At 43.1% G+C, this 105,000-nt stretch overlaps 2 protein-coding genes and 1 long non-coding RNA gene across 5 annotated transcripts; 1 reads left to right on the top strand and 2 right to left on the bottom strand.

The window, feature by feature from the left end:
• Window positions 1-2,388: 2,388 nt before the first annotated feature.
• On the bottom strand, window positions 2,389-62,115 carry LOC126997874 (cytosolic carboxypeptidase-like protein 5). 3 transcript variants are annotated; one of them, XM_050859089.1, is made up of 9 exons: window positions 61,949-62,115; window positions 55,041-55,207; window positions 53,509-53,709; window positions 50,360-50,511; window positions 43,527-44,682; window positions 43,077-43,322; window positions 28,346-28,484; window positions 16,703-16,910; window positions 2,389-12,261 (listed from the first exon to the last, which is right to left on the bottom strand). In XM_050859089.1, exons 2-9 carry the CDS (start codon window positions 55,123-55,125, stop codon window positions 10,885-10,887), a joined length of 3,564 nt encoding a protein of 1,187 aa, XP_050715046.1. In that variant the 5' UTR covers window positions 55,126-55,207; window positions 61,949-62,115; the 3' UTR covers window positions 2,389-10,884. The 3 variants fall into 3 exon arrangements, with proteins under 3 accessions (XP_050715046.1, XP_050715044.1, XP_050715045.1); XM_050859087.1 differs by having other exon boundaries at window positions 43,077-44,682; XM_050859088.1 differs by lacking the exon at window positions 61,949-62,115 and adding an exon at window positions 61,789-61,847 and having other exon boundaries at window positions 43,077-44,682.
• Window positions 12,793-15,842, top strand: LOC126997876 (uncharacterized). Its single transcript, XR_007752427.1, has 2 exons — window positions 12,793-12,871; window positions 12,942-15,842. It is a non-coding gene; the product is annotated as an uncharacterized LOC126997876 (long non-coding RNA).
• A 9,643-nt stretch (window positions 62,116-71,758) lies between the features above and the next one.
• LOC126997873 (uncharacterized) lies at window positions 71,759-86,683 on the bottom strand. The gene is made up of 5 exons (XM_050859086.1): window positions 85,735-86,683; window positions 85,453-85,615; window positions 80,638-80,757; window positions 74,475-74,585; window positions 71,759-73,107 (listed from the first exon to the last, which is right to left on the bottom strand). Exons 1-5 carry the CDS (start codon window positions 85,980-85,982, stop codon window positions 72,523-72,525), a joined length of 1,227 nt encoding a protein of 408 aa, XP_050715043.1. The 5' UTR covers window positions 85,983-86,683; the 3' UTR covers window positions 71,759-72,522.
• Window positions 86,684-105,000: the final 18,317 nt, after the last annotated feature.

Genomic DNA, 105,000 nt, shown 5'->3' with positions numbered 1-105,000 from the left:
TTGGAGAAACGCGCCTGGCAGCTTGAATGTTGTCCAACAGATACCAATGCTTAGAAAGCGTGTTAGATACTGTAAGTTTGATTCATAACAAGGGAGAGTTTACTGTATATATTCATTTATCGTTACCTTTAATCTCCTCAGTCCAGTGACATATCTATAAATCATAATACAGTTAGTCTACCTTGAAAGAATAAGCCTGTAGCTGTTTTCTGTGGTTTGTCACTTTCAGAAAATAATTGTGGATAACTGATCTATTTATGCTGAAGCCTCTTATATCATGTTTGGGATAAAAAGGGGAGGCGACAGAGACACGCCAGTCCTTGTCAACAGACTGACTTGGTTGGCTCGGCTGACTTCACCTGATTGAGTCTGTCTGTCAGCATCCTCCCCTTCATGAACTGTCTGTCACCCGACAAGGGCCTGTGGTCCCTTCTCTGAGGGACATTCGTGCTTGACCCTGACAGGCTCTATATAGCCCGTGTCCCTACCCTTGAGGTGGTGGGAAAAAAAAAAAAAAATAGATAAATAAATAAATAAATAAATAAATAAATAAATAAATAAAAAAAAGAATAAAAAATATATAAAGAAAGAAAGAAAAAAAGGGAGGAAAGTGTTGTGTGACTTTAATCATGAAGTCTCTCTCTCTCTCTCTCTCTCTGTCTCTCTGTCTAGATGGAGAATATTGAGACATGGATTGACATATGAACACACACAGAGAGAGAGACTCGATCATCTCTCCCCAATCCATTACCACGCCTATTAATGTAATCATGGGTTGAAAGGGTTCGTGAAAGCTCACATATTTTACTGTGGTGTTTTCGGCTGCACAGCAGGCCCTCCATTTAACGCGAGGTAGGTACCGAAAATATTCACAGTTAAATTCACGCTAAATGGAGAAATTATTTCAATGGGATTTATGAATTTGTCGCTGGTGGGACTTTATTTTTAAACTTAAATTATTCTCCAAGGCATTTCCTTTCAGTAAAGTTCTTGCTTTAGGTGTTGATTGCAGTGCAGGCCTCTTTGATGTAAAAATTAGCGTTTATGCATGGCGGGCAGAAGAGCAACAGCTGGTGAGGGCACCGATGCTTGTAAAGTAACAACACAGCAAGGGTATGAGGCTGTCATGCAAGTTGGGATAACTAGTTTTGGGTGAATAAGTTAAGAATTGCATCAGATGCGGTGGCTGAGTCGTCAAAGTAACGGCCTCGTGTTCAGGAGGACGCGAGTTCAATCCCCGCCCGGTGCCACCAAGCTGGGATTTTTCAGCCGCCGCCGAGTGGCTTAAAACTACCCACATGCTGTCCAGAAGACCACCTATCAACCCGGACTCTAGATTCAAGGATCAAAAATGAGCTCTGGGAGGGCAGCATGAGCCAATGCAGGATGGCGCCACTATAAACACTCGCCTGCGCCAGAACGGGCTGGGCCGACCATCAGGACCCACCGGAATGAAGCCTTGGATCGACCATCAGGATCCACCGGGAAGAAGCCTACCGGCGCAATAGGCAGCAATGTAAAAAAAAAAAAAAAAAAAAAACATATTCCCTGTGTTTGCCTATACAATCAAAATATAAAATCAACCAACAAGCAGCCATGTTCCTCTTGCTTTATAGCAATGAGGGTTTGAGAGGAACTCCACCAAACGCCACAGTCGCATTCCTACTGCATTGAGGGACTCAGTCTCTCGCCTGATGCATGCCCGTCGGCGGCCTTTCGCATCGGTTATTTCAGTTTTCTGTTTGACTGACTTGCCTCACTGCTGCACATTTTTTTTTTTATGCCCTAACTTAAATTTGCATTATATTATGTAAGTTTTCCGAAATTTGCATTATATTATGCAACAGTTTTATGCGGAAAATGCGCTCTAGATTTAGGCCTTGCATTGTAAGGAAATCCTTTACAAGCAACATGCTAAATGGAGGGTCTGCTGTATTGGTTTTCTGAAGAATGTATAAAACTAGCCTCTCTGAACACGTCTTTCAATTAAGATTGAGGATGTATATGAGGCATTTTCAAATACATTAAACCTTGATCAGTAGACTGTCATGGTAACATGTACATAAGTAAGTTGGTGAAGGCCTGCACATGCAGCACTTTTTTTCAAGCCATCAAACTCTAGCATGCATTAGTTGGGAGTCACATGTCAACGTGGTTTACCTTTGTTCTCTGTAGTGATGTTATTGTTGGCTTACATTTCTCTGTACATAAAAGTTTGGTCCATTCAGTGGTGTACATTTAGTGCATGCAGTGTCCTGGATAGTAGGGAGTTGCTGTTTAGTTTCATGTAATAACCGGAGTATTTTTGTACTTTTATACATTATAATGTGTGACTTGGCATTGGTTCCTTCTGTTTCCTGTGGTGGGCAGCAGAAGTAAATCAAAGAATGTACTATAACATTTTAATAGCCATGTAGAACAGTACAAGTATTAATATCGCACATAAGAAAGCTCATGTATATTTTGTATCATATACTCTCACATTTGAAGTTATACTATTCTCTATGTACAAACTACAAAAACTTGATACTCCAGTATTTGTACAGTGGGTAAGAAACAGTCCAATATACACCTGCACTCTGTTTGTGTTTTATGCGAACTTGTCCGTGGAAAGGCCACAACTTTAAGTTTGTAAAGTTAGCTTGATGTTCTCACAAGGAATAATGGTAATGAATGCGGTTGCATTTCTTGAGAGCATAAGCACTTAACAAGGAATCAAAAGTTGATGTAATCTATTTTACATTTACAAGAGCAACCAGCCTTAGTATTTTTGTTTTTGTTGTTATAGGCATTATCACTCACGGCATGCTTCACTTAACTGCATCAAGTGTTTTATGATTTTAATACACTGACAGGTTTATTTTTGGAGGCTTATTCTCGAAGCTTATCGCCTTTCACTCTCATTTAGAAGGTGGGTTTGCACTGTCCATTGCTGGACTCTTGCCGCCAAAGGTTTGACAAACACAAGACGTTACAGTGGCAAGCTACAGGCAGTCCTCAAGTTACGACAGGATTTGGTTCCAACAGGCAGGTTGTAATTTGAATTGGTTGTAAGTCGAAATTTACATTAAAAAATAAAATATTCAAATGTCCCACCTCCTACCCTCCCTCTCTAACCTGACTGTGTCCTGCATTCACCTCTCCCCAGTCCTGTGATTCAGGTGACCCCTTAGCCATGCCATGTTGTGCAATGTTACACAGTGGAGCTGCCAAATTTTGTCGAGATGATGGTGGTTGCCAAACGTCTACCAAGTTGTTGTGGGGGCGGTAGTATTGGAGCAGGGTTTGTAAACAAGGACATGTTGTAGTTGTGTTAGTGGCCAATGTCACCTCTGCTGCATCATTTTACCTTCTGTGAATGTTGCGTTCACCTATGATTGCCTATATGTCCTGCTGCAGGAATACTGTTAAGGGTCTGTTGTTGTGGGAAGCCATATTGGTTGTGATCAGTGATTGCCTCTATGATTTGGCTCACCTCTCCCCCCACATCTGATGAGAGTTGTGGCTACTAGCAGGTGAACCTGAGGCAGCTGAGACTTGTTCCACAGGCAGCTGAGGGGGAAGCATGGATGGGCTGGTTATGGCTGATGCGACTTATGACTGTTTGCACCTGCAACCCGGACCATAAAATTAGTAATACTTGATTAAGTAATGAGTTGACATTTCAAATATCCCACCATGGGTAAAGAGGCTGTTTGTTAGCACTGAGTTCCTGCGCTTATTACCACCCCCCACCACACCTGTCGCTGTTCTCACCCGCTGACCCAGCCGAGCTGGGGTAAGGCAGGAGGGGCAGGCGTGGGTGGGCTGGGCCAGCCCACCCACACTTCCCCCTCAATTGCCTGTTTAACTCATGCTGTAAGTACTACTCACAATACAGTCAGTAGTCGCTCTGCTACCAGTTTATAGGCCTACAGAATACAAGCATACTGCTAGATCTAGCAGGCAGCAGTTGGCCAGCACATGATCAGAGCAAGGGTGGAGTGAGTCTACCCAGTTATCTCCACTGTTTACAAGTCTCAGCTGTGTTTGGCTCACCCATTAGCTGCCACAACTTCCCCCAGGTAAAGGGGGAGCTGAGCCAAACTAGACGGTCGATCAGATGAGTGAACCCAAAATGATGTCTCACAATATTCCCACAGCAGCTCTTATAGGCAAATGTTGACTGGAAACAACAATCATAGTTGAAAGAAACATTCACAGAAGGTAAGAAGATGAAGCAAAATTGACATTGGCCACTCATATAAATACGTGTCCTTTGTTTAAAAACACTGCTCCCCCTCACCAACACAACCCCCAATGCAACGACTTGGTGGGGTGTTTGGCAAACTCTGCAATCTTGGCATAACTTGGTAGCTCAATTTTGTAACGTTGCACAATGTTGCAGGGCTGGGGCAAGGCAAACACATGAGGACAGAGACAGGTTGGGGGGGGAGGGTAGGAGGCACAGGAACACTGAGCTATCCACGGCAGAACATCTAAATGATATTTTCTTTAAATTTTTAATGTAAATTTTGGCTTACAACCAATTTGGCTTATGACTGGCCTATTGGTCCCAAATCCTACCTGTACTAATATTTTTGGGTTGGCCCCAAGTGCAAGCAGTTGTAAGTTGCATACGTTGCAACTTAGGAGCACCTGTATTTCTGTGATGTCCCCTGTTTCATGTCTGCTGCAATGATAGTTTCCTCTGCCTGTCTCAAACATTGTGTTTATTGTGCATAATGTTATATTCTTTGAATAAATAGTGCATGAATAAATAGTGCATGCACTATGGCAACTGAATGTCCAGAAGAGAATAGTGCAAACCCACCTGCTTTTAAACAGGAGAGGAATCGAGCAGCCTCAAGAGAATAAATTTGTTAGTGCATCATGACTGGAGGCACCACAGCTGCCACAAATACTTAATGCAGCTAAGAGGAACCACTTCGTGCACCAAATGCTAAATACAGCAGATAAAATTTAAGAAAAGTTAAATAGGTGGTTGCCTTAACATTACATATAAAATATATCATATTAACTTAATTGTGCTTATGCTGGCAGCACAGCGCGTGCATATCAGTGCCACGCATCAGTTAGTGGAACAGTACTGTGCAAACCCAAGTTGTACTGCGTTAATGTACATAGTGGTAAGTGGATGGAGCTAGAGATTTTGGGGCCTGGTAGGGCTTGGTTTTGTGAGGAGCCTCCTGGAACATGTTATTTGTTTATTGTTTATTTTTTTGCAGGAGGCCTCCCAGCCCACCTTTTATTTGTCTTAAATCATGTGTGTATTAAAAGACAGACCCTGAGATAAATTTTGAGGCCCTTTCCATTGGGAACTAAAGGGGGAAACATTTTCAGGCGCCTCCTCATCCCTCACATACACCACTGCTGTTAAAAATGGGCTGTGGATGATACACACTATTTTAAATTGGCATAGAACACAAACAGACTGCATCTAAATTCCTAGTGGAAAACACTAAATTATATTTTGAACAGAATAATCCTTTTAAAACCTTATTTCAGTCAGGAGTCAAACCCATAAATATGTCAAGATGTAAAGTGTGTTGAAATGTGTCATGGTAGTTTTTCATACATCACTGTAGTGATATTTTCTGTATTTATGCCATAGGATAGAGACCCTAGTGAGATCCCATTGAGTTAAGTGACATGACATTTTTTCTGAGTGTGAATGAGTTGCATATTGATGTGTATGAAATGTAAAATTCACTGAGGAGTTTCTCACTCAGCAGTGATGCAAATTATTGCTTCTCATTTAACAGTGGTAAACTGTTAGGTTTCATGCACTGGATAGTAAATTTTCTTGTTTATACTACAGTTATTCATAGTGATGTCCTGTGTTCATAAGTATTATATAATCCACATTAAAGTCCTAAATGAAGAGTATTGGCTGTCTTTTTCATTACATACTGCACCTGACATATTGTTCTTGTATTTTACTGGAAATCTGAGTCTACAATATAGCTACTATACTTGAACAAAAATCCCTATTTATCACAAACAATTTCTTGATCAACAGTACTGTCCAATAAATAATTTAGCTTTATCCAGTTTACAGTTATAACAAAGCTGTCTAATACTGATGATGAAATAGCTGCAAAGCAAAAATTACAAAGAAAATCCCTTATATCTCCACTTTTATAAGCAAAAGTATTAAAGCTGCCTTTGCTGTAAGCCTGTGTCAAAGTCTCATATAAAATAAAAAAAATCCTGCTGTATGCATGGCTAAGAAATTACTATCAACAATCTGTGTAAATTTGAACTAAGAAAATGACAAACAAATTTATTTCACCATCCAGAAAATGTTAGTGTGATGACACACCTTAGCTTCCAGTAACCATGTACTACAAAGAGAACTAATGCAACAACTGCAACAGACTTTAGGGACAAATAATAAATCGGCATATAAACGTCCTAAGAAAGAGCAGCGTGCTGGCAATGAGGTCCATCTAATATGATACTACCAAATATCTCGGTCAATGGGAAACTTAAATGTTTTAGTCCACAAGCAGTTATCACAGGAAGGGAACACAGGTGAGCAATACGGTCAGCCACCCGGTGCAGAGGACTGGTACGGAGCGGCTGTGCTCTGCGGGGGTCATTCATGTCTTGCATCGGTCTCTCCTGTATAAGTGAGTATGTAAAAAAATATTATGTAATGTACATACATATTTACTCATACATTTGCTTCATGCATCTGATGAAAAAGTATGCAATTCATTATCATAAAAAGAAATAATAATAAATGCATCCATAACATTTTTTTTCACTTAACTGTCTTGGTCAAGATGGAAGATGGAGCTTAGACTTTTTTTTAATTACATTTCCACTTTTTTCATGTGTAAGTCCTCTGACATTATTTCCAAGTTGGCTTCACCTGTCAAACAACAAACTCTTCTGTTGTGTAACACTCACTGTCCAGGATTAAACATTCTTTTCTCCATCAAACAAATCTCCATGAAATGAAGTAGGAAAGGAGTGCAGGAGACTCGGGATGTTTTACATTAGATATTATTTTGTGTTAAATACAGGATTTGAGATATATATCATGAGACTGAGTATAAACATCATTTGGGGTACTGCATGGAAACTGTAGACATGTTCCATGGCTCAAAAAATACAAGCAAGAAGACATTAGACTACACACAGGCTGAGGAAGCATGCACAGTTGAGCTTACAGAAGCACTGGAGGCCTCAACCTTCACCAAGGCACATCCACCTGCAACCTAACCTGGCGTGATGACTGCCATGATGTGCAAGTATCAACATTGATAATTCTGTCATAATCATTACACACTGACCCCTTCCTCGGGATGCCTCGGCACACTTAACTCTAAATGACACCCTACACTGCAAACACTTCATTGGATGCTTTCAAAACCTTGCAGTTACTGTAAGGTGTGAGTGCTTGTGGTTGTGTTTAGTCAGACATAAAACTGCTCTACATCAGTGCATTGTAGACACAGCCACTACAAACGGGACATTACTCTTCTGTGTTGCAGGGTTTCACTTGAATACTACACTATGCAGTACTTGGGAAGAAAGGAACATTTCTCCATGGAAAACTGATACATATTGCATGTTTACTAAGAAACTTACTGCAGTACTAGGTAACCACTCTTAGAAATTTTACTGATCATCATTTACTGTGTTAAACAAATTATCTTTCCTCAAGCAAATAAACACATAAGCTAAGAGTCCTGAATCTTAATCAATGATCTGTATGTACAGGTAAGATCTACCTTTTCATCCCCATTGCAGAGAAAGGTCAAATGTTTCCCTTACGAGTCATCACTTGTTGAATATGTACAGTGTGATGCATGTACACTTGGCTGCCAATACCGTTACCCCTGCGCCTCAACTCTTGCCGTCACAAAAGGCTGTTGTCTTTAACTGTGCAATGCATCATAAAATAATCATAACATCTTCTCAGCGTGTTTCAGTGATACATGTGACATTATTACTAAGAAGCAAGTAATATTATGTGAAATCTATTAGGCTCAGTGGTAGTGTATTAATATGGCAAGTGTACATTATTTTCTAATATTAATTATTATCACACAGGAAACACTGATCAGAAATCCAACCTGTTTCCCCCAAATGCTCAATGATCATGAAAAAATATTTGAAGGATGGTAAATGCTGGTGTGAACATACGCTGAATTTTATGCATATGAATGCCATGAAAATATCTACAAATCTAAAGAGCACCTACAAAAAATTCAACAACCATATTAAGAAACATATTGCTTTAGAGATGAAGCACAGTAGAAAATTTACAAATAAAGATTTAATGATCAGCACCATCACATACTGCTGTCTCCCTCCACTAAGGTCTGGCCTCCTCCCTCCCAACTCATGGCTGCACAGACTAACAGTCCCAGAGTGCAGGAACCCCTTTCCTGCCAACAGCTCAACATTGTGTGATATAAGTACACATTTACAAATACTATACCTCACAGTGGTCAGTCATAGCTTATTTGTCCTCTTGGCAACAAGACTACAAAATTACACGATTCTATTAACAAATGTACTAAAAGCAAGGAACGTACAAAAACTACACATTAAAATTTTGTACTAACTACAAATCAAGGCAGGAACACATGAGCCCTGATTGTGGTCCAACTGACTCGTTATTTGCTAAACTATGCTTTTGGTGAGAAGGGAAGAGGTGAGCATATTTGCTATGTGTGCCCAGTCTTTGTAGATCAGGTATGTACATTGTTCACCAGTTATTCATTGTTATGAGTGTAATTTACATTAAAGCTATTAGGCAGAGACTACAATAGAAACAGGCTGTCTTCTTCACTGTAGAGAATACAAAATAACAATAACTTTTAGGTGACTTTATCACTTTTATCTATCTTGTCACTTGGGTGAAGATACAAACAATGAATGGTATCAGCAAACTTGTGCCTTGAGAGTGACAGCCACAAAGGAGGAAGCATGCTTGTGTGCAGCATGTCCCTCACAACTTCCCTTTCTACGTATTATGTTTAGCCACATTCTTTCACTATGTGTATAAATGTGAATTTTAAGATTAATTTCTAGGGTGGGTGCAATCACTATTGTAAAGTAAACTGCTGTGGCTGTGGAGAATGCAGTATATCAGAGAACATCATGTTACTCCACTAGTCTACCTCTGCCAGGCTGCTACAAAGAGAAAAACCTGTGGCTACCAAAGAACTTGACTTAATGTGTCAGCAGCGTTTCCTGGCTGTGAATCTTCTCCCTTGACCCAAGTACAGGTTGAGACAAGCTGCTGCATGGAGCCTGACAAAAGCTCATCCTCCCATTGCAAGTTAGCCGGTGTATGCTTCAGAGACGGCTGAGGCATCCTGGCAGCGTGACCCTGTGTGAGAGCTTGTGTCAACCCACTACACTCACTAGTCAGGGGATGAAAGGGAGCTTAGCAAATGTCCTTCAGTTTCATCATAGAATTAATTTAATGTTAAAATGGCATGGCATCAATACCACTATGCAAAATTTGTGTTCCGTTAATGCTTCAGTAGGAACAGAGAAATGTTTTTTTAGTGGAAATAGTATTGTTTATTACTACGACTGGGGCTCACCACTAATAGTATTGTTTATTACTACGACTGGGGCTCAAACAGCAAACACATGCCCACCTCCAGCCATGATAAAGGTGACAGCTTGGCTGCTACTCCTGTTTATAGTTTCAGATGCACAGATCATAAAATCTATTTTTGAGTAAAATTTCTTGTCAAGTGCTAGGCGTGCTATGAAGATGAGCATCCTTTTCTTTGCAGCCTCTATATATTCTTGTAACAAATGTTATCCAGGAGCCTTGCCCTGAGTCTACTGGGATTCAGCAGGCTCCTGGAAGTTCATAGCAATGGCAACTCTACATTTGGTAAAAACTACCTTCCACATCACAGCATCAGCTGTTGCAATCTGGGTAGTTCTGGCAAAGTTATGGGTCTTGTTAGTATTTACATACACAAAGTTTCCAGTCATCTCACACTGCAATGCCAAGCGGCAAACTTTCCGCTGAGATGGAGGTTACTGCTAATCAGTTCACATGTGCCTGCCGGGGTCCTCAAAAATTTTTACATTTAACCTTAACAGTAATTGTGCAGAAGAATTTCTTTGCCATGATTTGTGACTGGAATATGTGACACTCTGCTGTGCCACCATGGAAGCCCTCTACTGGTCCACATCCTGTGTTGCGACGTGGTCTGCTGCACTATAGTGACATGTGCACCTTCTGTGATCTCAGGTTTGCTGACAGTATTGTTGTTCTCTGGAAAGCTGAATGAACTGTATGATCCTAGACCTAGGCAATAAAGGCCAGGTAGCTGGTTAAGTTATGAGGTGCCACCTTTCAAGAGGAAGGAAATATGACTGAGATTCAAATTTGCGTCCTTATTAACACAAACAATATAATGATGGAGCCACCTGGCCCCCTTTGGAAAACTCTCACAAGACTACGCCCAAACATCCTGGCCCAGTTGCTCGACCTGCTGGGAAGCAGCTACAATTACCTCCTTAACCTGGTCCCTTTGTGTGGGTTGGCATCACCAAGTGAATGGATGATTTCAGTCTGTCATTATTACTATGGTTAGTTATTACTATTAAAATTCTTACTGTGTAGCTTTCAATGTGTATTTAAATGAATTAAGAATTGAAATTACTCCACAGAAAAGAATCATTCGCATCTGGTAAAAAAGTCTACTTCAACCATGAAAACAAGAGTTACTTGTTGTCACTGTCAGTGACTGAATCCTAGAGATTAATACAGAAGGTGCAACATGAATGAGTTAAGTTATATAGCAGAGTAAAATCTTAGGATAAACTAAGTGGTAAAATTACTCAGACCAAGAAAAACTGAGACGCTAATCTGAAGACCGATGTTGCCACTTAGAGTGACTTTCTGCTGCTCTTTTTACGTTTTTTTAGTTTTGGTGGATCAGGTTCTAAGTCTGGTGCAAGGGTCTGTGGAGGTTCAGTTATGATCCATCCCAGGGTGGGCTGAGAGGTGGCTGGCTTGATGGCCTGGGAGGTGATGGTGCCAGGCAGGTCTGTCACACTCCTGGCAGACACCTTCTTCACCTTCTTAGGAAGAAGCTTGAGGCGCTCCCCTGCTGCCCCAGCCACTGCAGGCAGCCGGTCCATGCTCTTGGAAAGGGACTTGAGAGTGTGTTTGCTGGAGCGTTTGCTTGGGGAGGACAAAACCTTGGCCACTTTCTTTGTGGTGGGGACCACGGCTGGGGACTTGGGCTGCACATACAGGTCACAAGAAGCAGCTGTGGTGATGATACTGAGCCCTGGACTGCTTTGGCTGGCCTGAGGCTCACACACTGAGGACAGAGGGGAGCGAGGAGATAAGGGGCTTTGGCTGGTGGCGTAAAAGCCCTCCTGTGAGGGAGACAGTGGATTACACTTGCGATCGCTGGTTTCAAGACTAGGAAGGTTGTAGAAGGAAGGCTCCTTAGCCTTGAGGCTTGACTCCTCTGTGCTCGAGCTGGAGCTTGGACAAACCTTCAGCTTCTTGGTGCTTGAAGCTAAACCTTTGCTGCGCTGCCGTCTAATTTTTTCAACCTTCTTAACCAGTTTGGGACTCTCAGGGGTGTCAGAGATAGAGAGTTTTACATTGAGGTTTGGTGTGAGGCTGACTGAGGCAGTGAGACTGTGTTTGTTGGAGGTCATCTTACTGCTGGCCATTTTACTTTCTGCAGAGATGTGGCTACTCTCACCCAGGTCAGTAAAGGTTAGGGAACGGGACACCCCTGTCTTGATGGGTGATGGAGCTTTTAATTTCTGAGACTTGGGCTTGCAGCGTGGAGACAGGCCACCAGGGGTCGTGGGTTTCTTGGCACTGGTTGGTCTGGGTCGTGCTGGTCCCTCTGAAGCTTCCCGAGGCTCCTGGTTTTCTGCATCCACAGTAAGGCACCATGAGTGTCGTCGGACCCGCTGGCCACGTGTCCGAGGTAGTCTTGGGGAGGCTGGGGTGCTGGGGGGACCCTGTCTGTTAGGGCCCAGTCTAGGGCCACTTGCTGCTGCTCGAGCTCCAGTGATGCGTTCAACACTTAGCTTGTTGGAGGTGCGGGACGTGTAGGCACGGGGGATTTGCTGGCCAGCTAGCTGATTTCGGGGGGAGAGGGCGGAGGAAGTGAGGAAGTGGTGGAGCCATGTTCGAACCCCAGTCAGACTACCATACTGGGACTGGGGCACCCGGGACCACTCACTGCCACCGTTCACCAGGTCTAGCAGACTCACACCCAGCTGCCGCCCACACTGAAACAAGATTCATTACATGAATACAGTTTTCTCTTCAGACATAAACATATGATAAAAATTCTAATGGCTAATAACTCCCCTACTTACAAAGAGACAAAAGCATTTTATCTATAACAAGCACAGATGAAAAAAAAAAAAAAAAAAAAAAAAAAAAATAGAACAACACTTGGGATGAGATGGGGACAAAACAACAGGACTGAGGAGCACATTCACTCTGGTTCCTTGGTTCATTCTAGTGACAAGTTTGCCCTCCACTGAAGTGAGAGACAAAATGGATCACATTAGCAGAGGGTTTCTAAAGCCATGGTCATGTTCACATGTCTGGAAATATTATATTTTTTTGTGTTTTGTCAATATTTGCATTGTAACTGATTCTTATATTAGAAATAAATATGAATACAGTTGTATCTCAGCATCCCCAGATTTAACATCCATAGTTATATTTATTGGCAAGGAAGTCCATACATAGTGACCCCTTGACTGCAGATTTCCTTCAAGAAGACATCAAGTTTTTTTTTTTTTAAATTTTTTTTTTACGTTGATTGCCTATTGCGCCGGCAGGCATCTTCCCGGTGGGGCCTGATGGTCGGCCCAAGGCTTCTTCCAGGTGGGGCCTGATGGTTGGCCCAAGGCTTCTTCCAGGTGGGGCCTGATGGTTGGCCCAAGGCTTCTTCCAGGTGGGGCCTGATGGTCGGCCCAGCCCGTTCTGGCGCAGGCGAGTGTTTATAGTGGCGCCATCTTGCATTGGCTCATGCTGCCCCCCAGAACTCGTTCTTGATTCACTTGGACGGCTTCCTCTAGAGTCCGGGTTGATGGGTGGTCTTCAGGACAGCATGTGGGTAGTTTTAAGCCACTCGGCGGTGACTGAAAAATCCGAGTGGTAGCGTGGGGATTCGAACCCGCGTCGTCCATCACGCGGTGAATGTGGGTCCAGTACGCTACCACCTACGCCACCGCCTACTACAGGAATGGAACAAAAAGTGGCTGCTACAATTCAATGAAGAAAAATGTAAAGTCCTGCACCTTGGGAGGGGATATCCAGCATACCAATACCACAAGGGAAACACTCCATTATCCACCACAGAGGCAGAGAAAGACCTGGGAGTATATGTTACCAGGCTACCAGTCTGTTCATGTGTGTGGCGAGGACGTTGAGACCTTAGAAAGTTTCATGTATCTTGGTAGCGTAGTTCATAACAATGGTGAGTCTGGCCAGGAAGTCTTATGGCAAATTGGCCTGGCCCACGGTGTTATGGACTCGCTCAACATGAGTATATGGTGTTGTCGATACCTGTGTAGAAGGACAAAGATCCGGGTCTTCAAGTCCCTTGTGCTCCCTGTCTTACTCTATGGTTGTGAGACATGGACACTAAATGGGGACCTGGAGAGGCGGATTGATGCCTTTGGTAATAAATGTCTACGCAGAATCATAGGATATCACTGGAATGACTTTGCGTCAAACTGGCGACTACTCCGTGAGACTGATTCGACACATATTACCTGCATAGTCCGTCATTGCCAACTCCGGCTATACGGGCACGTGGCACGTCACCCTGAAGCTGATCCTGCTCATCGGGTTGTCTTTGTAAGAGACAATCCTGAGTGGAGGAGGCCAAAGAGAAAGTTGGAAAGTTTTGTTTAGCCGGCGCAACATCTATGGTCACATGCCGTAAAGAGACAGAAGGGGAAGGAATTATATGAGAAGGGAACAGATCCCAGGAGACGGGACACAACCCCCGATTAATACCTGGTACCCATTCACTGTTGGGTGGACAGGGGCGTAGGGTATCAGAAAAGCCGCCCAAATTTTTCCACTCTGCCTGGGAATCGAACCTGGGCTCTCTCGGTTGTGAGCCGAGTGTGCTAACCACTGCACCACGAAGCCCCGTGAGACCAAGGGGACACCCATGGAGTTCGTGGCTTCAGCAAGTCGATAGATCCTGCCGGGAGGTACTTGGGTTGGGAAGGGGGCCTGCATGGAGACTTGCCCGGGGGGCCCCCCGGGCTTGGCATCGTAGGGTGGGCGAGGCGAGGCGCCCCCTGGCGTATGCCCCCACTGATTGATTACCAGTGAAAACCAAGTCCGTGCCAATCGCAGCGGACGGGTTAACAAGTTAAAGATTTGAGTTTTTTTAGCACTTTACTGGCTCACGGCACACCACACCACCACCACGTGCACCTTCCTTCCCACAGTGACCATGCTTAAGGTTTCTGTGAGGCTCAAACAAGATCACCTTACTAGAAATTCCATTTTAGTGAAAATAATTCCCTTGTAACTCCCCAAGTACTCCTAACCAGACTGCAGTAAAACCCTTAGTTACTGGCAACCAACAGGGATTCAGAAGTGCTGGATGTGGAAATTTTGGATACTTGGGGTATATTCCGGAAGTCCCTGAGTAATTTAGTAATTTTATCAAACCAAACATGTTTACACAGGTACTATCCACTCAGCAATGCATCTCCTGACGACAAGTAGGTATATGTATGTATGTATGTATGTATGCATAATTCTCTGTTCCTCTGACTAAACTACCCTGCTTTCCTGCCTTCATTCCTTTCTTCTCCTCATCCTTTGAAAGTACACTTGTTCTTGGTCTGGGTCGAGTCTCTCATCGTTGACTATGGCGTGGCCTGAAATATTGCATTTCACATGCACACACACACACATGCACATACACATGCATGCATGCACACATGTAAGCACACAAACACACACACACACACACACACACACACACACAGTATATTAACAAATGGCCAATTCGGATTCAGAGGAGGACGGTCTTGTGTAACTAATCTGATCAGCTTCTATTCAAGAGTAATTGATATAATACAGGAAAGAGACGGTTGGGCAGATTGTGTGTATCTGGACTTAAAGAAGGCGTTTGATGAAGTACCACACAAGTGATTAATATGGAGACTTAATCATGTTGGAGGTCTGGGTGGTTCAATATTGGATTGGATTGTGGACTTTTTGATGGAGAGAAATGAGAACAATAATTAAGAATAATAAATCAAGCTGGATGGAAGTGACGAGTGGAGTCCCCCAAGGATCGGTGCTGGGTCCGATTATGTTTGTAATATATATTAATGACATGACAGAAGGGGTGACAAGCTATATGAATATGTTTGCTGATGATGCTAAAATAATGAGGAGGGTGGCTAATGAAGAAGACTGTGTAGCCCTGAGCCAAGACCTCGATAGAGTAAGCGAATGGTCACGCAAATGGGAAATGACATTCAATACAGAGAAGTGTAGCGTGATGGAGTTTGGTAAGAGCAGTAGACGAATATCGGGGAACTACTCTCTGAGTAATGAAAGAATCATGAAAAAAAATGAAGAAAAAGATCTGGGAGTGATCATAACAGACAAGTTATCCTTTGGAAAACATATAGACCGGATAACTGGGGAAACATACAATCTTCTTAGAAACATAAAAGCAGCATTTACATATTTAGATGAAGAAATGGTGAAGAAACTAATAACATCGATGATACGTCCAAGACTGGAATATGCAGCATTAGTGTGGTCACCTAGATTGAAGAAAGAAATTAGAAAGTTGGAAAGAATACAAAGAGCAGCGACTAAATTACCGGAAACTCTGAGAGAACATACTTATAAAGAAAGACTGGAGAAATTGGGACTAACATCACTGGAGAGCAGAAGAGAGAGAGGGGACCTAATAGCATTGTACAGGATACAAGAGGGATTGGAGAAATTGGATAGGGAAGACCTAGTGGTACGTGACAGAAGTGTGACAAGAAGCAATGGTAAGAAATTGAAGAAGAGTGACAGTAGGAGAGGCATCAAGAAGTAGTTTTCCATACAGAAGCATAACAACATGGAACGGACTTGACGAGGAGACTGTGTGTGCAAAAATGATTCATGAATTTAAAGACAAACTGGATAATAAGCGTTATGGAGACGGGACAACACAAGCCTAGTGTACAGCTCTTTTCCTGTATTTCACAACTAGGTAAATACACACGAAAAGGATACTGTTGAAAAGTGTAAGGAGGAACCTAAATTGTTTTATAGATTTATGAATGGAAAAATCAAAGCAAAGGAAAAAATAGAAAGACTGAAAGATGGAAGTAAGATAATTGAAGATCCTAATGATATGTCTGAGCTACTAAACGAGAAGGTTCAACAAGTTTTTACAGAAGAATAAAAACTTAATGAACCACAAGATGACAAGATGAATGTTCACATGGATGAAGTAGTAGTAACTAAAGAAGAGATATATAAACTAATGGAGGAGCTGGAAGAGAGGAAAGCAATAGGACCAGATGGAGTTTCAGGTTTTATTTTGAAAGAATGCAGAAATCAGCTTTAGTTTTATGAGTGCATCAAACTAATCAAAATAGGAAGGAAATACATAACTATTTATAACTGCCACAGCCAGGCGGGGCTTGCCATTCTCCATGCGGTACTCACGTCTTCAAATACAGCTGGTGTGTACTTGGGAGGGGTGTTGAGAGGACCTGGAGGAGACTTCTTATGATCTAACGGTGATGGTGGGGTCGGGTTATGAGTTCGGCCAGTGTTGTAATTGCACTCGAGGGTGTAGGAGCGAAGAAGTCCAGTGGCCCTCATGATGGCAACCCTGCCAGAGCCTTCCTTACTCATGCCGTCCCTGCGGTCCCTGACAGGAGGGAAAAAATGTTAGCATGCTCCTGGCACTCACAGGGGGCTAGTCAGCTGAATTTTTCACAAAGGCGACACACTCCTGCATACACACGAGGTCAAATGTGGCATAACCTGAGGGAAGTGATAGTTGCTATGATGCTACCACAGGTAAAATATGTGACTGGTGTCATTCCTGCACCTGAAGATAAATATATATTTTGGAAAAATAACAGTTGATACATAATGAAAGGCTGGAAGAAAAGTTGATTATGTTGTGCAAAGTGGACAGAAAAGAGCTCTGTAAGAACTGATGGGGAAAAAATTATACAAAAGACCTGTATGGCATAAAATAAACTGCAGATAGTGGCTGCAAATGACTGGGTCATGAAGTTTTCCTGACAAAATAAAAAAGGAAAATAAGATATAATATTGGTTCATAGGTTTATTTCATTATTAAGTATTATGTCCACTGGCTTTGACTCATCCACTTTGGCAAATTTTAAGCCATGAATGGCTGAGAAACAGCAACATATGGAATAACTATGAGGGCAGCAAAACAGCACAGGGTGTGCATCAGCATGCTCCTCTTGTGCCCATGCAGTGTACTCATAAATCATGTCACCCGGTACAAAGTCAACTCATTTGTGACGGCTGGGATCCAGCTCTGAGGCGCCTGCTGTCAACTCACGTGGCTTACTTTTTTCTTTTTTAATATTTTTTTTTGTTTGTTTCAGCCTATGGCACCGGTAGGCTTTTTTGGTGGGGTCTGATGGTCGGCCCCAGCCCATTATGGTGCAGGCAAGTGTTTATAGTGGCGCCATCTTGCTTGGCTCATGCTGCCCCCCGGAGTGCATCTTTGAGCCTCTCCTTAGAGAGAATCTAGAGTCCAGGTTGATAGGTGGTCTTCAGGACAGCATGTGGGTAGTCTTAGGCCACTCAGCAGTGACTGAACAATCCCAGCTGATTGCCACATGTCCCCATGACTTCCAGTTTACTCAAATTTGGGGTCACACGTGTTGGACAATGCTGGCCGTACCGAACCAGTGACATTAAACAAGTTCGACAGAAATGGCCATGCTGAAGCACATGGGTTAAGGGGACAGTTAACATTTATTTTAGGTGAATATTTTAGAAAAAAAAAAAAAAAACTAAGTAAACCATGTAGACTGCACCCTTGTGGCAAGCCTTACCCTGAGTATTTTCATGAAAAAAGCAGAAATATACCTTCCTCATGTATGTGACAAGTATCAAAATCACTGCACCAGGCATGATGCATCATAAAATAATAAAATCATGAACATGTGTCAGTGTTATCATGTATTTGGAAGAGTCTTGCATGTTTCTCTGTGCGGTGGCTGCCTGAACTGCCCGGCTGGTGACTGACTCATTGACAAGTCCCACTAGTCATCCAGCTTTCAAGGAAAGAGGATGCATGATTGGCCTGCAACAGTGCCAAACAAAAGATCTTTACAGGGAGCAATGACACAATGTGCTATAAAAGCCCGGAGAAGCATGGCGGTGAGAGTCACACAGCCACACAAAGCCTCCACCACTGAAATCTTACTGTCAGCCTCACCACTCCCTCACTCCTGCTTCCCATGCAGCTGCCTGCTATGCCTACAGTGGTGTAATTTCATAATTTTAGACAGGAGAAGGCTGTCATGCTGACGATGCCTAGACCAAACTCTCTTAACCCCCTTTGGCCACAAAAGTTTTCTCAGGAGATCCCCCTGAATGCAAAAGTCAGCGGAAAATGAACTTTGAAATTGAGAAAACGTCATAAAAGGTGTTTTATAGAAAATTTTCTGTTGCTCCCTGCTGTGAAATCTGTTTCTTTCTAGGTTGTTGCATTTGGCTGAAATTCCAAGATTCCCCCCAAATTCCAAGTTTTTACTGGTGTGACATACAGAAAAAATTATTGAAGAAAAGTTGCTTATTTTATCACGATGGAGTCTGTAAAATATAGTTTATAATCTTTTACATGGAAATTTACTGCCTACAGAGAGCCAAAGTTCCAGTGAAAAAAAAAAAAAAAAAAAAAAAAATTGTAAATTTTATTTTTTTTCATTTTGGAATGAATCTCATTGAATAAAAGTTGTAGGAAAGCATCCTTATAACTCTACTGAGGAATCAGATTTTTATTTGGACTGACTGTTTGGCTGGAATTCCATGATTCCCCCAAATTCTAACTTTTTACTGGTGTGACGTGCAGGAAAATTTATTGAAGTTGCCCATTTCATCACCGAGTGTGAAAAATATAGTTTATAATCTTTTAGCCAGAAATTTACTGCCAACAGAGAGCCAAAGTTGCAGTGAAACTTGAAAAATTATTTTTGTAAATTTTTGTAGTTTTTTCATTCTAGAATGAATTTCACTGAAGAAAACGTATAACTCAACTGCGAAATCAGATTATGATTTGGACAGACCGTTTGGCTGGAATTCCATGATTCCCCCCAAAATCCAACTTCCTGCTTCCCACTCCTCTGAACACTCCTGTGAACAAGATATTGGTTCATCTAGAACATCAGGTATGTCAGTGGAGGTTTCGAGACTACGCTCAGCACGCACACAACAAGCAGAAACTAAAGGAAGACCGCCGAAACGGGACGGCTGAAGGAACATAATCGTTCTGCAGACACCACGATGTGTAAGCAGGAACTGTAGACTATTTTTAGCATGGAGTGGTGGTAAGGGACAAAAGAGGTGCCAGTTAGTCACTTAGCATTGACAGAGACCTAGTTACCGGATAGCTTCTCGCTCTCCGGTGCTGGCATCATGCTTGTTGCCCACATCTGATAGAACTACGGATATGATATCGTCTGACAGAACTGTGGAGTGCTGCTATGGCGGCAGACCAGGGCCTGAAACCTCATCAATGGTAAACGGTAAACTATATGATGCCAGCGTCATCATCGTCATTATGGGGGGTAGAAAAAATCAGTGAAGAACAAGGAGGCTTCAGGAAGGGAAGGGGATGTGTGGATCAGATATTTGCCTTCAGGATGGTAGTAGAAAAACTAATAGCAAAAGGAAAGAAACTATACGCTGCCTTCATGGATTTGGAAAAAGCTTATGACAGAGTCGATTGGATTTCATTGTGGGATGTTTAAAAGATTTATGGTGTGGGAGGAAAACTGCTTAGTGCAATAAAGTCTTTCTATGAGGATGCATCTGCATGTGTCAAAATTACTGGAGAAACAAGTGAACATTTTGAGATAAAAGTGGGCTTAAGACAAGGGTGTGTCATGTCACCATGGTTATTCAATATTTATATGGATGGTGTTATTAGAAAAATTAAGGGCAAAGTTGGAGAAGTTGGAGTAAGACTGTTTGATGAGGGAAGGAAGTGGGTACTGAATTTGATACTGTTTGCTGATGACACGGTGCTCATTGCAGAAAATAAAAGTGACCTACAAAATTTGGTCAGTGTTTTTGATAGTGTTTGTACCAGGAGAAAGCTGAAAGTAAATGTCAACAAAAGTAAAGTGATGGTTTGTGAGCGAAGTAGAAGTGAGGTTGTAGATTTTGTATGCCCATATAGAGTGGGAATTGAATGTGAAAAAGAATGCAAAATAATTTTGAATGGTGAAGAAATGGAGGAGGTCAATGAGTTTAAGTACCTTGGATCAGTTATGTGTAAGCATGGTGGTATGGAGGGAGAGATAAGAGAAAGGGCATTGCAAGGAAGAAGGGTACGTGGTAGGGTCTTTGGGACGAATCATGAATGCCAGAAGTGTGAGCATGGAGGTAAAGAGGGATTTGAGAAATACAGTAATAGTACCAACCCTCACATGTGCAAGTGAAATGTGGGCCTGGAATGAAAGTCAGAGGTCTAGAGTGCAGGCAGTGGAAATGAGTTCTTTGAGGAGTGCTTGTGGTGTGAGTAGAATGGATGGAATGAGTAATGAAAGTGTGTACGAGCATTTTGGAATGTGTCACATGGGTGAAGGGAAGAAGTGTGGAGTGGTGGAAGAAGTGAAGGTACAGACTTTAAAGTGGTTTGGCCACATGGAGCGAATGGAGGAGAGTAAGATGACCAGAAGGGTGTATGTGAGTGAGATAGAGGGAGGGAATGCTAGAGGACGACCTCCAGTGAAATGGAGGAATAGGGTGCAAGAGTACGTTAGGGAGAGGGGGGAAAGATCTTTGAGAAACTTTGAGCAGGCAAGGAGGGAGTGTCTGGACAGAAAAAGTTGGAAGCTCTTCTGCCGGGGCCATCCCCTGGTGGGAGCTCCTAGGAGCAGGCGTTGATGAAATGATGATGATGCTCTATTTCTTTGGATCAGGCTCAAGAAAGAGAAAAGAAAAGGATGGCTTGGCACATACATACCAAAGTCACAGAATAGAGCTTCAATGCATGTTAATTGCCTTGGAAAACAAACAAACAAAAAGTTAAAAACCTTTGAGAAAACAATAAATTAGGAAAATGTTTGGGAGCACTGTTCTTTCCCTTTAAGGGGGACGACTACGGGGTGTCCTCCTGCGCATATGGTACGTCCAACAGCTTTGAAATCTTAGTATGTTGTTTGTTACTGTAAAGGTATGTTATTCTGTGAATTTCATCAAATTCGGGTGAAGTTTAGGAGAGACTCAAACAAAGCGTATTTTTCGTTTTTTTGTTTCACAGGCTTTATTTTTCAGTTAATCGGTTTGAAAAAAATACCATAAAAACTTTGTTTACCTATCTACATTTTGTTGGAAGTAACTTTTTGATTTTTTGTTTTGTCTTCGAAGAAAAAAAATTACAATCTTTTGTCAATTATTATTTTCTCCTCTCTGTGTCCCGTTTTCTTTTGACATTATTGAAAATCTATTTCCAACAAAAAATTGCCCTTTAGTTGTAGTTTCAACTGATACCTAACAAAAGTGGATCAGGCTTTTTACCGATTTTGTGAAATTATTTTAAGTTTTAAAAACTAATTTTCGAGATATTGGCTCCTGAAGTTTTTTTTTACATTTCATTCCTGTCTTGCCATTTGCATTAATTTGATTGGCATGAAATTTTCACATATTATTGTATATCTCTTGTTGACTTACTGGAGAACGATCAGGCATCTGGGCCCGCTGCACTCCTGCGTAGCGCGAGTGCCGCGGGAGTGCCTCACGGGAGTGCCTTGCTTCTACGCTACTCTCTTGCTTGTTTTCTGAGGTTTGGCTGCTCCATAAGCCCTCTTGATGTTGATGACTCTTTTTCTGGTTGCCTTGCGTTTGTACATCATTTGTAAGGAGTTTTTTTTTGGCTGGAGAGGAGAGAAAAGCATGACATACTCTTCCCGTCTGTGTCTCGCTTGGCACTGGCGTGGTGGCACCTCTCTTCCTCCCCTGCCTCTCCACGCGAAGAAGAGAGGATGACAGATGACAAAATTTACGAATAAAATATTCTAATGCAATTTTTACATATATACGAATGATACCGCATATGTTGACATGAGTGTCTTATGATGTGCATGTCCGACTATGACGCAAAAGCCCCCCCAGGGGGGAGGGGGTTTAATTTTACGAAAACAAACCTCACCACGGTAATTTAGGGTTTCCCAGCCATGCTGAGCGAAAAACATGCTCTCGTCCGATTTTAAATATATTCGTCAAAAAATACTCCGTAGTCGCCTCCCTTAAATGGCCTGTATTTCAACGTGTTATCATTTAATCTTGATCCTTTATGTGTTTCGCTGATGACGTACCCTTCAAAGAGTATCAAAACAGAGATCTTTAATTAAAGGATAATGCAAATAGTTTGATAAGCTTTCAAGGGGACGTGATTATAGAGTGGTTCAGTGAAAACAAAACAAAAATTTGAACCTTAAAGTATAAAGAATATTCAAAATCTTCTTTGATGAATTGAAAGCATGCATTAACCTAATGTTATGCATATTTGTTTAGAAGAATGGCTAGAAGATAGCCGAACTTATTGCAAGTATGTATTTTTTTATAAATTGTTGTTCACATTTTCTCAAAAACTTTAAATTGAATCCACCCTGAATTTATAACAACCTGTCAAAATGATTATCAATGGCCCAATAGAATAAAACAGTGTAAAACATGACTGAGTCTCTCAGGCATCATGCTATCTCAAAGTTTTGGTAAAGTCTTTGCGCTTCATTTTCTGCCTCCACACTGTGATGCTCTCAGCTGCTTGGCTGGCAAGGTGCTGCAGATGATATGCTTTCTCTTCATCTGGCTCTACCACCACCTATGAATCAGGACTGGAGAATTACCTGGCCACTACAGAAGTTTAATATTATGATCATCAATCAATTTGATAACCTTCCTTCTTTCCTAGATAGTGAGAGGGGACAATAGAGGCCTAAATCAGGGAAAAAGAAGAAAGAATGGCAATTCTCTATCGTCAAAAAGAAAAATATCTTCATCTCACTCCAGCATCTCTTGGCTGAGGGCAGCGCTCGCACACAAATATAAAGATGAGGGAAAACACATTTTTTCATAAAGACACCACCCATATGGTGCAATCTAAAGCAGAACCTCATCTATCCGGCACTAACGGGGGGAAGCTCGTGCCGGATAACCCATTCTACTGTTGTTTTGAGACTTACTCCAATAGAACTGCCAAAACTCATAGATAGTGGAGGCTGAACAGCCGAATTCCTCCGTCAGACTATGGCAGGACTCGTGTTTTTCAAATCTCTGGCAGATCTCCAACTTCTGCTTCAAGGTAAGTGCCTTGTGCTTCCTCTTCTCAGTAACTTGGGCATGTTTCTACTGAATAACAACAGGCCCAGCGGTCCAGCAATAACAGTGAAAGGCAGGTCTTGATACAGTGGCTCAACACTCTGGCCTATGGGGGGTAGGTAAATGCGTCGGTGATGCCACATAGTTGCCAACTCCGCTTTGGCAGCCCTGGCGTAAACAACAAGTGGTGCCATTCTAGCGATTTTCCCGCTATATCTAGAGATTTGGGGTAATGATCTAGCAGGGAAATATGCCATTTAGTGGCTACCGTTTTAGTGAAAATGCCTTTTAAGGCAATTTTGGATGGTATGATTATTGTGTTATTTAAAATCTTGCGATTTGCGGCTCTGATCTAGCGATTTTAAAGGGTGAATCTAGCGGGACTGAAATTTTTTTCAATGACAACACTGTAAACATTGGAAGATCAGATTCGTGCCGTTGTTTTAGATGCTGGATAAATGAGGTTCTACTGTATCTATCTATCTATCTATCTATCTATATCCCCGACACACTGTTCCCTCATGGGAACTTCCCTCCAAAGGGTGGCTGCAGTAGAAGTGTCTCCATCTCTCCCTGCTTCTTCCAACTCTCTCGTTCACAGGTGGCCTTCCCCTGATGCCCCCTTCCTCAATCCTTCCCTCATACACTCTCTTCACAAATTCATTCTTGCTCATTCTCATCACGAGTCCAAACCATCTCAGTGCACCACACCTCACCCACTTGACCACTCCACTATCCATTCCCTTCACTGTCACACTCATACCAAACCTCTCATACACACTTTCATTACTTTCTCCATCCCATCCTGAAACTGAAACACCTCATGCACCTCCTATATAACTCATCTCCACTGCACGTATTCCCGATTGCTGTGCTGCATTCCATGTCCACGTCTCTGACATATGGTGGAATCTACTCCCATTTAGTGTATTATAGACCAAAACAATTAGAGACTGCTGCTGATCTCAAAATTAGGCCAAAATTCATATGACGTTCCAGTTCGTCAACCAGACTGAGTCCATTACATTCAGGGTGTTCCAGAACATCACCCGGAACCATGGATCACCATGTATATCACAATTAGGTAAATGCAACTACATAAATGAACAAACACACACACACACACACGGTACCGTGATGAATTACTGCTACCGATACCGATCATTATTTTTTTGAAGAAAAAAACGAATACATAAGCGATCGCATGATTGCTTTTAATTTTTAAAAAGTTTTTAATCTACGATACCTACCGATACCGAGATCTGAAAAAAAAAAATCATCTCTACGACCGACGATCCGATTGGGGCTCGCTACGACTACCGATATAGTGGGTAGATTTTTTTCTACAAATTCAGCTCTTTAGAAAGCTCATCATGTGTGACAAACTTGCTGAGCTTTACTCAAGAGTGACGGACAAGCTACTAAAGAGAGATGAGAACCGAACGTGGTTAAGGACTCAGGAATGGATGGGAAACGGTGGAAGCGGAGTGCCCCAGGGGTGTTTTTGCACCAGTACTCTTCCTAGTAATGATATGCCAGAATAACAGCTACATGAGCCTGTTCGCAGATGATGCCAAACTGCAAAGATAAATACACTGGTTTAATGCAAGATGTGCTAAGGCAAAAGAAAAAAAGAGACAAAGCATGAAAGAGATTGAAAAGAAATAAAAACCAAAGGAATAAAGAAGATTTTAAGATAATGAGAAATGAATACGAGAAATAAGGAGAGAAGAAGAGAAAGGATATGAAAAGGATATTGTCGAAAAGTGCAAGGAAGAACCTAAACTGTTTTATAGATTCATAAATGGAAAAATCAAACCAAGGGAAACAATAGAAAGACTGAGTGATGGGAATATGATTATCAAAGATCCTAAAGACATGACTGAGCTACTAAACAAAAGGTTCCAGCAAGTTTTTACAAAGGAATCACAATTCAACGAACCACAAGATAACAAGATAAATGTTCATATGGAACAAGTCATAGTAACTAAAGAGGAGATATATAAAATGATGGGGAGCTGGAAGAGAGGAAAGCAGTAGGACCGGATGGAGTCTCAGGTTATATATTGAAAGAATGCAGAAATCAGCTGGTTGGACTGGTATATGATATCATAAAATGCTCAATGACAACTGGTAAAGTAGCAAAGGAGTGGCGGAGGGCTGAAGTGGTCCCTATGGAGAAAAGTGGAAAAAAGGAAGAACCCCTGAACTACAGACCTGATCATTGACCAGTGTAGTATGTAAACTATGTGAGAAAGTGATAAAGAAACAATGGATGAGATTTTTAGAAGAGCATAATATAATCACAAGTTAACAATATGGCTTTAGAAAAGGGCGCTCATGTGTGACAAACTTACTGAGCTTTTACTCAAGAGTGACAGACATAATACAGGAGAGGGACGGATGGGTTGATTGTGTTTACTTGGACCTGAAGAAGGCGTTCGACAAAGTTCCACATACAAGACTACTATGGAAGCTGGAGAATAAAGGAGGACTGAAAGGGAAAATGATGAACTGGATGGAAAGCTACTTAAGGGGAAGAGAGAACAGTGGTAGAGGACATGAAATCAAAATGGAGAATTGTAGATAGTGGAGTGCCTCAAGGATCGGTATTGGCACCAATACTTTTCCTGGTATATATAAATGATATGCCAGAGGGAGTAAACAGTTATATGAGCCTGTTTGCAAATGATGCAAAACTGCTAAGACCTATAAGAAACAGTAAAGACTGTGAAATTCTGCAAGATGACCTGAACAAGATTTGAGAATGGAGTATGAAATGGGATATGGAATTTGATGAGAAGTAATGTCATGTAATGGAAATGGGAAAGAGTGAAGGGAGACCAAAATGGACATATAGAATGGGAGATGGAGAAATATTAAAGAAAGTTCAAGAAGAGAGAGATCTGGGAGTGACAATACAAGATAATCAACAGCCTGAGAGTCATGTTAATAGGATATTCGGTGATACGTATAAAATGGTAAGAATTATAGAATTAGCATTCCACTACATCAGTTCTCTTAAAGTGGTGTCCATGGGACCCGACATGGATAAGGATATGATGAAAAAGTTAATAACCACTATGATTAGACCAAAATTGGAATATGCAGAGGCGGTGTGGTCTCCCCATAAGAAGAAGCATAAAAAAACTAGAAAGAATACAAAGGAAGGCAACAAAAATGGTTCCAGGACTGGAGGGATTGACATATGAGGAAAGATTAAAGGAAATGGACCTGCCAACACTGGAACAAAGAAGAGAAAGGGGAGACCTAATACAAATATATAAATTATTGACAAAATGGAAGTAGACAATGAGGAGTTAGAAAGAGAAGGAAGAAACACCAACAACACACGAGGACACAGTAAAAAATTGAGGAAAGGAAGATGCTTGAGAGACGTAAAGAAATATTGTTTCCTGCAAAGAAACATAGAGGTTTGGAACAGACTAAGTGAGGATGTAGTATTGGCAAAGTGTGCACACTTTTAAGGAAAAGCTGGACAAATACAGATATGGAGACAGGACCACACGAGCGTAAGACTAGGCCCTGTAAAACTACAACTATGTAAATACACACACACACACACACACACACACACACACACCGCTGCCGACCGCCGCTGCGAGTGGATGTGGGAAGAGGAAGCAAAGGACAGCAATCTATTTGTCAGTCAAAAGGGTCCAAGAACAGGTAAGTCAATTGAGTCCCGTCTCCTGGGAGTTCAGGAATTGAGAGGATATGAGAGAGTGAGAAGCGATATGTAAAACGGGGAGGAGAAGGAGAGGAAGGAGATTGAACGGAGAAAAAACAAACATCCAAGATGGCGGACCCTCTGACCGAGTCCCTGGGGCCTAAACAACAGAAAGAAGAATCTTTGGAGTGTTTTGAGGGCTTCACACAAACATCAGTAATGGAACCGGTACAGTGGAAAAGAATAAACAAAGTGGAGGAGGATTGTGACAGAATAGTAGTAGAAATGAGGAAGTTGAGAGAGGAGTTTAGGGAAGTGATTCAGGCGCTGGACGAGGTTAAAAAGAGAGATGATGAGGCAAGGAGAAGAGACGAAGAAAATGGTAGAGAACTTGAGGGAAGAAAAACTAAATTGACTAAGGAACAGCTGGGAAGACAAAAATCTGAATTCCATCACATTTCACTTTCTGATATTAAATTCCATTTCCCACCAACGACTCCATTCCCATATCCTGTCCAGGTTATGTTGCAGTGCTTGACAGTCCTCTTCACTTCCAATCCTCCTCAGCAACTCAGCATCATCAGCAAACAAACTCATATAGGTAGCTGCTCACTCCCTCTGCCATGTCATTGATGTAGATTGCAAACATGACCAGAGACAGCACCGACCCCTGTGGGACTCCACTGATCACTTTTCCCCACAAGGACCTCACACCCCCAATCACTGTTCACATTTCCCAATTTTCCAAATAGTCCTTCATCCACCTCAAGAGTCCTCCTCCCAGTCCTCCAACTCCAGTGTTGCCAAATTATCGTACTCAAAACATCGCATTTATCAGTTCCAGGCCACAAAACTTTCCTACCCACACAGATAACGAAATTTCAGTTAAAGTTCTTGTTAAATGCATAACTTATTGGCGTTTGTTTGCGATAGCTGTGACTCAGAACTGGAAAATACGATATGTGCTGAGTGGCTGAATATGATAATTTGGTAACCCTGGTCGCTCCTCTCCCATATCCCACAACTGGGTAAATATAACTGGGTGAACAGAACTAAGTAGACACACAACTCACTTGAGGTACATGTTCCTTTCAGAGAAGTTACATGCTGAGAAGTCAAAGTTGGGGCAGTTGATGCCAAGAAGTTTAGGGAAGAGCATGTTCTCCACCATCACCGCTGGGTCCTCATACCAGTTCCCGTAGATGAAGATACCTGAGGGAAAGACATTTTCTTAGCATTTGGATTTAGTTTTATGCCAGTCTTTTGGCACTGCAATACACTCTAATAATGCACTCAGAAGATGACACATATAAAGTCTAATGTAGGAATAAAATATGTATAAATGTGGCTGTAAAGAATGTTTACCTGAAAAAGAAAAGATTAAAACTATCTGTGACTGTCCAATACAAGATATTTTGGGTATACATATCTATCTATCTATCTATCCGTCTATATCATTTTTTAGGTGCTACCTGTGGCACTGGTAGGCTCTCTTGAGGGGCCTCTTGGACGGTCCCAGCCCATTAGTGGCAGAGGCGAGTTATGCTAAATAAAACTATTATTATTATTATTATTATTATTATTATTATTATTATTATTATTACTATTATTATAATTATTATTATTATTATATACAGTGCTCCCTCATTACTGACAGGGGTTAGGTTCCTGAAATACCAGTCGATACCTAAAACCGTCGATACTGATTTTTGTCAAGTCACGTAACCTCCTGTTTATTTTTTTCTATCCCACCAACCACTTGTATGTTCTGAGCAACTTACTTGAAATATTTCTTAGATATAAATTTGTTTGGTAATAGAAACAACTTAATACTGAAACAAAAATACTTTTATCGACCGTGCCGGTGCCCTGCCGACTCACCCAGGCTCAACAAGCAATGGCCGCCGCATCATCATCACTGTCAATCTCTACCCACACCTTGGCCTTTTAGCTTTCTTCTCTCCACTTGGAAGATCACAAGGGCGGTTAGGAGTCATGACGATGAGTAGGACGAAGGACGACAACGTAGCTGTAGCCGTGAACATTGTCGGAACGACAGACACACGTGGACTGATGCTAGCTTGTCGGAATGTTGGGACGTGTGGCCAGTGACGCCTGGTGGGTGGTGCGGAAACTAGCTAGGAGGCAGCAAATACAATTTTTACTTTTTAGCATCAGATAAAACTCGCCTATAATCAAAACTGTCTTAAAAAAATCTGTCAATAATGAGGGAGCACTGTACATAGTTAGGTATTAACACATTTACCACGTCTGAGCTTCCCGCTGCCTCCTCCCTGTCATGTTTGGTTCAACTTGGTGCAGCCTCAATACCACGTGAACCACCGACTCGAGAGGTGTGTAGCTTCATTCTGGTTATGATCTGCCACTGAGACAATAAAACTCGTGCTCCTCCTGTGGTACGCTACGCCGTGGACCTGTTCTTCATTCATCACACTGTGTAGTGCGCCACATGTGGAGCACACTACTTGTTGATTCATTACAAGATATAGTCTATCTTATGAGATCTTGTGACACTTTATTCTTAATACACTCGGCCCTCGATTTAACGGATTAAAAGGGGGGAAGGGTGGTCCGTTGCTTAAAAAAGTCCGTTGCTTGAAAATATGGTTTTGACGTTTCTAAAGCCGGTGTCACACCAGACAAATCTACCCAGCCTCCCTTCTAGCTCGGAACAAATTTTTTCTCATGATCCGGGTGGCCAGGCACGTGTGTGCGAGCGGCCCTGGCCGCGCGCCGGGCTGATGATGGTGGTGGTAATGATGGGTGTCGGTGGCGTGGCCCCTGCATTGGCGCCGCCCGGGCGGTGCTTTCGTTGGGGCCCATGTATTTACCTAGTTGTAGTTTTACAGGGCCTGGGCTTACGCTCGTGTGGTCCCGTCTCCGTATCTGTGTGTGTGTGTGTGTGTGTGTGTGGCTGTGTTTATTGTGGGGCCGGGCTCCTCAATTTGCTAATTCTTGTTTTCCACATGTTGTGCAGGACTTCTTTCTTTTCTTCCATCTCTTCTTTTTCAAAAAGAAGAGGTGGAAGAAAGGAAAGGGGTCCCGTGAAACATGTGGAGGAAGGGAATTGGCAAATTGAGAAGCCCAAACCCATAATAAACACAGCCACATGCGCGGCCCCTGATGGGGATGCCGTTTGGGTGCTGCCGATGCGGGGTCCTCGCGCTGACGCTCATCATCGCCATCACCGTCATTAGCCGCCCGTCAGCTGTTCGGGGCCGGGCCCGGCGCACGGCCACGGCCAGGCTGTCTGCATGCATGCACTTGGCCGCCGGGTGGCCAAGCGCAAGATGTCGACGGTTTTCAATTTTCCCCAGAAAGGCGGACACACACTATACGATGCGTCCTGTCCGGCGGCCAAAAAGTGGGTGGAGATAGAGGCCATGAGGCAGTGTGTGTGGGTGTAATTTGTGCGATGGCCTTCTGTTTAGGGTTTTGACGTTTCTAAAGCCGGTGTCACACCGGACAAAACTACCCAGCAACAGACATTCTGTCCGTTGCTGGGTAGATTTGTCCGTTGAGATTTTGTGGTCTGTTAAATCCGAAATCTGTTAAATCGGGGTCTGTTAAATCAAGGGTCGAGTGTATTACTTTATCCTACAAAATCTTCTTTCTTCTTCCTTTCCTTCCGTCAAAACTCTCTATACCTTTCTTATGCCGTCATGCTAATCTTCATCTATCTCTCTTTTACATTTCTCTTTTCCCTTATTTCTGCCGCACTGACTGACTGACTGACTGACTGACTGACTAATTTCTTAATGACTAATGACTTGAGTGATTAACTTACTGTCTTGCTACTGCCTGAATAAATAGTTCACTTTCTGACTGACTGACTGACTCGCTTATTTATCAACTGATCGACTGACTGACTAAATAAATGACTGACTGACTGACTCGCTTATTTATCAACTGATCGACTGACTGACTAAATAAATGACTGACTGACTTCCCGGTGAACTGACTCAATAAATTTTAGACTGAATTCTAGATGTAGGCTGAGGCTTACTAACTGACTGACTGACTAACTGAAGAAAAAGCTGCTGAGTGACTAACATTTTAACTTTATATTTGAGTGACTGACTAGCTGGCAGACTGACTGACTGACTGATAAACTGACTGACTGTCTGAATGACTGATTGACTCACTAAAAATATATACAGCTGAACAATAAGTTAACAAAATTTTTAGGTTATTCTCTAACTCACTGAATGACTTACTGACCGGATGACTGACTGACTATCAGAAAGTCTACCTAAATAAGCGAAAAGATTCTGACTTATTTCTTGACTGAACCATTGACTAACCGACTGACTGAATGCTTAATTGACTGACTGACCGACTGACTGACTGGCTGACTGACTGCCTGGCTTGGTGTGGTCTTTGGTGGTACAGAACTTATTTATTTTACTTTATCCAAAAAAAAGGGCTAAAAAAAAGAAAAAAAAAACTATTACAATTAAGAGACCAAATTTAGCTGAACACTGTAAAGTTTTCACATAGGATAAATATAAATTTAGAAATATTTTTTTTCTATGCTTGAACTGAATAACACTAAATGTTTTGTTGGTCATAATTTCATTCCATCCTATGAAGATGGCACCACTATAAACACTTGCCTGCGCCATGATGGGCTGGGGCCGACTACCATCTAGGCCCCTCAAGAAAAGCCACCGGCGCTATACACACACACACACACACACACACACACACTAGAGGACATAGTAAAAAGTTGAGGAAGGGAAGATGCTCAAGAGACATAAAGAAATATAGCTTCCCACAAAGAAATATAGAGGTTTGGAACAGATTGAAGAAATAGTATTGGCGAAGAGTGTGCAAAGTTTCAAGGAAAAGTTGGATAATTATAGATACGGAGACGGGACCACACGAGCGTAAGCCCAGGCCCTGTAAAACTACAACTAGGTAAATACACACACACACACAAAAAAAATGTTGACATGAATTGAATGATATTATATGCTAAAACAAAAGAAAAAAGGTTTAAAAATACTTAGATTTTTTTTGTGTTTGCAAGCAAATGTACCACGGGTGGCACAACACGCAACAGTTGAAAATGCATGATGTACCACCAGCGGTACACATCGCAGGGAAAGTGTTAAAGAACAAAAGTAACTGGTTCTAGAATGCCATTCATTATAGTATTTGTTCATTCAAACATACACTGAACAACTTGCAATAACAGGTAATCTGTTCCAGGCCCGCCACCAAGACCAAAGATGCCGCCCAACACCCTGAAGATGGCTTTATCAACATGTCCATATCTTCTTTCTACTTTATAAACCACTCTTTGGTCGCTTAAGGATTTTCTTTTAATGTGAAATCTAAATTTAGGACACATTTTCCCTCTACAGTAGGGCCCCACAGCTAGCGTTTTTCTAACTATCGATTTCAAGTCTAGTGATAGAATAAAAATAGTTTCAAGGTTCGTAACTAACGACCAATGATGCGGAACTAGCGAAGATATACCCCTTGGCTGGGAGGAATGGGTTGGCAAGTTGCGTCAAGACAACCCGAGATGTTGTGCGGGGGATGCATGGGAACGGTGCCGTTAGCCACACAACATTGTGCAATGTTATGCAGTGGAGTTAATAAGTTGTGCAATGTTGGTGGCATTTGCCAAATGCATGAAACTCCCCACCGAGCCATTGCTTGGGGGACTGTGTGGGTGGGGGGGTAGTGACTGTGGGCAAAGCAGATGACATGTTTGTAAGCATGGCTGGTCTCACCTCTTCTGCATCTTTTTGCCTTCTGCAAATGTTTCATTCAACCCTGACTGCTGCTTTTGGTGGGGGGTGGCCTGGAATAGCTGCTGTGGGAGTGTTGTAAGGGGGATGTTGCCACACTCAGCCCTGATAACCCTGAGGACTTTACTGGGTTTAATAGTCAATGGGTAGACGGTGCTGTGGATAGCATGACAGCGCCATGTCCAGGACAACGCGGGTTCGCGCCCCACCCGGAGCCACAAGCTGGGATTTTTCAGTCACTTCAAAGTAGCCTAAGACTACCCATATGCTGTTCAGTAGACCACCTACCAACCCGGACCCTAGGTTCTCTCTCTAAAAAAAGAGAGGGTCAATGATGAGCTCCGGGAGGGCAGCATGAACCAAAGAAGACGGCGCCACTATAAACACTTGCCTGTGCCACAACGGGTTGGGGTTGACCATCAGGCCCTTTCAAGAAAGCTTATCGGTGCCAACCCTGTTGCAGTGATGCACTGGTTTCAGAACTAGTGACGTCTTTTGGTCTCTTGTTATCGCTAGACACAGGGTCCCTCTGTATAACACTGTTACCCTCTATATAATGTGTATTAAAGTAGGGACATGATAGAAAACACTCCATGTGGCAGTGAGGCCGGCCAGTCAAACAGAAACAGAGAAACAAGTGATGAAAATGTAGAATAAACACAGTGACGTGTGGAAGGCCTGTGGAAGGCCGCTAGTTTAGGGACAAACTTTAAATAGTAGAAAATAAAAACAGTGGAACTTTTTGAAAGTTGCCAATTTTTTGCTTTCATCAGGTTTTCATGATTAAAGCTGCTTCACTATGGAAACATAACTACTAATAGGCAAAGGCAACAAAAAACTTACTATACTATGGTATAATATAGAATTGGTGAATTTGAAAATTAATTCGAACTATTTCCTGTTTAAATTTGTGTGTACTGGAAGCAGTGGCTGAGTGGTTAGTGTGCCGGTGCAGTGTCCATGGCACGAGTTCTCGTCTCATCCACTGCCACAGCTGGGATTTTTCAGTCACTGCCAAGTGGCATAAGACTATTCACATGCTGTCCAGAAGACCACCTATCAACCTGGACGCTAGATTATCTCTTAAAAGAGAGGACCAAAGATGAGTTCCGGGGGACAGCATGAGTCAAGAAAGATGGCGGCACTATAAACACTTGCCTGCACCATAACGGGTTGGGGCCAACCATCAGGCCCACCAAGAAAGCCTAGCGCTGCCATAGGCTGATCATACTTTGTTTGTGTACAACTGCTACTCTTGCTGCTGCTGCCTCACCCTCACAAAGCTGTACTCCAGAGCTGTATAAATTTGTAATCATACAGCTCTACTTGACTTCAGCTCCCGTATGATGTCAATTATTCATGAAAGAGTTAATCAGAATCACTAGTAAATTCTGGAACAGCCTTGTTTTGTCTGCATCACCTTCAACCTACAACATTAACGCTTTCAAGGGAGTATTGAGACACTCACTGCTGTTTTCTTTCGGCCACGTTTACCCTCTTCTGCTTGCAGGAACAGCACTGTATCCTTACGTGTTTGTATCTTTAATTTTGGCATGAAAAAATTCCACAAAAAAAGTCCTAACAATCACAAATCATAAAATCCAACTGAAATGACGCCTTCATTTAGTGATATTTCATTAATCACGAATTTCTTCAGTACCTTTCTCACGTTACAGAGGGTCTATTGTACAACTGTTCAGCTTCAGAATGATACCTAACTGAGGTCATTACAGGTAACTCTCAATTTACACGAGTATTGTGTCCTTGAAGAGGTCGCGTAAATCAAAAACAATGTAAATCAAACAAGAGGTAGGTTTCTATCGAAAAATAAATATTCACTTCATTCAGTGGAGAGAGAGAGAGAGAGAGAGAGAGAGAGAGAGAGAGAGAGAGAGAGAGAGAGAGAGAGAGAGAGAGAGAGAGAGAGAGAGAGAGAGAGAGAGAGAGAGAGAGAGAGAGAGAGAGAGAGAGAGAGAGAGAATATCCATATCACCGAGATATCCACTCAGGCACTCAGTCTCAGCCTGTGTGAGGAAGAAATGAGGGACACCATGAGTGACTGGCTAGTATTGGTACCGGTACCGAGCAGTCTGGTACTGGTACCGTACTGTATAGCTGGTACCGTTAGTACCGGTACTGGTACCAGTACCTGCCCATCCCTATTGTTGAGTAGCGTGGCAGCGTGGGTACTGCATTGTTGTTCAAGTGGCGCGCGGGAAGAACTGAGCTCAGCTGTGTGGCCGCAGCGCCGTGTGAGTCCAGTTGCGTGAGACATCTGGTGGCCATGTAGTGCGGTGACTATGCCTGATGAACGAGCCTCCCATAACCATAGCTGGGCGTTATCGCGATAAGTTATCGCGATACTTTATTGCTGATAACAAAATCGGGTTATCGGCCATCCGCTACTTATTTAAATATATATCGGTATCTTCGTTACTTTTGTAACCAAACTAGCGATAATCGCTACTTTTTTCTGCCTCTCAGAAAAAAACCGTTGTCTCCTCCCTACTGCGCATGCGTGGCCCGGGCGCCCGGTGTTGTATGAAAAAACTTCGTGGTATGAAATATCTTCGGTGCAGAGATTTCATACTTAGATCATCAACATTAAAACACTAGGTTATTTTTTTATGTTAGACTCAAAAATCACTATATCTAAGAGAAAAATCAATTAACTTTGCCTCAAAAATGATTATTCACTGCCTCAAATTTAATATTCCATATTCGTTTGTGAGCATGCCATGTTATTGAAGGGACCCGGTGTTGTGTTATTTGGTGTCCCATCGTCAAAAGCTGGCGCTTTTGTTTACAAACACTCGTCTCTCGTGAATTGCGTATGTTCAGACCAGTAAGCGTAGCCCTGTACAGTCTCACAAAGTTTTTTAACACATTAAGAGTTGTTGGAAGGCTGAATCAGACATACAGTACCACCATCCTCGCTGTTTCTAGAACGAAACTCTGTACATATAAATACAACTCGTACAGAGTGTCGCTCTAGAAACAGCGAGGATGGTGGTAGTGGTACTGTAAGTCTGATTCAGCCTTCCACCAACTCTTAATTACGGTTAAAAAGCTTTGTGAGACTGTACAGGTCTACTTTTTCAGGTCTGAGCGTGCACAGTTTACGACAGACCAGTGTTTGTCAACAAAAGCGCCTGCTTTTGACGGTGGGGACGCCAAATAACACAACACCGGTTCAGGTGTTTCTAATATTACCATCCATATGTAGGCTACGTGTCAATGTGTGGTTTTCAGGTTTTGTAAGTTTTCTAAAATACAGATAATGAAAATTTGAATTCATCTATGTTTTTCTATTTGAAATATCAATATAGTATCGTTTTCGCCTATCTGACTTGTCGCTAGCTATAGTCTGTTCACTTAAGCTAGATTCCTAGTGCCTAGGCAGGTTAGTAAGCTTGCAGCTGATTGGCTGCTCCGCTCTCCCGCTAACACTCATGTCGGACCACATCTTGCATGCTCGAGTGAGACATGTTTCTTTATTATATGCCATAGCTCACCTCATATACGAGCTAGCCAGTTTTGGTTGACACCATCAGACTCACCAGTGACTGTAGAATCAAGATGTATTGTAAAAACTCGACAAAACAAAAAAGAAAATGGTCATGTTGGGAAATAGAGGAAAGAGTAAAATAAACTCCCGGGGCATGACAGTCCAGTTGCGTGAGACATCTGGTGGCCACTCCATATTGCGTATAAGTGAAAAAAAACGTGTAAATTAAACATTTATTTGGATTTTGGAGCCCACGTTATTTCAAAAACGCATAAACCAAACTTGCATAAATCGAGAGTTACTTGTACAATGATAAAACAAGTTGCTACAAACACTGCAGGCAAAGCACTGCTGTGCATGGTGTCGCGGTGAGCCCTCCAAAGCAGAGTAACCTAGGCTCCCTTTTCTGTAACTGTACCATGTTATTATTGATCAAAATGCAACAAACCTTACAAAGTTAAAAAGAACATTTACTCGGCTACATCATGAGGAAAAAATATCTATTTTTTTTGGAGGGGGGCAATTTTTTTTTTGTATCACAAGTTGCACAAAGTTTGAATATTGGCTAACTGTTACTTGCAATACTTGCATTTTATTTGAAGGATTTTTAATTTTTAAATATATTATGATAATGTTCATCTACTAAACTTTAAAATGAAAAACATTTGAGCTTTCTACAATCACTGAGTACTCTGCTATGTGCACATTAGAAAACAAACATCACTATGCGGTCAGTTGCACTGTTGGCACGTCAAAAACTAAAAACTCTTAAGTTAATTTTTCTGCAGTATTATTGGTCCAAATACCAAACATTATACATCACTGAAAGGAAATTTATTCAGATATGTTAAAGTAAAGAAATTGTTTTATCTTGATTTGTTTTCCATACTAGATTTTTTAAAGTATATAAGGTATATTTTTTGCACCTCTGCAAACTTTAACTCACTTCTTTTGTAGTTGAATTTGAATAGCATGTAATTTTTTCATACATGGTTAACCCCTTTACCCGGTAGCAGTGACGGGCCAATTATGTGGCTTTACTGTATGCATACTAGCGATGGGCCAAATTCTTGCCATGACATAAACCCCCCAATATACATATACATATATATATATATATATATATATATATATATATATATATATATATACACATATATATATATATATATATATATATATATATATATAAAATTATTCTATATATATATATATATATATATATATATATATATATATATATATATATATATATATATATATATATATATATATATATATTTATATATATATATATTATATGTGCATTTGATCACAAATGCATTGATACATATAATATAATGGTTTGTGTGAGTGATGATTTTTTTCTCATTAATTCGCTTAGAGGGGTCTTTAAGAAACATGACCGCCGCAGATACCGGGTAAAGAATGACTAATAACTGTGCTAAAAGCGCTGGAACCAAAGCATCTCTATTTGACTGGTGGCATGTGGCTTCAGCTGATCACAGGTAACTCCCGTTTTTTACACACTCCTCTGACATGAAAGAGTTAACAGATCACAGGAACAAACTGAGGAAGACTGAGGCATGAGGGGTGTCAAGAAATAAAGTTTTCCGCACAGAGGCGTAGACTCCTGGGATGGATTAGACTTTTAGAGGAAGAAGTGGTTGCAGGCAAGTGTTCAAAAATCAAATGAAAAGCTGCAAAAATGTAGAAAGGAGATAGGACACTATGAGCATAGCATGTACACACAACTACATAAAAATGCACACACAATAACAGACTATACAATAACAATAATAGACAACAACAGACAAGTTATCTTTTGGAAAGCATATAAATAGGATAACTGGGGAGACATACAATCTTCTTAGAAACATAAAAGCAGCATTTACATATCTAGACGAAGAAATGGTGAAGAAACTAATAACATCGATGATACGTCCGAGACTGGAATATGCAGCATTAGTGTGGTCACCTAGATTGAAGAAAGAAGTTAGAAAGTTGGAAAGAATAGAGAGAGCAGCGACCAAACTACCGTAAACTCTGAGAGAACATACTTATAAAGAAAGACTGGAGAAATTGGGACTAACAACACTGGAGAGGAGAGAGAGAGGGGACCTAATAGCATTATACAGGGTACAAGAGGGATTGGAGAAATTGGACAGGGAAGACTTAGTGGTACGTGACAGGAGTGTGACAAGAGGGAATAGTAAGAAATTGAAGAAGAGTAACTGAAGAAGACATCAAGAAATACAGTTTTCCATACAGAAGCATAACAACATGGAACAGACTTGACGAGGAGACTGTGTGTGCAAAAACAATTCATGAATTTAAAGACAAACTGGATAATAAGCGTTATGGAGACGGGACAGCACGAGCCTAGTACGGCTCTTTTCCTGTATTTCACAACTAGGTAATTACAACTAGGTAAATACACACCCACCCACACATGAGAGGAAAGAGATAAAAAATCTAACAGGAAAGGAGCAAGGATGGAAAGTGTCATATACGAATATCAATGGAATAGTGTCATCGTGGATAGAAGTTAACGACTATTTGAGAGACAGAGAACCTGATACTGTGGGGCTGACGGAAACCAAGTTGTGTGACCCAATTGAAGTGGTGGAGATTGGAGAAGATGCATACAATATATGGAGGAGAGGCAGAAAGAGAAAACAGGGAGGAGGTGTGATGTTGATGGCAAGGAAAGGCATTAAGGTGGAGGAGGTGATTGAGGGTGAAGGCTTGGCAGAGGTACTGAAAGTGAAAACTGTGGGTGCTGAAGGAAGAAAGAGGCAGTATGTAGTAGGGTATGTGCCACCAAGAACCAATGCATGGAAGGCCCGAGAATATGAACAAATGATACAAGACACAGTGAGTTGCCTGGATGGAATGTTAAGAGAGGGTGAGAGAATAATTTTAATGGGTGATTTTAATTGCAAAGAGGTAGAATGGGAGGATTGGCAGACGCAGGGAACAGAAGAGTCATGGGGAGGAAGACTCCTGCAACTGGCAAAGGAACATGTGTTGACGCAATGGATTAAGGAACATACTAGATTTGGGAAAGAAGGAGAGGCATCAAGATTAGACCTGGTTTTTAGCAAGGAACCAGAAGTAATTGAAAATATTAAAATAGATTGCCCAATAGCAAAGAGTGACCATGTGATTGTGGAATTTGAAGTAAAAGAAAAGAGAACGATCGACCGAAAAGAGGATCACAAAATAGAGAGAAGTAACTACTCTAAAGCAGACTTTGTTAATATGAGAACTTTTTTAGAGAATGCAAATTGGAGTGGGCTGTACAAAGCCAAAAGTACACAAGACAAGTGGGAGGAGTTTTAAAGCTGTACAAAGAAGCCGAGAATAGGTATGTCCCTAAGGTAACCAAAAAGGATGTTGGTAAAAAGGAGTGGTTTAACAAAAGATGCGAGGCGGCTAGAAAAAGAAAGGAGGAAGCCTGGAAGGGATGGAGGAGACGAAGAAGAATCAACGCGTGGAACAATTTCAAACAAGCAAGGAATGAATGTACAAAGATTAGAAGAGAAGAAAAATGGAAATATGAAAAAGATATAATCGACAAATGCAAAGACCAACCTAAATTATTTTATAGACATGTGAACGGCAAATTAAAGAATAGAGAAACAATCGATAAACTGAAAATGGATGGAACTACATATGAAGACCCAGCAGAGATGGCAGAAGTGATGAACAACAGCTTCCATAGAGTTTTCACAAAGGAAGACGAATCCGTACAACCGCCGGGCCAGGAAAGAGGGAGGGTTATGCAGGAGATACAGTTAACGGTGCAGGAGGTCAAGGAAAGCTTGAACAAGCTGGATGTAAGAAAGGCGACAGGGCCAGATGGAGTATCAGGCTGGATCCTGAAAGAATGTAGTGAGCAACTTGCAGAGAAACTGCACTTCATAATGAGCGCTTCCCTGAGTGAAGGAAGGGTACCACAAGATTGGAAGAGAGCAAACATAGCACCAATATATAAATGAGGAGAGAGAGAGGACCCATTAAATTACAGACCGGTATCACTCACTAGTGTGGTTGTGAAGATGTATGACAGGCTAGTTAAAAACAGGTGGTTTGATTTTTTAGAAAGGGAGAGAATTATCTCGGATTGCCAGTTTGGATCCAGGAGAGGGAGATCGTGTGTCACCAACTTGTTGTGTTATTACTCAAGGGTGACAGATTTAATACAGGAGAGAGAAGGCTGGGGGGAAGGAGTGTACCTGGATTTGAAAAAGGCATTCGACAAAGTACCGCACAGAAGACTAATTTGGAAAAATAAAAATAGGGGTGGAGTGGGTGATGGGCTGATTAAGTGGCTGGAGGACTTCCTAACTAACAGGGAAATGAGGACAATAATCAAGGACAGGGTTTCCAACTGGTGTCCAGTGAAGAGTGGGGTCTCACAAGGTTCGGTGCTGGCACCAATAACGTTTGCTGTTTATATATATGATATGGTGGACGGAGTGACCAGCTATGTGAGTTTGTTTGCAGATGATGCAAAGCTATTGAGATGAGTCAATGATGTGAAAGACTGTGAGGCATTGCAGAGGGACCTGGACAAAGTATGGGAGTGGAGTGGTACATGGCAGACGGAATTCAACCTTGGGAAATGTAAAAAAATAGAGTTTGGCAGGAGTGGCAGAAGATGTGAATATGATTATAAGATGGGAAGAGAGATAATATGCAGAGGAATGGAAGAAAAAGATTTGGGAGTGACTATCTCAGAGAACATGTCACCGGACAAACACATCAACAGGATAACGGGACAAACAATGAATTTGCTGAAGAAAATAAGGACGGCATTTGTGTATTTGGACGAAGAGATGATGAAGAAAATAATAGTTACAATGATAAGGCCAAGGTTGGAGTATGCAGCAGTGGTCTGGTCTCCTCACGAAAAGAAGAACATAAGAAAGCTGGCAAGAGTACAGAGAGTGGCAACTAGGATGGTACCAGAACTTAGGGATCGGACTTACAAGGAGAGACTCAATAGCATGGGGCTCACAACCCTAGAGAGAAGAAGAGAAAGAGGAGACCTGATAGCGGTGTACAGGGTGGCGAGCGAGGTGGAGAATCTGGACAGAGAGGACCTGTGTGTGTGGAGCGAGAGAGATATGAGAGGACATGGAAAGAAGTTGAGGGCGACCATGTGCAGGCGAGATGTGAAAAAGTTTAGCTTCCCAAACAGAAGCATTGAGCGATGGAATAGACTGGAGGAGGAGGTGGTTTGTGCAAGAAACATTCATGATTTTAAGGAAAAGTTGGATAAGAGCGGGTATGGAGACGGGACAGCGCGAGCGTAGCTCTTTACCCGTACGTCACAACTAGGTAAATACACACACACACACACACACACTACATCCACATCCACAACATGGATAAGGATATGATGAAAAAATTAATAACCACTATGATCAGACCAAAGTTGGAATATGCGGAGGCAGTGTGGTCTCCCCATATGAAGAAACACATGAAGAAACTAGAAAGAATACAGATAACTCTTGATTTACGCGTTTGGTTTATGTGTTTTTTAAATAACGCGGGGTCCAAAATCCAGATAAATGTTTAATTTACACGTTTTTTTCACTTATACACGATATTTTTTGGAGTGGCCACCAGATGTCTCACGCAACTGGACTCACACGGCGCCGCGGCCACACAACTGAGCTCAGTTCTTCCCGCATGCCACTTGAACAACAACACAGTACCCACGCTGCCACGCTATTCAACAATAGGGGTGGGCAGGTACCGGTACCAGCTATACAGTACGGTACCGGTACCAGACTGTTCGGTACCGGTACCAATACTAGTCAGTCGCTCATGGTGTCCCTCATTTCTTCCTCACACGAGTGAGGCTGAGACTTAGTGCCTGAGTGAATATCTCGGTGATATGGATATTCTCTCTCTCTCTCCACTGAATGAAGTGAACATTTTTTTTTCGATAGAAACCTACCTCTTGTTTGATTTACATTGTTTTTGATTTACGCGACCTCTTCAAGGACACAATACTCGCGTAAATCAAGAGTTACCTGTACAAAGGATGGCAACAAAAATGGTTCAAGAGCTGGAAAGATTAACATCTGAGGAAAGACTAAAGGAAATGGACTTACCAACACTGGAACAAAGAAGAGAAAGGGGAGACCTAATACAAATCTAAAAATTATTGAGCAAAATGGAACAGGTAGATAACGAGGAGTTACTACTAAAAGAAGGAATTACCAGCAGGAACACAAGAGGACATAGTAAAAAACTGAGGAAGGGAAGATGCTTGAGAGACATAAAGAAATATAGCTTCCCGCAAAGAAATATAGAGGTTTGGAACAGACTACGTGAGGATGTAGTATTGGCGAGGAGTGTGCAAAGCTTTAAGGAACAGTTGGATAAATGCAGATACGGAGACGGGACCACACGAGCATAAAGCCCAGGCCCTGTAAAACTACAACTAGGTAAATAGTACAACAAGAAAACAATGACTAAATAAGGAGCACAAACCTTTCTTGGAGGCATGGCCATGAAGGTCTACATAGAGGAAGAGGCCAGAGGTGACTTTGGTTTCTTCTGGCACTGGGGTTGGAGGTGCAAGGGTGGGAGGAAACTCCTCTGTGCCCAGATGAAGGGGAGCAGCCAGGCAGCCCCGTCCCAGTCCCTCACTTTCCCGGCCTGGCCTGCCACACTCCGCCTCACTCTCACTGCTGCTGGCCACCCCGCAGCCCTCGCGGCCAGCCAAACGCGCAAGCACTGGGGTTGGGGGAGAGCATGTTTTGAGGATAGTCTTGTGCTGTAGGCCCACAATCAGATCTCTGTTGCCTTCCATGCCCTTTCCCTCTCCACCACACCCCTCCTGGGCACACTGACTAGATGCACTCACACCACTGAAAGAGTTTACAATCTTGTCGGAAGCCTCAGCTGGCTTGGGGAAGCAGCTGAGGAATGCACACTCACTTTCCTCTTTGTGGAAATCCTTGAGGAAAAGGTCTCGTGACTTGCTGCCGCCCCCTACTCCGGCCTTCTTGCCTGGGGACACAGCCATGTCTCCACTTGCCCCACCTGGCAACAAGTTTGAAAAGTCGCTGACGGCAGACATGGAGCCAAACATGGCGGTGACACCTGTCTCTGCCTCGCTGATGCCAGACACATTGGAGCAGTCATCGTGCAGGTCAGCCGCAGCACCCCGTGGCAGTGACGTGCTGGCCACACTGTTAGATATGTCCCATCCCGAGGCAGACGGCTCATCCAGCTCCATCAGGGACACCCCTCGTACACGTCCACCGCCCCCTTCACCCCCTGCCCGGCCAGACTGAACATCGCTGAAGCTGTGGCACGTGTCCTCGTCCATCACTACGACTGCTGGTCCCTTGGACTCCCCCATGGAGGAGCACGTGCCCTCAGTGGAGTCTGAGGTGGAGGTGGTGGTGGCAGTGGCTGATGGGTCAGTGGAGTCTGAGGTCATGGTGGAGAGCGAGGGGCTAGTTTCAGAGGAGCTCGGAGAAAGATGACCATGGTGGTGGTAGAGGATGACCTGACGGGCTGCGTGGATGGTGGGGTGGAGGACAGGCGAGGGGTCAATGTACACACGATTGAGATTGACGCCACGCTGATCAGTTCGGTAGTGGCCTCGCACCACGCCGTCAGGATTCAACAGCGGGATCAGCTTGAACACAAACATGTCACGCAGTCGTTCGGCCCGTGGGTCTCCGGACACGATGAAGTTGAGGAAGCCATTCAGCACAAAGCTAGAGGAGGTCTCGCCCGGGTGAACTCTGGCAGAGATGAACACCACCTTCTTGCCGGGGAAGCGGTGGGGCCTGAGCTGGCTGGGCACAGGGAAGAGGCCGGGCAGTCGATCCTCTCTCTCCTCGGCCCGTCCACTGTGCGAGCTGACGGTGAGCAGGTCAACACGCCAGCGGTCTAGGGAGTAGGCCAGCAATTCGCGGTGGTAATAGAGGGTTGTGCAGCCAGCTGGAAAGCGGCGGTCTAGCCCCTCTAATACTGCTTGCACTTCAGAGTAGGTGTATGGGTACGTGAAGGCATAGTGGGTGGTGGCGGCCGCATCACTCACTGTGTGCACCCACGAGATGACGGTGCTGCTTTCCTCACTCTGGGGGGAAAGAGGCAAGGAGTGAACAGCTATACCTTCCTACACAATTATTTAGTAACATTTCTTATGCATGAAGGAAAGATTACTTAATAATATATTATAATGCAAGAGGGAAAGGAAATGAAGAATAAATTTGTATGTTTAATTCAAGCTGGTTGGGAGGCAAAATGTAAGGAGCCTGAGACAGCTGTCTTCAATATAATGGTGCAAAAAATCACTTTCATGATACTTGATGGGATGTTAATCATTGACATCAAGATCACTTTCATTTGCAGGACTGGGAGGCCCTAATGCAGGGGTGGACAACCTCTGGCCCGCAGGCCATATCCGGCCCATGAAGGCCTAACATCCAGCTAGCCCCCTGCTAAGCATTAACCCCTTCAACACGAGGACGTGTATGCTGCGTCCTCACGTGCCCCGTAACATATCCGAGGATGCGCATACTGCGTCCTGGCTCGCTTCAGCCAGTATACGAGTTATTTCATACCGGATATTGTACGATTGTTTTTAGGATGTAGGTCGGATATAATAAGGTGTCTTATTTGACCTTCAATGTTATTATTGTGTAATAACATAAGTGTGTCTTGCATGCATTTCTACTTGACAGTAACAATCAATTCTAATAGAAAATAACAAAAATAATGAGAAAGAAATATGTATATGTGTGTGGAGTACGTTCCTCTGTTCTCTTTTTCTTTCTTCCTTTCTTTCTTTCTTTCTTCCTTCCTTCCTATACCCCCTCCCTGCTGTGTGTGTGTGTGTGTGTGTATTTACCTAGTTTACCTAGTTGTAGTTTTACAGGGCCTGGGCTTACGCTCGTGTAGTCCCGTCTCCGTATCTATAATTATCCAACTTTTCCTTGAAACTCTGCACACTCTTCGCCGATACTATTTCTTCACTTAATCTGTTCCAAACCTCTATATTTCTTTGTGGGAAGCTATATTTCTTTATGTCTCTTGAGCATCTTCCCTTCCTCAACTTTTTACTATGTCCTCTAGTATTCCTGCTGGAAGGTTCCTCTCTTAGTAGCAATTTCTCGTTATCTACTTCTTCCATTTTACTCAATAGCCTATATATTTGTATTAGGTCTCCTCTTTCTCTTCTTTGTTCTAGTGTTGGTAAGTCCATTTCCTTTAGTCTCTCTTCATATGTCAGTCCCTCCAGTTCTGGAACCATTTTTGTTGCCATCCTCTGTATTCTTTCTAGTTTTACTATGTGTTTCTTCATATGTGGAGACCACACTGTTTCCACGTATTCTAGTTTAGGTCTGATCATAGTAGTTATTAATTTTTTCATCATTTCTTTGTCCATGTAGTGGAATGCTATGCCTATATTTCTCACCATGTTATATGTATCACCGAAGATCCGATTTATATGACTTCCTGGTTGCATATAATCTTGCATTATTACTCCGAGATCTCTCTCTTCATTTACTTTCTTTAATATTTCACCATCTCCCATTTTATATGTCCATTTTGGTCTTTCTACACTTTTTCCCATTTCAATAACATGACATTTCCTCACGTTGAATTTCATCTCCCATTTCTGACTCCATTTCCAAATCTTGTTTAGGTCTTCTTGCAGCTCCTTGCAGTCTTCACTGTTTCTTATATGTCTTTGCAGTTTAGCATCATCCGCGAACAGGCTCATGTAGCTGTTATTCCCTCTGGCATATCATTAATATAGACTAGGAAGAGTACTGGTGCCAAAACCGACCCCTGGGGCACTCCACTTTCCACCGCTCTCCATTCCAATCTAGTGTCCTTAACCACGGTTCTCATCTCTCTTCCTCTTAAGTAGCTTTCCATCCAGCACTTCATTTTCCCTCTCAATCCTCCTTTATTTTCTAGTTTCCACAGCAGTCTTGAATGTGGAACTTTGTCAAATGCCTTCATTAAGTCTAGGTAAATGCAATCCACCCATCCGTCCCTTTCCTGTAATTTGTCCGTCACTCTTGAGTAAAAGCTCAGCAAGTTTGTCACACATGAGCAGCCTTTCCTAAACCCATATTGATTGTTTGTGATTAGATTATGTTCTAGAAATCTCATCCATTGTTCTTTTATTAATTTCTCACATATTTTGCATACTACACTGGTCAGAGACACCGGTCTGTAATTTAGGGGTTCTTCCTTTTTTCCACTTTTGTATATAGGTACCACTTCTGCCCTCTTCCACTCCCTAGGCACTGTGCCCGTTTTAATTGAGCACCTAATGATGTCATATATTGGGCCAACTAGCTCATTTCTGCATTCTTTATGTATAAAACCTGAAACTCCATCCGGTCCCACGGCCTTCCCTTCTTCCAATTCCCCCAATAGTTTTTTATCTCCTCTTTATCTATTTTGACCTCTCCCATATATACATCTAAGTTGTTTTCTTGTGGTTCATTAAATAATGATTCTTTGGTAAACACTTGCTGGAATTTTTTGTTAAATAATTCCGCCATGCCTTTGGGATCCTCGATCTCTACATTCTCTTCAGTCAGTCTTTCAATTGTTTCTCTTGATTTAATTTTTCCATTTATAAATCTATAAAATAGTTTAGGTTGTTCTTTACACTTTTCCACAATATCCTTTTCGTATCATTTCTCTTCTTCCTTTCTCACTTTCACGTACTCATTTCTCGCTGCCTTAAAGTCTTCTCTGTTTCTTTGATTTTTGTTTCTTTTTAATCTTGACCACGCTTTGTCTCTCTTTTCTTTTGCCTTTGCACATCTTGCATTAAACCAGTCCTTTTAGCCTCTCTGGTCTGGTCTGTAACACTATTCTGGTATTCCACACCTGTGTTATGTGTTAATATTTTCCTTGAGAAATATCATATTTTTCCCTGAACTTTTCCAATCCATTTTTTTCTTTCCAAATTAAAAAAAAAGGTTTTTCACCCTTTCTATGCTAGTTTAATCTATGCTAATATAAGCTTCATCTTGTTCTCCTCCCTCCTCCCTCCTCATCCATCTCTACGTGATCACTTTTTTTTTTCCCAGGGACAATCAATTCCTCAATTCTTCCAATGAATTTCTCTTGTCAACACCAAATCCAGTCTTGCCGGTTCATTGTCTCTCTATATCTAGTTCTTTCCTTCACCCCTTTGTATCATCAATTTTCCATCATTAAATTCAAGAATCTATTCCCCCATGCCACATCACTACCATTGCTCTCAAACCTCTCCCAGTCAACCTCTTTACAATTGAAATCGCCAACTAGTATTACTCCTTTGTTTGCCTTAAGTAATCTCCTCAACTCTGTATGGTGTCATCAATCACGTTTTCATAATCTTCTTTACTCCATGATGTAGTTGTTGGTGGTACATATGTTACTGCAATCGTCATCCTTTCTCTATTCCTGTTTTCCAAGGTTACACTCACTATCTCTGCTTTTCCCTCTCCATAATCTATTGTTTTTACTAATAACTCTTTCTTTATCATTATCACCACTCCTCCTCTGCCTTTGCCCATTCTATCCTTCCTCCACACATTGTATCTTCCATCTAACTCAATTTGGATGTTTTCTTTTAGTTTAGTTTCAGTTAGGCAAACTATCATGGGATCCCTCTCTTTTAGATAATCTTGCAGCTCTATTTTACTAGAGATCAACCAATCTTCATTTGTGTACATGATTCTTATTCCCCTCTCTGTATCTTTCTTATCTAGTTTTCGCTCCCCTTTCTCTTCTCCCTTATGAACCGTTTCTTGATTCGATCCCCCAAAATTCTCCAAAAAAATGCTTCTTTTTCTTCCTCAGATTTTGTCTCTGCCAGTAATTCATTCCATTTCATCCTTTCTTCTTCATTTCTATTCTTCTTGATATATATATTTCCTTACATCCTTCCGTTTCTTTTAGTTTAGTTGTTCTATATAGTATGTCTTCACCTGCCATTTGTGATTTTAGTTTTAACTTAACTGGTCTAGTTTTCCCTTCAATAAATGGACCCATTCTATAAATCTCGTCTACTTCCTCCTCGGTACTCTGCCTTTCTGCATCATTTAGGTTCTTGAGCAGGTTTTTCACCGATTTCAGTTCCTCTTTATCCCTTTTTGGTTTATATGTTATATTCTTTTCTTTCATCCCAAAAATAACAACACTTCTTTTTTTGTCCGCTACTTCTCTCACTAATCCTTCATTTTTCTTTAAGGCCTTGACTACCTCTTTCTCCACGTCCTCTTTATCCTCTTTCTTTTGCTGTTCTATTACTTCTCTTAGGCTTACATTTGCTTTTTTATTCTCCACTCTCCAGGTCTTCGCCTCTTCTCCAACTCTTTGTTCTTCTTTGTTTACCAGTTCCTTCAGGTTTTCATTTTCCTTTCTTACCACTCCCAAACCTTCCCTCATTGATCTTTCGTATTTTGCTACTTTTTCCTTTAGCTCCTCATTTTCCTTAATCAATTTCTTCTCATTTTCCTCTAGTCGTTTTATCCTATTTCTCAGGTCGCTGTGGAATACTCTATTCTGCTCTTCTTCCTCATCCCTTCTCTTTATCATGCTGATCCATTTATCCAGTTTTCCTTCCATCAGTAGCACTCTCTTGTATAATGTCGTCTCATTACTCGCAAATCCAGAGAACTCAGCTGACTTACCTCCAGCCTCGTACTCACTTTCCTCCCCGCTATTGTTGTCTCCTCCTCCTGCTCTTCCTCCTCTTCTTCTTGGTGTGATCCATCCCTGATCTTCCTCCTTCTCACTCATCGTACTAAACTGCACCAATGGAGACCCACCGAATCAACATTAGCGCAGCCCAGGCCTCTGCAACACTACATCGGGTATATTTCCTCCTCTTCAGCTGGCGCTGATCAAGGATTGTGTCTTTTCAACGGCTCAGAGCGGAGCGGCCCAGTTGTTTACTCTTCGACGGCTGACGACTGTGTGTGTGTGTGTGTGTGTGTGTTCAATCTTATGCTCCCCCCTCTCTCTCTCTCTCTCTCTCTCTCTCTCTCTCACACACACACACACACACACACACACATCGCCTTTCAGCCTTTTACTCTGTGAGATCTGTGAGTATTGCCGGTGAATCAGATGGATATTTTCCATGATCTTACTTACGTCTGTGTCCTTCCCTTCCTTTCCTCCACTTTTCTCCACAAATCTATTTCTTAATCACAACTAATATAAGGAAATAAAATTCAGCAGACACACGACATCTATGAATAATGCAAATTTCTCTGTATATTTGTGCTTACATCTCAAAATTATCAAATAATTTGTTTTTTTATGTGCACCATTTAATTTTGCATGTTTTCATATATAATACATGATGATTATGTTGAGTTTATGGCTGATAACTAGTTATAATCAGAAGTGACGTTTGAAATTTGGTGCGCGTGGCCAACTCGGATATGGGGAAGGGTGCTGTTATAGCCCGGCTGTAGTGAAGGGGTTAACATTGTGATCCAGCCTGCTGAACCCCAGTCCCCTCCAAAAAAGAAAAAAGAAAAAAGAAAATACCTTGACAAACACATCTGCTGGCAAATACTGTTTGGCAAGCCTGTGCTCCTTGCCTCACTCCACGAGAGTTGCCAAGTCCGTCTTTTTTGAGATCTGGTTGTCCTATCTAATCTTAACAAAAATTCAAACTCTTCATTCTCACCTTTGTCTTCATTTTTTACAAACCCTTTCCCAACACCTCAGTGGAAACCTGTATAGCCTTGATATGTGGTTGTTAAAAAAGTGAAGTAGCATACCCTGTAGGTGCATTTTTCCTTGATGCGCTCCCAGCGAGGAGGGCGTGCGCTGGACACACACTGCACCACGGGCTGCATGCCCTGGGAGAAGAGCTTCGTCTGCTTGTTGAGGTTCATCACATTCAGACGCACTCGGTTGCCCACGCTTCCTCCTGTGGTTGGGATGGACCGGTGAGAATGGGGATGACACACATTTCTGGATGCCTTCAGTTTGTGATGGTGAAAAATAAGTTTCATGTTTTATTTGCAAAAGAATTATTTTTTTCTCTATCTACTTCACTGAGAAGGGTAAATAATAATAATTTGTCATACAGCATTTTCTCATCAGGAAATTTATTTTAATGAGGTGAGCCACTGTGCCTACTGTCCTGAAGAGTGAAAACAACTATTTCCTCTTATATACTGACTGTGGTGGATCAAAGAGGAGTTTAAGCACTACAAAAAACTGAACAAGTGTTAAGGGATATAGCAAAGCTTGCTTTCTATTTTCCATGAAATATTCCTGCTAACGCTTCTGCCGCGTCCACGGCCTTGGAGCGCACTCCTCTCTAGTCCAGCTCCTCCCCAGGCTGTCCACATGTGGCATGCCTTCTTTGGCCCAGGGATGGAGTAATAGCATTCAGTATGCATATTTGAATACATTCAAATACAGTATCTGGGTGTATTATTATTGGAATTAGCATTATTTCAATTATAAACTACGTAAACGCATAGCACTCGGAGAATGCACACCTCCGCCAAAGATCGTCCTGAAAATTGGTACGGGCATCAACTGTGATCCTATGCATCATATGGAAGCATTTGTTTTGAAAGTTGATGAAATTCTTTTTTTTTGGGGGGAAACTTTTCGAGGTCAAGGTCAAAGGTCAAGGTCAAGGCCATAAGGTGTGTCTTTCCATGAGCTAAAATATGAACCAAGTCTGAAGTCTCAACAATGACGAGAACTGAAGTTATGGCCAACCTGACATTTTGTGCGACCTTTGACCTTTGACATAAAAAATTTAATAGGTTCTATTCTGGATGGACACGCATCATATGGAAGCATTTGTTTTGAAATTTGATGAAATTCTATTTTTTGGGAAACTTTGACCTTGGGCAAACTTTTCAAGGTCAAGGTTAAAGGTCAAGGCCATGCAAGGTGCATCTTTCCATAAGCTAAAATATGAACTAAGTCTGAAGTCTCTATGATGACGAGAACCGAAGTTATGGCCAATCCGACGTTTTGTGTGACCTTGACCTTGGACCTTTGACATAAAAAATTTAATGGGTTCTATTCTGGAAGGACACGAAGCTTCCTTGAAAAATTGGTTGAGATATCTGCAAAATTGTGCACAGGAGACTGCTCACGAACAAACAAACAAACATACTGACCGGACCAAAAATATAACCTCCCAACTTCGTTGGCGAAGGTAACAAATGTATTCTCATTCATTTTCGAATACTTGGGCAAAGTATTTGTATTCTTAGAATAATATGAAGAAAGGTCATTTTTGTTATCAGGGCTAACCATTTATTTGAGTGTAGAATGTTCCCTTCAGCTAGAACACACTGGAAAGTGGCATGACACTGTGACTCTAATCACTCAATGTCTCCAGCATCTGTTGGTAGTCGGCAAGGAGGCTATGCTCTCAGTCGTCCGTCACCCACACTACAGATACGTCATGTCAGCTTTGCCATGAACTAGTGAGTGAGCTGCCTGGTTTTGGCAGGATCCACTACATACCATAGACTAGAGGGTGGCCAAATATATACCGGTGCATGCGTCTACACATCTTTTAGAGTAGATAAATACCAGAGGGAGCCACTACACACCCTTTAGGGTAGCCAAATACTGCTGCCCAGAAGCCGACCCTGCTCACTGGGACGTTTCTCTAAGACACCCCCGGGTGGTGAAGGCCAAGGGTACTCCCACAGAGTTTGTGGCTTGAGCAAGTTGATAGATCCTTTATGAGGTACATGGGATAGGGAAGGGGGGCTGCATGGAAACCTATACACTTCTCCACCATTGTTCACGGGGCAAGGGGACATGGACCCCTGAATAGAGATTTTCTGCAAATGTTTGGCCCACACCCCCTAAAGAAAGAAAGACTCAAGGCACGGATAAAAAAAACTGAGCAATTTTACACAAACTGAACCTAATAAAGAATTACCATTACCAAAAAGCAGCATAAAATATCATTTATCACCTATACGTACCATAAACTGTACTGTAATTTACGTAAACTTCTTACAAATACGTATTCATTAAAATTTCACTACACTGTTAGGCTCTCATGACAAAGTCTCTGCCACTTTCTTTTTCATCTTCAGGTGCTAAAGTATATCATACCAAGCAAATTACTAATGAATGCCTTTTTCTATAAAAATCAGGTAATAGAAGTATGAAATAGGTACCGTAATAAAAATTGGATCATGAATACAAGCAGCGGTTCAGCTGACAATAAACAAACAGACGACATGTCTGTGCAGTAGTAGGACTGGGCAGGTGCCGGTGCCAGGACTGGTACTAACTACCACCTGTATGACACGGTGCTGCTCAGTACCAGTCCTGTGTCAATTAGCCAGCATTGTTAGTACCAGTACAGCATTGGAAATGTGGCAAATGGGACTTTGAAGTTTATTTTCTTAATATTCTTTTCATTAACTACACGTGGTCAAAACCGCATATGTCAAACCTGTGGATAGGGTGCGTGAACTGTAACGGCCTGAGACATGAGTAAGGGCGTTGAAGGCCTCTAGCCTAAAGGTTCCCTTTGACTTCATGCCAGAGTTTGCTTTGTCTCTCAAGGATCCAGGTTTGATTCATGGGCAGGTTGTTAGAAAAACATTTATCCCAGGTATACCAATTTCTCCTGTACCTTGAGAAGTGGTGGATCATCCACTTGGCTGAAGACGTGGATGTGGTCAATTGTTGAGTATCCATTATGAAATTCAGCTTTTTCTTAACTGGTTAAAGTTTAGTGACTCATTCCACTTCTGATTATCCTAGTAAAAAATGGCTACTATGATAAATTTGCTGCAAAGTTACAATTTGCAGTAATGTTGATAGTGAAGGTTTAAGTTTTACATGATGGCAACAGTCCCCTTCACAGTAACAGGACACCACTGAAATCCAGTGTTGGCAGTGGCTCCCCAGACAGACACTGTACCTCTGATGCCAAAGAAGAACCAGGTCCGGTTGTTGTTTTCATACTCGGTCCCAGAACAGTCTGGACGCGTCCACAGGTTGTATTCATAGTTGACTGGTAAAGGCTCAACAGTCGGCTGGCATGAAGAGGAGGAAGAGGAGGATGAGGCAGCAGCCTTTTGGGTCTTGCGGCTTCCACCAAGGGAGGAGCCTTGGCCACTTCCTGCAAAGGTATACAACATAATAAAATCAAGATAGTGTAAATAACAAACCACTCACAACTGTCATGTTCTATAGGTCAGGTTCATTGGTCTTGGGCAAAATATTTTGCAGCCACAGAGGTGAGCTACAGAGGATTTGATGATCAGCAAACAAAACCACACTCATGAGACAAGATTCTTATCATGTGACATCCATTCACTTCTTTTCATGGTCACCGTTTGATTTAAAACTGGATTCAGAAGAAAAATATTTATGATGCTCTCACATTTCACCTGAACTTGGCGACAAAATGTTTGTGAAATGCAAACTGACTGAGCAAAACTAAAAACTAATAAGGAAACCGACTCTAAGCTGGCAAACCAGGTCCAATTTTCCAACGTTATTTCTTCCTTTCTTCCTAATTCTATTGTTCTGCCCCTTTCCTGGCACTATAGGGCACCCAGGCTACCATCCCACCACTGCTTTCTTTCCTGGCACTATAGGGCACCCAGGCTACCATCCCACCACTGCTTTCTTTCCTGGCACTATAGGGCACCCTGGCTACCATCCCACCACTGCCTTCTTTCCTGGCACTATAGGGCACCCAGGCTACCATCCCACCACTGCTTTCTTTCCTGGCACTATAGGGCACCCTGGCTACCATCCCACCACTGCCTTCTTTTTGCTTTACTATAAGGCACCTGGCTACCATCCTCCCTGCCTTCTTTCTTTCCACTATAGGGGCACCCTGGCTACCCTGCCTTCTTTCCTGGCACTATAGGGCACCCTGGCTACCATCCCACCACTGCCTTCTTTCCTGGCACTATAGGGCACCCTGGCTACCATCCCACCACTGCTTTCTTTCCTGGCACCTGGGGGCACCTGCACCACCCCACCTGCTGCTTTTCTTCCCATAGGGCACCCTGGCTACCATCCCACCACTGCCTTCTTTCCTGGCACTATAGGGCACCCTGGCTACCATCCCACCACTGCTTTCTTTCCTGGCACTATATTTCTATAATGGCACTGGGCACATCCCACCCCCCCCTTTCTTTCTTTCTGGCTATAGGCACCCAGGCCTTTCCCTGGGGCACCCAGACCCACCATACCATCCCCACCACTGCTTTCTTTCCTGGCACTATAGGGCACCCAGGCTACCATCCCACCACTGCTTTCTTTCCTGGCACTATAGGGCACCCAGGCTACCATCCCCACCACTGCCTCCTTCAGCCACATGTAACCACCTTTCCTATAATGGCATCACCATACCTGAACACAACCTCAGAATTCTCAAAAGTCATTCAGCAACAATTTTTTATGTAAATCCAACACTTAGATCACTACACCTCGTACCTGGTGAGTCCACCCTCTCTGCTCGAGCTAAGTTTCCACACTCGAAGTTTGAGGTGAACGTGAAGGGTCCAACGGTCTCCTCCATGGCGAGTCTTGATGGCCAGCAGATGTCCCAGCAAGAGTGGCCACACTGTGCTGGCCGAGCTACTCCTTCACTTCACATGGTGCTGCAATGCAAGATATTGACACTCAAAAAACTTGCTTCATGTTCATCAATCAATGGCTCTGATGACATGCTCCCCAGAGGGACTCAGTAGATGAGCAGATGGCCATGGTAACAGAGGAATCTTCAACTCTCTTCTCCCTATTCTAATACTTTCTCTTAACAACACAATCTTCCATTCCACTTCTCCTTGGTAGGTGAAAAAAAAAGAAAAAAAAAAGAAGAAAAAAAAAGCTGAGCAGAAGGGTCTCCATTTTTACTGAGAAGGGGAGGAAAAGGAGGAGGAAGGAGCCCCTCAGGGTGGCATGTATCTAATGAACAGGTTGAATGAAGAATGCAAAATGAAAGGCAATAGAAACACCTGTGAAAGGATAGGTCGACTTCTTAGGTGCTCGTGAAACACACAAAATGATGTTGTAATGCCCCGACGAGCTTATTTTTCCATCCTTCCTATTTCTCAACACGGCCTCTGCGTGTATCGAAATAACACGAGAAATTAATCAAGACCAGGGTATTCGCCTGCTGCCTGGGATTGAACCCGCGACCAGCGTGACGGGAGAGCCACTCCTTACTGAGTCGGCCAAAGAGGTACCCCACTGGCTAAGTGGGTTATGGGAGGCTCGTTCATCAGGCCGTCGCCGCACTACAATGTGATGTACGGAGAGTGGAAGTAATGTTGGAGAGATGCTGTGGGAAGCCCTGGAAGGAGGAATTTTATGGGTAGGGATAGAGGAGTGATGAACAAAAGAAGGGAATGTAATAGTGGTCTCCCCAAGAGTATGGGCGGGAGAGGACGGACATTGATGACGTGGTTTGAGAATGGTGTGGATGACTGGCAAGATATGTATTGTGAACTACTGTGTGTGGTGAGACAGATATTGTTGACTTGTATGTCCTTGTGTGTGAGTGTCTGCATATGTCTTGGTGAATGACAGGAAAGAAAGGCAAGATTGGGATGACCTAAGGTTGTTTTTTTCTGATTTCCTATGGACTGATTACTGCTCCCGGGCCACAGACCCCTCTTTGTGTGCGCCCAGTGCATTACAGAGGTGACTGTCTCTGGAATGGAGGCACACATTCCGTGTACTTTCTCTACTCCTCATGCTTGTTCTTGTGTTATCAAAGAGAGAGAGGCAGCTCACACATGGGACCTGAGCCTTCAAATTCCTGCAAATCATGATCTTTATTTTATATACTGGAATCAGGCCAAACTTATTCTTCAACTCACCAAAAACTCTTTTATCAAAAGAAAACGTAAAAATCTTGACAACTCCAGAGGCTTCTTACATCTATCCAAAAACATCAACATATTTCCAGAGGTCATCCCTAGAAGCTAGCTAAGAAAGGAATAGTCTCCTGGATGAAATCATCATCTGCCAGAATATCAACAAAAAAAAAAAAAAACAAAAAAAAAAAAGCCAAGCAAGAGACTGTAAAAAAGAGAAGAGGCATCCTCCAGGAGCAGTGATTCCAGGGCCTCTTAAACTATCACCAGGTAAGAAACTCTCCTTTCTTCCACCCACCCCGACCAGGCAATTCCTTTCATAGGCTTGTAATGCACCAGCTCTGGTGGCCTGCTCATTACTGATCAGAATCAAAATCAGATACAAGAACAAAACTGGAGGAGGCTTTGTTCTTCTCCTTAACATTACTGCATTTTGGATTGGGATCCATTGCGTGTTGAACAGTCACCTAAACAAGCTGGATGGTAACTTATTGTGAGTTTTATAGTACTGGTAATTATAATCTATCCACCTGGTCACCATGTGCCATGTCACCTGGTGCCATGGATGATATTTTGATATTTCCACTCATTACAGAAATCTATGGATTTGGGCAACTTGTTGCCTGAGGTTTGCTGTGTGTTGGACCACTTTAACTGCTTTACAATAATTCTGTAAAGATACTTGACCAAAAAATGCCATACTGGACATCAAATTCTTTGGACAAACATGCACTGGACCTGAGGCCACTGTATGACCACTCCGTGCCAAATGATAGAGGGTCCGTGTCTACCTTCTGAACGGCAGGCGGCAATATCAGACATTTCGCCTCCTGAATATTTTCCACATGGCTGTACTTTGCTTTCTAGCATATCAAGTATAGTAATAAAATTTTATGTTAGACGGGTATTATTCCTGAATGTGTGGCTATTTCGACTTCTGGTCATGAAATAAGTGCTTTCCACACACGGTGCTGCGGTAGGCAACACTGAAACGGTAAGAAGTCAGTAAACAATATGGCCAAGCATCCCCGTTGTGAACTGATTTCCAATACGGTCTACTGCCACAGAGTAGGGAGGGCAAGACCAAGTATCACTCAGTAAGAAGCCACTTCGTGTTGTCAAACTGCAATTAAACCTGGAATGATGAACACTAAAGACGTCACATATAATTTTACACACACCAAAGGGAAATATCGTCACATTTCATGAAGAAGCACAAAGTGGTGGCCAAGTTTTCCATGGGGACTTTGAACTAGCTCATGAGTTTCTCATCCAATCCCACTGACCACCTGGTTCCTCCAACACTATACTTTCATTTTCCAAAATTGAATCATTTGATTATCATGTAAAATTGTGGCTTACACACAAATTAAGTAAGTCTTGCTTTTCCAGTAAATCTGTGAAAGATTTTGAGGACACCCACTTCATGGTCCACTTCATGGCACTGGCAGCAATGAAACATCTTGCTCTTGCTGGCTGACATGGCAAGATCTTCAATAAGGCAGTAATAGTCGTGCCCTGTATAATTCTAGAATACAAATATCTGAGTCATTAGCTGCTCTGATACATGTTAAATGAATATAAAACATTTCATCTCTGGAATTCTAATGGTGTATGCATACTATATGTATGGTATGTTGTAGATATCACCAACATAGAAAAAAGATTCTTTGCCATTTTACAAGATTGCCATGAGGTTCACACTGCTAGGGAAGCCCTCATGAAAGCATAACAATCAACTTTATATTTGTGAGGCACCTCTGCCTACAAGGAATGTCTGTGCAGCAACTAAAGTTGACCACACCCCAAAGCTTTAACATTAAGTCACATACAATTAATAATCTATGCAGTGAAAGAACCCAGGTGAGTAGTTGCACAAATCACCATTTCAGGTGTTGAGGGCTCTTGTGCTATGGAAGGGCGCCACCTTGGGGTCCCTTGGTGGGAATACTGCATTGTGGTAAGTTAGTTGAAATTTACGTATGGTGGTCAATCAGATGACTGGTAGAGACAGAAAATTGTAGTTCAGTTATATGATAAAAGGGAAGAATTCATGGTCTGTTAGTGGCCTGAGGTCCAGTTCAACTGTATGGATGGGTGGGAGTTGCTTCGAGTGCTCTGGAAGGGTATGTAAAACAGACCAAAGTATGACAATGATGTGGGAAGCATGGAAATGTTGTTATTTGCCTGACCTGAGCAACATATTTCAGAGAATGACTATTCACTTCCATTGCTGAGTAAAATATAACAATAGTAATGCTTTTTCATGTGTGTAGACAGGAAAGCTGGTGGCAATGTTACTGTTTTAACCATGATAAGTCATTATTTTTAGTGGTGATGGGTTACTACTTTAGTGGCATTAGTTTTTTAGTTTATAAATTCATCCATGGGTTTAGATGTAGTGTAGAATCAGCCAAGGATGTATGGTGTAGTATTTGAGGCCCCGTGTGCCAGAGGGGCGTAACCCGTAAAATCGCGTTTTGAGTAATTGCGCGTTAAAGTTATGTAATGAAAATTTGTATGTAATAGTACAAAATGCATTATTATCATATATCAAACTAATCACCAAGTCTAGATCTACCATTTTATGCATAATTTGAGTAAATTTTATTTAAATAAAATTTAAGTAAAATTTGTTTTTTCTTACCCTATTCTGTAGCCACCCCTAAAATATTGCAATATTTCTAAATTAGTTATACAAGTTCAAAATATATGATAATATATGCACTGTGTGTAAATTTCAGCCTGTTAGGTTCATATTTTGAATTTTTAAGAAATTTATGAAATTGGAAAATATGCATAATTTATGTTTTGAGACCTGAAAATACCAGTAGAAATACATAATTTTGATTAAATAATTCATACTGATATAGTTTGAGTATTCACCATTGCCGGAGAAGACAATGAACTTGATGGACTTGAAGGTGGGGGAGGGGTGGGGGGTAGTAAGTGTCGGGCTCATTGGGATCAGGGTCATCCCCCTGATCACCGCTCCCCACCTGAGTAGGTATCTGCTCCTGAGCTCTAAATAGATCTGTGAAGAAGGATTGATACGATGGCTCAACGAACTTGGAGAGGTGCTTTAGGTCTCTGACCTTATCTGCCTTCAGTTTAACACCATGAGGGTACTTTTATGGGAGGTGAACTGTCGAGAGGTTGAAGTGAGGGTCATAGGTTTGTCCTTGGCCTTTCTGGAACTTGTTGGGGGCGGGTGCATGCATATCACTATAACCAGGCTTGACCATTATCCCTATCATGTATTCCTTGTTGACAATGAAGACCCTGCCATTCTTGAAACCTGCTCCAGTAAAGCCTGCTTTGGTGACATGATTCTGCAATACATCAAAGTCAAAGAAGTCCTGCCTACTCATCGCCACAACCTTGAAGGGGTTATTATCACGGCACGAGGTCATTAGCTCCATGTAATGCGGAGTTGTGTAGACTTGTTTTCCTTTGAGTCTGCCCTCTAAGAACCTGAAGTGACACCAGCGCGTAGGAGTTAAAAGGATGACTGAGTCAGCTAGCGGGAAGGTGAGTGTGCTTACTGGCTGCAGCGGGGTGTGTTCCGAGCTGGCTCTCCCATTGGCTCTCGAGTCCGCCCCTCTTCCACACCTCCGCAAACTTAACGTGATGTTTTGATCAGATGAAAACACTTGGTTTCAAGCCTTCGTACCACAAACACAGAGCTGATTTTTGCCTGAAATCTACCACCACGTGGTTTGTGAATGCTTCTGGTGGCCAGAGCTGGCAATAACTCAAAACCGCCAATTTTTGGGTTACGCCCCTCTGGCACACGGGGCCTCATTTGTCATTTGCACTAACAGCTCCAGCATGGCACAGGTCTCCACGGCATTTGGGTGATGTTTCCCGGCTATCCAAAACAATGACAATTAATTTTTTAATAAAACATGATGATTTTAGTTGTGGATATATATTTGTGTTTACTTGTTATGATCATGTTAGGATTCTGCAGTTAATTTGCTCAAGCAATTTTGAAGCTGCTTCAGGGGAAAAAAAGGGAATTTTTTAGCAGGCCCGAGCTGTCTACTTCAGACACGGACTATTAATTTCTAGCAATGTATGATACTTTTTCACATAGACAATTTTTTCCTTTGGATAGCAGCTATGATAGTGCTAAAGCTAATCTATCACAGAAAATATTTTGTGTTGTGGCTGTTAGGATAAATAACAAACACTGCGATGTAAATCATTTGGCCATTATAACCCCTGGCTCTGCTATCTTGATCCAAGGATCATAACCTATTGTTGCTAAAATAATAACAAAATCATATTTTATTCAGAAATGAATAGTCTGTCTCTACAGTAGATTGATCAGGTCTGCTAAATAATACACCAAACAACAACCTTCATATGCATCATATTTTATCCCGAAATAATTAGTCTGCATCTCTGACACAGAGCTCTCTGGTCGGCCAAATTATAGGTTCATTCCATCACCACAAACACTCCTTGTTGAGCCCATACAGAAACCACACTGTTTACCACAACCACCAGCACCAACCAGCGAGCCACAGCAGGCACTACAGCAGCAGCCCATGTAGTCACACAGGGCTTTCCCATCATGATTTATTATCACAAGGGCTGGTGTGCCAGCACTTTTTTGCAGGGGTGTGGAGTCAGCTGTGTGGGGTGTCAGCACAACACACAACACACCATTGTTTACACCCGTCAGCTGTGTGGGGTGTCAGCACAACACACAACACACCATTGTTTACACCCGTCAGCTGTGTGGGGTGTCAGCACAACACACAACACACCATTGTTTACACCCGTCAGCTGTGAGGGGTGTCAGCACAACACACAACACACCATTGTTTACACCCGTCAGCTGTGAGGGGTGACAACACAACACACAACACACCATTGTTTACACCCGTCAGCTGTGAGGGGTGACAACACAACACACCATTGTTTACACCCGTCAGCTGTGAGGGGTGACAACACAACACACAACACACCATTGTTTACACCCGTCAGCTGTGAGGGGTGTCAGCACAACACACAACACACCATTGTTTACACCCGTCAGCTGTGAGGGGTGACAACACAACACACCATTGTTTACACCCGTCAGCTGTGAGGGGTGACAACACAACACACCATTGTTTACACCCGTCAGCTGTGAGGGGTGACAACACAACACACCATTGTTTACACCCGTCAGCTGTGAGGGGTGACAACACAACACACCATTGTTTACACCCGTCAGCTGTGAGGGGTGACAACACAACACACAACACACCATTGTTTACACCCGTCAGCTGTGAGGGGTGACAACACAACACACAACACACCATTGTTTACACCCGTCAGCTGTGAGGGGTGACAACACAACACACCATTGTTTACACCCGTCAGCTGTGAGGGGTGACAACACAACACATCAGCTGCGACATACACGACCCACTGCTGCCCCGCCTCCCCGCCCCGCCCTGCCCGCTACGCCCCTGCCCCGCGCCCCGCACAGCCACCGGGGCACACAGCACACGCCCCGCTCACATTTACGCTGCTGGACGGCTTCTTCGGGCTGGGAATGAGAGAAATCCGAAGAGTATCACAGCCGAGCCCCGAAGTAAACAGAAGGTGGTTCCTCACATGCCCGGCAGAGGGCCCTGGCGGCTTGCCTCTCGACATTGATTTTTTTGTTTTTCTCCCTCTGTCACTCGTTTGGTCCCTTCATACCCTTGTCCAGGCACTGCTCAACGCTATATTCTTGTGTTTCCTGAGAATTCGAATGTTTCTCTTGATATTTTGTTGGTGTGACGTTTGGGTGATATATACGTTTTCTTGCGCTTGACAAATATATATCTCCCAAGTCTTAATATAACTTGTCTCTCTTTCCCTATCACTAATACTCTTTCCATGATAATAATACTCTTTCATTAATGATAATACTTTGTTGGTGTGAGTTAATTCTGGGTGATGGGTTTTCCTGCGTGACAACTCCCAATAATTAAGTCTGAGGGCCAATTAATGCAGGAAGGCAAGTGTGAATTTCCCGATCGCACCTTTTAACTGGCTAATCTATCTGTTTACCCACCGAGATAAAGTCATGGTGAACAGGATATACACGCCTCAAAGAAAATCATCCGAACTCAGTTTTCTTTGAAGTGAATTCAGGGAGGCCTAGCTATATATGCTCGTTCATACTACCTCTGTTATATCAAGTGTACAAATCCTCTGTAAATAGCTGATAATGAACTCTTTGGACTGTATATATATATTACCTGACTGCAGCGTGGCACCTCCGTCGTGACAGGGGCGGTATTATTAAAATTCGCTTCCACCTCTCATATATGTCACCTATATCCAAAGGCCGAAAAGGAGATTAACTGGGTTCTCATGAGTGTATTTTTCGCATTCATGGTACAGAAGAAGGGTCACACTACCACCAGGGCCATTAAACTACCCCTGGAAATGCCCCTCAAAACCTAATAAGCCTTTTGTCACATATTCCACCCTTCGTCCCGGGTCGTGCATGGGTTCGATTTACTTAATTATGCTCCCTTTAATTTCATATCTCTTTTCCTACTCCACCAACTGCTCCTCTGTTGTCATATATATATCTTTTGGTAACCTTCAAACCTTCCGGAAACCATAGGGAAGAATGTAAAGATCGAAACAATTAACTATGAAAATGCCATGGAATGTTTATGGAAGAGATATGAAAGAAAAAAAGGAAAAGGAGGAAAAAAAGGGAGGAAAAGAGAAAAGAAGGAAGAAAAGAAAGTTAAGAAAGGACGTTAAGCAAGTGAATCAACTAAGTCGAAAAGCGTGAAAATTTAAGAGATAAAAATAAAATAAAAAGAAAGACATGAGGAGGAGAATGATGAAAAGAAGGAAAGGAGAAAATTGAGAACTGGAGCGAAGAACGGATGGAAGAAAGAAAGAAAGAAAGAGAGGAAGGAAAGAAAGAAATAGGAATGTTTATATATGGACGGGTCTCCCCCACACATTGCATGGTCATTTTCACACTTGTTTTGATTTCTACATCCTTTCCAATGGGTTTCCGGGCGGTTGGAAAGTTAGTTGAAAACATATATATGACAACAGAATAGCAATTGTTGGCTATTTAAGTAGGAGAGGAAACGGGCTAAAGGTGCATATGAAGTAAATCTTAACCCAATAATGTGACAAGGTCCTCCGCGCGTCCTGTGGCAGTGGCGACGATTTACTCTTTTTTTACCAACTTAATTTCTTATTTTTTTTTACAGTTTCCGTGTCATCTACAGCAGCATCGTGTATGTAAAGCACTTCTTTTACGGCCAGACGTCGAAATAACCACACCTTAGAAATAATATCCATCTTGCATCAAATTAGATTAGACTAGAGATGCAAGAAAGCAAAACAGTATCCATGAGCGAATTATTCAGGCTACGAAACATCTCATGCTGCCTTCACCTGTGGTAGTAATTAACCCAAAATTATAATGGTATCCACTAAATCTGTGAAAAATTAGATGAAATGTTTTTTCAACTGATTTCAATAGCCATGGGGATCAACATTTGCCCCACCCCCAAAAAAAGATAGGGCATGTAGAGGTTCGGGATTTTTTTTTACAGGGGTCAAAGGTCAATGACCTTTCGTTAAAAGGTCCAAATTTCTATCTCGCAAATGAAACGTCATAAATGATGAGGAAGCCTAAAAAGCACGAATTTGGCAGGATGCTCAAAAACACAACAGAGAAACTTGGCTTGGACATGGAAAGCAGGATGCATGTTGTAGATGGGGGATGGAATTCAACAAGTGAAAGGGAGGAGTGGCGCAAGCATCAAAGGCACAGCTGATAGTTATGTCAGATATGTTCAAGGAAGGTTCAATGCTGCTGCAGTAGTGTTTGATGGCTATGGGAAGGGACCATCAACCAAAGATCATGAACAGATGCGCAGAATGGCAGGCAGAACAATATCTCATAATTTGAGAGTCACACCAGACCTGATTGTATCGTGTGATAGGGAACAATTTCTTGGCAATGAGGAGAACAAAGAGGCAGTTACCAAGATTCTGTCTGCACAGCTGACGTGCCACAACATCAAGGTACACCATGCACGAGGTTATGTTGACACACTGGTCGTTAAGACAGCTATTGAACTTGTCAAAAGTGTGAGCACTCCTGTAGTTGTCGTTGCCCATTACAAGACACCGACATATTAATACTTCTCGTGTAGCACCGACCTGTCAATTGCACAAATCTGATCCTACTCTCAGACATGGATAGCCTGCATGTATGATATATCGTCAGTAAGAATTGGTGACCAAAGTGATCTTTTGTTCAAGTATGCATGGTCAGGCAATGCCACTGTATCATCTATCTATGGACACACAAAGGAGGCAATCTACAAATGCGACTTTCCAAGACATGTCATCAACATATTCATGAACACTAATTCCTCTCACGATGAGATATAAAACATGCAGGTGTCAAAGCAATACAGGTGACATGTGGATGTGGAGATACTCCTTTAGAGAAAGCTCGTTTCCTCAAATTTCAGAAGCAAGCTACAATGGGCAAGATTGATTCCCATCCTGAGTACCTCCCGGCAGGATCTATCGACTTGCATAAGTCACGAACTCCATGGGCGTCCCCTTGGCCTCCTCCACTCAGGATTGTCTCTTACAGAGACAACCCGATGAGCAAGATCAGCTTCTGGGTAATGTGCCACGTGCCCGTATAGCCGAAGTCATTCCAGCGATATCCCATGATTATGCGTAGATATTTATTACCAAAGGCATCAATCCGCCTTTTTAAGTCCCCGTTTAGTGTCCATGTCTCACAGCCATAGAGTAGGACAGGGAGCACAAGGGACTTGAAGATCCGGTTCTTTGTCCTCCTGCACAGGGTATCGACAACGCCATATACTTGTGCTGAGCGAGTCCATAACATCGTGGGTCAAGCCAATCCTTTAAAGCCCCTATTACACGTATCCGGTTTCCTACGGCGCCGTCGGTCGCGACGCTAGCATATGTTCAAACCGGAGCGTGTGATAGCAAATCGGCCGTATGAACGCTCACCCACGGCCGGCCGGATGAACTTTCGATAAAGTTGGCCGTACGGCCAACCTTCAAACAGCACGCTAGAGCAATAGCAACGAGCTTGTCGTCGAGAGAAGGCATGTCACTCCTCCACCACATCCAGTGCTACACTGACCCACTTGCCACCGGCCGTTCAAATACGTGTAATAACTCTAGCCGTAGGCCAGAATTTTCCTACGGCGCCGTAGGCCAGGTTGGCCGTAGGAAACCGGATACGTGTAATAGGGGCTTAAGACTTCCTGGCGAGACTCACCGCTCTTCTGAACTAAGCTACCAAGGTATGTGTAATTTTCCGAGATCTCAATGTCCTCGCTACACACATGAACAGACTGGACTGTTTCAACTAGTAAGCCTCCAAACACCTGTGCCTTGGTCTTGGCCCAGGAGATCTTAAACCAAGACTTTTTAGCGTGAGGAGTAGAGAAAGTACGTGGAATGTATACCTCCATTCCAGAGACAATCACCTCTGTGATGCGCTGGGCACACACAGAGGGGTCTCCCTCCTGGAAGCAGTACCTATACTCATTCCACGGGAAATCGGAAAAGTACATCCTCAGGTCGTCCCACCGAGCTGAAGCAAAATGCCAGAAGCATCGTTTCTTCGGTGGGTCCAGAGGGTGTACAGGAGCGATAGGACAGGATACAGAAATAAGGTTGTGATCGGAGGAGCCCAACGGAAAGAACAGTTCGACAGAGTAAGCAGAAGGGTTTGAGGTAAGGAAGAGGTCTGGTATGTTGGGCCGGTCTCCAAGACGGTCGGGAATATGTGTAGGGTGCTGAACCAACTGCTCTAGGTCGTTGAGGAGAGAAAAGTTGTAGGCTTGTTCACCAGGAGGGTCAGTGAAAGAGGATGAAAGCCAAAGCTGGTGGTGAACATTGAAATCTCCCAAGATGGAGATTTCAGCGAAGGGAGAGCGAGTCAAGATGTGCTCCACTTTAAAGTTCAAATAGTCAAAGAATTTTACATAGTTAGTAGAGTTAGGTGAGAGATAAACAGCACAGATGTATTTAGTAATAGAATGACAATGAAGTCTTAGCCAGATGGTGGAAAATTCAGAAGAGTCAAGGTCGTGGGCACGCGATGACCTCGGATGTTGCAGAAATTGATAAGAAAGAGGTTCGAGGAGTTATCAAGACATATATATATATATATATATATATATATATATATATATATATATATATATATATTTATTGTATATATATATATATATATATATATATATATATATATATATATATATATATATATATATATATATATATATATATATATATATATATATATATATATATATATATATATATATATATATATATATATATATATATATATATATATATATATATATATATATATATATATATATAAAATATATATATATATATATATATATATATATATATATATATATATATATATATATATGTAATATATATATATATATATATATATATATATATATATATATATATATATATATATATATATATATATATATATATATATATATATATATATATATATATATATATATATATATATATATATATATATATATATATATATATATATATATATATATATATATATATATATATATATATATATATATATATATATATATATATATATATATATTTTTTTTTACAACAAAGGAGGCAGCTCAAGGGCAGAAAAAAAAGAAAACAATAACCAAAAAAAAAAAAAAAGCCCGCTAATCGCTGCTCCCATAAAAGAATCAGAAGAGGTGGCCAAAAGCAAGGTCAAATTCGGGAGGAGAGGTGTCCTGACACCCTCCTCTTGAAAGAGTTCAAGTCATAGGCAGAAGGAAATACAGATGAAGGAAGATTGTTCTAGAGTTGACCAGCGTGAGGGATGAAAGAGTGAAGATGCTGGTTAACTCTTGCATAAGGGGTTTGGACAGTATAGGGATGAGCATGAGTAGAAAGTCGTGTGCAGCGGGGCCGCGGGAGGGGGGGAGGCATGCAGTTAGCAAGTTCAGAAGAGCAGTCAGCGTGGAAATATCGATAGAAGATAGAAAGAGAGGCAACACCGCGGCGGAATTTAAGAGGTAGAAGACTATCAGTAGGAGGAGGAGAGCTGATGAGACGAAGAGCCTTAGCCTCCACTCTGTCCAGAAGAGCTGTGTGGGTGGAGCCCCCCCACACGTGAGATGCATACTCCATACGAGGGCGGACAAGGCCCCTGTATATGGATAGCAACTGCGCGGGGGAGAAGAGCTGGCGAAGACGATACAGAACGCCCAACCTCGAGGAAGCTGATTTAGCGAGAGAGGAGATATGAAGTTTCCAGTTGAGATTTTGAGTTAAGGATAGACCGAGGATGTTTAGTGTTGAAGAAGGTGACAGCTGAGTGTTGTCGAAGAATAGGGGATAGGTGTTTGGAAGATTGTGTCGAGTTGATAGGTGGAGAAATTGAGTTTTTTAGGCATTGAAGGACACAAGGTTCCTTCTGCCCCAGTCGGAAATGATAGTAAGATCTGAGGTTAAGCATTCTGCAGCCTCCAGTTTGGAGTTGTGTACTTCCTGTTTTGATGGTCTTCTATTGAAAGAAGTTGAATAATGCAGAGTGGAGTCGTCGGCATACGAGTGGACAGGACAGTTTGTTATGGAAAGAAGATCATTGATGAATAACAGGAAGAGAGTGGGTGATAGGACAGAGCCCTGTGGAACGCCACTGTTGATAGGTTTAGGGGAAGAGCAGTGACCGTCTACCACCGCAGAGATAGAACGGCCGGAAAGGAAACTGGAGATAAAGGAACAGAGAGAGGGATAGAATCCGAAAGAGGGCAGTTTAGAAAGTAAAGACTGGTGCCAGACTCTATCGAAGGCTTTCGATATGTCTAGCGCAACAGAGAAAGTTTCACCGAAACTGCTAAGAGAGGATGACCAAGAGTCAGTTATGAGAGCAAGAAGATCGCCAGTAGAACGCCCCTTGCGGAATCCATACTGGCGATCAGATAGAAGATTAGAAGTGGAAAGGTGCTTTTGAATCTTCCGGTTAAGGATTGATTCAAAAGCTTTAGATAGACATGAAAATAAAGCTATTGGGCGGTAGTTTGAGGGATTGGAGCGGTCACCCTTCTTAGGCACAGGCTGTACAAAGGCATACTTCCAGCAGGAAGGAAAGATAGATGTTGATAGGCAGAGACGAAAGAGTTTGACCAGGCAGGGTGTCAGCACAGAAGCACAGTTTTTAAGGACAATAGGAGGCACTCCATCAGGTCCATAAGCCTTCTGAGAGTTGAGGCCATAGAGGGCATAGAAAACATCATTAGGAAGAATCTTAATAACAGGCATAAAGGAGTCAGAGGGGGGATGAGTAGGAGGAATATGCCCAGAATCGTCCAAGGTGAAGTTTTTACAGAAAGTTTGAGCGAAGAGTTCAGCCTTAGAGACAGACGAGACGGCAGTGCTGCCGTCAGGGTTAAGGAGAGGAGGGAAGGAGGAAGAAGTGAAATTGGAAGAGATATTTTTGGCTAGATGCCAGAAGTCACGGGAAGAATTAGAAGAAGCAAGGTGTTGACATTTTCTATTTATAAAAGAAGCTATATATATATATATATATATATATATATATATATATATATATATATATATATATATATATATATATATATATATATATATATATATATATATATATATATATATATATATATATATATATATATATATATATATATATATATATATATATATATATATATATATATATATATATATATATATATATATATATATATATATATATATATATATATATATATATATATATATATATATATATATATATATATATATATATATATATATATATATATCCATCTATCTATTCATCTATCTGTCTATCTATCTATCTATCTATTCATCTATTCATATATCTGTCTATCTATATATCTATATATGTATATATATATATATATATATATATATATATATATATATATATATATATATATATATATAAGAAATGTATAGTACGGCCGGTAAAATAGGTTGATTTGCAAAGTGAAATGATTTAAAAAAATAGTTACTTTTTTATTCAGATATCTTTAAATGGTTTTAATACAATGTAGTCAACATATTGAAGTGTTCATATAAGAATTTTTATGCAGATATATTAATTTCTGTGGCGTCAGGAAGGTTTTTCGTCGCGGCGCGTGAAATGAGTCAGATTCGGCGAATTTTCGTCGCGACTTTAAATTCTGGTCAAGCTTGAGCGAAAACTACTGAAGCTAGGAAGGCGTGCTTGGTGGGAAATGAAAGATCTTTTAATACAGATTAATAATCAGAAAAAAAATATAGAGCAATAAATAAATATAAATAAGTTATAAGGAAAAAACTAGGATGTGTCCAAATCGCGGCAAAAGGGACGAAAAACAGGCTATTTTGTGACGGCTCGACGACGAACTTGGAATCGTGCTATCAAAAACTCCTTCGAGTTGGTCAAGCTACATTGCCAAGAGGGGCTATATGCCAAAGTACAGCCTTCTGGAGGCAATAGCAAGGCCACACTAGACAAAAACGGAAAAGTGTTTGGAGTTCGTCAACATCGCTCTCGACAGGGTTTACGTTGTGAGCTCTAGCGACGAAACTACTGGGAGAAGGGAAATGTTATGCTGCATATTGTCAGGGTTAAATCATTTGTTAAATAAGCTTTTTGAAATTCTCAAAAAACGAGTGGGTTTCAAGATTGGGAAGTCAAAAATAGTTTTTTTCCGTGTCGTTTCTTGCGAATTTATTCGATTTTTGACCCTTTCGAGTCGGGTTTTGAGCACAGTCGGGGATTATTAAAAATATAGCCCTTTTATTTTGCCGTCGATTGATACCAAAACCTTTACTGTAGCCCCAGAAATAAGGGAGTAATGGCGATTCGCACCAAAGCGGTTGATTTTCCAACATTCGCGGCTTAATGACAAGGGCGCCGCAGAATCAAAAGAGTAAGCCGTCCATTACTTGAGATGTCACTGACTGAATCAAAAGCCTTCTTGTGATCAATATAGGCTGCAATCAATCAATCGAAACTCGCATCAGTACACGAAGCGCTTGGCTAAGGTCAATTGTCGACTTACCAGGCGTGACTTCAGACTGCTTGCAGGTCTTTACTGCTTCAGCAGCTAGTTGCGAATCCTCAAAAGCAATAGATGGAAGGCATCTTGCCGGGCACACTGAGATACGTAATACCACTGTAGTTGTTGCAATCCTGGCGGTCCCCTTTCCCTTTCCAGATAGGGTAGACTATAGCCCTCTTTTCCAGCCAGTAAGAATGGCACCAGATTGCCATACGGCAGTCGAGATCGTGTGCAACCCGCGGATCATGGCCTCACCTTTAGCTTTGAGCAGCTCCGCACTGATGATACAGGTACCTGCTGCCTCAACTTTGCCACAGCCTCTCTGACCTCGTCAAGAGAGGGTGGGCTTTCGTCGATGTATGGATCAGCATCCGTCACCTGCAACCCAGCAACCGGAAGCTGCTCGCTTGGAGGGTCTACAGTGCACAACTGCTCAAAGTACTCAGCCAAACGAACCGTCTGCCTATTCATGTCAGAAACGAGGCAGCCATTACCTGTTCGTAGAGCGCTCACCTGAGAGGGAGGCTCGGAGCAGAGCTCCTTCAGTGCTCAATTAGCACGTCGGAAGTTATTTGCATTGAAATGACCCTCGATGTTCTCAGCGGCACTCCTGACATATCTCTCTTTGTCTCTTCTCAGGAGAGTTCTAGTTTTACGCAACAGGGCCCTATATTGTCCCGATTTCCAGCAAGCCTGTTAGCGAGACCATTCTCGATAAAACCCAGTCTTCCCTAAGGCAAAACCACTCCTAGATCTCGGGCGCTCTCCAATACACTCCTTTGCAGCTTGGACAATTTCAAGTTTGAAGGTTTTCCACAGTTCTACAGAATCCTAATTCTTCTGAGCACAATATATATATATATATATATATATATATATATATATATATATATATATATATATATATATATATATATATATATATATATATATATATATATATATATATATATATATATATATATATATATATATATATATATATATATATATATATATATATATATATATATATATATATATATTTGGCCTATGGTACTTGCCTGTTCTTCCCAAGAAACAAGAGGAAAAAAGCTTCCTTGAAGAATTTAGCAGAACCGTTGACGCTTTAACACTGGTGAGTATTACGCTCCGAGAATGTAACGGAAAGCAATATTTGGACAATAAAAGTCATCTCTTTACTATTGGTCATGTTGGAGCTTTGCTCAGCTGCATCACATTGCACTCGTGATTCGGAGAAGTATCTATTCTGTGACGAAAAATATCGTACTAGCAAAAAGACAAATATATATCTATATATACTCAATATTGAAAATATCTTCAACACATTTTTTTGTGTGTTGAGAGATTAATGGAATCTTTTGGTACGGCTGCATGGAACCTTACATCACACCCTCACACATTTTCTCCCTCATTACTTTCTCTCCTCCTTGTTCGGTGAAGAGCTTCCTCCTCCACCCCCTTAAGTCAAGTCGTCGTCAGTGCACCTCTTCCATTACCTTTCACATCGATATTTACAACTCTCGCCAGTGGTTCATCCTTCATTCTAACACTACCGAACCACCGACCTTTGGTGCACCAATCCGACTATAATATCTTCATCGCCAGAAACTCGATCTCTCCATTTGGTACCGGTCATGTATCTCAACACTCCCGTCACAGCTCTTCAGAAGATCATCTGGCTTCGTATTGTCAAGATCCACCCGGCGATTGCGAGTCCAACTCGTGATCAGGCCGAAACACACACACACACACACACACACACACACACACACACACACACACACACACACACACACACACACACACACACACACACACACGTTTGTTTGATTGTATGCAACATACATAAATCATATATATTTGAGGGACAAAACTAAGAAAATGTGGAGGAGAATTGAAAACAGTGAATCATAACATTAACATTGTAGAAAGAATGAATCATAACATTAATACTGTACAACCCAGTAACAAAGTGTTAGCAACCACTGATGTGCTGAGGGGAGTTTGTTGCCGCTGAGCACAATAACCCAACAGCGTCACCACATAATGCAGCGTGGCAGGGAGGGCAGCCGCGCCACCTCTGCCTTCAGCACCACCGCCGTCACCTTCCGCCTCGCCACGTACCCGTGTCTGGGCACCCGGACGACCATCATCATTTTGCATCTCGTACAGCGGCGATTGGACGTCTACGTCATCATCCTCGCCGTCAGTGTCGCTGGCAGGTACGATCCCATTGTGCAGCGGTGCGCCGGCAGGTGTGCTGCTTCGTAGCTCCTCCAGAGTGTCTGGGCTTGGGTCTGTCGCGTGTGGGTAGTCAGCGGACTCTGAGGCGTGCAGGTTGTCCCTTGAAGAGGCGAGGGTTGTCGCTGAGAGGGGCTCTGTGGCAGGGCCCGTGGTGACTGCCGTGTCTGTGGCTGTGGTGGCTGTGGCGTTGTCCATGTCAGCGGTGGCGGGGGTGATGGTGACGTCTGCACAGGCCCGATACTCTGCCCGCCCAGCCCGGCTCATTGTTACGAACTTCCACTGTCAATACAAAGCAAAGAACGCAAAGATTTATTAGAATACATATCTTGACGAATGGGGTCATGTCTCCCTGAGGGCAAGGTATGAATAAAAGATAGTAATAAGAGAGCTATTCCAGTTATTATCAGTAAAGTGGAAATAGATGTACGAATATACGGATTCATTATTAGGCAAAGCTAAAGCTGTTGTTTGTGCTGCGTCTCATTGGCCCTTGAACTGTGGTGGGCGAGAAACAACTACCCAGGGACACGGCAAGTAGGATGTCCAGGTTACCACAAATTGCCTTCCCCAGGACTCCTCAGTTATCCACACAGAGAGGCTGAGCAGCTCGGTGTGTTGCGCACCGGCTGCCCGGGCTAGGACCTGAATCTGGGCCTGAGGATTCATAGCTAGGCCTGCTATCCACTACATCACGGAGGTGCATTAGTTGTTGAATGAGTAAAATTAACACTTGAATAGCATATGGAAGAACTAAAATAGAAAGTTTTGCGCGGTAGAGTTTAAAGGTTAACTTGAAAGATCGTATGCCAGCGACTGGAATCTGTAGTGTTTATGGTGGTGGTGATGGTAGTGTCTATGGTGGTCGTCGTAGTAGTGGTGGTGGTGGTAGTAGTGTTTATGGTGGTGGTGATGGTAGTGTCTATGGTGGTCGTCGTAGAAGTGGTGGTGGTGGTAGTAGTGTTTATGGTGGTGGTGGCGGTGATGGTAGAGTCTATGGTGGTGGTGATGGTGGTGGTGGTGGGAGTGGTGGTGGGTGTAGCGGTAGAGGCGATGGTGCACAGTTAGCGGTGTCGGTGCTGGACTGGACTGGCTCCGTATTCTCAGACGCGTTCGATTCTCACGGCAACTGTATCCAAACGCCACTAAGTAGATCGATTGGGGTTTCATGAGTGTTTTTCCAACGTTCATGGTGCGGAGGCCTTGTCAAACTATCACTAGGACTATAAAACTATCCAAGGAAATACAGATTATCTTCCACGAAAGCCTTACCATATGTGGATGTGTGAGCTCCGAAAGGTTTGGAAATATGGGCCTTGACTTAGGGTCGTATTTTAAAACATCTCGTCTCCCAAGTTCACATATTTGCCAAGGCTTCGTATGAGTTGAGGACATTTCCAGGAGTAGTTTTATGACCCTGGTGGTAGTTTGACTCTTCCTCAGTACCATGAGCCTAGCGAAACACTCATTAGAATTCGATTGATCACTTCTCTGACCTTTAGAAACAGTTGATGTGTGAAGCGAATGTGTCTTACTATACCGGGCGCAGCTTGTGTATATGGCAGCGACGGTAAACATGGGAACACTGTACACACGATCTCCTCCCTTCTGTATTTTCTTTCATGGCAACAGATCAGTGCGTCACATACCTGGAGGACGCAGGCGGGGCAGGACACCCCTTGAGGCAGGCGAAGGACATGTCTGAGCCTGGCAAACTTGTGGCTCACGCTGACGGGGATCTGACTCCTGTCCTGGTCATCCTGAAGGTGGACAAGACTGGTTGGAAACAAAAGACGTGCTACCGGGTGAGATTTTTTTTTGTACAGTAGAGGAAGCAGCTCAAGGGCAATACAAAGACAATGACGCCCACCAGCACTACTCCTGTACAAGAAAGTAGAGTAGAGTGACCAAAAGAGAGGTCAGTGAGGTCAGGATGAGGAAGAAAGATGAGAAGAGGAAAGATGAGGAAAAGGAATAAAAGGGTTGTGGAAAAGAAAGTAGAGTGGCTAAAACAGAGGTCAGTGAGGTCAGGACGAGGAGAGATGAGGAAGAGGAATAAAACGGTTGTAGAAAATAAAATAGAGTGGATAAAAGAGAGAAGAGGCAGAAAGAGGAAACGGAGGAAAATGTAAAAAAATAAGACACAGGAGATGAAGGGGAAGAGAGATGATGATAAGAAAAAAAAGAGATACGGCTTTAGGAGCGGGGAGGAGGAGAAGGAGGAGGAGGAGAGACAAAATATTAAGACAAAGGCAAATGTAGGAGAAGGAAAGAAAAAGGAGATGATGTGAAGAAATGAGACAAATGTAGAAAGATGACAAGGAAGAGGAAGAGGAAGTGAAGAAAAGAGACAGAAGAAAAGATGAAGAGATGAAAAAAAGGATGATGGGAGGAGGAAGAGGAAGAGGAAGATGAGGAAGAGAAGGAAACGGCGAAGGAGAGAAAAAAAGATACGGTTACAGGGACACGAAAGAGGGAAAGAAAGGACCGTATAGAAAGGAAGATGAAAAGCAGTGAACGAGACTCGGAAGGTGAAGCGGAAAGACTGAGGGTCGAATTTTAAGACATTTCATCGCCCAAAAACACATATATGACAAGGCTTTCGTAGGAGTTGTGGGCCTTTCCAGGAGTACTTCTGTGATAGTGTGACCCTTCCTCTGTACCGTGAACCTGTAGAAACACTCATTAGAACCCGACTGACCTCCTCTTTGACCTTTAGAAATAGATAATGTGAAAAGCGAAAGTGTCTCTTGTAATACCGCCCTGAAAGTTGACGAAAGGTGATAAAAAGATGCGGGGAGAGGAGGATGTAGGTGAGGAAGGGATGCGAGAGGAGGAAGCGGAGGAGGAGGAGGAGGAAAATTAGTACCGACGGAGTAGAATGAAAACAGACTAGGTTTCATTAAGTGTTCATATCAGCAAAGCAACATACACCGTGAAAAAATGAGATAAAGTTGGAAAAAAATTACTGTTTAGTGTGAAAATAATGCTCATCAATCATCATTTTGGCAATATTTAGTTTTTGTTTCATCGTTCATATTTCCGGAGTGACGTGTTCCCTTCCATGAGTACACGGCAGCGCGGGTCACCCCTCCCCCGCGTCCACCGGTGGCTCCATGCAATGATTGTCCTGGCGTGTGATCTCCCTTCAGAAGGCACGTTTATCTGTGACATCATGACATTAAGGTCGGTATTATAAGACACTTTCGCTTCTCACATCACCTATTTCTAAAAGTCAAAGCGGGGGTCAGTCGGGTTCTAATGAGTGTTTCTTCAGGTTCATGGTACAGAAGAAGACTCACACTACCACCAGGGTCACAAAACTACCCATGGAAATGCCCACAACTCCTACGAAAGCCTTGTCAAATATGTGTTCTTACGTGGCGATATGTCTTGTAATTTGACCCTAAATTTCTCGGGTTTTTCAAGCTTTCTAACTTATTTCCCATTTTCTCATTCCCTCACTTCGTTTTCTTTCACTATTCCTCTTCCAACTTTCTTGTATAATCTTCTTTTTTTCTCATAATTACCTATTTCGTTCTTTCTCCTTCCCTCTTTCCAATTTCCTTACGATCCCACACGCCGTTTTCTTCATCAATGCGATTTTTTAAGGTATATTGTTTCGTTGATTATAATTTGAAGAGTTAAATTCGCTGCCAGTGTTCAATGCTTTACATAACTCTATACATTTATATATCATATGAAGACTGTAATCGGTGCAATGCTTTATATCACAAGAAAACAATATTCAGATACGATATACAAAAAAAAAGTTTAATTAAGATATACGCACACAGACTGGCGAACAATTCTGTGTCACAAAGGTCGTGGGAGCGGCGTTGCTCTCACCAAGGTCATGACAGCTGCTGCCCCCAGACGTCACGGAGGGACCGCTGCCGCACAAAGGTCACGCCGGTGCTACGGAAAGGTCACGGCGGGGAGAACTACGAAGGTCAAAGGCTCTTATTATTAAGCATCGCGCCTCCCAAGCACACTCATTTGGCAAGGCTGTCGCAGGAGTTTGGGGCATCTCCAGAATAACTTTTAAGATTCTGGAGCTAGTCTGACCCTACTTCTGTGCCTTGAACCTAAAGAAACCCTCATTAGAACCCGACTGATCTCCTTTACGGCCTTTGAAAGTAGTTGACGTGACAGGCGGAAGCGTCTAACAATACCACACAAAGGCTCGTATTATTAATCAAACGTTGCGGGCTTTAGTTACGACCGTTTTTGAAGGTAACAGCGGAGATACATCGGGTTTTCCTGGGTATTTTCCCGTTCATAGTGCAGAAGCCTTCCAAAACTACCGCCAGGATCAAGAAACCACCGATGGAAACCCCTACAACTTCTGCGAGAGCCTTTTTCAATAACTGTACTCAGGTTTTGAAGTTTGATAATATGGGCCAAAGAGTTGAGAAGGAGAGCAGTTTTTAAATACACTAACGGTCGGGTTACACATATGAGGTTCAGCGATACGGTTCATCCCAGATAGTTATCCGCAATGAAACGTATGTCCATCCGCCATCAATTCACACTATACGTAAAGTGACCGGCACGGAACGTATCGTTCCGGACCGACAAAATATTTTTCAATGGTAAACCCATAATATCACACTGCTGCGGACCTGCACGTCTCCGGCGCGGACCTCCACCAGCACTTGCCGGTCGGAATTGTCGGCGATAATATTTTGCAGGTCCGTGCCGGTACGGAACGGTCCGTAGCCGGTCAGTGTTGGATAGTGTGAACACGCTTCCGTCACCCACCGGCACCAGCACAGCAGACAGGCGTGGCCTCGGGGAGCGTACGACCGCATTCTCTCTCTCTCTCTCTCTCTCTCTCTCTCTCTCTCTCTCTCTCTCTCTCTCTCTCTCTCTCTCTCTTAAGCACACAGCCAGCTTTTCTTTCGCTGTTATTGCCTCCCAAAGTGATGTGTTTGTTTTAGTGATGGTGTCCTCAAGTAGATTTAGCAACTCATGAAAGTGATGTCTGGACAGCCTGAAATACTGCTGGAACTTTTGTTCGTCGTCTATCAGTTCTTTGTATAGTGTTGCATATTCTCCCTCTGTTTTCCTTTTCTTTAATGATTTATGTACCCAAAGTCTTTTGTTTTTCTTTTGGAGATTTTCATTTTCCTCTTCTTCCATAAGAAGTGCTATCACTGCCAAGTCATTCTCGAACATGATTAACACAGCTGAGATGTGTCCGGGATAAAGGACAGGATCGTACTGCTGAGAAAGAGACGGTGTGAGCACGGTGTTGACGGTCCATGACGGTCCCGTGCAGGTCCGGGCCGTTTACGTGCTGGTGTAGTGTGAATACACATGCTGGTGCCGGTCAGTTACGGCCCCGTTCAAGTACGGTCACGCGCCGTAAACGTGCTGGTGTAGTGTGAATCGGCCTCTATCCGTAACAGTCCGCACGGAACCGCCAATATTCAATCCGCAGTGAAACGTATCGCTGACCTGCGTATGTGTGACCCCAGCCTAACTCACAACGCTTTGTTTGCGGTGTTGAAGAGCAAGTTAATTCTTGTCATGGCTGGCGTGCAGTGCTTACTTTCTCACTGGGCCTCCCGCTCCTCTGCTCAGGTGAGTGCTGCGTCTCATTACACATTGAAGGCAAGGAGCTGTCATGCCGCAGTGTGTGGGCAGCATGGCGGGTGATGATAATGATGATGATAATAAGGGCAGCATGGCGGGTGATGATAATGATGATGATAATAAGGGCAGCATGGCGGGTGATGATAATGATGATGATGATAAGGGCAGCATGGCGGGTGATGATAATGATGATGATGGTAAAGGCAGCATGGCGGGTGATGATAATGATGATGATGGTAAAGGCAGCATGGCGGGTGATGATAATGATGATGATAATAAAGGCAGCATGGCGGGTGATGATAATGATGATGATAATAAGGGCAGCATGACGGGTGATGATAATGATGATGATAATAAGGGCAGCATGACGGGTGATGATAATGATGATGATAATAAGGGCAGCATGGCGGGTGATGATAATGATGATGATAATAAGGGCAGCATGGCGGGTGATGATAATGATGATGATAATAAGGGCAGCATGGCGGGTGATGATAATGATGATGATAATAAGGGCAGCATGGCGGGTGATGATAATGATGATGATCAGAAGGGCAGCATGGCGGGTGATGATAATGATGATGATAATAAGGGCAGCATGGCGGGTGATGATAATGATGATGATAATAAGGGCAGCATGACGGGTGATGATAATGATGATGATAATAAGGGCAGCATGACGGGTGATGATAATGATGATGATAATAAGGGCAGCATGGCGGGTGATGATAATGATGATGATAATAAAGGCAGCATGGCGGTGATGATAATGATGATGATAATAGGGCAGCATGGCGGGTGATGATAATGATGATGATAATAAGGGCATGATGGCGTGTGATGATAATGATGATGATAATAAGGGCAGCATGGCGGGTGATGATAATGATGATGATAATAAGGGCAGCATGGCGGGTGATGATAATGATGATAATAAGGGCAGCATGACGGGTGATGATAATTATGATGATAATAAGGGCAGCATGGCGGGTGATGATATGATGATGATAAGGGCAGCATGGCGGGTGATGATAATGATGATGATAATAAGGCAGCATGGCGGGTGATGATAATGATGATGATGATAAGGGCAGCATGGCGGGTGATGATAATGATGATGATAATAAGGGCAGCATGGCGGGTGATGATAATGATGATGATACTAAAGGCATGGCGGGTGATGATAATGATGATGATAATAAGGGCATGGCGGGTGATGATACTGATGATGATAATAAGGGCAGCATGACGGGTGATGATAATGATGATGATAATAAAGGCAGCATGACGGGTGATGATAATGACGATGATAATAAGGGCAGCATGGCGGGTGATGATAATGACGATGATAATAAGGGCAGCATGGCGGGTGATGATAATGATGATGATAATAAGGGCAGCATGGCGGGTGATGATAATGATGATGATAATAAGGGCAGCATGGCGGTGATGATAATGATGATGATAATAAGGGCAGCATGGCGGGTGATGATAATGACGATGATAATAAGGGCAGCATGGCGGGTGATGATAATGACGATGATAATAAGGGCAGCATGGCGGGTGATGATAATGATGATGATAATAAGGGCAGCATGGCGGGTGATGATAATGATGATGATAATAAGGGCAGCATGGCGGGTGATGATAATGATGATGATAATAAGGGCAGCATGGCGGGTGATGATAATGACGATGATAATAAGGGCAGCATGGCGGGTGATGATAATGACGATGATAATAAGGGCAGCATGGCGGGTGATGATAATGACGATGATAATAAGGGCAGCATGGCGGGTGATGATAATGACGATGATAATAAGGGCAGCATGGCGGGTGATGATAATGATGATGATAATAAGGGCATGGCGGGTGATGATAATGATGATGATAATAAGGGCAGCATGGCGGTGATGATAATGACGATGATAATAAGGGCAGCATGGCGGGTGATGATGATGATGATAATAATAAGGGCAGCATGGCGGGTGATGATAATGATGATGATAATAAGGGCAGCATGGCGGGTGATGATAATGATGATGATAATAAGGGCAGCATGGCGGGTGATGATAATGATGATGATAATAAGGGCAGCATGGCGGGTGATGATAATGATGATGATTTGTTTGTGTGTGTGTGTGTGTGAGAGAGAGAGAGAGAGAGAGAGAGAGAGAGAGAGAGAGAGAGAGAGAGAGAGAGAGGGCTTACCTGCAGGAGGTGTTTGAAGCACTCGTGGGTCTCTGTGTCCCAGACGCTGAGCCGCGGACACAGGCGGTACTCGAAGTGGCCGGTGCTCGCCGCCGTCACCTCCGCCTCCACCACCGCCGCCTGGGGAAGAGGACGGCTGTTAGTTGGTATTGTTAAACGCTTCCACCTGCCACATCAACTACTTCCAAAGGACAAAAAGGAGATCAACCGAATTTTAACGACTGTGTTTTTAGGTTCATGGCACAGAAGAAGGGTCAGTCTACCACCAGGGTCATAAAATTACCCAAGGAAATGACCCAAACTCTCATGAGAGCCTCGTCAAATATGTGAGATCAGGCATAATAATGTTTATATATATAGCCTTTACGACCCTGACCAACGTTGCTAGATTGTCGTACTCAGCCTCCTATGTTTGCCGATTTCCGACACAAAAACTGCCTCCTCGACCCCAATAACTGCCTTCATATATAGTTATCATTAAAATGGTAAATTATTGGTGTTTTTTGGCAATATCTATGGCTCAGAAACCGGTACATACGAGGCTCTGAGTACGATAGTCTGGCAACGGTGACCCTGACACACACACACACACACACACACACACACAGGCAGAATAACCCAAACCTATAAAGTACCTTCAATCCTGCATGAAACAATTAAAATACAATCTAAGAGGATCCTTTAAGTTTAAAATAATGTCTTGTGAGGCTGAAGTCATGCATATGTGTGGCGCTAAATGTGATGCTTGATATAGCTGTGACGTGTGTTATACTTTATTGTGTGACGGAGATGGCCACTAATGTCATTTTGCATCTGAAACCGCTGTACTCTACTTTTGTTAAGGGTTCCCGATCGCTATTATTGTCATATAGCTCTGAAACCGCTACTCTTCTTTTGTTAAGGGTTCCCGATCGCTATTATTGTCATATAACTCTGAAACCGCTACTCTTCTTTTGTTAAGGGTTCCCGATCGCTATTATTGTCATATAACTCTGAAACCGCTACTCTTCTTTTGTTAAGGGTTCCCGATCGCTATTATTGTCATATAACTCTGAAACCGCTACTCTTCTTTTGTTAAGGGTTCCCGATCGCTATTATTGTCATATAACTCTGAAACCGCTACTCTTCTTTTGTTAAGGGTTCCCGATCGCTATTATTGTCATATAACTCTGGAACCGCTACTCTTCTTTTGTTAAGGGTTCCCGATCGCTATTATTGTCATATAACTCTGAAACCGCTACTCTACTTTTGTTAAGGGTTCCCGATCGCTATTATTGTCATATAACTCTGAAACCGCTACTCTTCTTTTGTTAAGGGTTCCCGATCGCTATTATTGTCATATAACTCTGGAACCGCTACTCTACTTTTGTTAAGGGTTTCCGATCGCTATTATTGTCATATAACTCTGAAACCGCTACTCTACTTTTGTTAAGGGTTCCCGATCGCTATTATTGTCATATAACTCTGAAACCGCTACTCTACTTTTGTTAAGGGTTTCCGATCGCTATTATTGTCATATAACTCTGAAACCGCTACTCTACTTTTGTTAAGGGTTTCCGATCGCTATTATTGTCATATAACTCTGAAACCGCTACTCTTCTTTTGTTAAGGGTTCCCGATCGCTATTATTGTCATATAACTCTGAAACCGCTACTCTACTTTTGTTAAGGGTTCCCGATCGCTATTATTGTCATATAACTCTGAAACCGCTACTCTACTTTTGTTAAGGGTTTCCGATCGCTATTATTGTCATATAACTCTGAAACCGCTACTCTACTTTTGTTAAGGGTTCCCGATCGCTATTATTGTCATATAACTCTGAAACCGCTACTCTTCTTTTGTTAAGGGTTCCCGACCGCTATTAATTATTGTCATATAACTCTGGAACCGCTACTCTTCTTTTGTTAAGGGTTCCCGATCGCTATTATTGTTATATAACTCTGAAACCGCTACTCTACTTTTGTTAAGGGTTCCCGATCGCTATTATTGTCATATAACTCTGGAACCACTTGTTAAGTTTCTCGATCGCTATTATTGTCATATAACTCTGGAACCGCTACTTTCAAAGTTAAGGGTTTGATCGCTATTATTGTCATATAACTCTGGAACCGCTACTCTACTTTGTTAAGGGTTCCCTGATCGCTATTGTTATATAACTCTGAAACCGCTACTCTACTTTTGTTAAGGGTTCCCGATCGCTATTATTGTCATATAACTCTGAAACCGCTACTCTACTTTTGTTAAGGGTTCCCGATCGCTATTATTGTCATATAACTCTGGAACCGCTACTCTACTTTTGTTAACGGTTCTCGATCGCTATTATTGTCATTTTGTATCTGAAACCGTTTCTCTACTTCTATTAAGGGTTATCGCTTTCTTGATTGCAACTATACTCGCCTTATACACAAGTTCGTCTATATAGATGCCCCGCCCTCTTTTCCATACCGACGGGAGCTGCTTGACTGAATGACAGGAGCCTGGAGTTAGGAGTCAGTGGCCCATATTATCAAACTCTTCGATACATTAGTACATCTATTAAAAAGGCTCTCGCAGAAGTTGTAGGTGTTTCCTTGGGTATTTTCCTGACCTTGGCGGAAGTTTTGGAAGGCTTCTGCGCCGTGACTGGGAAAAACACTTATGACAACCCGGCGTATCTTCTCTGTGGCCTCCAAAAATGGTCCCAACAAGATACCGAAACGTTTGATTATACGAGTCAGTCTTACTAGGGAGGGAGGGTGAGGGAGGGGGCGGGGCTTAGGGACCAACTTAAGTGTACTGGGAAAATTCTCGTTATAAGGTCATGGAGGGAGTGAAGCGCTGGGAAAATTCTCGCTATAAGGTCATGAAGTGAGTGAAGTGCCGGGAAAATTCTCGCTATAAGGTCATGACGGGAATGAAGTGCAGGGAAACTTTTCGCCCTAAGGTCATGACGGGAATGAAGAGCCAACAAGATGGCGAGAGTGAAAGCCCATGACTTATTTTCCACTCGTGTGGACTTCGGCATTAAACTTTTGGTGTGGTCTTCCTCCTCGTAGCAAGAATACGTAAGAATACAGGAGGCCCGTCAGTCAACACGAGGTGCCTTCTGAGTTTCTTTACCATCCAAGCAGGATGGCGCCACTATAAACACTTGCCTGCGCTGTAACAGCCTGGGACCAATCATCAGACCCCACCAAGAAAGCCTACCGGCGCCATTGGCGGAGCATAAAAATCAAAAAGAAAAAAAATCCGTCCTCTCCATCCATATATCTGAGTAATCCTCCTTGGAAACTGTAGTATATAATATAAATTAAGGCCACTCACTCACTGCCCAATTAGTATACCAATCAATTACCCATTTCATAAACGAACTCACTAACCTTTAGTAAATCAACTCACTAAATACTATTTATCAGCCAGTCCACTACTACCTTATTTGTAAATTGAGCCCAATACTCAGTACTCTATGTAGTTTTTAATAATATTTATAAACTAACGCACTAACCTGTTACTGAACTGATCCACCACCTAGTCTGTGAACCAATCCACTATCATATTTGTAAGCCAATCTTCTAACACATTGGAAAATCACTCCTCCGCCTTTTTTGTAAGCCACTCCACTATCCTGCTGGTAAACCAATCCACTACTCTACTTGTAAACCAATCCACTACTCTATTTGTAAACAACTCCATTACTCTATTTGTAAACCATCCCACTACTCTATTTGTAAACCAATCCAATACTCTATTTTTAAACCAACCCACTACTCTGTTTGTAAACTAATCCAATACTTTATTTGTAAACCAATCCACTACTCTATTTGTAAACCAATCCAATACTCTATTTGTAAACCAATCCAATACTCTATTTGTAAACCAATCCAATACTCTATTTGTAAACCAATCCAATACTCTATTTGTAAACCAATCCAATACTCTATTTGTAAACCAATCCAATACTCTATTTGTAAACCAATCCAATACTCTATTTGAAAACTAATCCACTACTCTATTTGTAAACCAATCCAATACTCTATTTGTAAACCAACCCACTACTCTATTTGTAAACCAATCCAATACTCTATTTGTAAACCAATCCACTACTCTATTTGAAAACTAGCCCACTACTCTATTTGTAAACTAATCCACTACTCTATTTGTAAACCAATTCAATACTCTATTTGAAAACCAATCCACTACTCTATTTGTAAACCAATCTACTACTCTGTAAACCAACCCACAATTCTATTTATAAACCAACCCACTACTCTACTTGTAAACCAATCCAATACTCTATTTATAAACCAGCCTCTACTCTACTATTACTATACTTGTAAACCAATCCACTACTTGCAAACCAATTCACTATTCTACATGTAAGCCAATTCACTATTCTATTTGTAAACCAACTCACTACTATACATGTAAACCAATCCACTACTCTACATGTAAACCAATCCACTACTTGTAAACCAGCTCACTACTCTACTTGTGAATCAATCCACTACTTAACTCGTAAACCAATCCACTATTCTACTTGTAGACCAATCCGCTAATGCTATTTGTAAATCAATCCACTACTTTACTTGTAAACCAGTCCACTACTCTACTTGTAAACCAGTCCAATACCTTGATTGTAAACCATTCCGCTAATGCTATTTGTAAACCAGTCCACCACCTTGTTTGTAAATCCATCCACTACGCTATTTGTAAACCATTCCACTACCCAACTTATAAACCACTACTCTATTTGTAAACCAATCCTCTACTCTCTTGGTAAACCAAAACATGAACAAGGCCAGCGCTGCCCAAGGCTGCTCCTGCACTCCGAGTCACCTGTCCCTGCGTGAAGGTGCGGACGATGGTGCCGCGGCCGTACCTGCCCCGCGTCTCGTGGGGGCGCGGCACGGGCTCGTCCCAGGGGTCGCCACACACGCCGCAACGCCCTCTGTTCTTTCTCCACTGGCGCACAAAGCCTCCGCAGTCCACACGGTCGTCGCTGCCAGATATGCACACACAGATACACATTAGACTCGTGACTGGTGGAAGGAATACCTCTAAAGGTTAATGGTCATACAACTGCACCACATTACAAAAAGGAACTTCCTCGATCCTCACTTGAATTCGACAGGGTTGACGAAGCCAAACCTCCACATGGAGGCTCGGGAGGGCGGGTCCACCAGCCTGCCCCTCCCCTGACAGCCGGGGATCAAGCACCACTCAAGGAGGGGGAGCACGCAGTAGAGCCACGCCGCGCCGGCCCCGGGGTGGCTCCGCGGCCTCAACACGCACCCCAGCAACAGCACGGCGCACACAGCCCCGGGGAGGGTGGTGCCGTCGCCCAGGGCGTGCCCAAGCTCACTCATGCTTGAAGTCGCTCAGTGAGGGCAACAGCTGCATATTGGTCACATAGTAGGAACCGCCGCTGCGTGCCACACGACGCACTCTTAACTCACTGTTTGGCTGCGAGGGAGCTCACGATCAGGTTCACTTCATTCAATCCCGTTAGTTCGGAAAGTTTTCCCACTGCTCGGTGTTGGATTCCTTTTGTCATCCCGCGAGGCAGTGTGCCCTTCTGAAGAAAGAGGTGGCCAGGGGATGCCGCCTGCCTGTCTGCTGAGTGTGGTTCGTGTCGGCCTTTGTGTGTGTGTCACTCACTCGGTCGCCGCCAACGCCGCCAACCTGCTACCGGTGCCGACGCCACTAACCACCACCAGCCGCCGCGGCAGCTCGTCTCCCACTGACTGCCTGCTTCAGACCAGTGCTTCCTGTCACACTTCCCGTCACACACACACACACACACACACACACACACACACAGGGCACCTCCGGGTCGTAGTTAAGGTGGCAAAGACCGGGTAACCTTCTAACGGAAGCCAGTGCGTGCTGGTGGTGGGGCGGCCCCGGCGGGGGTGGCGTGTTACACTGACCTGAATGGCTCGGGGCCTCGTCTGCCTCGTGTGGTGCTGGGGTCGATGTTCCCCCCACGACACGCAAGGCACAAGGTTGACGGCAGCGGTTAGCAATGAAGTAAATCGACATTATTCCTTCGTTCTTACAGCGGATTTATTAACCCTCCTGTGCACTGGCGCCTTGCAGTCATGACATGTTCTATATAGTATGTGTATGGTATAGTGATGTGTGTGTGTGTGTGTGTGTGTGTGTGTGTGTGTGTGTGTGTGTGTGTGTCATCGATTGTTCGTTCGTTCATGGAACAGATCATGAATATTTAAGAAGCCATGGCGGCGTGGCTGTCCAAGGGGCGTCCTCTGTAGACCCGACCTGGAAACAGTCGTTGTTGTCTCCCAGCAATAATGGCCTTCTTCCTCCACCCATCTTACTCCTCGAACCCCCTGCCTCCGCCTTAAGAGAGAGAGAGAGAGAGAGAGAGAGAGAGAGAGAGAGAGAGAGAGAGTAAAGGAGTGGATGGGTGTGTTCCTGGGGTTCATTACTTGGGTGTAGTGTTGTGTGAATTCAAGGCGGGGGATTATACGAGGAAAAAAAAACGTAGATACACACACACACACACACACACACACACACACACACACACACACACACACGTGCACATTCCTCTTCAGCTTTTGCGAGAAAGGACATGAGGCAGAACAAAGTAGTGGCAGGGGAATGACTGTGTGTGTGTGTGTGTGTGTGTGTGTGTGTGTGTGTGTGTGTGTGTGTGTGTGTGTGTGTGTGAGTGTGTGAACGGAAGTCTGTGTTTATAAGTGCGTGTAGGATGTTTATTATTTAGGTGGGTGGGCAGGTGTTGGCGCAGGCAAAATGTTTGTGTGTGTGTGTGTGTGTGTGTGTGTGTGTGTGTGTGTGTGTGTGTGTGTGTTTTCGTGTGTGGATGTTTATTATTTAGGTGGGTGGGCAGGTGTTGGCGCAGGCAAAATGTTTGTATGTGTATGTGTGTGTGTGTGTGTGTGTGTGTGTGTGTGTCGTTCACCATAGTCTGATCGCGTGCTGGACTAGTGATCACCATGCAGTCAGCACCCTCTTCGAAACAGCTTGGAGCACACACTGACATGGATGTGGAAGCATGCATCACGCCGCACCTCCCCGGAAGGCAAACGGCAGCCCCTGACGAGCGTCCGGCGGCACTCCTTCGCTGCTGGGGACAGCGGCACGGATGAAAAGAAACAGCTAATCCGCCTCCACTCCGGTCGGAAATCAAACCCGTTAGCTCTTGATTGTGTCCAGCACGCTAACCACTACACTATGGAATGTGTGTGAGCGTTAGTGTGTTTTCATTTACCTGAATACTTATGTATAGCTGTATTATCTTTGTGAACAGTAATTGCTAGTATTTTTCATAGTATATATGATTTTCCAATAAACCATTCTTATTTGTAACCTTTACTGTTGATTGGTGATGTGTGTTCAATAAACCTCTCTATTATATATATATATATATATATATATATATATATATATATATATATATATATATATATATATATATATATATATATATATATATATATATATATATATATGCCGAGTGGTCAGCGCGCGGACGTGGTGATCCTGAAGACCCGGGCTCAGGGCTCACCGCACCAGAAACACGCCAGTCCTCGTCGACAGACCGACTTGGTCGGCTCGGCTAACGCCAGCCAGTAGAGTCGGTCTGTTGGCACCCTGCTACGGGCCGCCATTGGCAAAGGCCCGTGCTCCCCCTGTTAGGAGTGAGTACATCTTTAACAACAACAACAGCCCACCGCAAGACGCCGCCTATTTTCAACCATCGCTGACGGCGGAAGATCACCCACATGCTGCCCAGATCAACCCTTATTTCAGCGACTTCAGTCAAGAGGAGCACATATGAGAAAACACATAGAAGACTGGGCATTAGTAAGTATATCAGTTGCTTTTTAATGCAAATTGCAGCGTCACTAGTAATACGGAGGAGGTTTTTATGGTTGAGGAAAAAAAATAATGCACCGCATTGTATGTACGCTGATAGAGGTGGGCAGGAGGATGGCGGTGGGGAGAGTGACTCGCTGTTTTGAAGTTTCAAATGTAACCATCGAGGAAGTAAAGGCAGCTTTGAGAGGAACGAGTAAGGGCAAATCAGAAGGCGAAGGTGATTTCATTATAATCCTAATAATGATAAAAAAATCAGATGATTTCATACTTTAGAACACCATCTTGAATATTTACAAAATGCCCACAGACAACAACTTTGTAATGTTTTTCTGATTATTTTATCATCCTTCCTTCCTCTCTCTCTCTCTCTCTCTCTCTCTCTCTCTCTCTCGACGAAGCGCCACACCTCAACCACTTATGAGTCACGGATATGAAGTGAGTGACCAACGCGATGAGTCACGCAACATCAGAACACACTCAGTCATCTCTCTCTCTCTCTCTCTCTCTCTCTCTCTCTCTCTCTCGTGGTGGGTATAACCGGATGCTGCTGTGCTTGGACTTCGTAATGTTTTCTGTTTATATTTATCATCATCATTATCTTAGCTACGACCTTTACTCTCTCTCTCTCTCTCTCTCTCTCTCTCTCTCTCTCTCTCTCTCTCTCTCTCTCTCTCTCTCTACTTGTTTAAATGCGTAAGTTTTTATATTTTCTAATTAATAAGCACTAAAAAATTATAAATGCAGCGAAACAATGACTCAATAGCAAGGAAATAACAGAAATCAAAGGTGAAAACACAATGTCACTGGATTAAGAATAGAATGTCCATATTTAACAGCGAAAGCTTTGTCACAGACAGGGCGAGTACACTAACATCGGACAGAGAGGTGGATAACGTTGGGAAAGGTCTTTGCTCTGCAGGGATCTAAGAATGACCGAAAATGCTGCTGCTGCTGCTGCTGATGATGATGATGATACGCCAGAGGGGCATATTTCCTGGCTCACCCTCCGACGCCATTCTCGGAGGTGTCTGAGAGAAAGCCTCCATGCAGGCCACCCTCCCATTCTAAGTAACACATTGCAAGATCATTGACTTGCTGAAGGCATGCAGTTTTGTGGGCGCTTTCTTGGCCTCCTTAACACCTGATTGTCTCTCGCAACCCGGCGAACAGGGGCGACTTCTGGGCAGTGTATACCACGTGACCAAACAACAGTAATTGGCGTTCACAGACTATACAAATGGGTGCACGGACTCTCTCTCTCTCTCTCTCTCTCTCTCTCTCTCTCTCTCTCTCTCTCTCTCTCTCTCTCTCTCTCTCTCTCTCTCTCTCTCTCTCTCTCTCTCTCTCTCTCTCTCTCTCTCTCTCTCTCTCTCTATATATATATATATATATATATATATATATATATATATATATATATATATATATATATATATATATAGATAGATAGATAGATAGATAGATAGATAGATAGATAGATAGATAGATAGATAGATAGATAGATAGATAGATAGTCCGTGGCTGAGTCGACAGAGTGACGGCGCCGCGTTCAGGAGGACGCGAGTTCAATCCCCGCCCGGTGCCACCAAGCTGTGATTTTTCAGCCGCCGCCGAGTGGCTTAAAACTACCCACATGCTGTCCAGAAGACCACCTATCAATCCGGACTCTAGATTCTAGGATTAAAGATGAGCTCCGGGAGGGCAGCATGAGCCAATGCAAAATGGCACCACTATAAACACTCGCCTGCGCCACAACGGGCTGGGCCGACCATCAGGCCCCACCGGGAAGAAGCCTTGGACCGACCATCAGGCCCCACCGGGAAGAAGCCTACCGGCACAATAGGACGCGACGTTAAAAAAAAAAAAACTCCCGTATCCAACATAGTAGAGCCATCGGACCATCCGTGTAAGGACGAAATCCGGATACGGAACAATATCCGGACAGACCCTTGGTCTCTAAGTTGCAGTATCCAGGCATTAAAATACACACAGGACTATCCAACATAATGTTAGACACAACGAAAACCATTCATAAACAACAAAATCCATCCAGCCACACCGGGCGACTGATCGTTCGGGAAGGTGGCGGGCAGCCATTTTTGGTCACCTGGTGGGCCAGGCCATTGTCTGTGCCTGTCAAGAGAGGCGGGCTGGCTGACCAGCCGATTCATTTTTAATTTGTAGGCCGGGCCACCCAGCCACGGCGGGACTTTATATCCGGACACGGGCAGCTAAACTCGGTTATGGAAGTAATAGAGCCGGATACGGAGCATGTCCGGATACGGGAGGGATTACTGTATATATATATATATATATATATATATATATATATATATATATATATATATATATATATATATATATATATATATATATATATATATATATATATATATATATATATATATATATATATATATATATATATATATATATATATATATATATATATATATATATATATATATATATATATATATATATATATATATATATATATATATATATATATATATATATATATATATATATATATATATATATATATATATATATATATATATATATATATATATATATATATATCACACGTTAGTTGTCCATAACTTTTTTTTTTTTTACAGTATAGGAAGTAGTCAAGGGCAAACAGCAAGCATGCTGAAAACGAAAATATTAAAAAAAAAAAAAATCCCGAATACACAGCAGGAATACATAGTTATGAACTTTATTTCATACATGCGTTTTGCCTTTGATTACCTCTCCTACCTGTATACTCCTTGATTTGTACCGCGGGAAAGGTGAGGAAAACAGATTTATTTTTCCTCCCTTTTCCTGCAGCACTGACGCCTTGTGTGACGGTCCTTGGTGGCCGAGGCTCGCGCTACCCGCCCGTGCACACCACGCCGCCGCAGTCACTGCTGGCGATGGCTGGCGACACGCAGGCGGAGGAACGTGAGCCGAGGCGAGGCTTGACGGGGTGGCTGCGTCCCTCACGCACACCTCGCCCAACGCCCGAGCGTCGCCACTGCCTGCCGTTACCGTCAAGGCTGCTATGGATACTGCTTCCCTTGTTACGACTACTACTGATGCTGAAACTAACGCCGCCACCACCACTATCACCACCAAGCCTACTACTACTACTACTACTACTACTACTACTACTACTATTACTACTATACTGTTTATTTTTAGTTTAGCGGGCTTTTTTTTTTTTTTTTTTTTTTTGCTCCCGAGCTTCTTCCTATACTGCAAAAAAAAGCGTGCAATTTTTCACTCCTCAAAGCGGGGACTCCAGCGGAAGTTCAGGCCCCAGCCAAGGCCGTGCGCATCGTCACACTCCCTCCTCCTGTGTCCCTGTGTGCACCTACTGATGCCTATTGCCTCACGCCCTCACTTCCTCTTCCCTTCCCACTCTCGCTCTCTTCTTTGTTTGCACTATACACTCGGCTGATCTCTTCCGCCCCACACACACCACGCAGGAAAAAAAACAACATTGTAACGCCTCTTGATTTCCGTCTGTCGCCTCAACTCACAAACCTGCTCAGGACAATGGAAACCTACCACTCCTTTCCTTTTGCTAGTTCCTCTCCCTTCTTTCCAGTCGTATTTTTTTCACTGTCCAGCGGAGTGGCTCCAAAACCTGGGGGCCAGAGTAAATTTTCTATTGGGTCATGGAGGGATTTGAAAATGATGAGGTGATCACTTCCCGACCTAGTCCTGCCCCGTGAATGGACAGCCGGAGTGTGCTCTTGGGGCCCGGCGCGGGAAAGCACTGCAGACTGTAGCGGTCACTGGCAGGTCACAGTGATAACAGGTATAGTAGCATAGAATAGTATATCATAGTTTAGTTAAGTTTGATTTAGTTACAGTAGATTCTCAGCGCCACACCACTGGCACAGACTGAACAATATCCTGAGCAATATGAGCAATATTGTTCACCTATCAATATGTTTAAACCTTTCGGGACGGTTTTTGTGTCCCAATAAGTACTGGCACCATCTCACTTTTTTTTTTCTTTTTTTTTACGTCTGAACCTATAGCGCCGGTAGACTTGCTTGAGGGGCCTGGATGGAAGTCGGCCCCAGCCCATCATGGCGCAGGCAAGTGTTTATAGTGGCGCCATCTTCTCTTGGCTCATGCTGCCCTCCGGAACTCGTTCTTGATTAACTTGGACGGTTTCCTCTAGAGTCCGGGTTGAAGGGTGGTCTTCAGGACAGCATGTGGGTAGTTTTAAGCCACTCGGCGGTGACTGAAAAATCCGGGGTTGGTTGCGTGGGGATTCGAACTCGCGTCGTCCATCACGAGTGTGGGCCCAGCACGCTACCACTCAGCCACCTCTACCACTAATTGAATATAAAATCATGACATACACTGAGGGGGCCATGGAGATCACCGCACAAACGAGAGAGGCTGGGAACCACTGGTCTAACATTTCTGATTTTATGATTTATATCTTTTGTGTCAACTCGATCACACCTCTAGGCAGGACGAAGTAAACCTGCCACTTCTTCGCCTTCTGTATACTGCTAGCCCTTCCTCCCTTCTTTCCCGTCGATTTTTTTCAGTCTGACATCCATGTTCAATACTGTCTTTCGTGTTTACTAAGAGTCGTATTATAAAACATTTCGTCGCCCAAGAACACACATTTGGCAAGGTTTTCATAGGAGTTGTGGGCATTTCCAGGAGTAGTTTTATGACCCTGATGGTAATTTGACCCTTCCTCTGTACAATGAACCTAAAGAAACACTCATGAGAACCCGACTGACCCTCTCTTTGACCTTTAGAAATAGTTGATGTTGGAAGCGGAAGTGTCTTATAAAACCGACCTAAGAAACCAAGTCAGGACGATGTACAGTCGGTAGAAAAAGTATCGAACACCTTTGCGTCGATTGAACGGAAATTGAGCGAATCCTATTGACATGGTTTTGTGTCGGCTCGGTAGGTACCAGTGGCTCGAGTCTACTCATTGGCACCCACCTAACCAATACAACACCATGTCTATAGATTTCGCTCAAAGTCTATTCAGTCGACTATTGGGTGTTCGATACTTTTTTTGCCGACTGTACACCTAACACTCCCTCACTTACTGTCTACCGTCATTTTGCAACCTCTTCTGACGTCCTCGATTACCACTGTCTTTCGTGCTAACTAAAAACCTATTAAAAAACTAGTCAGGATGATGTACACTTACCACTTAATCATTTTCCGTCTACCGTCCTTTTGCTAGCTCTTCCTCCCTTCTGTCCTGTAGTTTTTCTGTCTGACATCCATGACTTCCACTGTCTTTCGGGTTGACTAAGAAACCAAGTCACAATCATATGAATCTGCATCTCCCTCGCTTACTATATCATCTTATATATCTTCCTCCTCTCTCTCTCTCTCATCCTAATCCTGCTTCCTTCTGTCTGGTAACTCAGGAACCTAGTCAAAATTTTCTGTCACTATAATTTTCTCGTTATGGCGCCTTCTCCTGTCTCTGCACCAGCCTGCTTTGTTTCCGTCTTTCGTGCTAGCTCAGAAACCAAGTCAGAGATGAAGGAGATCCTATCCCTTCCTCACTTTCCATATCCTCACAATAGTCCTGTCTCTCTTCACTTTCTACCAACCTGCCTGAATTCTGTCTTTCGTGTTAGCCCAGACATCGTCAGAAATGGGATCCTACCTCTAGCTCCCTCATTTCCCGAATCCTCCTCATTTTCCCACATTCTTCTCACTGTCTGACACTTTTTAACTGGTGCATTTAGTGTTAACTTTATATAAGAATTAAGTCAGAATGATAAATGACGAGCTTGCTACATCACTTCCATGCACCGTCATTCCTACAGCTTCCCTTCCTCTATTTCAGTTGTTGTATTCTTCGCATGGTGTGATATCCTTTGCATGTCACGCCTTTCTGATGCCTGGCGTCATTGCAATGTACGACAAATGTCAAACCCGGCAGCTGCTTGTTTGACGCGTTAATTATAGCTGTTCGGGATGTTTATTATATACTCCAACTCCCACAACTCTTACTATATTACTACTTCAGCCATTCCTGTATGATGTTATTGCTATATTACTTTTATTACATACTACTTTCACTCACTACGCATTACTACTACTACTACTACTACTACTACTACTACTACTACTACTACTACTACTACTACTACTACTACTACTACTACTACTACTACTACTACTACTACTACTTCTACTACTACTACTACTACTACTACTGCTACTACTACTACTACTACTACTACTACTACTACTACTACTACTACTACTACTACTACTACTACTACTACTACTACTACTACAACAATACTACGACCTCTACAACCTCTAATACAAGTACTAATATACCTCCGATGTTTTTTTCACTCACCAATTCTCTCTCTCTCGCTCTTTGTGTGTGTGTGTGTGTGTGTGTGTACAGAGGCGGGGTGTGTTGGGTCCTGCCGTCGCCGTGTAAGCCTCGGGGATGAGCGGCTCAGCGCGTCTTCCTCAGGAGGGCGGAGGAGGCACGTACTGACCCAAGACCCTCGCTGGGCCGGAGTTGTTCCCAGACGCGTAGGACAGGTGTTGTTGTTTCCAGTTTGCTGAGTAAAAACCTTTATGTGTATGGGTAAAATAAAACATTTCTAGCATGTTTTACTACGTAAGGATGAAGGATATGTGTTTGTGTGTGTGTGCGTGTGTGTGTGTGTGTGTGTGTCCAGCGACTATACACTTATGATATAAACGGTCGATATCACTTTTCGATCTATGAGAGGATACATATTAACTATGGATATATGCAACCTATATATTGGATTTTGTTCTGTCACACACACACACACACACACACACACACACACACACACACACACACACACACACACACGAAACTCCGTACTTCAGTGGTTAGCACGCTCGCCTCACAACCGAAAGGTCCTGGGCTCGATTACAGGGCGGAATGAAGATTGACGGGCAGTCTTTTTTAATCCTCGCCCCCTGACATCCTGCACTGAATGGGTAGCGGGTGTCAGTCAGGGGTTGTGTTCCGCCCCCGGGTGTGTGTGGATGTGCTGTGAGGTTCCAGACGTACTAAAAAATCCGCCACACGATCTCACAGCTCATTCGTGGAGGGTAGTGGCCGGGGATGACAAGCTCAGATCACGGTACGTTACACACACACACACACACACACACACACACACACACACACACACACACACACACGTAAATGCATTCAGTTTTTGTCGGAGTAAACACTAATTAACACCTTTTGTTGCCTTTCGCATTCTGAATTGTTTTTTGAAATGTCATGGCTCTTTTCTGTTCTAAGTCAGCGAGTGTTACGCAGTCCTTTTTGTCCCTCTGAAGTCATTACTTACTGAAGGTGATTGTTCCCCTGCTGCGACAACAACAACAATAACATCATCAACACAATAGCAGAGACAACAACAACGCAAACAGCTGCTGCTACTAAAGGTATAGGTGAATTTGGGAGAAAACGTTACCTTAGCGTCTCAGTGCGCATCTCTGTCCCTCTGGCCCTTGGACCTGTGGTGGATGAGATCCCATTGACCCGCGGCACAGGGCAGGTGCAACATTCGGGTTACCAGTTTGCCGTTGCCGCTGGGGGTGGTGCGCGCCGACTGTACAGGTTGAAATTTTAACCCAGTCCCGGGGATTCGTAGCTAGGCGCGCTATCCACCATGCCACGGAGGAGCTTACTATTGCTGTTACTACTACTACTACTACTACTACTACTACTACTACTACTGCTGCTGCTGCTGCTACTGCTACTGCTACTGCTGCTGCTACTACTACTACTACTATTACTACCACTTCTATTGCTGCTACTGCTTCTACTACTACTACTACTACTACTACTACTACTACTACTACTACTACTACTACTACTACTACTATTACTACTACTACTACTACTACTACTACTACTACTACTACTACTACTACTACTACTACTACTACTACTACTACTACTACTACTACTACTACATAAAAGATACCTCCACCCATGTTTATTTTCCTGACACATAATCATGGAGGGCTCCATAGCTTGGAGGTCATTAGCCCCAGCTCTGTTCGCTAATGACTGTGGCATCCAACCATATCACTAATACTAATTAGCACTAAATCTATACAGTACATAACACCCTATCATCTATTACGTCTAGATCCCCCTTTTCTTTCCTACTCATGTCACTCCCGACCCACCCTAATATCAATCTCCACCACTGTGGCCTCATAGTCCATATTGGAGAAGTTGGTGGCTTTTGGGCCAGAGTGTCTTGTGTCCCTGAGACATAGGATGGCCGACTTGAGCAGGGAGAACGAGAGGCGACACCTTATCCAGGCGACAACGTGGCTCCTTGGCTGATGCTCCTTTCCTGAGATCAGTTCCGCGAGTCGTGCGTAGAAGCATCGGGCTACTACTACTACTACTACTACTACTATTACTACTACTACTACTACTACTACTACTACTACTACTACTACTACATAAATAATACCTCCACCCATGTTTATTTTCCTGACGCATAATCATGGAGGGCTCCATAGCTTGGAGGTCATTAGCCCCAACTCTGTTCGCTAATGACTGTAGCATCCAACCATATCACTAATACTATGTAGCACTAAATCACCTATCATCTATTACGTCCAGATCCCCCTTTCCTTCCCTACTCAAGTCACTCCCGACCCAACCTAATGTCACTCCACCACTGTGGCTGCTACTACCACTATTACTATTACTACTACTTCTATTACTGCTACTACTCGTATTACTACTACTACTACTACTACTACTACTAGTAATAACAATAATAATAACAATGCTACTACTACTTCTTATGATACTATTGTTTCTATTCTATCACTATTAATCACGAGACGCGTAAGAAGGACATCATTGATACACAGCGTTGAAAGGATAGCCGTTTATTGCCACACGTCGACAGTCGTGAGGATCGCAGTGACGGTGTGGTGGCGGCATGGGCGAGGGCGGGGAGCAGCCCAGCACTCGGGCTCACCACATCGCTGCTGTCCTCTGTCTATATTCTGTTCACATAAACCTCGAAAATAAGCCGCACCCACTTCCCTATAAGAACGAAGTCATTGGTCAGGCTATCAGCAAGCCACTCCCGTCCCCGTCCAGGCAAAATGTTACTGGTGGATGACGGGAGAGGCTAAATATTATACTGGTGATTGAGGCAGCGTAGGCGGGGCTTATTTTCGCTGCTATATTGAACACTATGCAGGCTTGGTCACGGCGGGGTCAGAAGGGTCTCAGGCCTGGACAAAAATAGGTCTTTCATTACTAGTGGCTCAAGAAGACTGTGTTTGTTAGCTTGAATGTTAGATTAAAGTATTATTTGTTGTTTCAGTGCTCTAGTTAAATATATTAGCTTTTACTATAATTCTACAGCCTTAAAACTAGTACATCATCTTTCAATAGTCATCTTTTGATAGCTTTTGATATATACAAAAGGAACACACACTCAGGAGGTATATTCAGGTCAAAATTTGCTTTTGATATACCTAAGCTACGAACTACAATACACACATGGCCTACGCTACAGACACATTGTATATCCGCTAAAGTGTTCGTCTTATGGGCTACCTAAAATAGTGATCGTGTTAATGCTGCTACACTATACCGACTGCTACACGAACAACACGAAGGGAAAGTAAAAATCGTTACGGATCAGCTTGGCGTCGACACAGCTTGACGTGACATTCTCTTCGTGCAGCGTAAGTGGAAGTGTTTTTGCAGTGTCTTTTCTCTCTCTCTCTTTTTCCCCGATGTCACGGCTTCCCGACACACTTTCTACCTCCAAGTCTTTCTTCCTTCCTTCTTTCGTTTTATGTCGCGGCTGATCGATTTGTGGACGTGTGTGTGTGTTTGTGTGTGTGTGTGTGTGTGTGTGTGTGTGTGTGTGTGTGTGTGTGCGCTTAACGCTTCAACTAGTCGCTTTGTTAAACTCTGAATTCAAGTTTGCGGCAATTTTTTTTCTGTATGTGTTTCAGATTACACGATATCATTTTCTTTGTGTTTGTCTGTCTCTCTCTCTCTCTCTCTCTCTGTTACCCCTGTACTAATGTAGCAACAAAAATATAAGGATAAGAGAGATCAAGAAGTCATTCTATGCTATTACCTTACGCCCTGGAGCCTATACAGTACCTGGACAAGTAATACACAAACAAAGCATTGATATAAGCGATACAAAAGCACTGTAATGTTACCCGACAGTTGGCAGCCTTAGCAGGTAATTGTTCACCAAGTGTTTGCTCATGTGCTGGACTCGTGATCGTTAGCTAGTACTCTCCGATATAGCGTGAAGCGGCATTTCAGCAGATCTAGGGGGGAGAGTAATCGATCCAAAGGGGCACAGTAACCGATTTAAGGGGGACAGTAACCGATTTATGGAGGGACAGTAACCGATTTATGGAGGGACAGTAACCGATTTAAAGGGTGGACAGTAACCGATTTAAAGGGGGACAGTGACCGATTTATGGAAGGACAGTAATCGATTTAAAGGGGGACAGTAACCGATTTAAAGGGGGACAGTAACCGATTTAAAGGAGGACAGTAACTGATTCAAAGGGGGACAGTAACCGATTTAAAGGGTGGACAGTAACCGATTTAAAGGGGGACAGTGACCGATTTATGGAAGGACAGTAACCGATTTAAAGGGGGACAGTAACCGATTTAAAGGGGGACAGTAACCGATTTAAAGGGGGACAGTAACCGATTTAAAGGGGGACAGTAACCGATTTAAAGGGGGACAGTAACCGATTTAAAGGGGGACAGTAACCGATTTATGGGGGGACAGTAACCGATTTAAAGGGGGACAGTAACCGATTTAAAGGGGGACAGTAACCGATTTAAAAGGGGACAGTAACCGGTTTAAAGGGGGGACAGTAACCGATTTAAAGGGGGACAGTAACCAATTTAAAAGGGGACAGTAACCGATTTAAGGGGGACAGTAACCGATTTAAAGGGGGACAGTAACCGATTTAAAGGGGGACAGTAACCATTTCAAAGGGGGACAGTAACCGCTTTATGGGGGGACAGTAACCGATTTATGGGGGGACAGTAACCGATTTAAAGGGGGACAGTAACCGATTTAAAGGGGGACAGTAACCGATTTAAAGGGAGGCAGTAACCGATATACAGGGGGACAGTAACCGATTTAAAGGGGGACAGAAACCGATTTAAAGGGGGACAGTAACCGATTCAAAGGGGGACAGTAACCGATTCAAAGGGGGACAGTAACCGATTTATGGGGGCCAGTAACCGATTTAAAGGGGACAGTAACCGATTTAAAGGGGGACAGTAACCGATTTTAAAGGGGCACAGTAACCGATTTAAAGGAGGACAGTAACCGATTTAAAGGGGGCCAGTAATCGATTTAAAGGGGGACAGTAACCGATTTAAAGGGGGACAGTAACCGATTTAAAGGGGGACAGTAACCGATTTAAAGGGGGACAGTAACCGATTTATGGGGGACAGTAACCGATTTAAAGGGGGACAGTAACCGATTTAAGGGGGAACAGTACCCGATTTAAAGGGAGACAGTAACCGATTTAAAGGGGGACAGTAACCGATTTATGGGGGACAGTAACCGATTTAAAGGGGGACAGTAACCGATTTAAAGGGGGACAATAACCGATTTAAAGGGGGACAGTAACCGATGTATGGGGGACAGTAATCGATTTAAAGTGGGACAGTAACCGATTTATGGGGGACAGTAACCGATTTAAAGGGGGACAGTAACCGATTTATGGGGGACAGTAACCGATTTAAAGGGGGACAGTAACCGATTTAAAGGGGGACAGTAACCGATTTAAGGGGGAACAGTAACCAATCTTCCACTTCTCTTCACACACACACACACACACACACACACACACACACACACACACACACACACACACACACAGCAGAGTTCGGAAAATTAACGATTACTTTTTTTACCATCGCAGAGAGCGTCGTGGCGGCCTTTGTTCACCCGTGGTTGTTCTTTTTTGCTTCCTGCTCGATCTGCATGCTTCCACCCGCCGCGAGTGATGGTGTTGCTGGGATTGCTATTGTTGGTGGTATTATTATTATTATTATTATTATTATTATTATTATTATTATTATTATTATTATTATTATTATTATTATTAGTAGTAGTAGTAGTAGTAGTAGTAGTAGTAGTAGTAGTAGTAGTAGTAGTAGTTTTGTTAGTAGTTGTAGAGGTAATGGTAAAAGTAGTAGAAATAGTAGTAGCAATAGTGGTAGTGGTAGTGGTAGTAGAAGTAGTAGTAGTAGTAGTAGTAGTAGTAGTAGTAGTAGTAGTAGTGTCGGTGGTTTTGGTACTAATATTTGTAGAAGTAGAGGTGGAAATGGTACTACTACTACTACTACTACTTTTTTTTTTCTTTTTCTACTACTACTTCTTCATAAATGATACCTCCACCCATGTTTATTTTCCCGACACATAATCATGGAGGGCTCCATAGCTTGGAGGTCATTAGCCCCAACTCTGTTCGCTAATGACTGTGGCATCCAACCATATCACTAATACTAACTGACACTAAATCACCTATCATCTATTACGTCTAGATCCCCCTTTCCTTCCCTACTCAAGTCACTCCCGACCCACCCTAAGGTCACTCTCCACCACTGTGGCTTCATAGTCCATATTGGAGATGTTGGTGGCTTTTGGGCCAGAGTGTCTGGTGCCCCTGAGACATAGGATGGCCGACCTGAGCAGGGAGAACGAGAGGCGACACCTTATCCAGGCAACAACGTGGCTCCTTGGCTGATGCTCCTTTCCTGAGATTAGTTCCGCGAGGCGTGCGTAGAAGCATTGGGCCCTGGGACCCATCCCGCCGGATGTGGTGAAGACGAGGGGGGTGAAGCTGCCCTGATCCACATGTTGGATTCTTTCACCGTATGCCCTTGTCTTCTCCTGCTCGTTCCTGTGGTGGGCGGCTTGCAGGGGCAGCTCACGGTGACAGGCAGCCATCGGGTCGAATATGCGGATGTCCATGAACGCCCGCTGTCCGCGCACCCAGAATCCGCGGGCACTTACATCAAACCGTGCCTCCTGTGAGGTATTGGCTGTCCTGTACCGAAGGTGTTCGCCGTCCAGGGGCTACTACTACTACTACCACTACTACTACTACTACTACTACTACTACTACTACTACTCCTACTCGTACTACTACAATTACTACTACTACTACTACTACTACTACTACTACTACTACTACTACTACTACTACTACTCTACTCCTCCTCCTCCTCCTCCTCCTACTACTACTACTACTACGACTACTACTACTACTACTACTACTACTACTACTACTACTACTACTACTACTACTACTACTACTACTACTACTAATGATAATAATAATAATAATAATAATAATAATAATAATAATAATAATAATAATAATAATAATAATAATAATAATAATAATAATAATAATAAAAATATGATATAATAAAATAATATGATAATGCAGAGACACATAAAAAAAAGGTGTACCGCTATAAACCTTTCACTTTCCTTCCGGCCCACAGGTGCACGAAACCCCGCAAACAACCTATTTTAACCACTACTACTACTACTACTACTACTACTACTACTACTACTACTACTACTGCTACTACTACTACTACTACTACTACTACTACTACTACTACTACTACTACTACTACTACTACTACTACTACTACTACTACTGTCATTAAGCCATCAGAATATATGGAAACTAGACAGTGGCTTTTATCGGAGAAGAGGAAGACAGTGTGCTATTCAAATCTGCCACGACAATGAACAGAAAGGCCAACACAGCTTCCTTGCGATCTAACCAACCAAACTACACTCCGAATGGCCAGTATACGATTCTAAAAAACCTTCCTATATGGTCTCCTCAAACGTCTTAATCATCTCCACGAACACCAAACACTACACAAGGATTTTTTTGAGTAGTATTTTGCCTTGGAGTCGAACTGTGGAACCGGGCTTTTTAGTGAGACGAGGAAAGTGATTCGCCCACCCAACCTCCCACCCGCTGCTCCACTGCCTCGATCCTGCCCCCGCCGCGCCGTTACGAGGGACTGACAGACATGTGCAGGTTTTCGAGTCGCTGGCGTGGGACTGACCTAATTACTTTGTTGAGCGGCGTCAAGGTGGTTTCTATCTCACCCCCCCCCCCTCACCCAAACACCCACATCCTCTTCCTCTTCCCCCTTCCATTCTGCCTTATCCATCCTCCTCCTCCTCTCCTTCTACCATTCTGCCTTCCTCTTCCTCTCCCCCTTCCTCTATACCTGTTCTGCCTCATCCACCTACCTCCTCTCTCTCCCTCCTCCTCTTTCCCCTTCTCTCATTCACCCCTCCACTGCTTTTCTTTCTCCACTTCACCTTCTCACCTACTCTCTCTCTCTCTTCCTCCTCCCATTCTGTCTAATCCATTCATCCACCTCTCTCTCTCTCTCTCTCTCTCTCTGTCGTCTCACCCCACCACCTCCTCCCTTCCTCTCCTATTCCTCCTCCCATCTCCTATAACCCTCCCCTTCCCCTCCCATCGCGTTTCCTGCCTCACACATCTCTCGTCTTCACTTCCCCTTCCTCCCCTTGGTTCAGACTGTTCCTTCCCTCCCTCCCCTTCTCTTCCTTCTCCTTCCCTCCTCATGTTTTTTCCTGTCTTTACTTCTCTTCTCTCCCCCCTCTTCTTCTCGTATTGTTTCCTCTCTCATTCCTCTCCTCCCTTCCTTGTTTTTACTCCTTCATTCCCTTTCTCTCCCTTCTCCATGTTGTTTCCTCTCTCACCCCTCTCCTCCACTTCACTTCCCTTCCCCATACTGCAGCTTCTTCCTCCCCTCTCCTTCCCTTCCACTCCCTACTGTGTTTCCTGTTCTTCCCATCTCTTCCTCTCCCCTTCCCTCTCCTTCCCTTCCCCTCCCTACTGTGTTTCCTGTACTTCCCATCTCTTCCTCTCCCCTTCCTTCTCCTTCCCTTCCCCTCCCTACTGTGTTTCCTGTTCTTCCCATCTCTTCCTTTCCCCTTCCCTCCCGTTCCCCTCCCCATGAACAGGTGAGAGTCTCGTTGTAGGTCACCTTAAGATCGATCCCAAACTTCAGTCCCGTTACAAGCATTCCCAAGCCCCGTTACTTGTCAGACGCTTCCACCACTCATCATCAACTATTTCCAAAGGCCAAATAAGAGATCAGTCGGGTCCTAATGAGTGTTTGTTTTAGGTTCACGGTACAGAAGAAGGGTCAAACTACCACCAGGGTCATAAAACTACCCCTGAAAATGCCCGGAACTCTTATGAAAGCCTCGTCAGATATGTGTGTGGGCTTGGCAGGCGAAATGTTGAAGAGTATGAGCTTTGGCAAGACCCGTTATGAGCACAAAGTTACGTTATGCGAACACGCGACGTTGTGACCGAGTTTTTCAGTTTTTATTATAGAGGTGAAACATTTTGCTGCTTCCGTTCCTGCCTAGTTGCTTTGTTGCTGTGTTTTGTTTTGTTTTTCTTGTTAACTTTGCTCGAGTGTCGCATCCTCGCCTCGTCGCCTTTTGTGATTGTTATGCTTTATGAGGTTAGTTGTTTTTTTGTGCTCTCTCTCTCTCTCTCTCTCTCTCTCTCTCTCTCTCTCTCTCTCTCTCTCACACACACACACACACACACACACACACACACACACACGATACCCGTATGTTTCCATTTGACACTCAACATTACTCCATGCTAGTGAAAGGGTGGGCTGGTGGTGATGGTGGTGGTGGTGAGGTGCGTGGTGATGATGAGTTCAGGTAAAGTTGATAATGGGGAAAGTGGTGGTGGTGGTGATGATGGTGGTGATGATGGTGTTTTGCTTTGGAGGTAGTGGTGGAGGTGATGGGGGAGTGGTGGTGGTGGTGGTGGTGGTGATGATGGTGTTTTGCTTTGGAGGTAGTGGTGGAGGTGATGGGGGAGTGGTGGTGATGGTGGTGGTGGTGGTGGTGGTGATGGTGTTTTGCTTTGGAGGTAGTGGTGGAGGTGATGATGGAGTGGTGGTGATGGTGGTGGTGATGATGGTGTTTTGCTTTGGAGGTAGTGGTGGAGGTGATGGGGGAGTGGTGGTGGTGGTGGTGATGGTGGTGGTGATGATGGTGTTTTGCTTTGGAGGTAGTGGAGGTGATGGGGGAGTGGTGGTGGTGTTGGTGGTGGTGATGATGGTGTTTTGCTTTGGAGGTAGTGGTGGAGGTGATGGGGGAGTGGTGGTGGTGATGGTGATGGTGGTGGTGATGATGGTGTTTTGCTTTGGAGGTAGTGGTGGAGGTGATGGGGGAGTGGTGGTGGTGATGGTGGTGATTATTGTGTTTTGCTTTGGAGGTTGTGGTGGCGGTGATGGGGGAGTGGTGGTGATGTTGGTGATGGTGGTGGTGATGATGGTGTTTTTTGGAGGTGGTGGTGGTGGTGGTGATGGTGGTGGTGATGATGGTGTTTTGCTTTGGAGGTAGTGGT

The sequence above is a fragment of the Eriocheir sinensis genome, chromosome 13 (genome assembly GCF_024679095.1).
Source record: "Eriocheir sinensis breed Jianghai 21 chromosome 13, ASM2467909v1, whole genome shotgun sequence".
Lineage (NCBI taxonomy): Eukaryota > Metazoa > Arthropoda > Malacostraca > Decapoda > Varunidae > Eriocheir > Eriocheir sinensis.
This window is presented reverse-complemented; position numbering and strand designations above follow the sequence as displayed.

Bases quoted from the DNA above. Each gene is read 5' to 3' on its own strand.
- LOC126997874 (XM_050859087.1), bottom strand. From the start codon at position 55,125: ATGGAGGAGACCGTTGGACCCTTCACGTTCACCTCAAACTTCGAGTGT. The intron at 44,683-50,359 runs GTATGCTACTTC...CTTTCCCCCCAG, and splicing joins AGGAAAAATGCACCTACAGG to AGTGAGGAAAGCAGCACCGT. The intron at 12,262-16,702 runs GTGAGTACCGCA...ATCTTGTTTCAG, and splicing joins CACCAGCTGTATTTGAAGAC to TGTGGGCGGCAGCTGGGTGT.
- LOC126997873 (XM_050859086.1), bottom strand. From the start codon at position 85,982: ATGAGTGAGCTTGGGCACGCCCTGGGCGACGGCACCACCCTCCCCGGG. The intron at 80,758-85,452 runs GTGACTCGGAGT...CCTCTTCCCCAG, and splicing joins GCACCTTCACGCAGGGACAG to GCGGCGGTGGTGGAGGCGGA. The intron at 73,108-74,474 runs GTATGTGACGCA...TTGTATTGACAG, and splicing joins GCCCCGCCTGCGTCCTCCAG to TGGAAGTTCGTAACAATGAG.